This window comes from Lygodium microphyllum, chromosome 7, assembly GCF_053477565.2.
Source record: "Lygodium microphyllum isolate KBCC chromosome 7, Lygodium_microphyllum_v1.1.10, whole genome shotgun sequence".
Lineage (NCBI taxonomy): Eukaryota > Viridiplantae > Streptophyta > Polypodiopsida > Schizaeales > Lygodiaceae > Lygodium > Lygodium microphyllum.
In genome coordinates, this window is record NC_141141.1 from 164,316,074 (window position 1) to 164,460,252 (window position 144,179).

General features: G+C 42.7%; 1 protein-coding gene across 1 annotated transcript; it reads left to right on the forward strand.

Annotated features, from left to right (window-relative positions):
- Positions 1-35,740: 35,740 nt before the first annotated feature.
- On the forward strand, positions 35,741-90,219 carry LOC148034206 (uncharacterized). The gene is made up of 6 exons (XM_087682439.1): positions 35,741-35,905; positions 36,131-36,187; positions 69,526-69,710; positions 69,816-70,086; positions 70,227-70,302; positions 89,712-90,219. Exons 3-5 carry the CDS (start codon positions 69,526-69,528, stop codon positions 70,299-70,301), a joined length of 531 nt encoding a protein of 176 aa, XP_087538565.1. The 5' UTR covers positions 35,741-35,905; positions 36,131-36,187; the 3' UTR covers position 70,302; positions 89,712-90,219.
- The last annotated feature ends 53,960 nt before the right edge of the window (positions 90,220-144,179 follow it).

Consider the following 144,179-nt stretch of genomic DNA (forward strand, 5'->3'; position numbering starts at 1 on the left):
TGACCTATAGAACTTACATCATGAATAGTGTTTGAATCCTTAACATATGCCCTAGCCAAAGGAAGGAAGTGTTAAGATCATGTTGTCATGGTATTGCTCTTAGATCCCAAGGGGGAGAGCAAATATACGATGAAAATGTTATATCGTCTATTTTTGCATTGGTTGGAAAGAATGCAATTGGTTTTTTTATTGATCGAACAACATCCTAAATGCTTTTATATTCAACTAGTTGTTAGTTGTTGTTTGGATGATTATTCCAAGTGCTTGTGATTTATGGTAAATGCATGGCAAGGGTCTGTGATGACAAGTCGCCATGGGATTAAAGAAATGTTTTCTTGGAAACTGATATTAGGCTGAATGCCTTGTTTGTGCTTGATTCTTGAAGGATTTAATTAAGGAAGGATATATTGTACGGGTGGATCACCTCCATGGTCGCACCGCGTATTAACCCGAGAGGGCACTGCTCGATTCATGGGCCGAAGGTCAAGTGGTGAAAAGGCCAACCACGGGAATGATGTTTCACTCCTAGACAGCTTGCGGGTCAGTTGGAGCTTTGGACACCCCTTGCTAAGTCTAGAATGGAGTCGAAGACCTCCGTGGCCCCCAACATCTGGGCATGTTGGGAGATCCTATTCTAGATAAAGGATTGAGTTTGTGGTGCCATGTGAATTGGACCAGTTACTTTTGCAGGGCAGAAGGGATACTTCTGTTGGACAGAAGCGATACATAATTTCTCCTGTATGGGCGGGAGACAAAGATTAACTTGAAGATAAGTTAAGGAACTTGTTTGAACTTGTTTGTCAATAGACTGCTTTGCTATGTTTTCGTGTCTGTACTATAAGTTATGCGAACGAATCCTGTTCCCTAAAAAGCTTAATTAATGAAGCTGATTTTAAGTGTCACACATAAATGTGGTAGGACCTAATTAGAAAACTAAAGCTATTAAGGGAAGCGGGTGGACGAAACCCCCGACGGGTCCCCGTCCTATGGCAGGGTGGTCCCAAAGAACTCGGAGGCTTCTCATAAGTTTTTATCGTCACTCGACCTTTAGGTATTGTTAGGTTAGAACCCGATTCATGCCGTTTTAGGGGACTGGAATGGGACTATGCCCTATGGGCAGAGAGGTTAAGCAGCGCATCCCTCTCGTTTCGCATTCTGTTTGAACCAAGTGCGGCATGGATCTGCTTTGGATTGGGTATCTCTGCGTAAAGTAGGATGTCCAAAACCCGATGCTAGAATGCTAACAGGAGACCTTGACAACTAGGAACCCAAATTTCAGGTCGATCCTAGTGGGTTCGGTCATGAACGTTCTGTTGCGAGGTGGATTCGGGAAACCCTAGGCGACAAAACTCGGAACATTCCCTGAGAGTGCCGGGCAGCGATGCTTAGATTCCTTTCTCGATAGACCACTAAAAGAGTGCTTGGAAAGCCTATGGGTGGGCACCTCACATCCTTTAAGAGACATATTCCCCAAAACAAGCATGCCAAAGGGATACATGGGTAATAGAACCCACAAACAAAACATGATCCAATGTAGCTCTAGATACAAGTAAGGGATAGAGGCTGACTTGGCACCTCTTGTAAGCATAAGCCTGCCACGAGTAATCTTCCATGCAGAGTCTCCAAAAGACACAAAATACCCTGCATCATCAAGCTCTCCAGCTGACGTAAGGCTGTGAGTCAACACAGGACATGGCATACATCATGCAAAACAAAAGAACTGCCAAAAGAAAACTGCAGCCTAACATCTCCAATGCCCACAATGTCAAGAGACCTGTCATCACCAGGATGCATAGAACCAGAGATGGTACGATAGGTATGAAACCAATCTTTACAGGGTGTCACATGAAATGATGCACCCGAATCCAAAAGCCAGCACTGCGCATACATAGAATGTATCTCAAAAGCCTGTAAGGCATCGCATGAAGAAGCTGCAAGTATGTAATCCTCATCTGAATCAGTGGCCTGCATGAGATTAATCTCTTCTATCTTCACACTGGACTTTGCAGGTACAATATTGCGCTCAGAAGACTTTTCTTACACTTTCTCTTTTCCCTTTTCCTTGCACTTATCATCGCGCATCTTATGGCACTGTGGCCTAATATGTCCTACTTTCCCACAATAATGACAAGTAAGATCAAACTTCCATCCACGAGACTTACTGCGGCCACATGACTTTAACCTGGACATCTGAGAGTCCATGCCCTTATGATCATTAACATACCTGCCATGTCTGCACCTCTAACGGTCAATGCATGTGAAGAGCGGGAAGCATTATTATTTTTCCTGTTGATTTCCTCAGTCAATAAAGTACTCTCAACATCTTTGATTTTAAGCCCATCAAGTTTGTTCATGAATATGGCAGTACGGAAGACATCCCATGATTTAGGCAAGGTGTTAAGCAAAAACAACGGGTGCAAGTTTTCTTGTAACTCAATACCCTGTGACAACATATTCTTCATGATAGCATGAAACTCACTGAAATGAGATGATAGGGATGTCCCCTCCTTCATGCAATGGTCCATTAACTGCTTCAGTCAATACATCTGTGATACAGGACTCTGCTGCACATAAAGCTCCTGAATCTTCTCCCATAAGTTCCATGCACTCTGATTTCAACAACATTATGATGAACCTCTTCTGAGAGTGACAAGATAATGGTAGACTTGCATAGCTCATCAACTTCCATCCAAACATCATCATCCATATCCTTGGGTTTAACACCCTTGAAACACAAGGGTTTAATCTGCAACTTCTGCACCAAGACTTGCCATATCTGGGACTTCCAATACCCATAGTTGGTACCATCCAACTTGCTAATGTTAAAGAGAGCTATGTCTTTCAAATGACCAGCCATATTGTCCCAAATCAATGCAAAAAAGTAAAATTGTAGGTTGCTGTAATTAGCTGAAAATGCATTAAAACCACTACTAAAACTGGCTGAAAGAGTGGATTTCAGCAAGAGAAGCACCTGTCTACCAAATATGACCAAGATAACATCAAATAGTAAGCATTACCCTCATAGAAATGCTCAAAATCTGTAGATTTCAGCTTGTTGTAATAAATGACAGTAGTATGTAAAATTATCCCAAAATGAAGCAATCACTAATACATATGTCATTGCAACTGCCAGGTAGCAAGATACATCCAATAGTGAGTATCAAGGAGCAAGAAGGTACCAAGGACTGTCAAACCAATAACCTGTCAGCATAGGCAAGAGACATCTCATAGGTTTAGAAGTCATGCATGTAATGGGTCTCAGGGTAAGAGAAGAGACCAAGCACAAGCATGCAAGAAGCTCAATACATAACCATCCCAGATGCGTACAAGACTGACAAACTTGTGACAGAGATAGGTGCCAGACCCAATAGGCGTATCAAATTAGCCCACTACAGACTAATTGCAGACATAAAGCTCTCAAGAGAGTAAATGCATGTAACTGTCCCACAAGCTCAAGCTCAAGTGTAAATAAGACTCTGCGTACATCCGAATAGACCAAGAGGCTCCCAGTGGAAGTAAAGTCAAATGCAAAGAGAGCAAGTGACTCTCTAATACATCGAATACATAGCATTAGACATGCCAAATCCCAGTAGGGTACACCCGGAGCATAAATCCCAAGCTATCTTAGACCTGTAAAGCAAAAGCCTGAAAGCATTCAAAAAGCATGTAGCTGACCACCAAATGTAATTCCTAGTAGATTCAAAAGGCTCAAATACCTCTGAAGACGAAGCTCCAAGTAATTGTCAAGCATGGGCAAACCAAGTGGCATCCATATCTAACCAAAGCATAAATGCAAGAAGCCGAAATGTCAAGCAGTGATAACAGGCATAGATCGGTCCAAAGCATGCCACAATTGAAGCCAAATGCCAGTGAAGAACGACCAAGTCAGAGCCTAATCCAAGCTCAAAAGCATTCTGAAACCAAGAAGAAGCATTTGACAACCTCCAAATACATCGATATGATCATTCAAACCTCCAGTGAGCACCCCGTATCCATGAAGCAATGAATACACAAAGTAAATGAGCTTCAACCCACTGTATTACAGCAAGCAATTTACTGTTAAATGAAGCTCAGATGGTACTCAAATCTGCTCCAAATCAGTCCCAAAGCGTAGTCATAGCATCCCATAACATCCGGGCATCACCAGGCATCAATAGGCATCAAACGGGCAATGCCAAGAAGCATTAAACAGTAAATGTCAAGTGTTGCCCTATTTTCACAGGACTAGGACTATGTATACAGCAAGGGCTGAAGGGAAAGCACTCTAATCGATCACTGGAGCCAAGCGCTGATGCCGGGGAGTCCAACAATGATCGGGAAGGTTGCCAAGAGTGCCAGGAAGCCAAGGAAGAGCAGGGAAATGCCAGGAGCGCCTAGCCCCCTAAAAATGCACCGAAAATTACGCTGGCTATTCCTGGGGGCTAGGGGATCTTCAACAATCCTTGTGGGTACTTGGCAATGTCGAGGGGGCTCCAATGCACCCCGGGAAGAAGTCGATGAGGTCTGGAAGCTTGGGGAGGAGGTGGGAGATCAAAACATACCTGCAAATGAAGATGCCATGGCTGCCATTGAAGCTCGGGTTGAATCTCTTCAAATCCAGGCTGAAGAGAATGCCATGCAAGCTCCAATGCCTTTGCTATGATACCAATTGAAAGGGAAGTAGAACCCATGAGAAAGAAGCTTGGCGGTGAGAGCTATGGTGGATGGAGAGTAAGAGCAAGCGAGAGAGTGAAACTCAAAGTGGGAACTCCAACAACTAGAATGTGTGGCCGGGCCTTCCTTTATTCAAACTGTCACTAAAAGAATAAAGAATAAGTGACTATGATAGGTGCCTACCACCTGCAGGATGCAGTGGCAGGTACTGTCAGTATAGTAAAGTGTAGTAATACACGGGCAGCTAGGCAGAGGCGCCTTTACCCCCAACAGAACCTCCTATAGAGGGATAATAACCCAAGGTATCCTCTCAAGGAGGTTGCATTCGTAGGAGTAGGCCATTCTTTAACACATTTCACCTTATTGGGGTCTATTCTAATGCCATGCTCTCCCACAACATGACCTAAGTATTCAACTTCATCTTCCATAAAAGAACACTTTGTCATCTTGGCAAAGAGTGTGTGTCTTCGTAATGTGTCAAAGACATCTTGTATATGCTTCAAATGCTTATCCTTGGATTTGCTATAGATTAGGATATCATCAAAGAAAACAAGGACTATTTTGAACAAGAAGGGTTGTAATATTTTATTCATGAGGGCTTGAAAAATAGCGGGTGCATTGGAAAGTCCAAATGGCATAACCAAGAAGTGGTATAACCCACAACTCTTTGACTTGTTGCTCCACTTCTTCCCTTTCAAACTTGGACAAGCGATAGGGAGGTTTATTGATGGGCTTTGTGTTAGGCAACAAATCAATAGGATGGTCAACCTCCTGCTTTGGAGGTTGACCTCCTGTTTTGGAGGTAAAGATGATGGTGGCTAAAATAAATCCTTGTATTCCTTCAATAGCTCTTCTAATCTTGGATCCCTTTTCTTTGAAGAAGATGATGGCTGATTTGATGATTTTCCTTCATCTACTTTCGCAAGAAAAAGAGTGAAGATGCATGACTTGGCATTGATTTCTTTTTACAATTTCTTCATGGAGATGAGTTCTATTTGTTTGTGGTCTATGCCTTTCAATTCTATGTACTTTCCTTGCCAATTAAATCCCATTTGCATTTGCTCCAAGTCTAAAGTAAATTTTCCAAGTGTCTTCAACCAATTACATCCTATAACAATGTCAATAGCCCCAAATCCAAAATGATTAAGTCTACATGTACTGTGCAAGAGGGCGATAGCTCAATTGAAGTACATGGACACAACTTCTTTACTAGACTCATATGCACCATTGGCAACTTGTATCTACAAGGAAGAATCCATATCAATGGGTAGCAACTTCTGCCCGTTCAAAGATTTGGTGTTGACAAAGCTATGAGTGTTGTCTGTATCCACTAAAATATGTGCAACCTTGCCATTAATAAAACCTTTGAGTCTAAGTGTATTTTTCCCTTTGCTACTGGTCCATGCATCATGTGAGATGGTACACAAGGAAGCATGAGAATCATGAGTGCCACCTGGATCAAATGGAAATCTATCTGTGGAATCATAGAATCCTTCGTCGGTGGCATGCTCTTCTTCATGAATCTCTTCAATCATTGGGTATGCATCAACATGCAGTAAATTTTCCTCTTGATCTTCTTCTTCAACTTCCACATCTTGACTGATCACCATGTTGATTTTTGAGTTCTTAGCTTTACACTTCAGCTTATGATCTTGTGACTACTTCTCCCCACATTTGAAGTATAATCCTTTTGCATGCATTTCTTATGAGGAAGATAGTTGCTATTAGAACTATTTTGGGATAGTTTAGGAGCATTTTCAGCTCTTGAAAAAGTGCCTCTTGTCTCATCCATATTTCTCAAAGTTTGCCCCTATTTTTGTGCATAATTTTCACTCTATTTAGAGGCATAAATAGTGAGAAAAGTTGACACTTTTTTGTTCTAACTATTTTGAATGTTATACCCCCTATTTTCTTGCTTAAAAGAGTCTCTTGATTGGTTGAAAACTTGCCCATATTTTATAGGTTGATTGGAAATATTATTGCCCATACTCCTTTTCTAGAAATTTCTTACATCTCTCTTGTACTTCAAGGAGTATCTTTCAGCTAATTGTATGGCCTCATGTAATGTTTTTGGTTGTTGAGCTCCTACCTCCAATGATAGGGCAGGGTCAAGACCAAAAATATATTTATTCAGCTTAGCAAAATCTGAAATGCCTTCAACATACATGGAAAGATTCAAGTAGGTGTTGGAATAGTTTCTAACAGACATTCCTCTTTGAGGACATGCATACCATCTTCTTTGGAGCCTTTCTTTTTCCAAAGAAGAAACAAAGACATCAATCATTGCTTGCTTGAACTCCTCCCAAGTGTCAAAGTTTTGCTCGATCTTGTGCATGTAATGCCACCAAGTATGGGCGTAACCTTCAAGATGAAGAGCCATGAAATAAATCTTAGCTTCTTCACTTCTAAGATAAAGGGTGAAGTACAATTCCCTTTGAAATTAGTGATATTGATCTTTTCCTTAAATTCTTTTTCATTGTAAGATGACTGCCTATAAGAATGTTATCTTTATGAATCTTTGTTCCATGAGTTTTGCCTAAAAGTAGGTGGCCCAAAACCATGAGATGAAGGTTGACTATTTGAAACATGCTATTGGTTTGGGATGTCATGGACTAATCTTCGCTCATCATACCTTCCACCTTCATGAACTTGATTGTTGACTGTATTTCCTTTTTATACATTTGGGGGTTGATAATAAAAAGTCTTGTAGAAGGGGTCATACCATGATAATCCTTATCCCATTGAGTGTTATCTTGTTCCCCTTCATGTCTATGATTATCTTTTGGGATATGAATGCCATGGACTTGTGAAGGATGATGGTTGCCCCTCACTCTAGATGGTTCTCCCCTTTCAAAAGTATGCATGACTCATTGATGTTTGGATGGGAAGGATTACCAACAAAGGGAATTGCATGGGAGTCTTCAATAGTTTGAGGTTCCCTTTGTGGCTTGCTTCCAATTTCCTTTATGGCTGAGATAAGTTCTTGGAATAAAGATTTGTTGCTTTGCTACAAATCAAGGATTTCCTTGTTTACTTGCGCCATCCCTTGCAACAAACCTTGATTCATATGTGTTAAGCCTTCATTCAAAGTCTTCAAATCCTTAGAAACCTCATTGACATATCCCAATTCTTTTGACAGTAAAAGGTAATCATTCCCTTTGCATGCACTTCATGTATGTCATTATGTTCTTGATGTGTGCTATAAGCAATCCCAATGCTTAAATTTTCATCTATTTGTTCAACATTATGGGCTTCATTTGTGTGATTTTGATCCTCTTGAAAGTCCCAAACACCATCATTCAATGCTTCAATAATGGGATCTTTCTTCTTATTCCTGGCCATTAGGAGACCGTGATATAGTAGTGGACAGTTTCTTAATTAATCCCCTATTTATCTCACAATATAGCACCAATCCCAATGCTTAATAGCTCTATGGGAAGCTTATTATATGGGAATATAGCAGATTTCAAAAGATATGGACTTGGGTTGGAAACTTTGGGTGGTGGAACAATATCAAGCAGTGTGCCCCTGTATATTGTCTCAGTGTTGTCTCAATATACCTAGTGTCAAAAATTTAGCAATAACTTGAGCTCCCGATAAATGGAGCTATCAAGTTCTCAATTTGGATCACGATAGAATTTTTTGTAATTGAATCTTTAGGTCTCACAGGAATTTCGTGCACCCTATCCACTACCTGTAAGTACCCCATTTGACCCTGTAGGAATACCCTGAGTGGAAGAAACCTTTGTAAACCACTGTAGCAACTAGAAGAGAGTTATGGGGCACTTGTAGGGCTCAAGGATAACCTATAGATTGGTACGTACCTCCTGTATAACCTGTAAAAACTCTATCCAACACCTGTAGTAGGTATCCTAAAAATAGGAGATGTCATGTACCTCTTCCAATCTTGTTCCAATGGAACCTTCAACCACCTATGGTACCCTAAATAGAGCTGATCGCTACTGTACTTCTTCCAAACTCTAATAATGAGGAATATACCTGCATCTAAATTTGAAATTTGCATGGGCTCCGAGACAAGAGGGGTGTGCAAAGTTCCACTTCAAGCTAGGTTGTGCACCACCTCAGGGTCTTAATCGAAAAGAGAGGGTCACCTCTCTCTTGTCTTCCCGACTCACCTAGAATCCACTTTTTCCTCACAGGAACCAACATGGAAAGTACATTCTAATGGCTAATCAAACAAGGATGCTATGCATTGATTGAAAAAGCCTTTATATTCTTCAATGAAATGCAAGTGGGTATTGGGAAATGACTGAATTGAAAGGGCTATGGATAGGGGGCTTTAGCCATTTCACCTTTAAACATGCATTGAACCTGGATGAGGCCATCCTGGAGGTGTCAAGAATCGCGTGGTGGGGGGACTTGCTTGAGGTGCTGCGCCAAACACACACTGTATACACAAGAGAAAGCTCACTCAAGAACACAAGAAGAGAGATGGAGGCCAAAACGTTTTCTTGCTGATTTCTTCTTCTTCTTCCACTCACTATACAATGTACATAAAGTATAGATAAGATACAACATAAAGGAAAGTGGCCTACTAAGTCAAACAGTGCATAACCGACTACACTAATCGACTGGCGCTATGTCTTTGCCAGCTGTAGGTAGGTGTAACAAACTAAATGTAATAAGTGATAAGTCAGTGGCCATGTGAGTATCACAATGACCACCAACGTGCTAAGTGTAGACGTGTGGACCCATCTAGCCATGCGATCCATCATCAATGTCTGCACGTGTTGAGCTTATCGTCTCAACACTCCCCCTTAAGCTCAACTCTATCTCTGCGACTCCAAGTAAGCTTCGAGACTTTCGAAGCTTCTCTGCATCCAATGCCTTTTTGAAAATGTCAGCTATCTGATCCTGTGTGCTGACATATACCAAGTCAATCGCTCCTGCAAGTACCTTCTCTCTCACAAAGTGGTAGTGCACCTCAATGTGTTTTGTCCTAACATGGAACACTGGATTCCTAGCTAGCTGTATGCTACTCATGTTGTCACAATGAATAACAACTCGACTATCTCCTTGCACGTCCAAATCACCTAATAACTTTTGCAGCCATACCACCTCACATGCTACCATAGCAGCACCTCTATACTCAGCCTCTGTACTCGATAAAGCAATTGTAGGTTGTTTTTTGCTGCTCCATATAACTGCTACACTACCAAGGGAAAACATGAATCCACTTGTAGATCTTCTATCTGACATGCTACTAGCCCAATTTGCATTAATCCACTTGTAGATCTTCTGTCTGACATGCTACTAGTCCAATCTGCATCTGTGTATCCAAAGACATGTACATTCTTACCTGCCTCATAAAAAATTCCATAATGTAAAGTGGACTTCACATACCTCAATATACGTCTAACTGTATCCAAATGAGGCTTTCTAGGCATCTGCATAAACTGGCTGACAAGGCCAATAGCATAACTCAAGTCTAGCCTTGTGATAGTCATGTAAATCAAACTCCCTACTATCCTCCTGAACATAATGGGGTCTTCTATCTCATCTCCAACAAATTATACAAGCTGCATGTGAAGTTTCTGCATCCCTGATATGTCCCAGCATAGTATTATCAATGACTGCAGATAACCAGTACATCACCTTTTTGTCTTTCGCATTCCACTCTTTCCATGCTTTTAACTCATCTACAGTCGGGAGGGATACCCAGCTCTGGCTCCTTTTCTTCACTTGAAACAAATTCATAAAGTCCCTTTCCAATGAGGAAGTTCGTCACACGGAACTTCCATGAAGGATAGTTGTTCTTGTCGAGCTTCTCAATAATGGGATTTCCACTATTCTCTGCCATTATCACAAACAAGAATACAACACAGCAAGCTAATCTTCTGCAATCTTTCACAACACATGCACAGTACTACACCAAGCAACCTTTTTCACTGATTGCCCAATAGTACATGTAATCTGCAACCTGTTTACAGATAAACCTTATGTTTTCTTCCTACAAACACCTCAAAAATTACAGATTCAAAATTTGTAACCTGTGCACCCACTTTCAATCAAACAGCTGAAATCATAGTGTACCCTGAAACTGCTGTCACAACCTTGCGGCTCTAAAACGGGGCCTGAAACGGCTTCAGACGCCCAAAATAACTGTAGGCAAGTCCTATAGAGCTTATCTATAGAATATACAGTGATCTGCTCAAACACCAAATCTCACAGCAATCTGAGATTTTTGCTCAATCCTGCTTCCCGTGCCTCCACAGGCACTATCCAAGAGAGAGAGTGGAATAATGGGAGAGCTTCTTACCTGTTGCTTGCTTGCTCAAACCTTGCTTCTTCTCCTTCACTTCAACCTTCAAAATCAACCTCTCTCATTGGCGCGGCTCTGATACCATATCAAGAATCGCGTGGTGGGGGGCCTTGCTTGAGGTGCTGTGCCAAACACATACTATATACACAAGAGGAAGCTCACTCAAGAACACAAGAAGAGAGATGGAGGCAAAAACGTATTCTTGCTGGTTTCTTCTTCTTCTTCCAATCGCTATACAATGTACACAAAGTATAGATAAGATACAACATAAAGGAAAGTGGCCTATTAAGTCAAACAATGCATAACCGACTACACTAATTGACTGGCGCTATGTCTTTGCCAGATGTAAAGTAAATGTAATAAGTGATAAGTCAGTGGCCATGTGAGTATCATAATGACCACCAACGTGCTAAGTGTAGACGTGCAGACCCATCTAGCTAGGTGATCCATTATCAATGTCTGCACGTGTTGAGCTTGCCGTCTCAACAAGAGGAGCCGACTGTGAAGCAACTAGTGGAGATATGTGATCTCCAAAAGTATGTGGAGAAAGTGGGGCAAGTAGTAGACTACGGCATGTGCACAAAATTCCTGAGGAGCTTTGATGATGCAAGGAATTGCAGCACAATAACAGTCAAGGATAGGAGAAGAAGAACGTCAAGTGGAGGTACCCCTATGTGCTGCAATGGTGGAGAAGGCCCTAGGTTTGGCCCCTAAGAAAGAAAAATGCCATCGAAGAGATGTGTATGCAATGCTAGGTGTGAATAAGAATGATGTGCACATGGTGGATGGGATAAGTCTAGCAAGCATCCCAAATCCATAAGTAAGGATGCAAGCAAAGATGGCCCATGCTCTCTTCTAGGGACAAAGGTACATTGTGTTGATGAATAGGATTGGCGTGCCACTACTAGAGAGCATAGCCCTAGGGTCCCTTGAGGAAGTAGATGGGAATGGGTTTGTCTTGAAAACTATCAAGAACTCGGCTGCCATCCTAGCCACAAACACAGCACTAGTAGGAGGGGAGTCCCCAGCCTCAATGGCTAGGTTAGCATGCAAGAAGCCTACCTCCAAGGCCTCCACAATCCGATTTGGTGGGGTCTTGACAACAATCATTCAAGAAGCAGTGAGGGAGGTAGAAGGAGTTGAGGAAGAAGTGGGAGAGACACCCCATCAGTCACCTCGCCCTGATGTAGAGCAATCAAGTGAGCGAACCATTAGTGACCGAAGAGGACGACCCAGAAGAAGGCCATGACACAAGAGAAGAAGAAGGCCATGAAGCCCCATCAACAAAGGAGGGAGGAGATGAATCATAAAGGGCCGAGGAAGAGAGAAAAAGAAGAGCAGAAGAAGAGGCTGAGGACCTAAGAAGAAAGGAGGATGAAGACATGAACAAGGCCATGCATAGGTCTGTAGAGCAGACCCATGGTGCCGAAGAAATGGCCACCTTGAGCCCATGACAGGAAGGTGAGCCCAGCAGCAGCACAGAAGCGGCCCCTATTGTTGTAGGAAGAGGCAAGGCCCCATTACATCCACTCCCTTTTACTTTTGCACCTCAAACCACCACCACCATTGCCGCCATAACACAGGAGCCAGCACATGCCATGGACACCACTCCGCTTATGTCCATGATGCAGTTCCTGGTCACGAAAGTATAAGAGATAGTACCAGAAGTAGGAGCCAAAAGGCTGGCTGCAACAGATGTTGAGTCAAGGCAAGACCCAAAGTGGCAGAGGTTGGAAGCATCCACCACCATAGCACCACCTACAGTGCCCCCAGTTGCGGATTAGGACATATATGTAGCTGAACTTCTAGCCTAGCTAGAGAAGGCTAAGGAAGAGAAGAAGATAGCAACGGCAAAACTAGAGGCTGAAAGAGAAGTTTCTATGGCATTAAGGCTAGAGGTGACATGGCAAGCCGTAGAACAACAGAAAGAAATCCAAAACCTAAAGAAGCAATTTAGTTTCAAAGAAAAGGAGGCATAAGAGAATGAAGATCACCTAAGGCAGAGGTTGGAAGATGAGGCACAAGACCTGATGGTCGAGTAGCAAAGCCACAAGCTGCTCATCTTGGAATATGATGAGCTTCAGGCAAGGGTGCAAAAAGTGAAAGAGATGAATGCAGAATTCCGAGAAAACTAATGCAATAGAGACCAAGAATCCTAAGAAAAACACCAAGAGCAAGACGATGCCATGGAATTCAGGTTGATAATGGAGCTAGAGGAGCAGGTAAGGCTCGAGAGAGACACAAAAGCTGTGGTGTAAGAAAAGGAAGAGGCAATTGAGGAAGCTACTAGGAGCATATAAGACAACCTGGAAAACACCCACCAAGAAGTGGAGGCACTGATGGCCATGGCCATGACTGAAAGAAGGCTACACCGAGCAGAACTACAAAGCCAAGCGCGAGTCAACAAAGAACTGTCAGAAAGGCTCGTTGAAACCCACATGCAATTCACCATGGCCAATGAAGGAAGAAGAATAGACGAAGAGCAGTTGAACCGCCGAGATAAAGAGATGACCCAAATGCTAGAAGTGTGGAATGAGTAGTAGCAAGTGGTAATGATGCTGTCTTAGGAGATGGAAAAAGGCAAGAAATATCTAGAAGAGAAAGCACAGCAATGGGAAAGGTACAATTTTGAAAGAGTGCGAGGAATAGCACCTAGCAGTGGGCGGAGTGCAAGAGGGTGCTCACAGAATCTAGAGTAGAAGTTATAAAAGTGTGCTTAGACACTCAAAGGCAAGCTTTTCTGAGCACGGTGCTTCATGTCACCCAAGTTGAAGGCGAGGATTTGATGGAGAGAATGAAAAGGAAGCTAGAGTTGATGACCAGAGCCTTGAGGTATGCCCTGCAAGAGTGTGCACTCCCAACTGGCACAGGCATAACTAAGGAGCAGTAAAACAGCTACTACGACAAGCTGGCCTCTCCACTGATAAGCTCAAGGAACTTAGATTCGAAGAACAAGAGTGGCCCCATCCAACACCCCCAGTCCAACCCATGATGGAACAAGACACCAAGGAAGGGCCGAGACTTTGAGCAGGAATTCAAAGAAGAACCGGAAACCAGAGAGCCCAATCTGCCCTTGCCTGACCTACCCTCAGAAGAGCTAGAGGGTGTCCAAGTGCCCAAATGCATCATTGCTACCAAAAGAAGAGGACGAGAACTTGTGGAGCAATCCCAATAAAGAGCACAAGAACGACCACAAAAGCTTCTTGATGAGCCCATGCCACTACGTGAGGATCACCATCCCATCAACTAGCCACAAGAGCTAACCATCTGGCAACAGCAAGAAAGGATCATTCGCCTAGGCAACACCCTAGCGAACCGATGGGTCAAGGAGTGGAGCATTATAATCATGCAATGGAGGCAGGAGCCCGTGGATTACTAGCAGGACAAGGTCTATCATGTTCCCAAGAGCATTGGAGGCTACGAGGCACAGCCAAAGTGGCAGAGGAGGATTTGGGATACCAATTTTGATGCATGGATGGCCTTTTGCGACACGCTACCTAAGGAACAAAAGGATCCTATCTACATGCCCTACTCGCATAGATATGGAGTAGATTATGATAGGACTGTGCATGGAAGATACGACTTTCCAAAGATTTACAACGTCAATGCAAAGACTCCCTAGGGATGCATGACTTTCAAAGCAGGGGACTTGTGCCCATCCATCAACTGCTTTCTTGAGGATTTCTCTTCATGCCCAGATCCTACATTTATAACTACATGTAACTACCTTAGGACCATTAGATTTTTACTTAAGCAAAAGCCAGTAGTAGCTGAGGAAGCCCACCTTTCCCCACTCTTTTTTGACATTAACTTAGGAATAGATAGCTGTGCTATGGCTAGGCTCATGATGAGGGTGACCTTGCTTCCCTCTTTTTGTGTGAAGGTCCTTGAGGACATGAGTGGTCACTTTACGAGGTGCAATCATCCTTTCTTGTCAACCACACCTCTTAATGTAAAGGCTAATATCAAGGAATACCTGTAGAGCCATGCCTTTTTGACTTATTCCCTAAGACCGCCTCGCGAATTGTCTGAGGAAGATCAAGGCACAGCCTGAGCACACCCATGTGTTAGAATGCCAGTTGTAATCATCTAATCCAAAAAAAAAAGGAAGAAGGAAAATAAAAAAAAGAAAAGAAACAGAGAAAAAAAAAGGAAAAAGAAAGAAAGAAAGAAAGAAAAAGGTGGAAATACTGGACCCCCCCAAAAGCATTTTAGTGCCACAATCGCTGCACCTAGGGTTTCCATAACTAGCCCTGTCCTCCACTGCATATGCTTAGGGCACATCAAGGGCAGGACATTCTCCCAAACTTGTCTCTCTAAGCGATGCACCGCACATACAATGACGCATGAACTGGGTTCAAGTGTAGGACATCACCAAGGGCTTGCCCAAGGTTAGAGACCCATCTCCCAGTTCCACAAGCACATGCACCACATACCACACGGTAAGGCAAACACACCCCTTAGGAAGTGCACAACTTTGTCTTCTAGGTTAAGATCATGTCGCATCAAGGAGAGGGCATGATGAAGGAAACCTGTCCACCAACGGCATCCTCAACCTCGAGGACAGGTCTACCATCTTTGACTTCTCCAAGGAGGATCCACCCAACACCATTTTTAATCAAGGGTAGATCCACCCATGGCCAACACCCATGGCCAACCTTAAGAAGGGGGTTTGCCTTAATACCATTGTCAATTTCAAAGGAAAACCTCCACCACAGCCAGCTCTGCGGAGGAACTTACTCCAACACCATCTTTAATTCCAAGCATGAATCCCTTCAACACATCCTCAACCAAGGCTTGTATACAAACTCAAAAAGTCACTCGACTACCCCCATCACCACCATCCAACTCACCACCCAATAGTAACATGGGACTAGCACTTGGCTAGGAGGGGGGTAATGTTTACTACAGAGCAAAGAAAGCAGAAAAAGAGGCATCAAGAGGAAAAGCGCAAGGCAGAAAAAAGGAAAAGGCCCTTCACAAGGGAATGGACCCCAAAAAAATCCAAAAGCATAGGAACAACCAGCAAGAGTCCAAGGTGCAACCATGGAAGCTGTAAAAAAGCCAAAAGCAAGAAGGCGCACCTTTAAATATAAAGGCGCAGCCAAAATCTTTGTAAAAGAGCATCAGGCTCCCTCATGTGCAATTTGTAACCATGGACAGGCCGTAGGACTAAACTAGGAAGTTAGGGCAAAGGGGAAAAGGGTCTAGGCCATGAAAAGGGGATGATCGCCCAAGGGAAAGAGGGTATGTATATAAGCCAAAGAGTTAATGGAAACTCTCATTCTTGGTGTGTGGCAAAAAGCTTCTTCTTCTTCTTCTCTTCTTCTTGCCTTCTTGTGTGTGCTTGAGTGAGGGAGTGAGTGAGTGTGAGAGAGTGAGGGAGTGAGTGTGTGAGAGTGAGGGATTGAGGAGAAGAAGCTTCCCATCTCCTCTTTTCATCTTCTGCTCTTCTCTTCTCTTCTCTTGTCTCACGTGGCTATGGAGGATGGAGCTTGACGGAGAGGGATTGAGGTTTCTCGAGCTTGCATTGAGGATTGTGGAGCTACTGATATGCACGGGAGAGGAGGGTACTCGATCGGGCATCAAGGTAAGCTCACTATACCTCATAGGTAGGGAGAGCATGTCGGTTATGTGAGAGCTAGCTATGGCCACTCAGCTTGAAATGCTTGACCAATAAGTGGTTCATAGGTCTCGGGGGTTGAGCGAGAAAGCTCCCTTCAAAGGTTGTCGCTCCTAGAAGAAAAAGAGAAGATGCAAGTGGGTGTGTCCCTATTCCCTAGCCGATTGGAGAAGCCAGTGGATCCTATCAAAGAATATGACTTGGTCAAAGACTTGGACACTTTTAAACCAAACCTAACATTTCGACAGTTACTAATGTTGTCTCCTAGCTGTCGAAAGAAATTCAAAAGCATACTGACGAGAAGACGAGGCTTACAGATTGCTCCCTCAATAACAACCAAGTCCAACAAAGCCCCAGAGCCTGTGAAAGAAGTGGATGTAGCTAACACCTTCCTGGATACTGAACCCTAGAGATTGGTGTGTGGATTGAAGGATGCTTTACAGCAGATGCATTGATTGATGGAGACTCATCAGTAAACATAATGATGGATATGACAATGAAGGATCTAGACTTGTAAGGAATGCGGCCTATGCAGTGGCTTATCCGATTGGTAGACCAAAGTAGAATCAAGCCTTTGGGCATTCTCCCGTATGTAAAGATAACCTCATAGGAAGAGATTATTAGCAAACATATTTGGTGGTCAAACCAAATTCCTATGGGGCCTCATACCCTCTACTACTACTGGGAAGACCTTGGCTTTTCGAAGCAAGAGCAAGGATGGATTGGTTCAAAGGAACCCTAATCCTAGGCAGAGGATCCAACAAAGTGGTGTTCAAGTTCGTGAAAAGGCAATGGATCCACTTCCATCGAAGTCGTAACAGACTCTTCCAATGAAATAACAGATGGTATATCAGGAGATGAAGAGGCCGTCAAACAGATCTTTCCCAAGAAAACAAAGGCACATCCCCCCTTGACAGTGGGCACTATAAGCCAATAGTCAAAAGAAGAAAGTATTTGTCAATGGGTGAATACCTCCTGCCTGAACCCAAATTGACTTTTGAAGTCACCTCTAAAAGTGAGATAGAAGCATGGATGTACTATTCTCCCTGTTACATGGCCATAGCAGAGCTAGAGACAGATGCAAAAATAGAGACAGAGATAGAAGCAAAGATAGACGTAGAAGCAAAAGCAAAAGATATAACAGAGAGTCTGTTCTTCTCTTATAGAGTTCCCACATAGGCAAAAATAGAATCTAAAGAGGACGAAGATGATAATGTAAAAGAAGACTATGAAAGTAAGCTAGAAGATTCTATCCTACTCACAGAAGGCAAAGATGTGGAAGAAGTTCCAAAAGCGGTTCGAGAAATGGGGATTTGATTTCATGGACCCTATTGATTCGCCAACCAAAAGGAAATAGAATAGATACATCTTGGTCTCTATGAACTACGTGACAAAGTGGTGTGAAGCCAAAGCTTTGAAGCGGGAGGATGGCAATAATATGGTCTTGTTCCTGTACGAGAACATCATCACCCGTTTTGGCAGTCCCCTAGAGTTCATAAGTGATAGAGGTATGCATTTCCTTAATAAGATTATGGAAGAATTTACAGAGCTGTACAAGATCCACCATTTAAGTCCACACTCTATTACCCTAAAGCCAATGGCCAAGTCGAAGTCACCAATCCTATCCTCTATTCAATTCTGACAAGAATGATTGCCGCACATCGTCATGATTAAGATGATCAACTTACAGAGGTTCTCTAGGCATACAGAACCTCCCATAAGGCTACTACAGGACAAACCCCTTTCCAATTGGTATATGGGAGAGAAGCCGTCTTCCCTATTGAACTCGAGCTCCTCTCTTTGCGCATGGCTATCAAAGAACGCTTGGGAGATGATGAGTCACTACACTACCGTCTTTTGCATCTAGAATGTTTAGATGAGACTTGCAGGATGGCTCTATTGCATGTAAGCTACGCAAGCTCGCAGAAAGGCCTATCATGACAGCTTCATCAAGTAGAAGGAGTTCAAGGAATGTGACTTATTCCTAGCCTATGATTCGTGATTTGGAAAGTTTCCAAACAAGCTTCAACAATGGTGGATGGGGCCCCATAAGGTACTTGTCATCAACCCTAATGGCTCTATCCAAGTCTAGATACTTGATGCTTTGGATGATCCCTTCCTGATTAGTGGCTATCTCTGCCTCATACATGTCTACATCTTGTTGGAGTTTCCTAGCCTTTTGCTCGTGGTTATAGACAATTATGCTCTCTACCGCCTTTCTAATCGCGTTTCTTTCCTCTTCTAGGTTTGCTACCACTTCCTCTACTGGCCTGCCTTGAACTACTGTCCTAGTCAACAAATCATACTCATTGACTAACTCCTACACTAGGACTGGGAATTCTCCCAAGTCCAGTCGGTCCTCTCCTTGTCCGCCTCATGATCTTGACATTGCTCTCACTTCCATCTCCACAAGGTCGTCGATCAATTTGAGTAGCTTCGACAGCGTCCAATCCTCTATGTTGTCGCCTTCTGGACCTTCGTGTCCTCTTTAAGGTCCTGCTGATGGGGCTCTCACGCACCCAATTATGTTTTGGGATCTTCTCCTAATAGTGGGTTCCTTGATATTATTATATCTCTTGATGAGCTCCTTGTTATTGAAAGCAGTTGTCAATCTTATTCACAAATTGTGCTTCGTGCTTTCTAGTGCTCAGTGCGAAAACAGGCTTCTCCTTTTCTTGTAGTGCACCTTTGGTGATGAAATCAAAAAGTGAGGTGCGGATGTACGAAATGCTCAATGCAAACTCGACTCTTCCCCTCACGTTCATAGCCTGATGTGGCTCTAAGCATAGGTTCTGGCTGATCTAAGGTTTTACTGAAAGTCCCTGCTGCATTCTCTATTCTGCTTCAGGGTTGGTTGGTTGGTTGGTCGCCGAACGTCAAGTCAATTCCTAAATTTAGTCTGCTCAGTGTCTAGTTGTTCGGGGTGAATCCTCTGTTATCCTGTCTGGCCTCTGGCTTCTAAGGGCTAAACTGGGTTCCCTGGGGGATCAGAGATGTGACCAAGGTGGCCAGGACTGTGGGGCAGGTTTAAAAACCTTCTATTTAAAGTTCTAGTGAATTGGTCCGATTCTGGGAAACGGACAGGTTGGTCCGATTCTGGGAATCGGACTGGCTGGTTCGATCCTGAGAATCGAACGGGCTGGTCTGAGTTCACACTAGGAATAGTAGTCAAATTCTACTTTGGTCCAATTTCCCTAGTCGGACAGGGGAGGTTTGACTACCGCAATGGGTCGAGTGGTCCAAATCCGAGACTAGGACACGTGGTCCGATTTTGACATCGGATCCAATTATAACAGTCGGACAGAGTGGTTCGATTTTCAGGCTGGTCCGATTCTGGGACTCGGATCGAAAAAGTGGTCTAATTTTTGGAGTCGAACGTCTGACTCCAGAAATCGAGCGGTCCTATTGTGGGACTCGGACGGCCTGGTCCAACAGCGTAGACGATGGCCCACGGGTTGTGCGTGATGCCTCAAGGTCAACTCCTACTCCACGGAATCCTGTCGTGCCTTCCAAATAGGTGCAAAGCAATAGAAGGAACTGTCATGCATACCTTGAAGCAATGCGGCGCTTGAATCAATTGGCGCTTCAACGATCTCCCCACAGCTCTTTGCTTTCTCTTGCTCTCTCCCTTGCTCTCAAGCTTGCTCTCTTCTCAGAAGGCAGGATGTCAAATGTGGTCTTTCCTGGTTCTCCGGGCCTCTTATTGCCCCATCCCAGCCTGCTGTAACCTCAGAAATTAATTCTTCATACTCTTCCAGCCAGAAATCTTACTCTATGCTCCTATTTCCCTATTTCTAGCAGTAGCAGAACCCTTTTGTTTTCCTTCTTTTTCCTATCCTAATCTTAACCTAATGCAACCAAAATCAAAACCAGAGATGGAGATGGATGGTCCTACTCTAATATTCAACAATAAATCAAAATACTTACTTGCTCCAAGGATCAAAACCTCCTAAATCTCCTAACTATCTTGAGCACCGCTTCAGGCTGCAAACCCTACTTCTATGCTCGATCCGATGCGCGCAGCGCTCAAGGCTTGATTTGTCAGTCCCGGCAACAGAACCAACATGGAGGGGAGCTACGGAGCTCTACCCCGAGACCTACGGACCGCTTATTGATCAAGCGTTTCAAGCCGAGCGGCCATGGCTACCTCTCACATAGTCGACATGCAATGTCTACCTTACGATTGTAGTGAGCTTACCTCCATGCCGATTGAGTTGCCTCCTCTCCCGCGCACTCCGGTAGCTTCACGATCCAAGTGCAAGCTTCAAGCAAGCTCCATCCTCAAGCTCCACGCTCCAAGCTCCATAGCCGCGAGAAAGACAAGAGAAGAGAAGAGAAGAGAAGAAGAGAGGGGAAGATGGAGAGCTTCTCCTCCCCGGTCCCTCACCCTCACACACTCACTCCTTCACACTCTCACACTCCCTCTCTCAAGCACAAGCTCAAGCAAACAAGAAGAAGAAGAATGAGCTTCTCATTCACTTTTGAACTTTATATACATGCCCTACTTTTTGGGCGGTCATCCCCACTTTTTACATGGCCGACCATTAGCCTAGGCCCTCTTTTCCTATCTCCCACCATCTAACTTATCCCATTCCCAACTAATGCATACAATTTGCACAGGAGTGAGCCCGACACTCTTTTTACAAGGATTCGGGAGCGCCTTCACATTTAATGGCGCGCTTTTGCTCTTTTCTTTTCTCAAGGCAACACTGAAGCCTTCTGGAGAGGTCGTCATTCAAATTTTTAGGGTCTGACCTCCATCCGGGGCGCCTTTTCCTTCCTTTGTCCTGTGCCCTTTCGGTTATCTCCTTCTTCCATTTTTTTCGCACCTCTGCTCCATTTTCCGATCCTCTGTGCCGCGGTAAACAAGCGCCTCTTCATTCGCCATTGCCACACATTTGCTCTCAACACCCTCGCCGCCTAGGCCACTCCGCACCCATTGCCTGCTCCTCATATCCCTCGTCGCCTTCCCCTCCCACCGTCCCATCCTACCCCACCCCCCCCACCCCCCTCGTCCAATCAATCAACCCCTCGGCCGCCTACACACCCCCCTACCCAACGCAACCGTCCGTCCACCCCGCAAGTCCCCCCTACCCATCCGTGCCCCATCCTCTTAAGGTACACCTCCCCACACCCCTTAAAAAAACAAAAAACAAAAAAAACCCATTTAAAAAAAACCACATACTCAAAAATCAAAAGAGAAAAAAAACACAACAAATACCACACACCTTCCCTTTAAAAAAATAACAAAAATACAAATAACAAAAAAAACAACATAAACCTATCACACCACAAAAACCCGCAAACAACCCACACCCACCCCTATATATATATCCATATATCTCTATCTATAAATCTATTCTTTCAAGAAAAAAAAAAACACCAAGCCAACAACAACCACACTCCCATACACACAACACCCCGCACAACAACCCATCCCCAAAATACACACAACATCTCGCACAACAACCCATCCACAAAATACACACACACCCCCTTCACACCACATTTCCCCTATCCCCACCCCTCGTTTTTTTTGCCTCATGTGTGTGACCATCCTTTTCCCCGACTCGTGCATGTGTGTCCTCCTCCTTAGGTGTGGTTCACGTGCGGGGTTTTGGACCTCGCTATGCATGTTCGTAATTGTGGTTGTTCACGTGCGAGGACATGCGTACAAATTTTACAAATTTTTCTGACAAGTGATGCGCTAGCTGATGTTCACACACAATTGACATGCAACCCATTCGCAAGTAAATTTTTCTAAATTTTTAAATCTCTCAAAATTGAAAACCACTAAAAAACACATTAAACATTACCAAAACCCATAAAAAACCATAGAAATTCCAAATCAAGATGAAAAATTTGCCGATACAATTTGACACTTTCTAAAAATTTTCAAATTTTTTTTCTCAACTCAAAATGCCAACAAAAAATAGAAAATAATTAAAAATCTTAAATTTCATGAAAATTTACCCAAAAGTACTTGAAAATGATTTTTAAAAATTAAAAAATTCCAAAAATATTCCAAAAAATCATACTCACTTTCTTTATATTTTCAAATCATTCACATATGCTGAAATGATCAAAATTAATTGGAAACTAATTAATTGAGTAAGAAACCCTTGTTAAACGTGGAAATTCTTTGAAATTTTCTTTACTCACTCTAAAAATGGCTAGAAAATTTTTAGAAATTTTTTTAAAATTTATTGGACCTTTGTGCTTAACTTTCAACCCACATTGTTGAATTTTAAAAAAAGAGAAAATATTAATCCAACATTCATATCTAAATTCATTAAGAAAAAATTTCATAAAACAATCCTAAATTGACAAATAAACATAGTACAAACAGATTCAATGCATTTCATGGACATCATTGAATGAAAACCTGATAGAAAAGAACATATCACTGTTTATTGAAAATTATTCACCATGGTGTTGGTTTGTTTAGCTTATATTGGCAAACTTTTTCGACTCGTTGAATTTTCTTATTGGATTCCATTGTGGTTGCATCATCTCCGTTACTTATAGCGCATTCAGACTGTACTTGCATAAGCATCCCTCCTAGGTATTTCTTTTCCTTCTTTTTTTATTTTTGTGATTCCAAAATCCACAATTAATTATTAAAAGGAATCATGATAACTAAGTTTTTCACACACGTCCGTGCCACACACACACATTTTTTAATTAAAATCAATGCACCCTTCACTTATTAGCATGCACTTCGTGCGTTATAAACACATTTAATTTTAATAAAAAATGAACATGCCATCACCAAAAAGCACACACTGGCAAAAAAGAAAAAGCATCCAATACACAATTAATTTTCAATAAATGAATTTGCATTTAGAGACCCTTAGTCAAGGTCCGAAGTTCAAGTTACGTTAAAAGCACCATGTCAAACTTAATAGTTTTTAAATAAATGATAACAAGTAACTATTGTTTTCTTTTTAAGGTTTATTTTTAAATAAAATTTCACCCATTATTAATAATTTTATTAAAATGAATCCTTCATTACATTCCATTCTCAATGAACGTGCTTCATAGAGATGGGGACGATGGAGTCTTGTCTAGTCCCTCTTGTCAATGATGGTCAACAGTTCGAGTGTCATGTCAATATGATCAGTTCTTATGTGATTCTATATTTTTGTTTTGCTCATGTTGACAAGTCAGGGTACGGTATGTATTTTTCTTTTTCTTTTTTGTCTCATACGGGGATTCATGGTGTCTGTTTATTTGCATTGCATGAAGCTTTCGGTCCCACTTGTGTAGAGATCATGTCGGATTTTTCCTAGGATGTGGACTTCTTGGGGTGGTTAGTTAATTGATCACATCATGTGAATTTATTATGATTGATATCTTATCTATTCCTGTCCCATTGTTTTGCAGGCATTCATTGTGACTGTTTGTGTGTGTGGTGTGTGTGTAAACCATCTTAATGGCACCTCGAACCCCTCCCCCGATCTAGTATGTGCCTTTGGTATCACATGATTATTCCTTGTTGCTAGATTCAAACCTCGTTGGTTAAGCGGGATTATCCAAGTTTGTGGGCCTTTCCTTATTGCTAGTTTCAAATGATTCTAACATCTATGATCAATTTTTAACCTCTTACAAAAAGAGGTCTGGTCCTATTCGTGGTACAATTATTCTTATGACGCCTAAGAGTCTGGGGAAGGCCCCAGATGTTTTGGATCCAAAGAAGGTTATTACCACGTCAGGGGTCAATGTCTCTATGATTTCTAATTCCCTATGGAAGCAGTTGTGTCAATTTCTTCAGGACAAGTTTATGCCTACCAAAACCCCATCTCATTACCTCTCTAAGGAGTTGTTCATAGCTTCTCGTATGGTCCTAAAAGTGAAGGGGATGCAATGGCAATGGAGAAGGAGAAGAGAAAGATGCGGGAGAGAAGAGCACACACAATGTAGGTGCTGTCCAACTGAACTGACAGCCTTATTGCACTATCATATTATATATGAATAAAGAATGGGTGGTCACAGTATACATGGGTAGGCCCAGAGGCCTTTTACCCCCACTAAAAGGCCAATGTGGTTGGGGAGTGAAAACAAAGAAAAGAAAAGAAAAAAGACAAGGTGAGGAATCATAACATCTCACCCAATGCCCAATCCGAAAGAGAGTTGTGCAAGAAGTGTCGGGAACCTCTGCAGAAGAAGAGTCAAGAATCCCCGAGTCCATGACATCCAGGAGATAAGCGATCCCGCAGCTCCATACAACGGAGCAATCCAAGAATGCTTCTCAATGAAACAACCACAACTCATCAGTGCAGCACGACTGTAAAGCATCAGAGTTGCGCATAGCATCAACGTGGCGCATATAAGACAGCGGAGAGTAGTCAAACTCTCCAGAGTCAATCACTGAAAGAGGGCCAACATCCTGGACACTCGCCCAACGGGGTCTCAAGACTACATGTGGCCTCAACGAAGTGGAAGACTGACATATGGCTGGCTGTCTAGCTGGCAAAACTACAAGAAAATGGCTCTTATGAGCCTACAAGCGGTCTAGCAATTGACCACCAACATCCTAACCCTGACTGCTATGCATAGCTACGTCATCTGGGCCAATAAGTACCTCATTTTCAGCATAAATATCTTGTTGTAATGGCACTGTAGCTGTTGTAAAATCAGCCATAAAGCGTACTGAACGCTCATCAAGAGGGCTAAGAGGTGATTGTGTCTCACAAAAGACAGCATGACGGCTGCCTATGACATGTTGGGCATCCAAATCCCATATCTGTAGGCCTTAAAGTCACCATTTCTATAACCAAGGATGATACATCTACGTGACATAGGCTCATGTGGCATACGTACGTATGCTTGGCAACCAAACATCCTCAAGTAATCATAGGAGAGTTGCATGCCACTCCATGCCTCATGGGGTGTAATACCATCCAAGGTCAAGCATGGCGTCCTGTTAACCAAATAGATTGTTGTCATAAGGGCCTCAGCCCAAAAGCCATAAGACAACCCAGCTATGGTAAGCATAAGACTGCTGTCATAAGGGCCTCAACCCAAAATCCATAAGACAACCTAGCTATGGTAAGCATAGAAGCAACCTTTTCTTGTAAGGTCAGACACATGCCATGAGCAATCCCATAATACCGTGCACATAAGAAATCAATGCCATACTACTGACAAGAGGTCTGAAAGCTGGGAGAGAGAGCATGACTCTCATAATCCATCTACAAGCACCTAGGCTTGCTACCAGCAAAATCCATAAACCTGTTAGGCGTAACTGCAGCACCCTCAATCTACACCAAGGAAAAAGCCCAAACACGATGGGTAGCATGATCAACAAAGGTCACAAAGTACGACGCTCCACCAAGTGACTAGGAAGGCATAGGTCCATATACTGCACAATCGACAAGATCTAGAGGGGCATACCTCATACGATCGCCATAAGCCAAGGGGGCTCTGCAAGGACCAAGAGTACAATCAAGGCAAGCATCAAGAACTGTAAGTGACATAAGAGGTAGCAATGAGTCTGAACGAGACAATATCTCCATCTCTTTGTGGTGCATATGGCCTAGGCGATAATGCCATAACAATGCATGTGGTATTTGGATAACTGCAACCATAGAATCTCCCACATGAGAGACATGCATTGGGTAATGAGAACCAACTCGAGAACCTCTAGCCAAAACCAAGCAACCATGACAAATCTTCCATGACCTATCCTGAAGAGAAGCAGAGTAACCTGCATCATGCAACTGACTGACAGAAATCAGGCTCTTACTGAGCATGGGAACATGTAGAACATCCCTGAGCATAAGAGAAGTCCCATTAGGCAAAGCTAGGTGTATGTTCCCTGTACCAACAATAGCATAAGTCTGCTCAAGGGCCAGATCAATCCATCCATCAACCTCCTTGTAAGAAGAGAACCATGCTCTATGAGGGGTAACATGAGAAGATGCCATAGAGTCAAAAAGCCAATCAAAGGCATGGGCCTGATCATTGAGCAAGTAAGTTGTAGGGAAACTAGATGACAGGAGGACATGCTCAACTGCATCATCATGGGTAACTGCATGTACCTCACCACTAGAAAGAGTGGTAATACGTGCTGCATTGCTGACTCTCTGCTCATGTCGAGTCTGTCTCTATCTCTACTGCTCTCTAATCCGTCTTAAGCATTTTCTTTGAACATGCCGAAGCTTCCCACAATGGAAGCATACATATGTAGAAGAAGAAGATGATGAAGCAACTGAAGCCTCATCAATAGGACTATCCGAAGCATCTGAAGAGCTCAAGGAGTGTAGGGCTGCCCCAACAAAGGGAACCTGCTCATCAAGACAACCGTCTGCAAGTGCATCAGTGGTAGAAGCATGCTGCTGCAAGGACTCATCCATCCATAACGGAAAAAGGAACATAGAGACATCAAGCAAAGATGCAGAAGCTCCCACATGAACAAGCCTCGTAGGTAACTGCATGACATAGCCAACCACAACAATGTAAAAGCCAAGACATCTGTCATAAGAGCATATTGATTTCAGCCAGGAAATCAGCCCATAACCATATGTGTAAGCGTGACTCTGTAGTAGATCAAACCACATAGTAGTATCCAAGTCAATGCAAGACCGATAAGTGGCATAAGATCCTGCAATGGTCAATCTCCAAGAGAAGCCCAAGTACCTGTACAACAACATCCATATAAGCGGCTCTGTAAGGTATATGACAGTAGACCATGTGCATAGACGGGCAAGCATACATAGCATCTACTCCCTGATCTGCATGGGCAAAAGCAACCTAACTAGCATAGAGGCTAGGCAACAGAGAAGCATAAAAGCCATAATGACTGCGAAGCCCAAGCACTGTCAATAAGTCCACTAGTCAACCAAAGAACCCGCAAAAAATCCAAACAGCAAGGAGCAATCAAAGCTCAAGTATCCAACTGTGAAAGAGTAGAGCAATCACTACTCATACATAAGTCTGCATCACCCAAACATCAGGATCCATACATCGAAGCACCAAGGCCGGATAGCATCAAAACTGCATATGGAATAAGCCAACCAAATGTCAAACTGGTCAATGGAATACTCGATGAAAGTCAAGATGAAGTCGGAACATCTACCATCTTGCAACCAAACCCAAAAGCATCCACTATAGACATCATTCCCTAACGGGTCGTACAAGCATCACTCAAGTGACACGTACTAGTGAACATTCTCAAGTGACTACCATCTGCAAATAAAAAATGGCATTGAAACCATAAATCGAGCTCTAAATCTCAACTCAAAGTGATTTCGGAGCATAAAACATCAATGTGGCATCATCCAAATACATGAATACATCATCCCAAGTAGCCAGGAGTACCCATAGCCCAATAGGCATAGCTGAGTATAGCATTAAATAGCTTTATCCCTGCTCATAACATCAGCAAAATGATGCTAAATAGAGGTAATCTAGGGCCAAACTCAACACCAAAACCAAGTCATAACATGGGCACAACATTCCCAAGCATGGGGGGTACCAGCCGGGCATACATAGGCATCCAATGATTACCGACCATAAGCAGCTGTGCTTCAGCCTTGTTCATAAAAACAGCATATAACCTGTGAAAACTGAGCAAAACAATGCTTAATCGAAGCTCAAACCCAAGTCAAACCATAGGCACATCATCTCCAAGTATCCGGGCACCAAACGGGACCATTCAGGCATCAAATGCCAATGCCACTAAGCCCAAGCAACAAATGCCAATGTTACACTGCTGTGTAATGTCTGTGAGCTACTGTAAACAGTCTTGGGACTGTGCAAATCAAACCCAAAACATCACCCAAGTCAAATGCAAGTGTCAATGCTCAATGCCAAGTGCTCGAGGGCTCCAAATGAGCCAAAATCAAGTGCCAAAGGAGGAGAAGAGTTGTTGTTGTGACTGTCAATGCTGAAGACACATATGGGAGGGCTATGTGATTGCGCCAACTGTAAGTGCTAGTCCTGGGGCTGTAAAAAATGATGGCCAAGCTTCGGAGGGGTCCGGTTAAAGCCAAGGAAGGCCTCAAACAAGCCAAAGGTAGGGGGGGGAGCAGCCAAGCTTCAAGGTGAAGCTCCAATGGTGGCCACACTTCAAGAAACCTTGCTGTACCTATGAATGTTTGAGAATACATGTGAAGGAAGATCTCAAAGCTCGTGTGCACATTCCAGAAGCGCTCCAGAGATCCCGCTCTAATACCAGTTGAAGGGGATGCAATGGCAGTGGAGAAGGAGAAGAGGAAGATGCAGGAGAGAAGAACACAAACAATGTAGGTGCTGTCCAACTGAACTGACAGCCTTATTGTACTATCATATTATATATGAATAAAGAATGGGTGGTCACAGTATACACGGGTAGGCCCAGAGGCCTTTCACCCCAACAGAAAGGTATTACCATTGATTGGAGTACCTATCTCTTAGCAAAGATGGATCAGCATTTTATTAGAGCTACTAGAGAAAATGTGACTAATGTCACATTTGGTTCTTACCTTTATGTATTCCTGATGCATGCTGCGCATGCAAAGGAAGTCCCTTTACCTCTAGTTGATCCTCTAGAGGTTCCTCCTCCTCCTAATGAAGAAGATGATGTGATCATTGAGGATGATGATTCTCACCAACCTCTAGTCATTCAGAGAAAGCACCTAAAATGAGCTACTGAATCAGTACCAATTTCTACTCCTCTAGTTCTAGTGAAAATTCTTGCTCAATCTTGCAGCACACTGCTTGCCTGCCTTTCTTCAAATGCCAAACCTTTTCAAGGTCCATATGGATGGTATGCTGGACATTTCTATTCCTTTTGTGCAAGGCCTGGTAACAGGGGATGCCATTCCTTTTTTTTGCAAGGATATCCAGAGTTCAATTAAACTTTCCGTTACTGCCTATATCCAGTAGTTTTCTTATTTTTTTAATGAAGAAGTTTAGCAGTATAAGGAGGAGCTAAATAAAGCAAATGATGAGTTAGCTTTTTCTCAAGAGAAATTTTCTGACCTCTGTATACAAATGGAGCAGCAAACTAAGGTCATGGATACACAGAAAGATGAATTCTCTACTTTGACATCTTAGTAGGCAGAAAATCAATCCCAAGTTGTTATTGTAACAGAGGAGAGGGATAGGTTACAGAAGGAGGTTCAAGAAATGAAGGCTGTGATAACTGCCCAAACAGAGAAGCTTAAATCAACTATAGCTATCCTAGACCAGAGCAATGCTCAGATTCAGCAACTCAAGGATTAATTGGCTCAGTCTTGCTCTTCTTCACAGAGTCCTGTGCAGCCAGTTCCTTCTTTGTCCCGTGCAGACTTAGCAGTTCTTCAAAGACAAGCCACATTATGCCCTTTGTTCCAGGCTAAGGTGGAAAGACTTCAATCTCGAATGGATTTATTTTGGTCTTCATTTGAGCAGTTCTAGGAATATGTTCCTCCATATCACTCCCTTTTTGTCCATTATCAACTATAGAAGTTGGTCTTTTACATTAAGCTTTCCACGATTGATTTAGCTCTCCGAGAGGATGGTTGGAGTGGGGCCTGGTCTTCACTACAAGCTGCTTTGTATGTCAAACATTTGGGGTTGCGGATAGATGAGATATTTCAGTGTTATTCCTCCAAAGTTGTTGATTGTCCTGAGATTTCGAGGCATACCATGATTGACTCTGTCATTTTGAATAATCGCCAAATCAAAGCTTCCACTCATGCATAAAACATTAACCAACTGAGGGTGGATCTTTTAGCCCATCTTTCCAAGCAATCCCCATTTGATTCCTCCTTCTTTGAAGCTTATCATCATAGATCCGTCAGTACCTTTTGTCTATCTCATTTTCAACAGATGGCCCATAGGTATGACACTTATCTTTCCCTTTATCAATCTAACCCCCAGATCATTTTACCCCTTCTCTTTCAACCCCAAGTTGCTCCTCAAATTGCTATCTCTACTCATTGTTCTTTTATTGATGATCGTGTCTTTTCCCCTTCTCCTTCTTGTCCTTCCCCATCTATAGTGTTTCTCTCCACTTTTCCTACCTATCTATTAACACCTTTTTTTAACATATTCTCCTAAATTTTTAGCTAATCCCTCTTTAGCTCATTCTTCATTTGATGATTTTGCCTACCCATCTCTTCATCCTCTTTTACTAGTTTCTCTTCCATCTCCTACCACTTCTATTCCTTATCCCCCTCAATTGGTTAGTGGACATGCTGATTTTGATTAGAAGATTCCTAGAAGACGGGTGTGGAGTTCAAGCGATTCTCTCACTAGACCTCAGATTAATTGGCCATTGATTCTAGGGGAGTGGACGACTGCTAGTCAAGCATATCAAAATTATCTACATTTTGGTCAATAACATTCTCAGTCTACAAATCCTTCCGTGAGATTGACTGCTCACTTTGCTTGGTACGTGGCGTATATGCACATGCATTCACATAATGATCCAAAGTCTAATTCAAAGTTGTGCATGAATGTGAATGTGAACATTGATTCCCAACAACTAGTGTATTGTACTTTCATGCCCTTTGTTTGCCTAGCAGATATCTTGTCTTACTAGAGAGGATGTGTTGCCTTCAGTTTTTCCTAAATCCTCCAAAGACTTTTGTGGATGAATCCTTATCCATGGACCGTTTTTGCAATCACCAAGCTTTTAAGAGGGATCATCTTCATTGATACCTCTAGATGTATCTTTCATGATTCATAATGACATATCTCTCTTTTGGAGGTGCCATTCAGATAGTTGTTATGTGTTTAGTATTTGTGTTGTGTGTGTTAATTTATATGTGATGGGTTCATGATGGTTGAATATTCAATTTGTTCGAGAGCTATAGTTTTGGAGATTTGCAGTGATGGTGATGGTGGATGGATAGCTGAAGATGCAAAGATACAAAACCACTTATATCCTTTTCAAGTTTGTCATGATTTTCTGTAAGATATGTTAATGGATAAAGGATTTTCCTTTCGTTGTATTCTTTACTAGATACAGGTTATAAGTTGGGGTCTTGATTGGATGGTATTTCCTAAAGATTATTGTTGAAGATCAAGTTGAGCTATTTGATGAACATGTATTCTCTTTTTCCTAGGTCGCGAGGACGCTTCCTTATTAAGTGCGGGGATATGTTGAGTGATGAAACGACCTCTTTTTTTGGTTGATTTTTGTTGTTTTTGTGGGTTGAATGGTTGATTTTACATGATGATTGATTGGTTTGGAAGTGGTTTGAGAGTGTTTTGGATAGGGTGGAATGGTTTTGATAAGCTCATGATGTTTTTCAATAGAGATAGAAGGTTCTGTGATGTTTTGTTATGTTTTGTTGATAGTGTATGATTGGTTCTGATAGCTTTTGTTTTGCTTCTGTTTTGTTTTGTTTTTCTTCTGTATAGAAGGATGAAGTAATGATTGATGAAGTTTGAGGTTGTTTGAAAGATCATTGAATGGTTTTTGATTGGTTTTAGTTGAGCTAGATGCTTTTTGTTGACCTTCTGTAACCCTTTGTTGAGCTTCTGTAAATCCTCTGTATGCCTCTGTTTGTGTTCTGTTGGACGAGGGTGTAGTATGGGAAAGTTTTCTAGCCTTGGAAAGAGATGAATGTAAGTTCAAAAGAGCTCAAAGAAGTGGAAGTAGCTATTGAAGACTCAAGTGAAGACTAGAGTGAAGTGATAGTGATGAGCTATGAAGAGTCACTGTAGTGGCTCTGGTGACCTTTCATATAACACAACTCTTGGGAGGGGTATTTACGACCAAAGAAGGGTCATTGTGAGTAATTATTGAGTATTGTAGCGAGGATATGATGTACTATTGTGAGAGAGTGAGTGAGAGATAGCCAATTCTATGCAAGACAATGTATCTACTTATGAGAGATTGTGAGAGAAAGCTATGGAAACTTTGAAGAAGAATACTATGTGATATCTTTCCATTCAAAGTGGTGTATTATCTTGTTTTTTTGTGGTCTATCAAAGAAATCTATGAAGAATATGAAGAGCATGATGAATTTTGTTCAAGTTAAAGTCGTGGGAGAATTGTTTCTATGATGTTGTGTGAAGATTTCTTGTTCGCAGTGTTCTTTTCTTTGTTGAGATCATATCAAATATGAAAAAGATAGTTGTTGATAGTACAAGATAGATTTTCTTGGAGTAGAAACCCCGTTTTCTTGTTGTTCCTCTTGGGGCTCCATTATGTTAGAGCTAAAACATTAACTTCAAGTCATTTAAGTAATGCCTAGCATGCATAAAGCACATCTAAGGTTTGATCTCTCTGATAGGTGTGGCCTCCCCCCATCGAGTGTCTTGATACCGAACAACCCCAATGGGACCGATGGCTCATTTGCCGAACTAGAGGATGGCTTCTGTTTAGGGCAATCAACAAAGAGATGTGTGATTCCACACTCGATGCATCTTAAGTCAATCTTGTCTCTATGTGCTTGCTCCCTCTTGGGGTAGCGAGAATACATGTGTCCTGGGTGACCGCAAGTCCATGATTGCCTCTTGGGTTTGCCTGGTTCCATGTAATAAAGTGAGTGAGCCCATTCATCTGAACTCTATGATATTTTTATTCCAAATAGGTGCATATCCTGTAATTCTCCTCTCTCTTGCTTATATTGCTCTTAATCTAAATAAGCATAACGAACTGAACCATAATACTGATTATATGGCATGTTCATACTCATTGGGCGACCCTTGTCAAGACTAGCACCCACATACTCTTTGTCATGCTTTCGATAAGCATTGCAAGCATACTCATGCCAAGTATCATAGGCATGATACTATCTACCTCTCTTTGATGTAGCATGCATGCTATCCATGGGGAGTCTCTTACTTTTGAGGTGAGTGGTAAGCATCATAAGCATAATTCTCAACCTCTTACAACAGAACGAGGAATACAATAGCATTATGATTGTGAGTATCATGATGAAACCCATCTTTTTCCTAGAGAAGCATACATGTAATCCAAGGCATATTCATGACATCTTAGACCAACATAGTTATTGTATTGGCCTATACATGTACCTCATTATGTCATAATGTTTATGCATTGGTTGTGTTGCAAATATGTTGTCCCTATATTCATGTGTGTGCAAATGATCATGCCTATCCCTTGAGAACATAGAGATGCTATCTCTTTGCTATCTACTACAATTACTATCTTGAATTTATGCATAGCAACTCATATGCAATGGCATCTATGCAACCAATGAACTCCTTATGTATATGAGCAAATTGAAGCTTGAATCCTTGGGAAACTTGATGCTTCTTCCTTCTACTAAACATTCATAATATACATAATTTGAAAATTCCTAGACTTAGTCCAACATTGTTATGAAGCACATAAAAGCCTTGAGACACACCATTTCTACAACTTGCAAACTAGGAGTGTGCATTCAAAAGGGAAGCAACCTAGGATTGCCTACAATTCATTTTTAGCCTATATAAGGGACTGCAAGATCTACAAATTCTCTAGTTCTTGATTATGTAAAGCTAATTGCTTATGTTGAAAGTAAGACAATGATGGTTGAGGAGTATATTGCTCCAACAATGCACGTTTGACTTTCCATGCAGCACCCCTTTCTTCTCACCCCCATATAAGGCCCAAGTTACAAGAGCTATGCCAACTTTAGCAACAAAAATGTTGTCAAAAGATTGTCCTGCAAAGAAAACTTTCTTAAACAACAATGCATTTGCCACCAACACAATTGGTGAGATGGTGTCTCTATGAGGTGTGCCTACTTTGAAGGGTTTGACAAGTGCTAGCTCAAAGAATACTACTACAATATAGTAGCCCATTCCATTGAGCCTTTTGGAAAGTTTCTAGCATCTCTATCATCACATGTGCCTCTCACTGAGGTCCTCTATAAGGGTGATCATTTCTTTGCTTGTCCAAAGTACCACAACACACCATAAGACAACCTACTAAAATTCTTACTAAATAATTCTCAAATTTTAGTTTAGCTAAATTACCTTAGTCCTTCAAATTTCAATCTCAAAACAATGTCATAAGCCAATGCAAAAGAATGTCATGAGTCAATGAATCATCTTGTCGCTCCAATCTTTTACAATGGAGCTATACATGATAATTGTTGATATTGACATCCAAATTTTCATCATCCATGATCTCAATGTCTTGTTCTTGTCCTCTTCTTATAGTGTGACTACAAGAATCAACCAAATCGTTTTTTATATATTGACATTGCCTCCTCTTCATCATTAGAGCGGGCATACATATAATTTCTACTCAAATTCCAATTTAGCTCATATTATTTGATTGAATACTTTTAGTTTGAGTAGATACTGTATTTGTTGAAAGGCATGTTCCTAGCCAACCCTTCACATTTCATTGTAAGGCATACTCCTTGTTTGGCGTTGCCAATCATTTGGTATTCCATTTTGATGAATCTAGTATTGAAGCTCTTTGATTTGTAGAGACTCTAGTGGTCGTTGCTCAAAATTATGTGAGCATCTTTGTAGCTCCTAAATGACCGGGATGTAATAAACACAAATGATAGATGAAACATGGAGCCTTATCCCATTGCTTGTATGCATTTCTCACGATGCACATTCAAGGGTGCTTATGTGGACTACTAACTTTGGGGTATGCTATTGAATGTGGTGTCGTCACCAACTCGAATGTGCTTGGCATGTATGTTTCTATTAATTAGGCAATCCTCTCTCTTTATGCTAGTAGAAGAATGACTAGTATTGTGCTTGACTCTAGTGATTTATGCCAACTGTAGAGTTGCGGTCTTGTTCCTATTGACAAGGACATGGATGCCTACTAAAGCCACCCTCCTCAATTCAAGTCGTGGCTTTGGATCTCTTCCCAATGATTTGAAGTCAGAGAGTTCTCTAAGAAGTGATTCCAATGTCGAGGGTGGACACTCAGGCGAGGTGATCTCTAAGCTTTCACCCTCTAAAGAGAAATCTGTGGGTGATAGGTTTGCCCAATCACACAAATTGTGCCCAATCACAAGGGAGCTATTCTTGTGAGGGATTTTCTTAGAAACCATTTCAAGTGGGTTTCACTGAAAATCGAGAACATTTCCAAGTGATATGGATTGCTTTTTGATTTTTCATGAAAACAACGTGCCCTTTTGAGAACAGACGCATACAACTTTTGTGTAAAAGACAACTTACTACATCTTATTTTAGGAAAACTCTCAAAAAAATAAGACCTTAGACTGGCGTTATAGTTTGCCTTGCTTTATTTTAGGAAACGTCTCAAAATAAGACCCTAGTCTGGACTCTTGTGCCTTATTACGGGCCAAGGTGGCAGTGTGCATTCGACGTCAGGTGGTGATCGGAAGGAGGCGCAGCCCGTCTTAGCTCTATTTCACGACTTTCGCCCCGCTTACTAGCTTAGCCCTATTTCACGGCTGCACGATAGCAGGCAAGAGGCTCAGGTGTGCGTCTCTCTCTCTCTCTCTCTCTCTCCACCCCACCCCACCCCACCCCACCCCCAACACACCGCACTGCTCTGGTGAAATTCTTCTTTTCATGTGAAATTCTGTTGATTCTGCGATCTGTTTCGTGCAGACCCCACCCCCAACACACCGCACTGCTCTGGTGAAATTCTTCTTTTCATGTGAAATTCTGTTGATTCTGCGATCTGTTTCGTGTGTCTGCAGAGGGGTGCTTTAGGCAAGGAGTGCAGTAGGCGGTCAATCACTCTTCCTCTGTCCCAGGTGTGTGTGTCTCTCTCTCAACATCGTCTGCATGCCTCCATGTGATTGTTAGTGGTAGAGGGTTGAGGCTGAAAGTATGACGGAGTGAATGAACTGCATAACGATGTCTTTTAGTGGTAGCATTTACCGACACATTCCTTTCTGAGCATCTTTCATGTCCTCCAACCTGATTTAGATTACCGGCTTGTGCTTGCTCTTCGAGACAACCATAAGCTCAACTCCTTGAGAAAGATGGTGAATCGTGATGTCTTGGGAATGCGACCATGAAACCGGCCTTCCGATGTTCAAAGGGAAGCAAAACACAATTATGCAAAACACTTATTCTAGAAAACTAGGCAATTTAGCAAGTTAAATCCATACACATTTGGAGCTAGAGTGTTCTTGCACCACGAGTAACACATGTTGGCCCCAAAGCTTTGCGGCCCTTTTGGTACTTCTTTAGATTACCGAAGAGTGCTTTGAAGTAGATAAAGTAGGCTGGATTACCAGCAATTTTTGGTGTCATGATTGCTCCCCAGACGCTCAACGACTTTGTCATCTTCATTGTTGGACTTTAACCAACATCTACTTGAAGATTTCAGCATGCTAAACCTAGAAATGATAGCTAGCAATTAAGCTCAAATTGATGGAGCGTTCATTGTGGACCCCAAATATGCATAGGATCTAGCATACTCAACCGTATGCCCTCCAAGAGTAAACAGATGCCTTGCTCAAGCCACCCAAGCATGTGTGGTATTGAACGCCATCATCTTGGTCATCCTAGGAAATCCCCTAGACCTGTGGACAGGCAAGCACAAACCTAGGCAGCGTTACATTAGGCAACGGGAATACCATCGTTTTGCAGGGTAGGTCATGGATGTAAACTATTATCTTAGGTCCACTGTGGTCAGGGGCCACGATATTGCAAACCTTGCAGGTCACATCTTTGTAGAGAGCGACAGCGACTTAGTTGTACAAGTAGGGGTAGACCTCGGTTGATGGCAACAACTCAAGGTCAAAGCTACAACGTGCTCAGCCTTGTGGATGAAGTAAGGTGCAGCTAAGGCTAGACTCTGGCTGATCCCAACATGTCGTTTATTGACCAAGTGGTGGAAGCTATGGCTCTACATTCTGAGGAAGAAGAAGAAATGGTGCCATGTGCAGACCTATAGCCAATGGTTAAGTGCAATAAACATGCTGTGGATGGCCATATGGATTGCCTTCTCAATCACCTCCAGTGTGTTAACATGATCAAGCTACTAGCCAAGTAGAGGGCTCTCAAGAGTTGGATTGGGAGCATTTATTGGACTTTGCTAATGCTCTTTTGGGAGAATCTGTGAAGCACAATCATAATAATTTACGAGCTCTTAATGAAGGGGATGTTTTGGATATGCATGTGGACACTAAGAAAGTGTTGCACTGTCTGTCTTCCTCTCACAAGTGTAGTGTTATTTTGTTCTTCACTACCAGAATGCCCATGCTCTCATCGATTTGTTAGTGGATTCAAATTGTTTTGCTAGAATATTGTGTGGAAGAAATCTTGTGGGCCCTCGAGACTTTTATGAAGTTACGTTGAAGTCTGCTCATAATCGTGAGTTTCTCTTGGGTAAATTGCTTATGTTTTTTGATCAACAAAACTGGGTCATGTGGTTCCCTGGCAGCGTATGGCAAATTTTTAGTGTTTGCTCAAGGAGGAATGTATCTGAGTGCAGTGGTGCGGAAGCATATGACCAAGACTGAGAGAGAGAGTGAAGATGGGGAGAGAGAGAGAGAGAGAGAGAGAGAGAGAGATCTGCAATATGAATAATGCTGAATAAGGAATACAGATATGTACATGGGTGCACTTCGTATGCCTGCCTATCTCCACCTCAATGATGTCACCCTGCTGTACTGTACACCTCGAAATCTGTAGCAATTAGCATTATCTTTGCCTCAAACTGAGCCTGGAATCTGCGACGATCAGAATGTATCAAAGTGTGCTGGAAATCTGCTATATATAGCAGAAAATTGTGACCAGCAAAAATAGCAGTCGGCCTGCTAAATCTGGCTGACTGCACCAGATCTGGCCAACTGTAGGACAAAACTGTCCCGACTGTTGACATGTGGCACCTGTGGTGGCCGACTGTCGACATGGCGATCTGCTGATGCGGTGATGACTGTGCAGGGTGATAAATTGCTGTTTGTCCAGAGGATGACCAAATGACCATATCTCTAACACCCCCTCTCAAATCTTGGACACGGCATAAGGTCGAGGGATTTGGAATGTTGACAAAGTAAAGATTGCGGAAGTGCCTTCGTAAACAAATCTGCTAGATTGTCCTCTGTTTTGCAGTGAACCACATCGATAGACTCATCAAGAAGCTTTTTCCGAATGAAATGGTACTGTAGCTCAATGTGCTTCGTCCTAGCATGAAACACAGGGTTCTGGCCCAAGGCAATGCAACTTTCATTGTCTCAATGAAGTTTAGTAGGACCTGTGGGCTGGCAGCTAAGCCCCTCCAATAACCTTCGAAGCCACACTGTCTTGCAGGTGGTAGAAGACGCCGCTCAATACTCCACCTCAGTTGAAGATAAGGCAACTGTGGTTTGCCTCTTACTGCTCCATGAAACAGCACCTGCACCCAAAATCTCATGCATACATCATTTCGTTGATGAAACATGATAGGTGGTACCACCAGAGACAAGTCACATGAATCACAAATCAGGGACCCAATAAGCTGCCCGTAATGGGTAGCATTTACCAAAGGTGAATCAACATGCTATGGCCTTCCAATTCAGATCCATAGGAGTCAATGGGGACTTGCATCCGTCCATCTCAAACGTAGTCAAGAGCTCTTGCACATACCGTTGTTGGGAGATGATGATCCCCAGTTGAGTCTGATAGATCTCATGCCCTAAGAAGAAATGGAAAAGTCCCATGTTCGTCATCTCGAACTTCTCAGTGAAGTGTTGCCTTGGTTGCCTTGACCATTTGTACATGATCACTTGTCAAAATCAAATCATCCACATAGAGCACAAACAAAGCACCCTTTGAAATGTGGACATAAAGCTGTGGATCAGTCGTGGAGCGTTGATACCCCAATCTCTGTTGGGGGAATGAGTCTATCTTCTCGTTCCAAACACATGGAGCCTGTTTGAGGCCATAGAGGGCTTTCTTCAACCTGTATACCCGTCCATCTGATGAGGAAAAGCTAGGAGGCTACTCAACTTAGATTTCCTCCTTCAAATCACCATTGAGGAAGGCTGACTTCACATCTAGCTGATGAACTAGCCATCGCCTATGGCTCGCTAAGGCAAGAACGGCTCTATTGGTAGCCATCTGAGTTGTAGGTGCAAAGGTGTCATGGAAATCCACCTTTGATCACTGGCCGAAACCCTTTGCTACGAGCTGTGCCTTGTGCTTATCTAGAGTACCATCATTGTGATATTTGATCTTGAAGGCCCATTTGATACCAATCACCTTCCTATGAGCGGATCAAGGCACAAGGTCCAAAGTGCCATTCTGCTTAATAGTATCCAACCCCAACTCCATAGCCTTCTTCCAATGCGGTGATTGAAAAGCCTTCTTCATGGAGGTGGGCTCCCTATCTTGCACAAGATGAGTCATCAGACAATAGTTAGAATAAACAAGCTCCGTGGAACATGCTTGGTTCCTTTGACAACGATGCGGGCCATCATGTGGTTGCCACTCCTTAGGGACCCCCTCAATCCTTGCCTCACAGAGTGTATCACATGTCCAACGAGGAGGTGGGATTACTCCTCATCTCTCTCCATTTGTTGAAGTCTTTGGAACATCCATTGGTAGTGACTCATGTGGTTTGGACGTTGGTGAAAAAGAATCCTTATCTGAAGAAGAAGCATTCCCAAGAGGCACTGGCTCCAAAGAAACAGTCTCTGGTGTCCAACTATCTCTGGGATCTGCAACTACAAGGCTCTCCTTACCCCCCTTTGAAGCTGGAAACTCGTTACTCCACAAATTGTACATCATGACTGGTGCAGACATCGGGCTTAATGAGATCAAACAAGTGGTAGCCCTGGGATTGTGAGCTATAGCCCATGAACACCTGTTTCTTTGAAGCCACTTCAAACTTGTCCCTCTGTGTCTTCGGGATACGAACAGAAGCATCACATCCAAAGATCCTGAAATAAAAAACATCTAGCTTGGCTTCAAAATAAGCCGCATAAGGGGTCATACCAACCATGGCCGAAGTAGGTGACCGATTGAGGGTGTGAACAATAGCCACAACCTCGGCCCATAGACATTGGGGTGTCTGACGATGCTCCATCATGGTGCAAGCCATCTTGATCACACTTCTGTTCTTCCGCTCCAATATGCCGTTCTCTTGAAGTGTATTTGTGTTGGCAAACTCTTGGTGAATACCACGATCTGCACAAAATCTAGCAAGCTTGATAGAGAGGAACTCTCCTCCCTTGTTTGATTGCAAGGTTTTCAGCTTCCAGCTTGATCGGTTCTCCTCGACAAGCAACCAATCCTTGAAGTTGGAGAAGGCCTGTGACTTCAGCGTCAAGAAGGTACGCCCATGTCATCTTGCTAAAATCATCAACAATAGCATGAAATACAAACTCCCCTTAAGGGACTTCGTCCGCATAGGTCCACAAAGATTTGTAGAAATAAGCTCCAAGGGTGCTGAAGACCCCCTTGAAGCCTTGCTAGGAATGGCATGATGATGCTGTTTTCCACGAATGCATGATACACAAGGTTGTTGGCTCACCACTATGTCGGGCAAACCAAAGTTGTCCCCTAGAAGCCTTTTGAAGGTAGTCATAATTCAAATGGCCAAATTGAGTATGCCAAAGCTCAGACAGTGTCTGTGAAGTAAGAAGAAGAGAAGTCAAGGTAGAAGGAGACCTCAACTTGTAGACTCCATTCTCCTCATAGCCTATAGAAAGCACCTTTCTCGAGCCACGCTCACGAATCCTGAAAGAATCTGTATCAAACTCAACCAACAAGCCAAGAGCACAAACCTTGTGCACGGAAAGCAAATGGTAACCCAAACCTAGCACATAAAGCACCTCGAAAGTATGAGTACCACCTCGTCCATTTGGAATCAACTGCATATCACCCCTACCCTATATGGAAACAGAAGAGCTATCTTCTATGAGAATCTGCCCATACAAAGGCCACAAATGGGCAACACCTCTGCAGAAGAAGGGGTCCTGTGCCGAGAGGCACCATTGTCAACAGCCATTCACGGGTATGTGGGGCCGTCAACACAATATCAGAAGCCTTTGGGGTCAATGCTTAAACCACCTCCAAATGGAGGAAAGCAGCTGATGAGGGAGCAACCACCACTTCGGAATCCTTTGAAACCTTCTCCTTCTTATCCTTGTTGGGCCAATCCTTCTCTAGTGACGTGTCTTGCTACAAATGTGACAAGTAGAGTCTTTCTCTTTGTCCTTCTTAGGTTTGTTGTCGTCCTTTTTCTTGTTGTCCTTTTCCTTCTTTCGAGAGGACTGATCTATCAATGCCTCCGACTTGGAAGCATTTTTCCCTCTAAATTGTTCCTCTTGGTCCAAGACCATTGAAACCAACTCCTCCCACCAAAGAGTCAACTCCCGCCTTGAAGCAATCAAGGCAGAGTAAAAAGCACCAAACTTAGGCAATACTTATGACAGTAGAGTTATCGCCATGTCTTCAGATGTGATCACCTTTCCTGCATTCTAAACTTGTATTTGAAGTTGTTGTAGCTTGTTCACATGCTCCCACATAGAAGATGACTTGTTAGGATTCAACGTTTGCAATTGCACCTCCAAAGACACCCGTTTTATAACGGTCATTCGGTTGTACATGTGGTCGAGCTCTAGCCATATGTCCCTAGCCACTGTCAAGTGTTCAATATGGACAATCACGGTTGGAGTACATGAAAGGAAGAGGAAAGAGCAGATGCGGGTATTCAGTTCGTCCCAATGTGCTTAAACCTTTGCCAACTCTGCATGATTACTTGCAAAAAGTTTGGACTCATCTCCGATGTAGGATGGTCAATGGCCTCCATAACAAGCTCCACCAATCATAGGACTCCAAGATGGCAAGCATCATAACATGCCAGATGCAGTAGTTTTCACCATCAAGCTTTTGGTTTGATGGAAGAGCTGGTAGGAGAGATCCAGAATTGCTTGAAACTCCATATTGGCCTCAGAAGACATCTTCACCTGAAATGCCTGCATAAACACAAAAGCAGCCCCCTTTGACTATGAAAACGCAGCCTGCTAGGGCTCGTCTCACTCCTTCACTCATCAGAGGCGATGAAAAGGTAAAATCTGCAATTGAAGGCTCAAAACACAGCCTTCCTCTCCTTCCTGTACAGCAAAAACCCACAGCAAAATTAGTAACTTTGCTCCTTTTTTGCATGCCCATGCTCATCCCAGCCTTGTTTCGATGCGCGGCCCTCCTACTCACCCTTGAATGCTGAAAACACAGCCTTGTGTTGCACTGAAAACTCCTTTGTAGGTCTACCCACAATCAATTAGTCTTTGCTGCTTTGATACCATGTCAGAGTGCAGTGGTGCAAAAGCATATGGCGGAGACTGAGAGAGAGAGTGAACACAGAGAGGATAGAGAGAGAGAGAGACAGAAGAATGCAAATCTGCAATATGAAGAATGCTGAATAAGGAATATAGATATGTACACGGGCGTAGTTCGTATGTTTGCGTATCTCCACCTTGATGATGTCACCTTGCTGTACACCTCGAAGTCTGCAATAGTTAGCATGATCTTTGCTCTAAATTGAGCTTGGAATTTGTGATCAGAATGTGTCAAACTGTGTTGGAAATCTGCTATATATAGCGAAAAAAAGTGACCAACAAAAATAGCAGTCGGCTTACTAAATGTGGCCGACTGCACCAGATTTGGCCTATTGCAGGACAAAACTGTCCAATTGCTGACACGTGGCACTTGTGGTTGACTGCTGACGTGGCGACGACTGTGCAGGGTGATCGAATTGCTGCCTGTCCAAGGGATGACCAGATGACCATATCTCTTAACAGAATGTCCTTTTTGGGTAGAGGTAAGAGGGCTCCCTAGTAGCATGGCTGACATAGACAAGGTTCTGGTACTACTGAGTCATTGAATAGCCAACTGAAACTGCCTATGTATGCTTTGGGGCACAACCCGAAAGAGACCTAACTGGTTGCATATTAATTCTATTGGTATGCATCTTTTGAGATTTTGTTTGAAGTGGGGAACTTCTGCAAGATCATTGCATTTCTTGTGCGCAATTAGGTCACTTTATGGCTGAATGCCTCAATAAAATGAGACATAGGCATGGTTCATGATGGGTGTGGCATGGATGCTCACCCTATTGAGTGAGATTTTGATAAAGGCAAGCTACAACTGTTGCCGTTGCCTGATGATATGCTTGGTTGGCAGATATGCACAACAAAAAAGGGGAAAAGCAGGATGCTATGCAACAGGTTGGCACTTTAGTAGGTCCTTAGGATCCCTTTCGCACATATGTACATTGAAAGGACAAGCCAACCCTTGAACAAATCGATAAACCATCCACCTCAGAGTTGGAATCTCATGGGCAAAAATGCTTTTTCTGTCCTTGCTGGTTTTTTGGATGAGGGAGTGCTTGAGACCTTGGCATCTAAGGTCAAGATGAAGTAGGATAAGCCTTAAAACTTAGCTTTCCATGCCAGTCTCTGCAAGGTAGTAATCTTGTGTGTTAATGATTGTTCATGAGAAGTTTCAGCTTGTAATTGTAAAAAATGATGTATTTGGCAGAATTCTGGTGGTGGAAATTACGTATGAGGGTGAGATCCTAAGGCTGGTTGCAGTTTATGCACCCAATGATGCGTCACATTGGCGTGATTTGTGGAGACAATTGCAATTACGCCTCTCTCTTGGTAGACCAGGTTTATTAATGGGGAATTTCAACATGTGTGTGGACCCCTCATATTCTACCTCTAGACATTGTGTAATGGATGCTCTAGAAGGTTATGAGATGTGTTTGCATTAGTGGCTTTGAAGCAAGATCTTTGGCCTTGGTTGTAATCATTTGCTCATGGTTATACCTTCCATTCTAGGCAACATCTAGCAACTTGGAGTTGGTTGGATCATATGTGTGTAATGCATGATGATGGGTTCTTGCCAAAGATCTTGGAAATGAAGGTTTTGTAGGAGTATACCCTTTCTTATCATTTTTCTTTGGAGTTTGCGATGCTCAGACATACGACTCATATTTTGCAAACTTAGAAAGAAAGGTCAAAGGTAAAGTATCTAGGAGATACTCAGTGAAATTTCAGAATTATTCACCAATGGATGCCAAATGGATAGAAGAGGATGACTTGATAGACCATCCTCAGTTGTTGCAACTTTATCTAGATGCCTTTCAGTTAGAGCGATGGGCTCCGTTAGGTTCAGTAGAGCAAGGGTCCGAAGTATTGCTTGATGCTCAAGGGGGAGGTAGCACTTCCTCTCCTCCAGTTATGCACAACTCTTGCATGTAGTGGATCTGGGATGTATTCATCATGCATCCAAGGTATTGTGCTGACAATATGTTTGCCATGAGGTCACTACTTAGTATACTAGTCATTGTGAGATGTATGTAGATAAGTATGAGTTTCACCCGGGCCTTGGAACTATACTTTTGCATCAGCTAATGATCAATTTGACATGAATTTTGCCTCAATTTTGAGACAAAATTCTGATGAGTTTCAGTTCAGCTTTTGATTAGCTTGAGAACTGTTTATGGTCACTTTTGGGATCAGTTTTGCATTAGTTTTTGCATTGATTGCTGGTGAGTTTTTGCAATGAGTTCGTGATAAGTTTGGGGTCACATTTGTAGCAGTTTGTTTTTCAGCTCTCAGATTAGTAAGTGATCAGTTTATGATCAGATTATCCTCAGTTTTCAATGGTTTACATCTGGTTTCATGGACAATAGCATATGTTATGATGCCATTGATGTTTTAGCCATGGTTTAGGCTTTTGTGCTATGCTATGATTTGGTTTTGCTAGATGAGTTGAGCTCATGATAAATAGACATGTCATGATAATTTGGCAATGTTTTTGAGATTCTTTGTGAATCTTATGTTGTGTTATATTGGCTGGTGATTTTCAGCATGTGTTGGGCAATGAAGGGCGTGGAGATGTTGTAGACCTTTCTGGGATTTAAGTACCAAAATAATATTGCTAGCATAAAGCATCATAACGGAGGCAAGTATACTTGCTATCTTCACCCCATCGTTGTTGACTCTTGTGATGTGATCTTTTATCTCGTCGATGTAGAGACCAAAGAGTGGCAGGGAGAGAGAACACCCTTCCTTCACTTCAATGGTACTGGAGACTAGGTTTGAAAGTCCTCCTGGGCATCTCACTTGGTCTACCACTGTCATGAGGACATGTCTTTTTGAAACCTCACTTAACATGTGGATTAATTTTTAATCACATGGTTAAGTAAATGTTGCACATGTGAGGTGCAAGCAGGTTTAGAGTAAATTTATGATCCCAGGACTCGAGGAAATCACAGTATGTCAAAGGCAAAAAGTGCTATAAGTTATGCGGCATAGGTACTTGGTGGTATCTGGTGCCTGTTGTTGGCCTAGGTCATTCATTTGGCCATAAGTGTCAGTTGGTGATAGTAGAGAAGTGGCGTTTAATGGTACATAACACCAATTTGATGATGAAAGATGGTGCAGAGACACTCGGGAATGGAAGTTGCATAGCCAATTTAATTATTGGCCAGTTATATTATTTTTTAGGACATCAAATTACTTATTAGATTAAGTTTTGGTATTTAAAGATTGAAAATTAATATTTAATTATGGATAATGTTGAAAAACCATTTGGGAAGGTTGCAACTTGTCAAAAATGCCTATGTAAGACTGAAAAACGTCTTTAGAGGTTGGAGAGAGGCATTTTAGCGCATTCAACCTGCAAGTGAGAGAGAGAAGATGCTACTGGTTTAAATTGCAGTCATTGGAGGACCTTTTGAGCATCTATAGGCTGTTGAGACAGGGCAGTAACAATAAATGACTGATTTTATTCAGTTCTTTGCATCTATAAGTTGTTGAGACAGGCCAACAGAAGTAAATGACTGATTTTCTTTAGTTCTTCGCGAAGAAAATCTGAATTTTCTCTCTCCTTAGTATTCTTTCTCATCTCCCAGCCTTTCTATAGCCTTGTTCCAAAGATTACAGCATTGATTGGAAGCTCCAAGACTTAGATTCAATAGGGTTGAAGCTGTTTTCGGTCAAATTCAAGTGGAGGGTCCAACAAATCAATGAATTTGGGGCATTTTCCATCTCCATCAAAGCAGTGAAGGCCAATTGACTGCCCGAATCAAGGGAAAAATTAGATTGAAGACTTGTTGGTCATTTTGGACAGCAACAGGGGAGTTGGAATACCGAAAGGGATTGGGAGAATCCCTTTTATATCAACTTCTTCAATTAAGTTAAAGAAATATCGAAAGGCGGGCTAGTTTTGGGGCCAATAGGGTGTCCATTGTCCAAGATTGTAAGTTAATTTGCATTTCTCAATTTTGTAATAAATATTACTGCTGTAACTAAGTTGTAATCAGGGAATTACCACCCATCCACGGAAGGAAGGCTGGTTTCAACCACCCTCTCATATAGTGCATAGATGCCCCAAATCATGTCTAATAGGATCCCCAGTGTTTGCAACCTCTGTAATAGTCTTTCTCGTAGAATTGTATCAAAGGCTTTTCGAAAATCGAAAAGTAACAATAGAGCCTCTTTTTTCTCATTTTTGCCTGCTCGATCATGCTCCTCAAGGTAAAGATGTGGTTGAGTGTAGCGCCACTTTGCCTAGTCCCAGTCCATGCATTAAAATCCCCTACCAAAAGTACGTCTTTTAAACTAGCATATCTCATGATATCCTTGCATCATGTGTCAAAAGGTGACCCATCTTGTGAAGCGTAGCCTGAGTTTGCAGGAGGAAAGTAGCATATAGCGATAAATGTTTTCAAACTTCAGCATAAGGATACACCCTCTCTTGTCCATTGGATCTCCCACTCTCCATGTATCTAGAATGGATATCTCTTTTGCCCCCACTTTCTCACTCAGGGTTGTCACATCTTCTTGTGGGGTGCCCTTTTCAGCCCATCCTACTACACGAATTTAAAGTGCTCGGATTTTTCGTCTTGCTTCTTCCTCTATTGTAGCATTCATCACTTCCACTTTGTTTGCATACCCTCCTTTGTTTTTCTTTGCAATTTCAATCCATTGAGCATTTTCTTTAGTGGCATGTTCCTTTGTTTCTATCTTCTTTCTTGCCCCTTCAACTGCGTGTGCCCATGTATGCATGTCCTTCTTGTTGAGAAATCAAATGATATATGCCCATAGAGGCTGGATGTGTGCCCAAAAGAGGTTTGCCTATAAGTGGCTTTGTATGAGAGATAGATAATGATGTATGCTCTAGGAAGAAATATTTTAAATCCCATAAGCACAGTGAGGAAGAGTGGAACCATCCAAAAGCTATATAAGCATGTGCTTGGCTCTATTTTCAATGAAAGGTACCATCATTTTGTGACATGCAAGATTGTGTTTATGAGTCCAAGTTAATCTATCTTGGAACCTAATTTACTTGAGTTACAATCCTTTATCTCATTCATGTTTTATGTGTATAACCTCCGTCCGCCATAGCTAGCATAGCTCTAGATCCGTGTTTCTCAACATGGTATCAAAGCCATGGTGAGCTATGTCTAGCTACACCCATTCTCTCCTCTACTTCTACTGTCTCGTTTTTTGGTCCTTACAGTAATGATAGTGGTTTAGCTTAGAAGGAGTAGAATTAGCTTGGTACTGTAGGAGAGGGAGAAAGAGGCTAAAGCTTAGTTGCTAGGGTTTTTGCAGCTTGCTGTTCTTAAGAAGAGGTAAGAGGAAGAAGAGTATTAGCCATGAAGAACCCTGTCAAGCCCATTGCCTCCATCAATGGCATCAAGACCACCAAGCCCCTTGTCTTAGACGCTGCAGCTGAGGAACTGAGGCAACGAGAGAGCCGATTTGGGATACCTTCGAGTGAGACGACAAAGAATTCTTGTAGCAAAGCAACGGTGGGCCTCACTTCCAACCACATTGCAATTGTTCTGGGCAACAACATGGTTGAGCAGAATGCTTTGAGGGAGAAGCTGCCTGCCACTCAGGCGAGGGTGAACATGAGCACCGACTATTGGTACGGGCATGATTGTCCCAAGTATCTTGGCCCATTCTCCTCCCAGACACCATCCTACTTGAAGGGAGAATTCCCAAGAGCTTATGGCTGGGACACTACTGGTCTCTCGACAGACTTGGAAGCCTTCGTGAAGAACCGTGCATTGGAGGTGATTCACAACCGATGGGACATGCTGGACGCACTGGGCTGCATATTCCTGGAGGTGATGGAGAAGTACACGAGGGTGGATATGAAGGAGCATATGTGGTTCAAGGCCGAGGCCCAAATCTTCTCGGAAGGAAGTTTGGACTACCTGGGGGCGCCTGCGGACATTCCTACTGCGTTGCTGCATACTAGCGGCAAGAAGGATATGCTCCGCCAATTCTTTGGGGACCTTGAAACTCAGAAGGAGGCCATTAATCTCTGCACAAAGGGATGGAGAAAGCTGGACGAGCACTTGTGCAAAATTGAAGCAGCGTTAGAGAGTAGGTACCAAGAGATTGTCGAACAAGAGAAAGTGTTAGATGCCAGAATGTTTCAAACTCAAGTATCCTTGGACAAGAGAGAAAGCTCGATTGCTAGTTGAGAGCAAGCCTTGCTTGCGTGCGTGCAAGAGCAAAAATAAGCCACCATTGCAGCCATTCGAGAGTAGAAGCGGATCTGTCATTAAAAATATTAAAAAAAAAACCCCCTTAGGTTTACAACATTTAAAAGTTTTTTTAAAACCCCATTTGCACTCATATTCTTAGATATATCCAATCCCTATTCACACTATCTTCTACTTCAAACTCATTTATGCACTCATTTTAAAAGACGCTTCCTATTTGAAACTTAAGTACTTCTCAAATTTTCTTTGTGAAAGGTTATTATATGCGGGTTTTCTTGATATCCATCATTTTTTTTGGTAAAATCGAGCTCTCATAATCAAAATCCTTTTTTTAATCCCACAAATTATTCTGTAAGGAGTTAGACACTGCCGAGAAATAAAAATTCGGTAAGACCTCTCCATATCTTGGACATATAAAAGCTGTAATGGATCCCCTTTAAAAAAAAAAAAGTCCAGAAAAACCATGTGCTAAATCACACCAAAAGTCACAAAGTCCAACTAAAGCCTCAAACTCTATGTATCCCAAGATTTATGAAATAGTTTTCAACAAGTCATGTATGTCTAAAAGAATCTACCATGTCAAAACAATGTTAGATTATATCTATCACATGAAGCAAAACATCAAGAAGACTGAAGCAAAAGAGAAATACTGCACACCAACAAAAGGGATAAGAAGCACAAAGAAGTTGAAGAAGATCCTTTCTGCTACTGACAACAAAGAATTTCCCTTAGTGAATCTTGTTTCCCATAGTGGATGTAAAAACCCTACCAAGATGTAAAAACCCTACCAACAAGACTAGATGTAATTCAGCGATTTCTGTGTCTTTGACGGTGATGCATATATCAGTGTGCTTTCTCAACATTTCCATTTCATTTTTCGAAGCTATATCCAATTGCACCACATTATTTGCCATTTCAGCCTATAATTCTGCCTTTATGTCATTATATTTCCCATTTTCCCACTCACTTATGCTTGCTTTCATATGTGCATTCATATCCTGCAATGTATTGTTTTGTATTGGTGCATACATCTCTTTTATCTTGGCTCTTATGAGAGACCTTATGTCATCCAAATCCCCCCTGCATGTTGTCTTTAGTATTTTTGCAACCTTAGAGCATCTTTTGATGCTTGTAGGTGTGTGCATCGCGTCGTGTCTTCGATAGAGCTTTGGTGGAGTTTGGAAGGATTGTTCATCCACTGGGATGTCACCTTGTTTTGTTGGTGATACCGGTTCACCCATATTTTCAAATGTGTGGAAGTATTGGGCACAATATTGCTATGTGCAATGCTTACTACTTACTGCTGTGTTATCGCAATCCAATTGTTTGTGTTTACTGATGTGATGCAATATGTGCCTGCTGTGCTACAGCAATCTAACTGTATGTGCACCACTACATTCACTGCATCACTGTTCACTGATGACTGTTCATGGTTCAGACATACATTTCCATTCAGCATATAGGTTCCATGCACACAAGAGAGAGATGTCTAAAAGGAATTTGCACATGAATCTTCACCAACATCCCCAGGATGCTGTCAAGAGTTTCAGGCATCCAAGTCCTGTCCCTAGGGTGCTGTCATGAATCCTCATGTGAAATATGCTGCACAGGCTCCCTTCTGCCCTTGTGAACAGCAGCCATGGGCTTGATGCACTGAAGCATCCTGTCAATCACTTCCAGTGGCACTCTTGTACCATGTCAGTCACTGTCACGACTGCTGCAGGTCAGTCACTCCAATGCCACATCAGTCACTGTTGCCTCGCAACCACACTGTTGTATCATGACCCTGGTTGCATTACCACTGTTGGATTAGACCTGCTGTGTCACGACTGCTGAATTGTCCACGACTGCTGCATCACAACTGCATCACGCTTCACGACAGACAGAGGTTGCATCATGACTGCTCACAACAGACTGCATCGCAACTGCTTATGTGTGAGAGAGAGAGAGATTGATTGAAGAAGAAGAGAGTCGTGGCCCAAGTTTCAGCATCAAGCCACTTCACCTTGTTTTCCTCCTTGCAGATTACCTTGTCACTCTCCTCACTCCATCTGCCTACTCCAAAAGTGACCCCATGAAAGATGGCTTCGGGAAAGACAGAGAAAAACGATAAAAACCCTGAGCACGAGTGATTCTTCTCCTCCCAACCACGCCTAGATAAGTGCTGGCACCTCTCTGCCCGTTTCCTCTTCCAGCCGTCCACTTTAGGTGAGTCCTACTATTCTTGGACTCTCTTACTCTCTAGGCTCCCCTTAACCCCGTTCGGGCGCCCAAGAGCCCAGACGGTCATTCTCGTGCATGTTCCCCTAGATTTACCTTAATGTCACATTAAATGTCACTTTAATGTCACATTCTATATTTATGACCTTAACGTGACCTTAAATGTCACTTTTAATATCACAATAATGTCACATTTCCTTTCCCTTAAAAATCGGTTTCGTCCTCGAAAACGATACTTGGAAGGTCTAACTGTAAATCGGGAAACCTTTTCTTTAAAGTACTTACTCGCTCCCATGTTGAGCTTTCTTCTGAACAATCTTTCCACTTAACCAAACATTCCTGATAAATAGTATTCCTTGTTCGTCTATTACGAACATTTAATATTTTTTCTGGTTCATGTGGATTAGATTGGTCATTGAATAGCTCCTCAATATCATAATTTAAGATTAGATTATCCAAATCACCCAACTTCTTCCTTAATTTACTTACATGAAAAACTGGATGTATTTTACTACCAGCAGGTAGTTGGAGCTTGTAAGCCAATTCTCCCACATTTTTAAGTATTATGAAAGGACCACAATACCTTGGTGAAAGCTTTGGACATTGTCCCTTTTTCATAGTTTTAGTTTGTTCAGGCACCTTAAGATAGACCAATTCTCCTTCTTCAAAGGAGATGTCTCTTCGGTGAGGATCTGCATATGCTCTAGCGCGATTTTGAGCTTTTTTAATATTTTCTTGAGCAAATTTTAACATACTATTCATATCCTCCAAAAAATCTTTAGCTGCCTGAACCTTTTCCTTATGCAGTCCTACTGCAAAAGGAGCTCTGGGCTGAAACCCATACATTAACATAAATGGACTATATCCAGTGGAAGAGTGTTTGGCACTGTTATATGCAAACTCGGCTATCGGTAAATACTCTTCCCAATTAGTTTGCCTTTTACTTACATATGCCCTAAGCATATCTTCAAGAATTTGGTTAACCCTTTCAGTTTGCCCATCTGTTTGTGGATGATCCGCCGTACTCATGCTAAGTTTAGTATCCAATTTCCTAAATACCGCACGCCAAAAATGGCTATCAAATTTTCTATCCCGATCAGAAACTATATTTGCCGGAAGGCCATACAATCGGTATGTGTTCTCTACGAACAATCTAGCCAATTCTGGTGTTTTAACATTAGTTGAAGTTGGAATAACCTAGCCATTTTGGTTAACCTATCTACAATTACCCACACAGAGTCGTGCCCCCTCTGTGTTCTAGGTAAAGCAACAATAAAATCCATGGAGATACTCTCCCATTTTCCCAAAGGAATCTCTAGTGGATGGAGAAGTCCTCCCATTTTTAATCTTTCAGCTTTATTAACCTGGCATTTATTACATTTGACCACATAGTCAAGGACGTCCTTATTCATTCCAGGCCAATAGAACTGCCTTTTTAATAAGACTATAAGTCGTATTAACTCCTGGATGTCCCGCACTAGGGGTATTATGACACTCAAAGAGTATCTGGCGCCTTATTTCTGTATCTTTCGGGACACATACCCTACCCTTGTAGAGTAAATAACCATTATCAATGGTAAAATTCTTCCACTTGAATCCAGTTTGAGCAACCTCTGATGCTCCATTTCCTTGTTGAACATCCTCAGATATTCCTTCCTCAGTAGAAGCACTTTCATTTGGATCCCCATTTTTTATTGCTTCCCATATGTTGGAATATGCCGGATCAACCTGGCATTTCCCTTTTAAGGATTCAAGCAAATTGGAAGTGAACTGAGTAAAACTCAATTCATTAATGATGGGCATTCTGCTGAGTGCATCAGCTACTATATTATATTTTCCTTTTCTATATCTTATCTCATAGTCGAACTCTTGGAGGAGTTCGGCCCATCTGGCTTTACGCCCATGTAAATCCGGTTGATCATTAAGCCACTTAATGCTTTCATGATCCGATAAAATCAAAAGTTTGGCACCATACAAATAGTGCCTCCATTTCTTCATTGCATGTACTATTGCATACAGCTCCCTCTCATAAACAGAATAATTCTGTTTTGCACGATCTAATTTCTTGCTTTCAAAAGCAACTGGTCGACCTTCTTGTAATAAGACCGCGCCTATCGCCTTATCACTGGCATCAGCTTCAACCACAAATGGTTTATTGGGATCCACTATTAATAATACTGGAGCTGTAGCAATAGCTATCTTAAGTTTTTGAAAACTTTCATTTTGGTCTGTTCCCCAATTAAAACTTTTTCCTTTTCCTTTAAGTTGGTCTGTCATTGGAACAGCTATTTTGGCGTAATCTCGAATAAATCTTCGATAAAATCCAGATAAACCTAGGAAGATCTGCAGCTCTTCCAGGTTCCTTGGAGGTGGCCATTCAATAATTGCCCTTACTTTTTCTGGATCCATGTTGATTCTCTCTTTCGAGATAATATGCCCCAAATATTTGACCTCTTGTGCAAAGAATTCACATTTAGTTTTCTTCGCATAAAGGGAATGTGTTCTTAACAGTTGGAATACTAATTGTAAGTGTTCCAAATGTTCTTCTCTTGATTTACTAAAGATCAAGATATCATCCAAGAAGACTACTACAAAATGTCCTAGATAGGGCCGTAAAACACTATTCATCAGCTTCATAAAGATAGCTGGCGCATTAGTGAGGCCAAAAGGCATCACCAAAAAATCATAATGCCCGTATCTAGTACGAAATGCTGTCTTGGAAACATCTTGTGCCTTAATTCTTACTTGGTGATAACCTGATCTTAAATCTATCTTTGTGAAGAATTTTTCCCCTTGTAATTGATCAAAAAGATCTTCCATTCTGGGCATAGGAAATTTATTCTTCACCGTTATTTTATTAAGTGCTCTATAGTCAACACAAAGTCGCATAGAACCGTCTTTTTTCTTTACCAATAAAATTGGTGAAGCCCAAGGTGAATTACTGGGTTGAATAAAGCCTTTATCCAGGTAATCCTTAATTTGTCTTTCAACTTCTTGATGCTGTGTTTCACTTAACCTATACGGTGGTTTTGAAATAGGGTGTGTATCCTTATTTATATCAATTGGGTGATTTATATCACCCCTATCTGGTGGAAGGCCACTTGGTAAATCAGAAGGAAACACATCTTTAAAATCATCTAACAAACTACTTAATTCATTATTAACATTCAACTCACAAACATAAGAAAATTGTTGCTTTATGTTACAAAAAGTAAAAGTGTTCTGTACAGGAAGAGACCATAACATATATACCTCACGAACTTCCTTCTTTATCAGCTTCTGAACTTCAGTAGAATACAGCAAAGGATTATCAGATACTTCATGTTCACCTTGAATGACAAAAATCTTACCATCCCTTTCAAATTCCAGTGTATTATGGTGATAACTACGTTTTAAGGATGGTTCCAATCCCCATAGCCACTCCCTCCCTAGAGCAATATCAGCTCTTTCCATTTTCATTATTTGGAAATCAAGTTTATCTTTATATCCTTGAATCTCAATTTCCAAATTGGATACCATTGTATCCCATATTTTATTATCTTGGCCTTGCATCATGCGAACAACATATTGATGCCCACTCTTTTGTTGGGGAAGTTTCAATTTTTTGACAAGTGCATAATTTATAAAATTATGTGTGGCAGAGTCATCAATCATGACTCTAACCCTTTTTCCAGCTATCAATCCATGTACTCTAAGTAAATCATGTGGCCCAAAAGTAGGCTGCCACATAGAAGTTGACATACAACACTTATGTTGTACATCCATGTGCAAGACCTCTAAAGATTTGTACTTTTCATGGCCCTTTAATTCTAAGGTCTGCACTACATGGATTTGTTTTTCTTTTCCCTTGCCTTTGTCCTTATCCTTTCCTTTGTCTTCCCCCTTTTTCTTTTGAGGGCAATTCCAAGCAGCATGGTTAGGGGATAGGCAATTGAAACACAACTTTTCTTTTTTGGCCTTATCAAAGTCATCAGGACTTAACTTTGGACTCATATATGGTTTCTTTTCAAAAGGTTGTTTTTTACCCTTAAAGAATGGCATTTTCCTTTTAAATTTGCCCACAAATTTTGAGGTTTCCAATTCCTTAGACTTGGGCTCCGTATCAGTGAGACTAGTGAGTGTACCTGGACGCATACTATCTTCATGAATTAATGCAAATTTAATTGCCTCTTTCAGCGTCTTAGGTAAACTCCGTTTTACTTCTTTTTTACAGGTTTTATCTAGTCCCCTAATGAATCCTCTTGTTTTTTGGAATTCATCTATTCCTTCCAGTTTGAGGATTATCTCACGATATTCCTCCAGATATGTCAGCATGGGTCTTCCCTTTTGTCTGACATAATCCCAATCTTCCCAATTTCTTTCCATTTCATTTTCAGGAAGAAATTCTTTCAAAAAGACGGCGGATTCAAATTGAGCCCAAGTTTCAGGTATTTTATTTGCCTCCTTTAAAGTTCGCCACCACTTATATACTTTGGGCCCCAAAGTTAAACTAGCCTCCAGTGCTTGGAGATGTGGTGGGGTATTTTTTAATTTATGTAAATCTTCCCATTTTTGGAGGAAATTAAAGATTGTGTCTTTATTCCTATCTTTTTCCTCCCCATAAAATTGAGGTGGTTTCATATCCTTTAGAACTGGATTATCCCTCAATTTATGGTAAGGTTGGGGTTCCTTAGGATCTCGCATAGTCACATCTAAATCTTTCGATGAAGATGGGACATCCGAGGTTTCTATTTTATTTTTATCTCTTTCCAACAATAAAGTTAATTGAGATTTTATTTCAGTGAGTGTTTGAGTTAAAAATTCCATTTGAACCCCCTGAGCTTGCACACGAGCAGTAAGATCATCAAATTGCTCTCGTGTAGCAAAAAATTCTTCCCATTGTTCTTCTTGCATTTCTGGTTTCTGGGGATCTACCATAGGATGGTCCCCAGAACTAGAACTTTCCATTACTTTCTCTTTCCCTCTTTCTGCCATTAATACACTGGAATTGGAAAGCAAAGATAAGAAATTTGCATACAAAGTAAAGTACTTCCCTGATTTTAATGGCAGGTAGTGGTTGCTGGTTTGGAAAGAAACCCGAAGAGTAAGGAACAGATTTTATCTTCCCGGATTAGAGCAGTGAAGCAATCATGCTGGAAATTCAATTTCCTGACTTCAGTCGTGTATGACATTTTTCCGTCCGTTTCATGACGTTTTTCTGTCCGTCTCACAGTAGTCGCCTCACGCACAGCAATCGTGACAACAGTCGTGTCACGTTTCACGTTTTGCCTCCGTTGATCACGATCGGATCACGTTTTGCCTCACGGCTGATGCAGCTGACGCCTCACCTTTCGTTGACCAGAAACGGAGTCTTTTTTGTCTCACGTTGGTTCGTTCTGCAGGCGTTGACCAGAGACGAATCCCCTTTTCGCCTTATGCCAGTCGTTTCACAAAAATGTCACTTACGTGACGTGGCGTACCACATATAACTTCTTCAAAATGTTTTTCGTCGATTAATGGTTTTGAACCTCACGCGACTGGTAAGCTGGCGGGCAACCCGTCGACTGATGGCGGGCAACTCGTCGACTGAAATGCTGGCGGGCGAGCCTCAGCTTGATTAGTGAATGGCGGGCGGGCAACTTGTCGACTGAAACGAACCACGAGACCATCGATGAAGAAATCCACAAATCCACACGACACTACATGTCGGCTCTGATACCAATGAAAGATGGCTTCGGGAAAGATAGAGAAAAACGATGAAAACCCTGAGCACGAGTGATTCTTCTCCTCTCAACCACGCCTAGATAAGTGCTGGCACCTCTCTGCCCGTTTCCTCTGCCAGCCGTCCACTTTAGGTGAGTCCTACTATTCTTGGACTCTCTTACTCTCTAGGCTCCCCTTAACCCCGTTCGGGCGCCCAAGAGCCCGGACGGTCATTCTCGTGCATGTTCCCCTAGATTTACCTTAATGTCACATTAAATGTCACTTTAATGTCACATTCCATATTTATGACCTTAACGTGACCTTAAATGTCACTTTTAATGTCACAATAATGTCACACCCCAACTTCCTATACCAACCATTCTCCATCCCCTATCATCATTACCTTTGCCCTTGTTATATTTGTTATTCTCTATCCGAACTTCAGCCAAAAAACTACATCAAAACCCTCCAAAAATCTGTCATATTTCCTCTTATCTTGCCACCAAAGCTTATCTTCATAAGCGAAAACTTCTTCTTACTCAACCAGGCCCTTGGAACTCACGTTTCTACCTTGAAAAGCCTTGACCCAAGGAAGTGCAAGCTCGACAAAGACCAAAGGAGAAGAAAGGCGAGGAACATGTTATCAAGGATAGCCTCAATGCGAAGGAATGTTGGAGCTGGAAGAGAGGTAGTGCATATGAGCGATGTTCCCCTTTAATTTTGGAAAGTATTTCGGCACAATAGAAATCTTAGATGAATAATGATAGTAATATAGATCAAAACTACTTGAGACCCAAGATCCTTGTGGATATCTAAGAGTCAATTAAATGGATAAGAAATATAAGTACTTAGGAGGACCTTGTAATAGGAATACCCCTCTCATAATAGTATCTAGTCCACACTTGAAACTTCTTAATTGATTGGATGCTTTATATTATGATGGTGAAATAATTGATTTACAAAGTTCATCATAATCAAAGTTAACTTTCACAAATGAAAGGAAACCTTTACATGAGAAATAATCTAAAAAAAGTTGAGATAATGAGGAAACATTAGTTAGGTGCTATCCTAATTATCTTGGAAAACCAATTGGTAGGAAGATATTAGCCTCTCAAACTAGCAAGGATTATAAGAACATCAACCCTTTCACTAGAGAATTGTCTAGCAAGGTATCTCAATATAATTGAAGCAAAAAGATAATTTGGTTATATTTAGACCTTTGACCCTTCTAAAAAGGAAGTCCTCAATGTTGGAAATAGAAGCATTGTCTTGTTATCTAGATTAGGAATGAGATAGCCCAATGAAAAGCGTCTCACCAGTAAAACCCAAGAACCAAGAATAAGAACCACGACTCAAATCAAGCAAAACCTATGCTTGTAAGATTAGGGCATAGACGAGCACTTATGAACAAGTATATTTTTTCATACTGCTTGTCACATTGAAAGAAATATTTACACTATTTTTTCATATTGCTTGTCACATTGAAAGAAATGTTTACACTATTTGTGGATTCTAAGAAATAATTTACCCAACACATGCTAATCCTCGGATGCACACACTAGACCTCCCCTAAGATTAGTTGCGTTAGCTCTTCACCAAGCGAGCTGCATTTACCACTCCGAATGCTAGGATCAGCATCCGACGCGAGAGGTCTCTCCGTAGGACTTGTCGTTTAGCTAGGAGGTGCCAAGGAGCCAGGGGGCTCTAGCCGTAATTTCTTGGGTGTTCTAACACCAACTTACCCCGTACGAGCCTGGGTGGATCTCCTAGAAGGCCTCAATACTAGCTGAGGGCAAACTTGGTGGATTTATTTTTGGCCTTTGAATAGAGTCTCGATATGGACCAGAACAATTATTGAAATAAGAATAAATAAATATTTTGTTTTCCAAAAGGATGGTTTTCCCTTATATTCGTATCCGTGCTTAACTTATGGGAAGGAACACAATTTAATGGGTTAATTAACAAAGCTAATTTTATATGTCGAACTAAATTGTGTTAAGATAATTAGAAAACTAAAAATACTCCTAAAGGGAAATAGGCATGCAAGAGGTGTGGAAGGGAAAATTTATTATTTTCTGCCTTGTGGCTTGATTCTCAAGGAAGTTTGCTCAGCCACTATGGGTGATGCTCCCAACTCAGCTCTGATAATCTCATGTGGGGTCGAGCTCTTCGCTCGTATCATACGTAAGATCATCATGACCAGTGGTCTTTCCATATGCTCCCACCCGTCATAGTATTCCTTCTCTGGTCCATCCTGGTCTCCCAAAGGCTGTCTCCTCGTGTGAAAGAGACTCGGACCCCAAATAGCTGCCCCATATAGGAGTGTGGGTGTAACCAGGGTGTCAAAAAGCCACAATTTGGTGCGTGGCTCATGAAATTGTACGTGAGCACATTGCCTCTCCAATGCACCTAAGGCTGCATATGCTTTTGCCAAACGAGCCTCTGATGTCTCTCTCCAAGAGAACTGTGGTCCCTTCAATGTGACCCTCAAATAGACATATTGCCTAACCATCTCCATTGGCTCTCCATCAAAGTAAACTGGTGCTCAGCTCTTGTCACCCAAGCAGCTGAAGTGTTAAATACCATAACTTTAGTTTTCCCAAGGTTCACCTTAAGATCTCTATCTCTGCAAAAAGCTGATAATGCATCCAAGTGTCTATTTAGTCCCTCAAGTGAGCCAGATACAAGTACAATATCATCGGCATAAAGCAGTAATGGTATCAGCACTCTAGCTAGGCTGGCTCCGGCGCCACGAGTCCTGTCCACATATTCTGAAATTCCATCTATATACAGCCCAAATAGTGTCGGTGAAAGTGGACAGCCTTGTTTCACCCCAATGGTGCTATTGACTGTATCTGAGATGCCCTCAGGTGTTCGTACTCTACCCATCACTGTCTCATACAAGGCATAGATACTCCATTGTATCTCTACAGGCACATCAATGTTTTGCATTCTTCTCATGAGTCTAGCATGTGGCACTCTGTCAAAGGCCTTGCAAAAGTCCACAAAATAGCAGTAGATCTTTTTCTTGCCTTCTTCGATGATTGCCCTCACTGTAAAGATATGGTCTAGAGTTGTATATCCCCTCCTGAAGCCAACCTGGCCTTTTGATCTCAGGCCATGCATCTCAGCCCATTCACTCAATGCTTGTTCCACGATAGAGCCATATATCTTGGCCAGCATGTGTCCAATCATGATAGTTCGGTAGTTACTAGGTAGCGCGGGGTCTCCACTCTTAAAGAGCGGCACAATAATATGGTCTGACCAACAGGTTGGAAATCCCTCACAAACTGCCCTATTAAAGATGTGAGCCAGCGCATCCAATCATATAACCAGCCAAGCAGAATGGTTTGGAGAGATGCAGGATTTGCAAAATACAGGTTATGTGCAGACGGGTGATGATTCATGCCACCTAATTTCACACATTGGAAAAGTTCCCTTGTCCTTGCATGATGGTAATATAAAAAGTCTTTCAGATGTATCACATGTGCCATCTATTACAAAGAACTTGGTGTTAGTCAGTCAGACAGTAGAGCAAGGGCTGCAAGTCAGATTTAATGCAAAGGGCTGCTTTGTAGAAGACTTCAATGACAAGTGCAGGTTAGTTGCAAAGGGAAGTAGAGTTGGACGTATGTTTACTCTGGATGCTGGAATTCCTACTATGAATGCTGCTATGTATGCTAAAGGAAAATGTGTTGTAGATATTGAAATTTGGCATAAATGCATTGGACATGCAAATGTATAAAGGCTGAAATTAATGCAGTCCAAAGGGTTGGTTACAGGTTTGCCTACATTTAGAGTTGCAGAATTTCATAAGGTATGCGAAGCATGTTAGTTTGGTAAGCAGACAAGATAACCCTTTTCACATGACAGAGATGTAAGCAGAAATATCCTTGATGTTGTGCATACAGATATTTGGGAGCCTACACAAAATGTATCTCTTGGAGGCAGTTCATACTTGGTCACATTCATTGATGATTGTTCTAGAAAGCTGTGGGTATATTTTATGAAGGAAAAGAGTGAAGCGTTTGAGCACTTTAGAACTTTCAAGGCTGCAGTTGAAAGAGAAACATGCTTGAGGTCAGATTGAGGGGGAGAGTACCTCTCGAATGAGTTGAGTGATTTTCTGAGGTCTCATGGGATAAAGAGACAGTTCACATGTAGGTATATCCCACAGCAAAATGGTGTTGCAGAAAGGAAAAACAAGCATATTGTAGAAGTTGCACGTGCCTTGATAGCTGAAAAGAATATGGCTAAGCATTTTTGGTCTGAGGCTGTTCATACTGCTGTTTATATTACGAACAGAACTTCCACAGCTGCAGTTCATGGGATGACTCCTGAAGAATGCTTTACTGGCAAGAAGCCTGATGTATCACACTTGAAGGTATTTGGCTGTGTTGCATACCTTTATGTGCCAGATGAGCTACGAAAGAAGGTTGATCCAAAGGCAGAAAAATGTGTCTTTATTGGATACTCTTTAGAGCAGAAAGGGTATCGCTGTTATAACCTTGTCACATGTAAGTTCAGAGTGAGCAGGGATGTCATCTTTAATGAAATGAGCAGTTGGTATGCATCTAGTGGTGATGCATTGGATGATGATGATGATCATGACACTCATGTGCAAGCTGAAAAGCAAGAATCACGGACTCTTAGTGGACCAGAGATATCATCTAGTAGTCCTTGGTCTGGGAGACTAAGGAGTAGCTCTACATCTTCAGGTGCATCTAGTAGCACTGCAGGTAAAGACAAAGGAAAGAATAAAGTGTCAGATGGCATTGATGCAGTTCTTGATGGAGACTCCAGTGGCTCAGAGAGCTTAGATGATGAGCTTGGTATTCCTTTTGTCAGGACACCAAGTGTACAGAGAGCTCATAATAATGTAAAGGTTCCATTGAGCGATCCGGTGGTACGCAAATCTAGCAGGGTCAGATACCCTGTTAAAAGATTTGGTTTTGAAGGTTATGCAGCTCACCATTATGCTTATATGGTGAAACTAGTTGAGGATGTTGAGCCCACTTGTTTTGAGGATGCTGTTGGTCATGCTCATTGGGATGCAGCAATGGATGAGGAGATGGTTGCATTAGAGGCCAATAAGACTTGGGATCTAGTATCATTGCCGAAGGGCAAGAAAGCTATTGGATGTAAGTGGGTTTATAAGATTAAGCACAATGCAGATGGTTCTATTAGTAGGTACAAAGCTATGTTGGTTGCAAAAGGCTATGCCCAGACATATGGCATAGATTATGATGAAACCTTTAGTCTAGTTGCTAGGATGGCAACTGTCAGATATGTGATTGCTTTGGCAGCAACCAAAGGTTGGAGGTTGCAGCAAATGGATGTGAAGAATGCCTTCTTGCATGGTGATTTGCAAGAAGAAGTGTATATGGATCAGCCAGCAGGTTATGAAGATTTAGAGCATCCCACGTATGTGTGCAGGTTGAAGAAGGCGCTCTATGGGCTCAAGCAAGCACCTAGAGGATGGTCTGACAAGATCAGAGAGTATCTTGTCAATATTGGCTTTTATGTTTCTGATGCTGATCACTCACTTTATGTGAGAAAGGGAGATGCAGGTTTGGTCATCATAGTCATCTATGTGGATGACTTGATTATTACAGGTGATAGTGATAGTGGGATTGCTGAAGTCAAGGACTTTTTGAAGAAGAAGTTTGAGATGAAGGATTTAGGTGAGCTAAGGTACTTCCTTGGCATTGAGGTGATCAGATGTGATGATGGTATATGGCTGTCCCAAAGACAGTATGGCTTGGATATGTTGTCCAAGTATGGTATGACAGCATGCAAACCACTTTCAGTTCCATTGGAGTAGAATGTAAAGTTGAGTGCTGATGTTGGGGATGAGATAGAAGACTCTACTATGTTCAGGAGGATAGTGGGGAGTTTGATCTACATGACCATTACAAGGCCAGACTTGAGCTATGCTGTTAGTCTTGTGAGTCAGTTTATGTAAGTACCTAGAAAGCCACATTTGGATGCAGTCAGACGCATATTGAGATATGTGAAGTCCATATTACATTATGGACTTTTCTATGAGGTAGGTACAGATGTACAGGTGTTTGGATACACAGATGCAAATTGGGCTGGTAGTATGTCTGATAGAAGATCTACCAACGGATACATGTTCTCTCTTGGTAGTGCAGCAGTTACTTGGAGCAGCAAAAATCAATCTACAGTTGCTTTGTCAAGTACAGAGGCTGAGTATAGAGGTGCTACTGTTGCAGCATGTGAGGTAGTATGGTTGCAAAAGTTATTGGCTGATTTAGATGTACAGGTGGAAGGTTCAGTTGTCATTTATTGTGACAATATGAGCAGTATACAATTGGCTAGGAACCCTGTGTTCCATGCCAGGACAAAACATATTGAGGTACACTACCACTTTGTGAGAGAGAAGGTACTAGCAGGTGAGATTGACTTGGTGTATGTCAGCACACAGGATCAGATAGTTGACATATTCACGAAGGCATTGGGTACAGAGAAGCTTCAAAAGTTTCGAAGCTTACTTGGAGTTGCAGAGATGCAGTTGAGCTTGAGGGGGAGTGTTGAGATGACAAGCTCAACACATGCGGACATTAATGATGGACCGCTTGGTTAGATGGGTCCACACGTCTACACTTAGCACGTCGATGGTCATTATGACTCTCACATGGCCACTGACTCATTACTTATTATATTCAGGTTGTTACACCTAATTACAGCTGGCATAGTTATAGCGCCAGTCGACTAGTGTAGTCAGTTATGCATTGTTTGACTTAGTAGGCCACTTTCCTTTATGTTGTATCTTATCTATACTTTGTGTACATTGTAATGTGTGTGGAAGAAGAAGAAGAAACCAGCAAGAAAACGTTTTGGCCTCCATCTCTCTTCTTGTCTCTTGAGTGAGCTTCTCCTTGTGCATTCTGTGTGTTCGGCGCAGCATCTTGAGCAAGTCCCCCCACCATGCGATTCTTGATACCCGCTCTTGTATATCCTTTTCCATTTCCTTCCTCATGGCACACATTTCAGCACGGAGTATGGTCAATATCTCCTCATATAGTGTTTCATTAATTTTGTGGGATGTCTTTCCATATCCACTCGACCCTGGAGAGACATTCCAATCTTGGTTTTTACGCCCATAGGTTTTGTATCTCGTGTTCTTTGGCGGTGTATGAAACATTGTCTCCATGGTTGGTTTTGTGATTCCTTCATTGTCAGCTTCTTCCATCATGATTATAGTATGTGCTATAGCATAAAACTGTTTACAGTCTGACTAGAGTAGTAAACCAGTAACATAAACTATCACTATAGCATGAACTGTTAGTATATCATAAACTGTCAATGTGACTGCATCATAAGATATGACTGTAGCATGAACTGTCAAATGTAGCATAGAACTGTCAATATCACATAAACTGTCACTATAGCATGAAATGTTAATGTGCGTCAGTTTGAAATCACGTAGGTCTCTAGTCTACACAGCAGGCAAGGTTCACATCAGTCTGAGTATATCTACAATCTCGGTACATTCACACAGGTCTGCATTCACGTCAGTTTGAGAGAGTCTACAGATTTCTTATACAGTCACAATCACGACCCAAAACTGTCCCATCAGTCATTGCGCATCTTTGCAGATGCTGTTCACAAGGCCCACCACTGTTTACTGCAGGTACATCTCATCACTGTTCACTTAGTACTCATTCGTCACTGTTGCCATAGTACATTCGTCAGTGCTGCCACAGTACTCATTCGTCACTGCTGCCACAGTACATTAGTCACAGTACATTCGTAAAAGTACATTGCTCTGCCAGACACGTATGTTAGTGTCACGTTTGTCTCGTCCGCATCCGGCTCGTCACACCTACCGCATTAGCATCCGTCCGTCGTGCTCGTCACACTAGCGTCACGCCCGTCACGATCCCGTTACGCCCGTCTCGTCAGCGTCACGCCCGTCACGCCCGCCAGTGTCACGCCCGTCACGCCAGCATCAGTATCCGTTTGCCAGAGAGAGCGTCACGCCCGTCACGCCAACATCAGCTTCCCGTCACGCTGATGCTTGAGAGAGAGAGAGAGAGAGAGAGAGAGAGAGAGAGAGAGAGAAGGCTGCCATTGTTGCAACAATTGATAAGCTATTTTCAAATAGGAGTGGTGATATAAGGAACTACACATTAATTATTTAATTAGTCCCATTTAATGGCTAATAAATGCTCCAAAAATAATTGGATGATAAATTGGCCCAACTAATTTAATTGTTGGTTGGTATAGTGAATTTTTTAAGCAAGAATTAATAATTAAATTAATCTTCAGACCTAATATTCTAAAGATTAATTTAATTAGATTGAAAATGGTTGAAAAACGCAATTAGAAGGCAGCCACTTGGCAAAACTTACCCATGCAAGTGAGAGAAAGGCTATTGGATATTAACCTGATCAATAAATAATTATAGCAAGTGACTAAATCACATAAATTGAAAATGCAAATGTTACCTCTTAATCTTGGACAATGCATAACTTGTTGGTCCCAAAATTAACACCCCTTGTGTATTTCTTTATCTTGAATTGCAAGCTGGATGGAATATAATGAGATTCCTTGGATTTCCTTCACTTCCAATTACCTCTTGCTGTGATCAATGGCCAATGCAAATGTTACCACTTAATCTTGGACAATGCATAGCTTGTTGGTCCCAAAACTAACACCCCTTGTGTATTTCTTTATCTTGAATTGCAAGCTGGATGGAATATAATGAGATTCCTTGGATTTCCTTCACTTCCAATTATCTGTTGCTATGATCAATGGCCAATAAGCCTTTAAACCAAATTGCTGCTTGGTTTGCTCGGGGATTGGCCTTCAATTGTGCTCCTTGGGTGACAAATTCAGCCCTAAATGTTTGCTGGCTGAATGGCCACTTGAATCTCCTAAAATTGCCCCAATTTCAATGACTGAAATTTAATTCTCTAGGCCTTGAAAATTTGAGCACACTTCCTGAAGTGGCTTTCAATGCCTAATTTTTATTGTAAATTATTGGTTATAGTAGAGATTAGTCAAAATCTCCATCTTCAATGGCTAATTTTGTTGGAAATTACTAAGGAAGGATGAGAATAGGCTAGAGGATGAGAGAGAGCTGCTATTGTAATTTTCTAGCCATTGGAGACTATCAAAGAGCTGCCCCTAGCTAGTCAAGAGGCCATTGGAGGCAGGTGACAGTCCTTGTACGCTGTTTACAGATAGGTGACAGCAAGTTTGGGGCCCACAAGGGCAAATGACTACCTGTGGGGCACCCATTGATGATGGGCTGCAATAGATTAATTATTCACAACAAGGCAGCATCAGATTTCAACCAATTTTGGCAATGAAACTTTGGAAATTGTCTCTCTCTAGTTTCCTCTCCATCCTCTCAGCCAACCCATTGCTTCCCTCAAGAAATCTCTGCCAAATTCAGTCCCAAGAGGGTGCAATTGAAAAATTTCTACTACTAAACCCCAATTTACAGACAACAGAAATTAGGGTTTACTAGACTCCCAAGGAAGAGTACTTAGAATTTAGGGCCTAGTACTTGAAATTCAACAACTGAAATATGGGAATTTTGGAGGATTTCAAGAGGCCAGCCAGCCAACATTAAGTTTGGGGCAGAATTTGTCATTGAAGGAGCAAATTGAAGGCCGGTCCCCAAGCAAACCAAGAGGCAAATCAGTTTAAAGGCTTGTTGGTTGCTGTGGACAGCAAGATATATTGAAGATTGAAGGAGATCATGTTGGATCTTAGTGCACTTCAACCTCTAGCAATACAAGTTAAATAAATACAACAAGGGGTGCCAGTTTTGGGGCCAACCGGGTATGCATTGTCCAAGATTAAGCTGTAACATTTGCATTTTCAGATCATGTGAATTTGATGCTTGTTGTAAGTAGTGCTTAATCAGATTCCACCTTATCTGAGAAGGAAGGATGGTTTCAACCATTCTCCTCATGTCCTAGGTGAAGCATATGTCCAGCCTTTCCATCAAGAATTTGAAAGGAATCCTTGTGAAACTCAGTGATGAGGCCAAGTCCACAAATCTTACTCACACGAAAGGAGATGATAACCCAAGCCTAGAACATAAGGAGCCCCTGAAGTGTGGGCATTGCCATGCCCATCTAGAATAAGTTGCATATCGCCTTTGCTCTATATTGGAACGGAAGAACTATCACAAATAAGAATGTGCCCATACATTAGATACATATGGGCAATGCAATCTGGAAAAGGGGCCATATGTAGGAAGCACCACTGTCCATAATCCAGCTATGAGATTCTGAAACAATCCCTCTAGATTAAAAAGGCCGTTGATGAAGGAGTTGCTGCCACTCTCGAGTCCTTTGTGGTCTCCTCCTCCTTGGTGTCCTTATCCTTATCAGGACAATGCTTCTTCCAATAACCTATCTTACCACAGATGTGGCAAATGGACTTGCCCTTCTTGTTCTTATCTTCCTTCTTCTATTTTAGCTTCCCCTTCTTTTGGGAAGCCTGATCCATAATAGCCTCAAATTTCTAAGAATTTTTATCCGTCAATTGCTCCTTTTGGTCCAAGACCATAGGAACCAACATCTCCTACTAAAAGGTTTCCATCCACCATGCAATCAAGGCAGAATAGAATGCATTGAATCTTGGGGGCAATTGCGACAACAAAGTAATCATCATGTCCTCGGAGGTAATTACTTTGCTTGCATTTTGAACATACATTTGTAACTAGTGAAGCTTATTCACATGTTCACACATGGAAGCAATCTTATTTGTGTTTGAAGTCCACATTTGCACTTCCAAAGATACCCTCTTTGTAACAATCGTGCTATAGAGTTGATCTAATTCCAGCCATATCTTGCGAGCATTGGTTAGATGCTTGATGTGGGCAATTACGTCTGGTGTGCAAGAGAGAGATAAGAATGAGCGAATGCGCCACGGCATTCAGCTTGTTCCATTGGGCTTGTACCTTCACCAACTCTACTTTCTCCGGCCGCAAAGAAAGTTTGGAAGGATCATTGGCCGTTGGATGGTCAATGGCCTTGGTCACAAGCTTCACCAAATCATAAAACTCTAAGATGGCAAGCATCATCACCTGTTGAATGTGACAATTCTCTCCATTTAGCTTTTCATCCTGTGGAAGAGCTGGTAGCACTGGGACCTTTCGGTCCATAATAGCCTGAAACTCCATGTCAATGTCTAAAGACATGGTTGCGTTAATAACATGCACAAAATAATGGGTAGCTTGCTAGGGCTTCCTCCACTCATCCCAAACCTTCTTTACCTACCGTAGGCGACCAAAATCTGAAATCTTTTGCGAAAGGCTGAAAATGCAGCCTTTCCTCCTTCCTAAACAGCAAATCCTGCACAAAAGCAGCAAGTAACCCTTCTCCTACATGCATCTCCACTCGCTTCAGCCTTGTGATGATGCACAACCTTCTTGCTCACCCTCGAATGTTGAAAACGTAGCCTTGATGTCGTGTTGAAACCTGCTCTTTAGACCTATCCACAATTGATCAGCCCTTCAATGTTGCTCTGATACCATGTCAAAATGTAGCGAATACGGTGTGTGTTTAATCAGACTGAAAGAAAGAAGTGAACTCAGGGAGAAGATAGAAAGAGATAGTAGAATGTTAAAGAATGCAGAGAATGAATGTTGAATACTAAAGGCAGAGATGTACACAAGCAATGCATGTATAACCAGCCAGAGATCTCTCTTGATGTGACTGTTACTAGAGGGCAGGCCTGCCTAAATAGGCAGGAAATTATAGAATAATGTGATCAGGTCAGCTGATTACTGCAAAAGACAGGCGACTAAATAAAAACAATAAAGTAACAAAAATTACTCTGAAAAATGTAGCTGCCACGTGGCAAATCCCTGTCTAGCTTGCTTAACCTGCCCGGAATTGTGCCCAAACTGCTAGTGACTACAAAACTACTACCTGACCCGATTTTGAACATGCTACCACTGCATAAACTGTACTAATCTACCTTGTACATGCATATCCTTAGGGGTAGTGCCACCACTGTGCATATCCTTTGGCAAATCTCTATAAAGGGAAATTATAACAAGTGGGCAAAGCTGCATTGACCATGGACAAGCAAGCTATGGTGTGGGCGTGATAATGCATTCTTCTTGGTGAGACCATATTGACCATGCATACATAAGTTGTACGTATTGGATACACATGTGAGTTGTATATTAACCTCTCATACATTACACTCCGTGCATAATGTATTGCTCTGAAATGCATACCATATTTGACCTCTTGTGAATGATACTTCATATAAAATATGTTAAGTTCTAGGTTCAAATATACCACATTAAGTCCTAAGCACAAAATCCAAATTATTCAACTATATTACTTTTAGACACCTAAAAGGATTATTGCTTTAAATAGTACTATTGTTATATTTTAAAAAAAAATCATTACTTTGGTAAGAGAATATGACAATCAAAAGCATAAACGTTTTATTTCTTTAATCTATGTTAAAAGGACAAATTGTCTTACTAATAAAAGGAGATGCCATCCTACAACTTTGAAATTTTATCAAATATTTATGTGTACTTTATAAATTTATAATACTCTTGTTTGTGGCTTTTTGGAAGTGTTGTATATGTGTGTGTACAATGGTTGTGTGTCGCTTTTTAGAAGTGTAGTATGCGTATGCATGACACTTGTGTATCATTGTGAATTGATTAATATTTACTTTGAACATAACTTTGTTTTATTTCTTCAGATGACAATACTTAGATCGGGGAAGCACATTCTAGGAAGAAATGATTTTCTTCCTAGATTCATAAAAGATAAGCAAGAGCCTGAAGAAGGGACTGATATATATGTATATCCCATGAGGATTAGACCATATACAGCGGTTTCATTATCTCCAGATGGAGCAAACCGCCGTACTTTAATGAAAGCAAGGTATTGGTTTAAAAACAAAGACAAATCCTAAATAATAAATATATCTTTATTTGCTCGAAGATATTTAAAGTTATTCTAAAATATATTTTTATGAATGATGTCTAGATATGTAGCAATTGTAGGGTCCATTGCGGGATTTATAGGAGAAGGAGCTTCTCCAACTAAAGCTGCAAATCAAGCATGTTTAAAACTCAAGGACTATATGGAATATGAAATCGAGTGTGGAAGACAACCTATGAGCTCAATGACACAAAGATTAGACACATGCTGCAATAATGGAGATGGAATGCTCTTTGTGGAGAAAGTATCTGACAGCAGTGGTTCGTGGTCAGGCCCGGCCATCGGCACATATAAAATTGAAACCCATTTAATAAATGTAAGCTTAGTCTTTGTTTTCTTTGCATATCAAATTATTTTTATTTTATCAAAAGCAAGTGTTAGTATTAAATTTGTTCATTTTTTGGATGAAGCTTTTATGGAAAACAGAGAACTAACAACATAGTAATTGCTTACTAGGGAAAAGTATCTACAATAATCTGGTTTGAGGACGGCTCTGAAACCTGTTTCCAGTGGAAGGAAGCCACTGTTTGAGGTACTTCTATATCTTTACTTTGTAATTCATTTTAGTCTTCCACTTTGTAGTTAGACCCATAGTTTTTCCACACATGAATCAAACATCAAATGCAAACACGTATGAAAGTATGATTCAAGTAGGATTTGAATCCTACATGTTTTAATAAATTATGAGAATAAAAAGATAAATGAATGAGAGAGAGAGAGAGAGAGAGAGAGAGAGAGAGAGAGAGAGAGAGAGAGAGAGAGAGAATGCTGACCTGATGGTCTGATGTAAATATTTACTACTTAATTCAATTATCTTCACGAGAGAGAGAGAGAGAGAGAGAGAGAGAGAGAGAGAGAATGCTGACCTGATGGTCTGATGTAAATATTTACTACTTAATTCAATTATCTTCACGAAAAAGAGAGAGAGAGAGAGAGAGAGAGAGAGAGAGAGAGAGAGATAAGATAAGATCTATTACGGACCTAAATGCTGTAACCATATGACCTGCTATAGATGCAAAAGCAAATGAGGTCAATGCTAAAAAGTTTAGTAAAACTCAAAAATGGCATGCCGTAGATACAAACGCAGATCAAGCTGATGCTGGAAAACCCAAAATGCAGCCTGTATGACTGATGGTGACAAGCAACAGTTAAGGACAGCAAGCTGGTCACAGCTGTGTAGAAGACCTCCATGTGATGAACGATAGCAGTTTGGCCTGTTCTGATGTAGACATCACAGTCCATCAAGCCTTGATGAGCACAGTGGCAGCTAGAAACTCTCTGACACATGTTGGAGTGATGGCGATAGCAGCCAGAACCAAATGCAACTGTGGGCCCTTCGCATGGTCATGACTCATGCCAACAGCTAGTAATGATGGGCAAACTAGAGAGACTGGGGATGCAAAATGATGCAAGTGACTGAGCAAACAATGTAAAAGATGGAATCAACCAAAGTTTGTGGTTTTGCTTAAGGGACTCTCAAGCACACTAAGTGCACTTGAGTTTTGGGGTTGCATAATGAGCTAAACAAGGTTTGATGTGTAATATGCCTTTTTTAGCTTAACACCCTCTCTTAGGCCCAAAAGGGGAACCAAGTAGACTACCAAGCCAAGCCCACCCTCATTTACCCTAAGAGGTCCCAACCCAAAGCAACAAGAGCATTAGTCAATGGATGCACATTTGCTGCACAAGAACCTAGCAAGAATACAAAGGCGACGGTTATCTTTCCTCAAGAGTCCAAAGGGCCACCCTACAAAGGTCAAGGCATGGGAAAAAGGGTGCATGCCGACTTCCCAATGGCCTACCTAACTCTACAAAGGCAATGTAGAAAACCACTTTGAACTTTTTTTTTGGCCTCTTGGGGGAAAGGGATGGTTGGCTAACAAATCATACAATAGAGAGTACGTAGATAGCCACCCATAACGATGTCAATGATGAAGTAATGGTGACGAGGTTTATAGATGACTGAACCGTAGGTGGAGGTTGCTCAAGATTGAGAGTGAGTAGAGTACTCTACACAATGGGATGCATAGGTGAATGCTACACAATGCAAATGAGAATGGTCATGCAACAAGCCACTTGAATAGTGTCCCTTGTGGGAAAATTATTCACTTGTCCAAGAGCCTTTTTACATAGATGATGTGAAGATTCGGTAATGCCAAGGGGAAGATACACAAGGAAGAGATGTTGATGTTGAGATCAAGGAGAAAATGTTGAAACCCGTAGGCAAATGAAGGGCAGAAACCCTTCTCAATTGTGGATGTCAATGCCGAACCAGGAGGAGCCTGACATCGGTCTTTGTGTGGTAGTGAGAACCATGTGAAGAAGGATGAAGAAGCACCTCAGCTACTAGAAGAGCTATGGAGAAGGAGTTGCCATGGTGGTAACAAGTGATGCTTGAAGATCCACCTCGGGATATGAAGCCTCCATGCCGATAAAAGAATAAGGCTCAAAGAAAGATGAAACCACAAAGGAATGACTAATAATCCATATCTTCAACCTAATTAAAACCGATGCAAACCTACCATGTTCATGCTTAATGAAATACAAACCCAACGTGTAAGATGTTGTGGGGACTTGTATTTTTAATGCTTTGCTTAGCGTTTGGCTTAAGCATTAATCCAATGTGCAAATGTGAGGCACACATGTGATATGCAAGTCAACTAAGTCAAGATGACAAGCCAAGGACCCTAAGTTTACATTGGATGTCAAAAGGAAAAGTTATAACAAGCTATATTGGTCACATACTAATGGGTGCCCGGTGACAGTTTTAACTTAGACCTTTCTAGTAGGGACCATAGTAGTTCAATTCCCATTGCAAAGTTGCACATGCATCTATCAAGATGAGAGAGAAAGAACATGAGAAAGAAATCTCTAATGATATCTGAAACAATTGACTGCCCATAGCAATCAGTAACCCTAATCTTCGATTTGCCCCTTGATTATAGCTGCCTGGGGATTTGTTGAGAGAAGAGATGAGCATCAGATTAGAAAAAATTATCCAACTTTTCTGTGAGAGAAAAGCTTGTACAGCAGTTGCTCTCAGCCCCAAAAAGTGTTGCGGATCTGATCTCTTTGCTGTAATTAGGGTTTTCTCCTTGTCTCTGCTCCAGACATAGCCCTAGTCTTGGTCACCCTGCTTCCATAGACCGTCAGTTGTCTTCTTGTCACTATCTCTGCTCTCCACACTCAGATTTGCCCCTGCAGCCTTACACAGACTTGCATAGCTTTTTACAAACTTAGTCAATTGCGAAGTATCAACTCTGCCCATGTATTCTTAGCCTTCAAAAATGTTTTGAAATAAATATTGATTAATTAAATTAGAAAGTACATGGCCCAACCTAGACTTTGGCCAAGCCCAGTCCCAATTTGAAATTCATAATCTCTTTGAAGCTAAAAGTGTTGTAACTTTTCACAAACATTAGTCTAGGGCATTAAATCATTTTAATCCCTAACTCCCGTGACACTTAAAGCCATTTCCAAGTTGCATTCAATGTCCTTGATCAAGATCTAATCTAGGTACTCCTTTGGCACTTGCTTACCACAACCCAAGTTAGGATTATCTATCACCGTGACACACATTCAACTTAATCTCAAATATGTACACAACTTAAGTGTCTCAACTTTAAGTGTTTCAAGAGCATTAATTTCAAAATTCAGGACCCTATGATAGCACCTAAGAGAAGAAGAGTTATGGAGGAGGCACCCATGTGTGACACAGGTAACATTGATGCTAATAAAGCTGCATCTCCACTTTGGAAATGGATAACCAGGGAGTAATCGACCTTTCATTCTCAAGCTGCCAAGTCTAGGTTTTTGGTACCATTGTTATCTTATGCTTATTAGGATTATTGGGGAAGGACTATATGTAGTGCTTTGGTATTCTTGCTTATTATTTTACTTGTAAATTGATAAGAAGAGTTAAGATGATATGTAAGTATTGGATCCACAAGATCAATAGAAGCATTGGCAATTGAACTCGATCCAAGATCCAATGGAAATGTTGAAGTGATTGAGCTAAACCTTGAAGGACACTACTTGCTATCCAAGGCCAAAAGCTAAGTGGTAAATAAGGCCAAGCACTATTGCTTTATCACTTTAGAGGGGCTTTGAGCTAGTAAATCCCTTGATGGATGTGATAGAGATGTAGAATTTTTTGTGATCTCCATTTTTCAGATAAGGCTGGATTATCTTAAATTCTAGACAAAAGGTAAAAAAACCTTGAAGAATCGGGAGTCCTTGCGTGAATTGTAATGGCTTCATAGAGATCATAATAAGGGAATCAAACCTTAAAGATAACTATTTTATTAATATTTGTTTGTTGATGTATCATGCTTAAGGAATATGCAAGCAATTTTGTGTAATGGGATATTAAAATTAAAGGAAACTACTTTTATATTTCTAACAATGTGGTAGCATAAGTTGCTTAGGTGTGTGGTGTGAAAAGCAGGTAGACAGAAGTCCCAACAACCTTATCCTATGGATGGGTGGACCCGATGAGTGAGGTGGCTTTCTATGTGATTATCTAGGACTAGAGTTTAGTGATTGTGGCTGTCTAAGAAATAGGTTAGAACCCAGGTAACACTGCTCTAGAGGAATGGTGAGTACTAGTCCTAATGGCCATGGAAGTTTAAAAGATAGCTCCACTTAGCATGAACCAAGTGCAATATTAGCCGCTCTCATCTTTTATTGGTTGTGAATTGACTGTTCTATGCCATTCAAGAGGCCTTAGGACCCTCAAGTTGATCCTTTGGATTGAGGACTTGAGGTTTTACTATCAGGTAGACTCGAAGACTATGTGATTAGCCAAGTCTGAGCATCTTGTGAGGTTTAGATGGTGTTGCACAAGTTGCGCCTTGGGAGCAAAGTCCATAGAAGGTTCAATTGACCAATTGGACATGCCCTCTCGAGTATGGAAGAGTATTGGTTGAGAGAACTGATCAAAGGTTGTATACCCAATGAGTGTACATTACTAACTGGTTTGAGATGTGGTTTGGTGCTCTCTTTGTCCGTTGATAGAGTCAGGAGTCTAGCTAAGAGGATTATGTTTGGCCTTGCAACAATGTTCCTTGTATATATGACCAGGTTTTTGACAATGGGTACAATACCTATTCTTTTTACGAATGGTTTTTCAATTTGTTTCTTAGTGCTATCTTGAGAGGGATTTTTAGGATTGATTATTATCCAAATGGATTAAGAGGTCTATTTAGTTGAGAATTATAGATTCCTCTAACCAATTCAAGGTATCACTAATCCTCAATGCAGGAAATTGATTCTTGATGGTATTTCGTTCAATGTGGAGTAGTCTATACACATTTGCCATGAATCACCCTTTTCCTTAACCAATAGCACATGTGAATAAATAGATCAACTAGCCTACATTAGTCCCTTTTCTAGCACATCACAGTCACACTAACTCTTTATGGTGCTCTATTCGATGGAGTATTGTGTGACACCAGGTTATTGGTATGATCCTTAAGTTGTGGAGAAGGCACCCATGCATGACGTGGTGCTAAATGAGGTCCCAATCATCTCCACCTCAAAAATTGACAACAAGAGAGTAACCGACCTTTCATCCTCAAGAAAATGTTGGGATCGACTCACGCCTACACTCACAGAGGAGTGACGGTGATCTTCAGTAGGACACTAGGGCACTTTTTACTCTCCGTACAAGAGGTTTTTTCCCCCCAGATTTATTTCTTTTATTTTATGTGCCTATGTTACACAGTTTTAGGCACTTATTGTGTTTCACACTCTTCGGGTGTGAACACCCTCTTACAACCCTAAGGTTTAATGGTTGTACTTTGTACTTGCATAACACACTTCAGATTATTGCATTGGGTGTCGTGCTCTCACACTCCACACTGTCTACTGTACTCTCAGCTGAGCTTTGATCTCTTCTTCCTCTTTCATTTGGTATCAGAGCTGAGCCTCAGCTCAGTTGACCTTAGAGCCATCGTCTCCAGCTCCTCTGCCATTGTCAGCAGCTCCAGCATCACTAATAGAGCCACTAGCAGGTGGAGCTGCAGTGCCTCGTCCGCCCTGTCACGACACGCCAGCCTGCCCCGCCAGGTAGAGTTGTCACCTGGCCTGCAGCACGACACCTGTCCCCTGTTCGTTTCCAGCAGGTGGCGCCAGTCAGCCTATGCCGCCCTCTGTCCGTGCACCATGTACAATGCTTTGTTCTGACACTCCAGCCCAGCCTGCCAAGTAGAGTTGCCGCTTGGCCTGGCCTAGCTCACCCGTCAGCTGCTCCAAATCCTGCGCAGTCTGTCCATCCCCTGTGCGCAGCTTGCCTGCCTCCAGCTCGACCTTGAGCTGTGCCCGCTGCCCAGCTTGACCTCCAGCTGCTACCTGCACCACCAGGTCCACCACCACAGCTCAGAATCGGAGGGACTTGTTGCCCGGGCAGGCATTCTCAGTTCCAGTACATGTCTGGGACACAATTACAGCAGAGATTTTGTGCATTTTGGGCCAGACATTTGGGGCTTTTGCAGTCAGCTCAATGATTGACATATGTACATCTGTGACAATCTAAAATAGATCGATTTCGCGCATTTTGGGAAAAGAAATTTTGGGGCTTTTGCATTTTTAGTGCTGCTCAGCATTTATTGCACCTTGGATAGTGTGCATTTCAGACAATTTTGATAGTGTGCGCTTAAATTTGCTAATTACAGAAAAATACTTGTGATTTCTGGAAATTCTGAGATTTCCAGGTTTGTCTAGCTTGAGACATTGCTCTTTTACTCTCTGATCAGCATAATTTATCATGGCAAATCAGGGAAGTGATGCATTTATTTATGTATCCAAGGAGGATAGGTTGGATGGTAACAACTATTCCCTCTGGTCCTTCACAATGAAGAATGTGTTGACTGCAAAGAATCTTTGGGATTATGTCATTGGTGAAGAAGTTAGGCTTGGAGTTGTGGCTTCTGCTACTCCTCTAGGAGGACGTGGACAATGGGCAACTTAGTTTGTTCAGCTCACTCCAGCTCAGCCACTTCCCCAAAGATTAGTAGCACAAAAGGCATAGGATACATGGGATGCATAGGCTTTGTTGCTAATTGCATTGGCAGTTCAGCGGTCTATCATCCCTCACATTTGGTCTGCATCTTCTTCACGAGTAGCATGGTTGACCTTAGAGCAGATGCTTGCTAGAAAGAATGAGACACACATCTCTTTCTTGAAAAAAGAGCTTTAGATAGTGAAGATGAATGAGGGTGATTCTATGCAAGATAATCTAAATAAATTCAGGACTTGTGTGACGAGCTTATGAATGTAGATGAGTATTACTTAGATGCGTAGTTGATATCTACTATCTTGAATTCATTGCCGCCCTCGTACTTGGCCTTTCATACGGCTTTGAACCTCACCATGAGGATTTCCCCTCAGCCACTCACTTTCCTTCAATTGGTTAGTTCGCTCTTAGAGGAAGAGTAGACATGAAAGAACAGTGGTGTGGATGTTATAACCTTTGAGCAAGCTTTTATGGCAATGCAAAAGGGCAAGGGCAGCCAAGCAAAGAATGCTCCGCAGAGCTCTGGGACTTCAGGCACTTCATAGGACAATAAGAAATAGGGGGCCACGCAAGCCAAGAAGGGGAAGTGCCACTATTGCAAGAAGCCAGGACACTACATCACTGAATGTAGAAAGTGCATAGCTAAGGAGAATGAGGAGTCAGGGATGTTTGTTTTTGATGCACCTTCTACTGCTATTGAGTCTGTGTCCTTTGTTGCAGATAGGGACTATTGTTTTTACACATGCAGTTATGACTCTTCTTGGGTTGATAGAGCATTTAGCTCTACTGAGAATGTGGACACATGGTTTTTTGATAGTGGTGCTTCCAAGCACATCATATCTTGCAGAAATTTGTTTGCTTCTTGTTGGTTTTCACTCACTCCTATACTCACAGAGGAGTATCGATGATCTCAGTAGGACATTGGGGCACTTTTTACTCTCCGTACGAGAGATTTTTTTTCCCAGATTTATTCTCTTTATTTTATGTGCCTATGTTACATATTTTCAGGCACTTATTGTGTTGCACACACTTCGGGTGTGAACACCCTCTTACAACCCTAAGCTTTAAGGGTTGTACCTTGTACTTTCATCTTATACTTTTAGTCAATTGCATTGGGTGTGGTGCTTCCACTCTACACACTGTCTACTCCACTGTCACTTGAGCTTCGATCCTCTCCACCTTCTCACATTTGGTATCAGAGCAACCATCTGCTTAGCCCAACTCATGGCCACCGCCAGCTGAGCCGCCATGCTCCAGCTTCTCAGCACTCAGTCCAATAGTCAGCTCCATCTCCAGGCATGCAGCGCTACCAAACAGGTGCCCAGACTGCTCCATTCCACCCCCTGCGCTAGACGTTTGCCAGCTCTCTGCATGGTGGCAGCAGCGCCCTCTGCAGCGCTCGCCAACTACCTGCGACACCCCTGTCTCCTACGTCGCCCCTGTCTCTTGTGCCGCCCTTGCCCTCGTTAGCTACCTGTGACGCCCCTTTTTCCTGCGCCGCCCCTGCCTTGTCTCATGCGCCACCCTTGGCATGTCTACACTGCCTTAGCAATGCCTGTCTCGCCACGTCTTGTGCTGCATACGACTGCAGCTCTGCCTGCACCGCCTGTGGTGAGCCACCTGAACTGCGCCGCCCATCCGCCAGTCTGGTCTAGTGCACCTGCAGCTCGAGCTTCATCAGCACCCGCCAAGTCTGTTTGTACTGCCCGACAGTCTAGATCAGGGTAAAATACATTTTTTTATCAATTTTTATTTCAAATCTCATTCACTGGAAGGGGCTTGTGCTTGGGCTGCTTCTCTATGCTTTTGCAAGTGTCTAGGACACATTTCATGCAGAGATTTTGTGAAAATTTGGATCAAAATTTTGGGGATTTTGTTGTTAGCTCAGAGATTGGCAAATGTACAACAGTTTCAGTCTGAGATAGACTGTTTTTGAGCATTTTTGGGACAAGAAATTTTGGGGCTTTTGTTTCTACAATATTGCTGAGCATTGAATGCACCTTAGACTGGGTGCATTACAGACAGTTTTGACAGAGTGTACTTCAGTTTGTTAATTGTAGCAAGCTATTTATTGTAATTTCTAAAAATTTTGAGATTTCTAGGTTGGTCCAGCTAGGACATTGCTCTTTTGCTCTTTTTTTTGGCATTGATTATCATGGCAAATCTGGGAGGTAATGTATTTACCTATGTATCCAAGGAGGACAAGTTGGATGGTAACAACTATTCACTCTGGTCCTTCATGATGAAAAATGTGCTGATTGTGAAGAATCTTTGGGACTACATAAGTGGAGAAGAAGTTAGGCCTAGAGTTGTGGCTCCTGCTACTCCTTCTCCAAGAGGACGTGGACAATGGGTAACTCAGCCTGCTCCACTTCAGTCACTTTCCCAAAGATCAGTAGCTCAAAAGGCATGGGATACATGAGATGCATAGGCTTTGTCACGGATTGCATTGGTAGTTCAGCGGTCTATTATTCTTCACATTCGGTTTGCATCTTTTTCATGAGAAGCTTGGCTGACCTTGGAGCAGCCGTTTATCACAGTCAAGATACATTGGTAAACTCCTTGAGAGGTTTGGCTACAGGATTGCAAGCCAATCTGTACAGCAATGGAACCTGGACTGAAGCTATCATTGCATGATGAGAGTGACTTGTTTGATATACACATATATGCTCCAACAGTAGTTGGATGTCTTATCTACCTATGCAATACTAGGCTGGACATATAGTTTGCAGTTTCAGCCCTAAGCAGATATATGCATTAGCTACACATGTCACATTGGCAAGTTGTCAAGCGTGTTTTCCGTTACTTGTAGGGTACTAGATCTCTTGGATTACTTTACGCCAAGGGGGGACCATTGCACTTTTTTTTGCAAATTAAGTGTGGCTAATTATATTACTTCAGAAAAAACCTGAATACAAAGAAGTGCTCATGCTCAACAGACCAAGTTGGAGCTGATGAGAGTCACAGATACATCATATATACAAGCCTCTCAAGGCGGTCTGGGGGGGATAGGGGCAAGAAGCCATGGATAGGGGGTGTATCGCCATCTGGGACTGCCTGCTTGCATCACGAAGAACAGGTCCTAGCCGCCCGAAGTGCGCATGAAATGACCTCGGAGCTCCTGATGAGCCCTGGACTCGCCCTGCACCTGATCCCATTGGCCTCGAAGGGAGTGGATGATGGAGGTCCAGAGGTTTGCTAAGGTCGCCTGTACAGAAAGTCTCTCTCCGTCGAAAGCCACCTGACACTACGCCTTCCAGATATGCCAACCAGTAAGACTCCCTATGATTTCCCATACCTCAGAGCGGTATGCTGTGGGCTTGAGTACCTGGCAGATGGGTAGAACCTCTAAACCCACCACTGCGTACGACCCTGCCTCGATAATGAATATTGTATCCTGCATCCCAGCCTCATACAGAAGGTGACGGCCCTGGCTGACCGCCTGCCAGCAGAAAGCACCCCAAGAGATACATCCAAGGCTAGGTGCTATGCGGTGCAGGATGCGGCATACTCTTTTCCACATGAGCTGTGCCGCCTTACACGACCAAAGGTAGTGCTTTGGGGTTTCCATAGACTGCTGTGTGCAGCACTTACAAACTCCCTCCTTCTGTATCTGGGTAAGCCAGCTTCCCACCGCCAAGCCTCCATGTGCCACTAGCCATAAAAAATACGATATCCTCCTTGGCCTCCAGCTGTCCCATAGGCGGCGCTAGAAGGTCCGTCGGAACGGCTCCGTGATGCTGTGCTCAGCCCAGTGTCTGCTATGTGATGGTGCCCAATCCATGTCCTCCTGCATCAGTACGTGTCTGTCAATCCTGGCGGTGTACTCCAGGAACCTCGGTGGCTTCTTGGCGACCGTTGTGGCCGGCCAAAGCCACTCTCCCGGATCCCACTCCAACTCATCAAGTGGCCTTCCTTCCCAGATCCAGAGGCGCCACTCCCTAAGCTCTTGCCAAAAGACCAAAGGGTCTAGCGGCCATGTCTTCCCTTGAAGGCCAACCACCCGGATCCTCTTCCATGAAAGGACAGATATCCCCTCATCCTGCTGCCCTTTGTCAAGAGCCAGACGCCCCCCCTCCTGCACTGTGAAAAAGGTCCCAGGTGGAGCACCACCCACTCTTCTTGCCACCTGTAGAGGGATGCCTGCTGGTGAGAACCTAGTGGCCCATACCTCCCCGGGCTCTATCGGTTCTCGGAACGGGGGAGCAAGCCACTCCCGAGGTATCGCTGCGTCTATCTCCCTTCTCCTCAGCTCCACTCCTCGCTGGCAGCTTGATACTTGCTTCGGTACCTCCTCGTCCGCCATCGTGTACACCTCTTGCCATGTCGTGATGGTACGAGCCGGGCCAGCCTCCCAACCAGCCCACTGGATGTGGGGGCGCTCGCCAATCTGTGCCCCTTCCCGGTCCCTGACCTGGGGGTTCCAAATCACCGGTTCACAGTCTATCTCCTCCTGGCAGCCTGGGGGGCTCTGGATTAGGGCCTTACGGAGGCCCTGCCACACGTGGAGAAAGCTGCAAAGGAAGGGTGATCTGGGGGGGGTGATCTGGGCTGACGTGAAGATCCATCTCAAGGACGGCCTCCACTCACCGCCAAGCCTCGGTCTACAGTCCTGAAGACCCTCCTGCAATAGGACCTTCCAGGTGTGCCCTCCCGGTGTGAGGCCGCGGACAACTAGCTTGCCCAGGAGGGCCATACTCTGATACTCTGGGTCGATGATCCCAAGCCGTCCCTCTAACCGATGTCGTATAATGGTTGCCCACGTCACCTTGGCCCTGGAATCCTTGGAGCCGTCTGACCCGGACCAAAGGAAATTCCGTACTAGGCGGCGAAGCTGCATTACGTAGGAGGAGGAGAAGCACCAACACGAGGCGATGTACGAGGCCGTCGCTAGGAGAACTTGGTTAACTACCAATGCTCGACCGGCTAGTGAGAGGCGAGCGGTGCTCCAGTAGGTCAACTTCCTCCGAATAGAATTGAGGACTGGAAGAAATTGCTGCCCTTTATCTTTTTCAGCCATGCCTTTTCAAATTGCAGCAATACATAATCGCCCTCTACAAAGTGCAAAGCACGCCTATGATGATTAGCTACTCTCTTTTGCTTATCATGTGATCTTTGAAGTGCATACTTAACCTTCTGTTAAGCTGCATCCATGCTTTCCACATAGCGATTAAACTCAAAGATCTTTTCTTTTGTGTGCAAAATAGGGGGTACTTTCTTACCACCCTCTACCATCTCAAATGGAGCTTTGCCCGTAGAACTATATAGTGTGTTGTTGTAAGCAAACTCAACCAAGGGCAAATACCACTCTCACTGCGTCTTGTGGTCTGAAACATAGCACCTCAAAAGATCTAACACTGTGGAATTTGCTTCCTCACACTAACCATCTGTATGCGGATGGAAGGATGATGAGAATTTTAGCGTGGTACCCATATTCTCAAACAAGCCCTTCCAAAATAAACTGGTCATCCGGGAGTCTCAATCACTAATGACTGACTCTGGCATACCATGATACTTAAAGATATGCTGCAAAAACAATCGTGCCATATGATCAACGTTTATTTTCTTCCTCACCGAAATGAAATGGGCTTGTTTGCTAAACCTGTAAATGATAGTCCATATCCCATCATTCCCTGTAGGTGTCTTAGGAAGCTAAAAAATAAAGTCCATTGCAATGCTCTGCCAAGGCCTATCTGGAATAGGCAAGGGCTGCAACAAACCTGACATCTTTTGCCTATCATGCTTTATCTTCTGGCATACGATGCATGTCTTAACAAACTGTTCTACATCATACCTCAAAGTTGGCCAATAAAAGAAATGCTCCACTGCCTTGACTGTGGCATTTATATCTTGCATACGGAGGAGCATGAATTTCAGTGATAACTCTAGGCCTTAACGGCTTTGTGACACATAGTTGTCCATGTATCATCAGAAATCCATCTCTTACACAAAGTGTCCATGCCTTTGGGCATTGCAAAGCTGATCATAAACATTAGCAAAGTTCGAATCAGCAACATATTGCTCTTTCATGGCATCCAACTCAGTGTGATAAACCATGTTGACAGCCGACAATTGAGGTTTACGTGACAGTGCATCACTTTTCCCACTCTTTCTCTGCGATGTGTTTCTCTTTCCAGCCCTATTTTTCAGATCTGCCTTGATTTTCAGCTTTATTTTCAGATTTACTCTTTTTCTTAGCCTTTGCCTCTTTGACATGTGACTTGGCATCATCATCGTGGACCTTCACGCTTTTGCCACCTTCATCATAGTCCTTCGGTGAACCTATGGGAGTCAAGTTATCATAAATGGGCTGCTGCAAAAAGGGTGAATTGGCTGTATTTGCATAAAAACCAGCAATCAATGCAAAAACTGATGCAAAACTGATTGAAAAAGTGACCATAAACGGTTCTCAAGCTGATAAAAAATTGAGCTGAATACCACTGAATATTAATGATCATACGCTGAAAACGAACATTCGATAATCAGCCCCTGATGATCATTAACTGATGCTACACCAAGCATAACCAATGCCATACCAAGCATAACTGATTACATATGAGCATAACGGATGCAAATGTACAGTTTCAGAGCTGCAGTGAAAACCATACCGATCTGCATACCAAACATAGTGACTAGTACACTGAATAGTGATCCCCTGGCAAACATACTATTCAGCTACAGTACCCCGAATGTATGTTGTCTGTTATAAGATTCGAGATACACGCTCAACCTTCTTATATACTCAAAAGATATATGGTGAATATTATGCTGACACAGAGAGAGAAATAATGAGAGAAAAGAAAGATGTAGAGAGAAAGAGAGAGAGAGAGAGAGAGAGAGAGAGAGAGAGAGAGAGAGAGAGAGATTGACAACACACTAGGGACTGGAAGATGAGCTAGTTCCCCCCCCCTTGTGGAGTTATATTATTGACAAGGAGCAAGCTCCTCCGTTACACATAAACCAGTTCTTAACTTGTAGATCTTGGGAACAAGATCACGGTTCCTTGTACGGTATATAACCGGCTAACACTTGCACGACTTGGAAGTTGGTGCCTTTTGATCCTTCTTGAGTCTCTCCTTTTCTCCTACACAATATGTATAGGGCTCTCCTCTTGGAGCTTGATTTCAGCAGATGCTGTTACTGCTGTTGATTGGTCTTCTCCAGCCCCTAGTTGCCTTAGAAGGTCCTCGAATGGCTGCAAATCAGACCAACAACATCTCCTCCCCTCTCTCTTGCAGGCTGAATTTATAAATATGCTTCTCTCCAGCCTCTAAAGAAGTTTTTCAGTCTTGCATGGGCATTTTTGATAAGTGACAGCCTTCCCAAATGGATTTTTCAGTATTTTTCATAATTAAATATTAATTGACGGCCTTTAAATACTGAAAATTAATCTAATAATTATTTTGGTGCCGTGAAAAATAATCTGATTGGCCAATAATTAAATTGGCTAGGAAACTTCCATTCTTGAGTGTCTCTGCGCCATCCTTGACCATCAGATTGGCGTTAGGTACCATTAAACGCCACTTCTCTAATGTCACCAACTGACACTTATGGCCAAATGAATGACCTAGGCCAACGGGCACTAGATACTACCAAGTACATATGCGGCATAACTTATAGCAACCTTTTTCTTTGACATCCCGTGATTTCTTCGAGTCCCGAGCTCGTAAATTTACTCTAACCCTAGTTGCACCTCACATGTGCAATATTTACTTAATCATGTGATTAAAAGTTAATCCGCATATTCACCAACTTGCGTATTAAATGCACCTGATTAACAGGTGTGGTGATCTCATAAGTAGTTTTCAGCTTCTCCCATATTGTATAACCTGTATCTAAACCCTTACTATCTGTCAGAATGTCATCAGTGACACCCATCTTTATGTAAGCCACAACCTTTTTATTCACTCTAGCCCAATTTGCATCAGACATTAGTGCGGGTTTATCTTCCTGCAAAGCATTCTCACAATCCTTTAGGAACATAATGCCTTGCATACGGTCTTTCCAAAGGTCAAATCCATGACCATCAAACCGTTTAATCTCCATCAAACTCTTATTGTCTGAACTGGAAGAAGTTGCAGTCATTTTATCACGGACACAGGAGTAAATGCAGTAATCTGCAGAAGTACAAGCTGAACCAGCAAAATGCACTGCTGTTCTTTCTCGACCAGAAATAAATCTCTGCTGTTTGTACATGAACCAGCCACCAAACGGGCAAAAATGCAGAAATTTACCAAATTTTGTGCAGATCCCCAAAATTTCAAGTTCAAAATTGCATAAATGTCAGCCAATCTGACCCAACTGAGCAAAACTTTGCCAATACAGGAAAAGCCCCAAATTTCTGGGATCCAATGTTAGGAAATTTTGCTCAAAAGAGCAAAAATCCGACAAATTTGGCAAAATCCCTAAATTAATTGAGGTCACCGCTCGCAATGTCAGCAATTTCTGACACGAATGTCACTGTCAGGCCTAGATGAGGTCAAATTTGGGAAAAGCCCCAAATTTTCTGGCTAGATTGCACAAACTTGGAAAACTATGCTTCCACGCGTGAACTCCGTCAGAGAAGGATAAAAGGGATTTAAAAAAAATGAATTTCTGATTTAAAAAAAACGGCAGAAGGGGGTCCGTTGATCATTAGGCGGGTCGCGTGATGCCTCCTACCTGTTGCGTGGCATCCGGCTGCGGGCGCGATGACCTGTCGTGTGGCGCCCCGACTCGAGCGCGTTGACCTATCGTGTGGCGCCCGTCGCCCAGTCTTTCACCTGCCACCCAGTTGTCCGCTAGTCGCCCGCCGGTTGCCCAGTTGTCCGCCTGGTCATGCCGGTCACTAGTTGCAGCAAGTCGACGCACGTTTGTCGCCGGTCTGCAGTGTGGTCACGCCACACGTTTGCTTGGTCACCTCAAGCAGTATTGTGCTCATCTTCTGCTCGGCTGCTGGTCTTCTTCACAGGAAGCGTGTACAAAAGTCAGCTCTGATACCAGTTGTTGGAGGAAGAGGAGCACAGCTGAGAGAGATGGAGATCGAGCAGTAGTGAGTGTGAGAGTGTGACAGCTAGAGAGAGTGTAAGCAGAGTGAAAGGTATGAGTCGGTTAGAGTGTACCAACAATGTATTGGTACACAAAGAATAAAATGTATTTATACTTAGGGCACGTAAAGGGTGCGTTCACATGTACAATGTGCGTGTACTATACATGAAAGTTATCGGGCCTTTATCCCAACAAATGCAAGCTGAGTTTGATTCCATCATAAAGAATCAAACATGGGATTTAGTGTCTTTTCCTGTTGGGAAGAAAGCCATTGGTACAAAGTGGGTCTTTAAGTTGAAAAGGAATGCAGATGGATCCATTGACAAATATAAGGCCAGGCTTGTGGCCAAGGGCTACGCACAGAAGAAAGGCATTGTCTATGAGGAGACATTTGCTTCTACCTCCCACATGACTTCCATTAGGTCTATGGTTGCTTTGTTTGCCCATTATGGATGGATTGTGCATCAGCTTGATATAAGGGCTGTATTTTTACATGGGGAACTTCAAGAAGAAGTGTATGTACATCAGCCCATTGGTTTTGTAGTTGAGGGATCCGAACACGTGTAAGCTGAAAAAGGCTTTATATGGTTTGAAACAAGCTCCTTGAGCTTGGTACGCAAAGATTGATGCTTTTTTACTCTGCCATGGGTTCATAAACAGCTCATCAAAGTCTATCCTTTATGTAAGTAAAGAGAGGGGATCCTTGTTGGTCATTTGTCTATATGTTGATGATCTTTTGCTTACAGGGACACATGTTGATCAAATTTCAACATTTAAACAAAATTTGCAGCAAACTTTTGAGATGTCAGATTTGGGCCCAGCCTTTGCACTATTACTTGGGCATTCAGTTCATTCATGATGCTAGAGGCATTGGATTATCATAGTCGAGATATGTTGGTAAACTTCTTGAGAGGCTTGGCTTACAGGATTGCGAGTTAGTTTGTACACCAATGGAACCTAGATTGAAGTTGCCATTGCATGATAATAGTGACTTGTTTGATATCCATACATATGCTCCAACAGTTGGATGTCTTATCCACCTATGCAACACAAGGCCAGACATAGTTTGCCGTTTTAGCCTTGAGTAGATATATGCATCAGCCACGCATGTCACATTGGCAAGTTGTCAAGCATGTTTTCCGTTTACTTGCAGGGTACTAGGACTCTTGGATTGCTTTATGCCAAGGGGGGACCACTGCACTTACATGCTTATAATGATTCTGATTGGGCTGGTGATTATGATTCTCGTCACTCCACTAGTGGCAATTGTTTCTTTCTTGGTTCATCTTGCATCTCTTGGCTTAACAAGAAACAATCCATTGTTGCCACATCGTCATGTAAAGCTGAATACAAGGCAGCTTTCACTACCACAGTTGAATGCGTATGGCTTAGACACTTGTTAGTTGATTTGGATATATTTGTCACGTAGCCTACTCCTTTGTTCACTGACAGTCAAAGTGCCATTGCAGTGGTACGGAACCTAGTGTTATCACTTTGTTAGAGAGAGGCTACATGCAAGTGATATCTAGCTTGTCTATTATCCTACCACCAGTAATGTGGCAGACATCTTCACCAAAGCTCTTCCTCCTGACAAATTTGAAGCATTCCACAATGCTTTAAATTTGATTTCCTTTGGTGGAGGACCCTTGTATCTTGATCACTCTTCACTCCAGGGGGATTTGTTGGGATCGACTCATGCCTACGCTCATAGAGGAGTGATAGTGATCTTTAGTAGGACAGTGGGACACCTTTTACTCTCTATACGGGAGGTTTTTTCCCCCAGATTTATTTCTTTTATTCTATGTGCCTATGTTTCACAGTTTTAGGCACTTATCGTGTTTCACACTCTTCCGGTGTGAACACCCTCTTACAACCCTAAGGTTTAAGGGTTGTACTTTGTACTTGCATAACATACTTTAGATTATTGCATTGGGTGTCATGCCCTCACACTCCACACTGTCTACTATACTCTCAGCTGAGCTTTGATCTCTTTTTCCTCTTTCAACCAAAAGTGTAGGATTTTTGTACTACTATGTTATGCTTATCATTAAGGTAGGATTGTTGGGAAAGGACTATTTACAGTGCTTTGGTATGCCTGCTTTATTATTTTGATTGTGAATTGATAAGAAGAATTAAGAAGATATGTGACTATTGGAGCCATGAGACCATGGAAGCCATCGATAGTTGGACTGGCTCCAAGGCTCAATGGAAATGTTAAAATGATTGACCCGAAAGGGCACTATTTGGTATTCAAGGCCAAAAGCTTAGTAGTGAATAAGGCCAAGCATGTTGTTAGTTCATCGCCTTAGGCAGAGGTGCTTAGAAGTGCCTTGAGCTAGTAAATTCCTCAATGGTTGTGATAAGAATGTAGAACTTCGTGATCCCTATTTTTCAGATATGGATGAATGACCTCGAATGCTAGACAAGAGATGAAATGACCTTGAGGGGTTGGGAGTCCTTGCAGAGATTGTAGTGGTTTCACACACACACACACACACACACACACACACACACACACACGCATGCATGGGCTAACAATGCATGTCACTTAGTTGTTTGTATCTGGAATGTACTAGTTAATGCATGGGCTAACAATGCACGTCACCTAATTGTTTGTATCCACCAAACAATGAAATTGGCTGTGATTTCTTGTTTTTTAAGTGGCTAAAATAGAGGGGTACTAAAAGCAACCTACCAAGGATGCATTGCTTTCTTCTTTTTACTCTAATTTTTCTCAAGAACATAATGTCAAGAAAAAATATGATTCCAAAAGAATAAATATGGTTCCTTTTTTCAGGGTAGTTGAGATTTTGCAATTTTCAAGTAGAATGTACAACCCTTAGTCATGAACTACTATTTGAAGACAGTATTAGAATGCATGTCAAATTTGACTTCTAAATCTTGCCAAGGTTGGATTATAAATGTCCCACAGTCAGTGTCTGAAGAACAGCTCAAGCCTAGCTAGGCACCCAAATCATGGTGTTCATTGATGGGTGGTACACACTTGCAATTTGCTGCTGAATATGGGATCTTCGTATCCCAGTTCAAGATAATAGCTAAATTGACCTCCTTAGCCAAATGTGAATTCCAAGGTGATACAACCGTCTGCCCTACATTGAATAGGTGCTAGAAGAAGTTTGGTCATTTAACATTTCAAAGCCTTTCAGAGTTGCACACAGTTTCAACATCTGCAGAGAGTTCAATATGGCTGTACAAACATTTCCTGATCTTGCCAATGTAGGCACATTTGGCTCGGAGAGATCTCCTTGTGCATCACAAGAGAAGAGACCCTCTGTCTTACAGCAATCGTGTTGAGCTCCTATGCTGCCTAGCATCTCAAAGAGCATTTGAAGCATGGAATATGAGACCTATGAAAGCCAATTACAGAGGCCAACATATTCACAGTGTTTTGGTGAGCATTCCAGAATCCATGGGCTCTAATTTGAAAAATTTCTCTAACACATTGTCTTTGGAGAGATGGCTACAATTGTTCCTTGGAACAAACCTCTTTAGAGTCCCCAGTATGTAAGCCATATTTGAAATGTACAGCAAAGGCATATATGCTAATGGAATAGCATGACAGATATGCAGTAGAAAATGTGTGCATTTTGCACTCGCATGATTGGTGAAAGGAATACAACTTCACCTTGTATGCCCAATTAAGAAAACCAACAACTAAGGGCTGTTGTATCTTATGAGGAGCCACATCCAAAATAGATCAGTTTGAAAGCTCAGGTTCTCCTACTGATATGCCTTCCAAATCGTGTCTGTGGTCAGTATACATTTGTCTTGTGTTCTTCGCAAAGGGGTGGGGTAAAGAAAGGAAAAAAAGGGCTGTGTTTCCTTGTTTTTTAATTCATTGTAATTTTACTCACAAACCAATTTTGCTGATGTGGCAGAGTGTATGCTCTTCAAGTTGGAAGACCCAAGCCTCGGGTGGGGTTTTGTCATTCTAGAGCTATCTCAAGTTTTGGAAAAGCCTTCTCAAAATGGTGTGGAATCAAAAAAAAATTTGTTTACTAGAACATCCAAGTTCATGTGAAGCCAGCATATGAGAGAGAGAGAGAGAGAGAGAGAGAGAGAGAGAGAGAGAGAGAGAGAGCTGGCTTCATTACAGTTGTTTCCATCCTGTTTGGGATACATTAATATACTCTCATTCACGCAAAAAAAAGAGAGAGAGCTAGCTACACCTCATCCTTGGATTGGTAAAACTGTTTTGACAAAAGCTAGTGAACTAATGACAAAACAAATAGAATACAGCAGAGGTTATTGAACCTCAAATGCACGATTGCTCAATGCATTATTTGAGACATCCACCATCTTATTTTGGATGTTACATGTTTGAACCGTGTTATAAAGAGTCATCTTATGCTGCTTTTGTAGTGAGTGGATCTTGATTGCTTCATAATTTCAACTTGCAAGCTTGTTTATTTATGTCATTGTGATGTTACCATGTATGTCTTTTCTCCAATATGTACACTTTCCTTTTCCTTCATTGAACTGAGGGACCTCCTGATGTTCAACCTTTTTAAGATCCACAAGTATCCAAACTATCCATGAGCAAATCACAATGACACTTGAAGCTACTATTTTTCACATGTTGATGGTCATTAACTATGATAAAGCCACATGAAAAGGCCCCAATGTGGACCTCATACACTAACCATTTTTCACTCTTTTCTTTTGTAGACATGCTCAACGTTGGCAGTTTTCATTTGTAGCACTACCATTCACCACAAGATTGAGCATACATTGGTGAATGTCAAGTATCATAAATATGACTATAAAATTGATAAATTGCATTTTAAAATTTACATTGCATTAGACTTATTTTCCTATTTGAAAATGTGACACACAAATCATTCAATGCCCTTGCAAAGTTAAGTTGGCTCTTCTCCAATCATTCATACTTTCTTTTTTTGGGGGAAAAATGTATGCATTAATGAATAACGCAATCAGGATGAATGATAACACTTTTATGATTGCTGGTTAATTAGTGAAAGCAAAATATTTACATGCCTTTAAAAAATTATTTCTAGCATAGCAGTATTGAGCTTGGATGTTTTTAAAACTACCACAACATAGATGATACTCTTGGCCTCTTATTTTAGTAGATCTTGGACCTTAAGGATTTATAAAATATCACCTACATGTGCATTGTAGTGGTACTTAGAGCCAAGTCTCATACACGTACAAAAGGTACATTTAAGGCGGTAGCAAGACAATGCAAAGATGAGGAAGAGGTCTCTCTTCTTTCACCTTTCCTAGATGATGACGGATCGAGTATTTTGTGAATTTTGGTAGGATTGTTAATTATGATGACACCTATCTAAGAGCTAGATAATTGGTGCTTCATATGTTCTTTGGGTTGAAATTGAAGGAATTGTATAACATAAGGCCATAGAAATGTCAATCAAATTTTTTTATCATCTTTCTTGACCTTTGAGTTGGAGAAATGGTACTTAACAATGTTGAGTACAAGATTCAATGCAAACATAACTTTGAATGGAATAGAAGTGCATGAAGTGTTGTACAATAAGTATTAGGTAGGCTTGTTGATGCATGCATGTTTACCATAAAGCAATTATTGAATGAAAATGAAAATTTTATGTTGTAGAGTCCAAATTTGAAGTTGACAATTATTTTATTACTTTTTATACATTAGAGCATGATGTTTCAATTTATATCATGACAAAAAGTTAAAATTTCAATAGGCACTTACATAACACTTAAATATGATTGCATTCAACAACGTGATGAACTTATTTTGTTAATCTCAAATTGATCACCAAAATTCCACAATATACTTTCTTAGAAAGTGCGATCGCCAAAAATAGATATATTATTAAAGGAGAGGGTCTTGAAACAAAAAACATTTGTGGTCTCGATGATCCTATCCTATGGACGATTGAACTCGATGAGTTGAGTGGCTTTCTACGCGATTATTTAAGACTAGAGCTAAGTGATCTTGATAGTCTAAAACTGAGGTTGAAACCCATGCAAACGCTAGTTTAGGGGAATGTATGGTTGATTATTGGTCTTGATGTCCTTAGAAGCCTAAAAGATAGACCCACTCATCATGAATTAAGTGCAATATTAGCTACTCTCATCTTTGATTAGTTGTGAATTGACCTTTCTTAGATGGGATTTAGACTATCATTTAAGAGACTTTAAAGACTAAAAGGTATCAAGGCTAACTCATGATGTAGCCCAGAAGATATTTATGAGTGGGACAAAGGCCAAATGATTCTTAAGTAACATAACAAAGTCATCAAAGCTAAAGTGGGAGCTTTGGATAGATCTTTGCAAATGCAATATTGACTTGGAAAAAAATCCCAACATTAAGAATGCTTGTGCCGAAGTTTGACATTTCTTTGATAAGCTTGTGTCCATAATGTTGAAACCCTCAACAAATCCTTCAACTTGATCTGAGCCCAATGCTGAGTCTTTGAAGATGAACTTGAAGCATATCCTTTGAGAGTGCTTTGGTGAAGATATCTACTCCATTGTCCTCTGTTGGATAGTAGACCAGCTCCACTATCCCATCCTCGATCAAATCATGCACATAGTGATACTAGATATCTATATGTTTTGTGTGTGCATGAAACACTAGATTCTTGGCAATGGTGATGCAACTTTGATTGTCACACCTTAGCATAGTAGAGTCTTCATCCTATACTCCCATCGTAAGGTGCCACCAATGATCCATGGTGCTCAAAATTGTGAGGCCCCCATTGTGAGGAGAAGCCATGTGTATGCCTGGACATTGGTGGGTGTCTTGACTTGTATGTTAGATGAGGTCTATGTGACCGAATAGCCAAAAGGTAACCGTTGCAAGTCTAGCCTTTGAGTTAGACAAAGTAGTTAAAGCTGGTAGCAACTTGAGCCACATCGCATCGAGTTGCAGGGTAAGAAAGTTATCAAAGACCCCTATTTTGGGTTCAAGAGGAATAGGAAATATTCCTTGGCCAACTAGTGGAGATGCACATGAAAAGTCAATAGACACATGTGCATATGAAAGTCAACAAACACATGTATACATGGAAGGTCAATTGACACGTGCACATGGAAGGTCAATAGATACGTGCATATGGAAGGTCATCCATCATGATCCCCTTCATAGTCTATAAAAGGTAGACCCTTTCATAGCTTTCATGATCCATACTTTCACCCAATCAGAGTTATTCTAGCTAGCCTTAAGCTCTTCACTTATCTTCTGTCTAGATCGCCATTTAAGCTTCTCATTGGAAGCGCATGGGTGGACAAAGTCATATTTGTATCAGCTTGTTTGGAGTTAAAGGATTTTTTTAAAATCCTCTTGTGATCAATTCTGTACTCTCTTTCTCTATCTCTTGCTCACATTCTATTCACTGCACCATGTAATTTTTACAAGCATTACATTCAAAGATAAACTAAAAATGTTGAAGCTAGTCTTGTAAAGGTGGGATGAATGCACTGGACCTAAGGTGGGGTATGAATATGGCAAGAAAAGAAGTTTCTTGTAAAGGTGGGATGAATGCATTGGACCTAAGGTGGGGTATGAATATGGCAAGAAAAGAAGTTGTAAAACATTTGAAAGCAAAGCTAAGATGATTACCTTATTAAGAGATTGCTCAAGTGGCTATGATTTTAGCAAATCGTGATATAGAAATTGATGATTTTTTGCTAGAGCCATGAAAAAAGTGGGCAAGGATGATGTGATCATTGTTGCAGATGGTAAAACTTTGGAAAATGAATTGGAGCTTGACAAAGGTTTGAAGGCTTGTGCCATCAAAGTTCCAGGTCTTGGGGAGAACAAAAAATTTTATCTACAAGATTTTTCCATCTTCTATGGGTGGCAACTATCAAATTATGAAAGAAATCGTACAAGTCTAGGTACACTCCAATTTTGAAGCATGTTGATATTTGTCAGGGGGATGAATGCCATAAAAGTTCTAGAGGCTACTCAACAAGCTTGAGGGTGATCTTGTAAGCTAGTGTAATTGTATGTTTTAGCTGTCTTTGATATTTTAGTTTAGGTATAAGTCCATATGCAGTCGCCATTCACAGTGAATGGTTGGATTAGCATAACAATGGCCAATTGGGAGTATAAAAAAAGGTATATATTACGAATTGGGAGCCTGGGTGTATGCCAGCATGAAGTTATAAAGAAGAGACTATAGGAAGTTGAAGAAATTAGGGTGACAAGAAGCAGACATTCTTCATACGAAAATGATGATCATCAAGGCATCCAAACTAGTAAAAGCGGAGAAATCTATTGTTTAGCGGAATTTATGAGCTGTATACATGTCTTGCACTACGGGTAAAGCTGTTTTGGTAGGCCATCACCAAGCAAGATAGCAGCCCTCAAATTTGAAGGTTGCAACATCCTTCAAAGGGTCTTGGCCCTTCCCTAGAAGACTAATTCTTTGTGACATTCAAAAGAAATGCTTTTCATACATATGGCCTTCCATATTGGAAGTGTCAAATTCTAGTATCCTCTGTCAAAAGAAAAGAAAAGAAAAAACTCAACCTTCTAAGTAGAAATGTTAACTCAAATTAAAACTTTCAAAGGAAGGGCGCATTGAAATAAAACCCTTCAAATATGTTTTAGTTTAAAAATTGAATATTTTAATTAAATATAAAAATACAGTAACTATTAAATATTCAACCACCTAGCAATGGTCTTGACTCTTGAGTCTGTGCCACCTTGGATTCTAAATTTGAGTGTTGTGTGTGATCATTCAACATTGGTTCATTCGTGACACGTGAAGTTAATGGACTTACCTATAGGTAGGCTACTAAATTTTAAATTTCTAATAATTAGAAATTAGAATTTAGCTCTTCTTTTCTCATTGAACATTCATTACTTTTTGTACCTTTAGGCTCCAGGCTCCGGAGTCCCTCTCTCTCTCTCTCCCTCAATATTTTTTGCTAAATTATGCAACGTCAGGACTCACTGCTCATATCTCTCTCTAGTCTCTCTCTCTCTCTCTCTCAATATAGCTATTAGCAGATTTCAAAAGCTTGATGTAGCCTACTTTAGAGTCTAGAGTCCAAGACCTCTCTCTCTCTCTCAATGTTCAAACTTCAACATCTACACTGTGCAGACTACGGAGTCCTGCTGGAGCTGCAGACTCCTCCTGCGAGCACTCTAGTCTCTGTTCTACTTCTCCTCCTGCGAGCTGCAGACTACGAAGGCTGAAGTGACACGTTTCCTCCTGTGGGCATGCACAGTGCGTGCAGCGTGAGGAGTTACGACCATCAACTGGAGTCTGGGACTCTCGTCTGAGGTCTCCTCCTGCGGCACTGGGCATTGGGTAGTCTCCTGCGGGCGTGCATATTGCGTGCAACGTGGCCGACTGGTCCTTGGAGCCTGGACTCTGGTCACTACTGATATTTATCTTCAGCCAGGTCTCCTACGGACGTGCGCACTGTAGCCGTTAGCATGACGACTGGAGTTTGGTATCCTCCTGCGGGCAGCCTTTTCATGACTAGAGTTTGGTGATAGGTGTCCTCCTGCATGGCATCGTGGAGCACTCTCTTCTCCAGGTCTCCTCTTGCGGGCAGTCTAGCAACCTCTACGTGACTGGAGTCTGGAGCGCTCTCTCTTCTCCATATGTAGCGTAGTGAGCGCTTTCTTCTCCTCCTACCAGGTAGCCTCTGCGTGACTACAAGTGCTTCTCTCGTAGCAGTGCAGTCAATGCTCTCTTCTCCTCCTATGGGCAGCCTCTGCTTGAGTGTGTTGAGCAGTGAGCACTCTCTCCTCCTCTTGCGGTCCTAGAGAGGTTACGTGACTACGAGTGTGCTAGGGTGGAGCTTGGGGGGACCGGGGGCCGCCGCGGGTGTCTCCAAGTTCCATCTTTCCTCCTTTGTGGGCCTACAAGCTGTGTGACTTCACTCAACACGTGGCATGCTCTAGCTTTGAAGCTCATCACTTGTGGCTTCACTGAACAAGCTTGCTGCCTCCAGACGACGTCAGTCGTGGCAACAAAATCGAAGGTATGTCTCTGTTTACTTGTTTACAACATAAAAAATATTATTTGAGTATTGATTATTTGATGCTATTATGCTTGTTTAGTGTTAAGTGTTTGAGTTTTATATGTAGGTGCTATGAATAAATTTAATTGTGCTAAGACTTCTTAAGTCATTATGAATCATGATAGTGTATTTGAAGTCTTAGCAAGTCTAGGTTAGTTTCCTACTTCTTTAGTGGTTCATCTATATTTTTTCTTATATGCATATCCCTAAGGCGAAGACTAATTCAACTTAAAAATTATGTTTTTTCTACTTTTAGATCATTATCGGGACCTAAAATGAGCCCGACACTGGCTCTAAGCACTAGCCAGGCCTCTCTATACTCAAAGAACACAACCCCTCAGCCGCCTCACAGCCAGGAGCGTCTAAGAGACACATTGCCCTAACTTCTATCGTGAATTTTGCGTTTGTTTTGGATTGTAATCCAAGGGTTAAGCCTTCCCCACACTCCTCAGAGGGAGTCCCTACACATATATCGGTGTAAAAACACCTCGTAAGCACAAACAGAAGGAGGCACCCCTTGGTTGAATGCCATGGCCCCACTGCAGCTCTCTTATACCTCGGGGATTGACCCCTCGATGCGCCACTAACATAAATAGCACGTACGTCACAAACTCCACTCTTGTTTTCAAACGTTCTAGGAGATAAGATATTTTCTCACTTAACAATTTCCCAAGGAACCCGATCGTCTAAACCTACAGCTTAAGGTACCCTGCACACTCCATGTAGATTATACGTATAAGAAAACAATTGCAATGTATCCAGGGATGACACCATGTGATATGCACAATACAACTGTGAATGATCATAGTGCTCAAACATTTTATGATTTAGCAATCAGCCTTGGGAAGTGCGAATACATTTCTTTCAATGATTTCAACGTATATGTAATGTTGCGTTGCTAAGGGTCAGGAAGTATTGAGCCTTCTTGTGTTGCTCGACCTTCTTAAACTTAAACTATGAATGTTTTATATGGTATGCATAAGCAAATAGATCAAAATTTCAAATGTTATCAGCAACTAAGCAACATCAATACACCTCTTCCCCTCTACGGTATAGGTTGTGCATCGTTGATAGGTGTAGAAAGTGGTTTTTTCATGTGTTTTGCTTGTAACATTGGTAAAAACTATACTTTAACACAAAGACAAGGCTGAGGCTTATCTCTCATACTTTAGCCATACCATACATCCACGAACATTAAGTATATTTTTTCTTAAATTTCTAACGCAAAAACCTAAATTGTTTATTTTTTCACTATTTTCTTCATTTATTTAGATAAAAATTTTGATATTTTTGATTTATGGATTGGGACTGATCACAATCAATGAGAATTGATTTTATATTTATTTCTACTCCATATGAATTCTAAAATTACAACAAAACCCCAAAAGTGTATCATTTTCGTAAAAATCGCATAATTATGGATTTTTATATAAATTATTAAATGATTAATTTTTTTGATTTTCTTCAATATTTTTGATAAATTTCCAGCATTATCAATCAAAGGCAATCATTTACAAACAATTTCATTAAACATCTCTCGTAAAACAAATGAAGCTACCACTTACGCATAGAAACTTGGTTTTGGAGACGCGTGTTTCGTGGTTGGGAGGCCGCTGATGCTCTCTTATAGCCCGATCTACGATCTCATTTTATTCGGTTCCATCATTCTATTCATATCTTGCATTAAACTCCACTCCCTTCTCCCATAGAATCACGTGTCTGAACATGCAGTAACAAGAGGAGAGGAGAGAGAAAGAATGATTTTGTATCTTCTCCATCAGGCAGCCATTTTACGTACGGGAGGCGGTGAAGTAGAGTAAAAAAAATTAGAGAATCGCTAGGATTGATCAGTTGGGTCATTGCTCATAGGCCCCCAACTCCTCCTTAATGCAAATCGACGCCATTCCAAATCCAGCATGTCTGGCTTGACATCCCAAAAAGTCAAGAAGCTATTTTTCTTCAATCCAATTGTCAAAAAAATTACTAAAAATCCGCAACCACCGTAACTTCTAAATTGTCATTTCTATCTTCCTCGATCTCTTAAAATTGTCGAATCCTCATGTTTATCTTCCATTGGCTTTGAATTTCCACATAAAATTTGCAATTCGTCCCCTCTTTTTTGGCACTTTACGGGTCTTTAAATGTTGCTATCTTTGGTGACCATGGGATAGGGCGACTTAGCTCGTCTTCGAATCTCAGAAACTGATCTGCACAAACAGCAAAACCAGAGAAAGTATCAAGCTGCCATAAAAAATATACTCAACAAACACAGGAACAGCTCTCACCCTATTCCCTTACAAAATCAAGGCATGAGAATCCACAAGGGATACGCCGACCATAATTTGACAGAAATCCAGAGCAAGTCGCTAACCAATTGCTTTAACATAAGCTGGCAAAAAACCCTATCAAAGAGGTCATTCTAGTGGTGGTCTGAACTACCTATCTAACTTTGGACAAACTTAAGACAACTGGACTAGAACCTCCTACTAGGCAAGGAATCCTATAGTATGGTCATCATATTTTTATTTTTCTCCCAAGGTTTCCATACTCAGGTGTGTAAAAAGAAGGAAGCTGAGCGTAGAGTGACCCAAGGAGAACATGGCATCGGCCTTAGGTTCTGATTCGATACCCAAGAACCTACCAAGCTCTCACGAGGCGACACTTAATCATTTTCTTTCACTCACTTTTTCGCTCCGCTTTTTTATTGCTTTTCTTTTTCGGCTAGCTGCTACCCCTAGGAAGACAAGGCATGGCCTTGGGTCCGACTCATCCCGAGGAACCTATCAGGCTTCCACAAGGCGATAATCAACTGCTTGTATTAATTTTCTTCCGTTTTCTTTTCCTTTTTTTTCTAATTGAGGGGTTAGAACCTCTTTTTACACACCTCTGTAATTGTTTATGTTTAGATATATTCAAAACTTGCTCTTCTTTACTATTTTGACAGGCTTCTTTAATTGCCTCACACTACTAGCAAGGACTCCTAGGACAGCTGCCTAGCAAGCAAGAAGGACAGGGTCACCAACACTACCCTCTATCACAAGTCTTTAGTGCCTGACAATGTCCTAATAGGAGGTAGGCGACTATTCAAATCTCCCCCAGATATATACCTAACCAATCCCTAGTGCTTCATGAAAAGAAAATAACCCCCACATACGCATATAACACTATCAGCTTAAGGGAAAAACTCGAAAAGGCAACGACACAACCTGGAATGGCCGCAAGAAGCTCCCGTGCAACAAAGGCTCTCTCCAGGCACTTCGTCCAACTTGTGTGATGCAATCACTAAAACAACAAATCATTAAACATACGTGCATCAAACAGCTGTATGGCCCTCTTGGACTAAAGAGATATAACAGTTCACAAAAGAAACGACCCTCTTGGCCTAACATAAATCATTTTGTTCTAACCAAATATGGTCTACTTGGCATGTAAATTGTATTTTGTCAAACTAACTAAGCTAAACCAAAGTCACAAGTCCAAGGCTTCCTATTGATATAACCTCAGTATGGGCTATTTCTCTTTGTGTACTATTAGCTGGATGAATGATCTCCTTAGGCTCGAGTGTCTTATAATCCAAATAGATTGGTTGTTTCAGCTTTCCAAAGGCCTCTCCTATAGAGAGATCCGTGAATTTTAACTCATTTAACCCTTTCCTATTTGGATTTTTTGAATGTGTTATTGTTACAACCCAAACTAGGTAGGGATTCAATCCTAGGCCCATCACAACGATGCATCCCAAAGGTGCACATTGCGAGAAAAAGAAGAGCTATTGGTCCTGTGTGCTTATTGAAGGAGAAATTGGATGTGTTTGCATGGTCGTACAAAGATCTGAAGGGGATTGATCCCACGGTATGGCAACACCACATCGACCTAGAGCCCGATGCCAAGCCTGTGAGGCAAAGATAGAGGCGTATGAATCCAAATTACTCCGCGCTAGTGAAGGCCGAATTGTTGAAGCTCCTTGAAGCTCAGTTTATCTATTCAATGGCCAATAGTGAATGGGCTTCACGCATTGTGGTAGTATCCAAGAAGAATGGAAAGCTACGAGATCATAGCAGAAAGAAAAATCTGATAGCAAGGGATGCATTTAATCACGTAATAAGGATGTTGAATGCCATCACTATGACAAGAAGGGTCACTTCAAATGTGATTGCTATAAATGAAAGAAGGAGAAAGGAAAGGGCAAGAAGATAGATGATAGCAAGGAAGAGAAGAAAGACAGTCAACCTGCTAAGAAAAGCAGTGTAAAGATCGAAGAGGTGAATGTAGTTAGCCATGAGAGTGATAGTGGGAATGATATACTCTTTGTCTCTTCATGTTTCAGTACACATGCTTTGATAGCTGATACGGATGATGACATGCACACTTGGATTTTGGATTCAATTGTCTCTTTTCATGTCACCCCTCACCGTGAGTGGTTTACTATACAGGAGATTGACATGGTGTTGTTCATCTTGGGGACAATCATGCACGTGACATTGCAGGCATTGGTAGTGTGCAAATGCAGTTTCAGCGTGGATCTGTCTTTACCCTTCAGAATGTAAGGCATGTACCGCAACTCAAGAAGAGCTTGATTAGTACTAGTCAGCTAGATGATAATGGTTTTCATATCACCTTTGGTGATGGGAAACAAAAGATGTGTAAAGGATTTAGGGTTATTGCTAGAGGCTCAATGAGTGATACTTTGTATCCACTTCATGTATCTAGTGTGTGTGACCATGTTGTTGCCGTGATTGAGCAGCCAAGTGTTTTCTTGTGGCATGGCCGATTGAGACACATGAATCAAACATGAATGAAAGTACTTTCTCGTTTGGGTTACTTGCCTTGTCTTCATTATGTTGATTTTGAGCACTATGATCATTCTGTTTATGGTAAGCATGCACAAACATCTCATAAAAAGTCTCTTTCATTGAAATTTTTGCCTCTAGAGTTAGTACATTCTGATGTATGTTAGATGCCAAGGTTATCTCTAAGATGAAAGAAATACTTTGTCACATTTGTCGATGATGCTACTCGGAAGGTATGGATTTACCCTATTCGTAGCAAGGACAAAGTGCTTGATAAAAAATTCTTAGCATTGGTTGAGAACCAGACTGATAAGACACTTAAGTATCTTTGCTCTGACAATGGTAGGGAGTATGTTTCCAAAGCCTTTCAGACATTTTGTGACAGCAAGGGGATAAAGAGGGAGCTCACTGCCCCTCATAATCCACCCCAAAATGGAGTTGTAGAGCGCATGAATTGGACCATATAGGATAAGGTCCGTATGATGTTGTCTCATGCTACATTACCCCATGGCTTTTGGGGCAAAGGCTATTATGACAGCCGTTCATCTAATTAATAGGTCATCGAACATGTATTTGGAGGGGAGAGTCCCTTAAGAAGAGTGGTCATGGGCAAGCCACCTTCTTGTGCTCATTTGCGACTGTTGGCTGCGAGGCTTTTGTGCACATATAAAAAGAAGAACGGAGCAAACTGGAACCAAAGTCGTGTAAATATATATTTCTAGGATATGGTGACGAGGGTGAGATTGGCTAAAGACTTTGGAATCTTGAGAAAAGAAAGATAGTACACAGCAATGACATCATCTTTTGTGAATATCACATGCATAAGTAGCCCATAAAGACTAAGGAGGTCAGAAGGGGTGTTTTTAGGGAGGATGTACCTTTTAGACAACCATTTATGCCCAGTGGTTAGCAATGTATACCTGTTGTAAATACTCTTAAAAATGCAGGAAATGGTGCTAGAAATGACCAACAAGGTATTGCCCATAATACACCACAGTTTCAGCCTAAAAACATGCAGTTAGGATAGCATGAACTGTTAGGACAACACATTGGAATTTTAGGATAGTAACCTATACATGCAGAATTGGAGGCTCGTATTTTAGGATAGCAACCTGTACATGCAAAATTACAGGTTGTATTATAGGACAATAACCTGTAAATGCATATTTGTAGGCCTAACAACTAGAAAATGCAAAACCTTCATTGCATAGATCAACCCGACCTGCATGGTAGCCAAATAGGTTTATTCTTGGTGCATAGTATGCTGCAGATTATGTCATGTTGACGGATTATGGTGAATCGTCATGCTTCAAGGAAGCAATGACTAGATCGGATAGCAAGAAGTGGTTCAAGACCATGCTGTTGGAAATGGAATCACTTGATAAGAATGGTACTCGGGACTTGGTGCAGCTGCCTAAAAGGAAAAAAACTCTTCCATGCAAGTGGGTTTACATGATGAAGGTCACTTTTGGTTCTTCACCAAAGTAAAAAGCACGGTTGGTTGCAAAGGGGTACAAGTAGAAACATGGAATTAACTTTGATGAGATCTTCTCTCTTGTATTCAAGATGACTACTCTAAGAACCATTTTGGACTTGGTGTAGCTGAAGATATGGAGCTTATACAGATGGATGTAAGACTGCATTCTTACATGGTAATCTGCATGAGGACATATATATGCAGCAGCTTGAGGGTTTTATTGCTAAAGTCAAAGAGATGATGGCTTGTAAATGGGCTGAAATAGGCACCGTGAGAATGGTATCATAGTTTGATACTTTCATGCAGTCTCGAGGCTTTTAGAGAAGTCAAGTTGATCACTGCTTGTATATCAAGAAGGCAACAGATGGCAGCTTGATTATCTTGGTTATATATATTGATGACATGCTAATTGTCGGTAGGGATACTCATGCCTTGGATTCATGCAAAGTCTTCATGGCAACTTTGACATGAAGGATCTTGGTGATGCCAATCACATTCTTGGGATGTGGGTACTTAGAGATAGATCGAAGGGGTTACTCTATCTATCTCAGCAAGAGTATGTATCCAAGATTTTGCAGCATTTCAATATGCAGGGGGGAAAGCAATCGGAGTTTCATTGCCTCCATAAGTGAAACGTAGTGCAGAGGATAGCACTACATCTGATGATGAAAATGTTGAAATGGCCACGATTCCGTATGCTTTAGCCGTTGGCAGTTTGATGTATGCTATGGTTGCTACATATCTTGACATTGCCTTTTGCAGTGGGAGTGGTTAGCAGGTACATGGAAAACCCTAGCAAGAAGCATTGAGAAGTAGTGAAAGGTATTATGAGATACCTCTAGGGCACAAAGGATTTATGCATCTACTTTGGTTAGTAGAAGACATTTGGCGTTGGCTTTACAAATGCAGACTAAGCTAGACATGCAGACTACAGGAAGTCCACTACAGGGTATGTGTTTAACTTCACAAGGGGATTTGTCTCTTGGATATCCAGGCTACAGAAGTGTGTTGCACTATCTACTATGGAGGTAGAGTATGTGGCTGCCACTGAGGCATGCAAACAGGCCTTATGGTTGTCACGTTTGGTTGTTGAGCTTGGGATTATTGAGGTTTCTGTTCTCCACTGTGATAGTTAGAGTACTATCATGTTAGCATGGAACCTTGTCTTTCATGCAAAGACAAAAAACATACAGGTGAAGTATTATTTCATCAGAGAGGTACTTGACAGCAAGAGCATTGAGCTGGTTAAGGTGCACACTGATGATATTCCTACAGACCTTCTCACGAAAGGTCTTCTAGCAAAGAGCGGCAAATGATGGATATTGGATAGGTATAGTCTCTTCACCTTTGTACATACTTAGACTTAGCTGATGATTCTTTGGGCACATTGCCTTTAGAGGGGAGGTTGTTGGGATAAAGGATAGTACCTGTGTCTGCCCCTAAGGGCGAGGTTGTACATAGTACATATACCTATCTAAAATCATTATTGAGGTACACTCTTCAGTACCACAAATCGTGTGTCTCTATCTCTTCTCTCTCTTAACCTGCATCTCTACATAGAAGCTCCATTGTAACTAACTCAACATCACCTTCCTTGAATTCTTTGTGCTTGATGAAGTTGTCATGATTGTGAAAGCTATTTTAGATTACTCTTCTTCTGCTATCTAGACTTGATTATATCCACTGAATCCATCCTGTAAGAAATATAGCTCATGTCCCACCACTATGTCTAATAGTTGGTCTATGAAAGGGATAGAAAAATGATCCTTCTTTGTCTTGGAGTTCAGCTTGCAAAAGTTCATACATATTTACAACTTTCCATTCTTCTTGGATACCACCACGATGGGAAAAATCCATTCACCATTGGCCACTAGATAGATAAAGTCAGCTTTAAGGAGCTTCAACAACTATTCTTTCATTAGGACTGAGTAATTTGGATAGATAAACTCAGCTTCAAGGAGATTTAACAACTTTGCTTTTACTATAGGGTTGAGTAATTTGGATTCGTGCACCTTTGTCTTTGCCTCACAGGTTTGGCATCAAGATCTAGGTTGATGTGATGCTGACACACCATAGGAATAATTCCCTTTAGATCTTTATACAACCATGCAAAGACATTCAATTTCTCCTTCAATGGGTCACTCAAGACCGACAACTCCTCTTCTCGAAGACTAGTACCCATCTTCAAGTGATGTTCAGTGCCATCTCTATCCACAAAAGTTAATTGATTTTCACCTTCCACTTCATGGATGAAGATTCCACAGATTGCTTCTAGGTATAAATCTGGACTCCTTCAAGGGAGTGGCCTCCTCGTCTAATGCTCTGTTGGAAATGACTTCTTCTTTCCATGGGGACTTGGTTGGCTTCTTGTGATGCTGAAATGGTATCATGACTATTTCAAATTTTGTTTGAGTGTTAATCACTTCCTGATTTGAGGACTCATCTTTTGAAGACTCCTCTAGGAATGTCACATAACAGGAACTATCTGAGTTTTGCTTGGGCTGCAGGACTAGTGTTTATTAGCAAGGCACATCATCACTGTCCTTTCTTGAGAAGGTAAATTAGGTTGACAAGAGCCACTGCGAAGGCTTATTCTCCTTAATTCATTTCTTATAGAGATTTTGCATAGGCTATGATTCATTTACTAGTCCAAAGGGTACCAAAGTCATTTGGTCCAATAATATGGGATCTTCAACTTCTGTAGCCTCTGCGACTTCCTCCTCATTCTTATCCTCTTTTGATTGGATAGATTCCTCCACCTCACTACTGTAATTTGTATCTTAACTTTTATTATCATCCTCTTTAGAATCTAGCTCTGCCTCTATAGGAGCTCTGTCAGCAGACTCTTTATTATATTTTCTGCTTCTGCTTTTGCCTCTAGCTTTGTTGTAGCCATATAACAAGGAGAATAGTACAACCATGCCTCTATCTCATTGTTAGAGGTAATTTTAGAATTCTTCTCTAGTTGAGGCAATAAGCATTCACCCATCGACAAGGGATTTGCTTCTTTTGGGAGTTGGCCTACAGTGCCTAATATTAGGGATTGTGCTCTACTTTCTTGGGAAGGATCTATTTGACAGCTTCTTCATTTGCTAATGTACCATCTGTAACTTTGTTGGAGGAGTTTGTTAAGACTTCGATGGAGGTGGATCCATTACCCTTTTGCAAGCCATACAACTTTACTATTACCTTATTGGATCCTCTACCTCGGGTCAAGGTATCCTTAAACCAATCTATTTGTGCTCTTGCTTCAAAAAGCCATGGTCTTTTTAGTAGTAGAGAATATTAGGTCATGTAAGAATTTAGTTACCACCAGATAGATCAACCAATAGTCTCTTCCTGTCAGGGTTGTCTTTATATATGGGAAAATTCCCAAAGGCTTAATTTTGCTTTGGTCTACTAGTCTAATAAGCAAGTGTGTAGGTTGCATGCCTTGCAGGCCTAGATCCTTCATTGTCATATCCATCATTATATTCACTAATGAGCCTCTATTGATCAATGCATTTGCAATAAAATATCCTTCAATCCAAATGCCAATCTTTGGGTTACCACGATCCAAAAAGGCATTAGCCACATCCACTTCTTTCGTAGGCTTTGGGGCTTTATTGGAGTTAGTGGTAGCTGTAGAATAATCCTTAGGCCATGCCTTTTTGTCAGTATGCTTTTAAATTTCTTTCGGTAGCTGGGGGATAGCATTAGCAACTTTTGGAATGTTAGGTTTGGTTTGAAGTGTCTAGGTCTTTGACCAAGTCATACTCTTTAATAGAATCCACAGGCTTCTCTAGTTGGCTAGGAAATGAGACAACACACAATTTTATATTTTCTCTTTCTTCTAGTAGTGACAACATTTATGCTTCTTTAATCACTAGGGATACTTCTGCATCCTCCATCTCTTGGACATCTAGTCCTGTCTCTATATAATTGTGTCTCTGTATCCTTTTGTGGCACTGGGCTGCATTGTTCAATTCTATTCTATTTTGTTTATCTTTTGAAATATTGAACTTCACAGTTTTGGCACAGGGAACATTGTCTTTTGGAACTGTGGATTCTCTTTTTTTGGCATGCATTATTGTAGTAACTTTCAATTTCACCAAGTTAGTGGCAGATTCTTAGGTCTTCTATTGATTATCAGTGGTGTTGGCTTTCACAGGAGCTAGGATTGGGATAATCTTTTGTAGTGTGTCCTTCTCCCTTGCATTGAGTGCAAAAGGGGTTGTAATCCATGTACCTTCTAGGATTTGGACAATTTTGTGAGATATGTCCTTTTTCTCTGCATCTATAACGCTCCACTTTTAATATCTGGCCATCATCCTTTGTAAATTTGAGAGGGAAACTTCCTTGGGACAAATTATGATCAAACTCTCTAGGCTTTGGTTCGATAACTTGGGTTGTCATCTTGGATTCTAACAAGTTGAATTAGCTCCAAGGATAGTTGGTTTTTGGGTACATTGAGTGGGTAAATGTCCTATCTAATGGCACTTTTCACACCATGTATTAGATCGCATCACATCTCTTCCATCTCTTATAGTACTCATCGATATGTTGGCAGTATTCACCTTTAGTGTCTACAATTGTTCTATAATCACATCCATCAATTCTTCCTTTGATGCTTATAATTGAATTAGATATATAGTCCTTCAAATTTTCTCCTCCTAGAGTACTCACAGTAGGGTTTTGGAAAGTCTTTGTAATCATTGCATAGACTAGTTGGGTTACTCTAGAGAGTTCTTTGTTTTGATTCTGATTCAGAGATCTTGTTGAGATTGGTGGTTGTTGGTTCTAGTTGGTAGGGTTTGATTGTTGTTGTTGAGTTGCCATTGAGGGAACAGTTGCCATTGTTGTTGAGTTGCCATTGGGGGAATAGTTGCCATTGGGGGAACTATTAGAGGCCGTTGTTGTTGTGGTTGAACAATCATTTGAGGTATTGTTGTTTGTGGCTAGTGTAGATTAGGTGCACTATACTGCGGCACTGTTTGTATCTGAGGGTAGGGATAGAGAGTAGTCCTTGGAACCACATTTGGTGGATATACCATTTCTGGCATGGAAGGAGATAAGACTCCTCTTCTTGAGGTCATCGACAACCATGAAGAAGTCAAATTCTAAAAGAAAAAATAGCCATTAAGTGATGCGTCATGTAGCACAAGGTTTATTAATAAGATATAACAAGGCTTGATGGGGTCAATAAAGAAGGTAAAAGGCATAGACAAAAGATAATGTCGAAATTTCTTTACAGCAAATACCATGGCCAACAAACCCTCTCTCTCCATTGTTGAGTAATTTATTTCGGTCTCAGTGAGTTGTCTACTAGCAAAGCTCACTAGATAATCTAGGTTGTGTTCACCAGGCTGGCACAACACAGCTCCTACGGTGAATTTTGAAGCATCAATGTGCACATAGAATGCGATTTTCCAATTTGGGGCTCGTAGAATTGGTGCCGTGGTTAGATCCTTTTTCAGTTTCTCATATGTGTGTTGGCATTCCTCGGTCCATTCAAATATGATCAACAGCTTGTATAGAGATCTAACAATCAATGCATGGTTCAACACAAACTGTTGGTAATAACCTGTATGGCCTAAGAAGCACTGAATGCCCTTGTAATTAGTTGGGGATGGTTGATAGATAATGACCCTGACCTTTGAGAATTCTGTGGCAATGCCGTTCTTTGACACTATGTGCCCTAAGATGCATCCGTGCTTTATCAAAAATTGGCACTTCAAGGGGTTCAATGAGAGGGGATATAATCAACACTGTTCAAAGATTGCTTGGAGTTTGTCCAAGTGTTCCCTCCAAGTAGAGTGAACACACAAGTCATCCACAAAGATCTCTAACTCCTTTCTAAGAATATCTTTGAATACAGTGTACATAAGTCATTGAAAGGTAGTTGGTGCGTTAATCAACCCGAAAGGCATGACTATGTAGGCAAAGACGCCCCACTCATGCGATCTTATGCCTATCCTTAGGATGCATTTGCACCTGACTGTATCCAAAGAAGCCATCCAAAAAACTATAGGCCTCTTTGCCAGCCTCTATCTCAAGCATGTGCTTGGTGTATGGCAATGGATAGTTATCTCTCCTCATAGCAGCATTTACCTTCTTGTAATTGACGCACACTCTAATCTTTCCATTCTTCTTCAATATGATGACTATGGGTGAAACCCAGTCCATGTGATCAATTTCATAGACAAATCCTGCTCTCATTAGCTTCTCAATTTTCTCCTTGATGGCGTGGGTATGCTTTGGATTCATAGAATATGGTCGCTGCTTGACCGGCACTACATCAGGTGTCATGGGTATGTTGTGAGTCACTACACTTAGGTCTACCCCCTTGAGCTCTTCTAGGAATCAAGCAAAGATGTCTATATACTCTTGTAAGAGAGCAATGAGACTTGCTTCCTCTTCCTTAGTCAAGTCATTGGCTATAAAGATAGGTTGGGGTGTCTCACTTTCCCTAGCTAAATTGGCCTCCTTGACCTCGGCGAGTCCTTCCAATGGTTCACTTGCTTGCCCCTCTCGTTTGGCTCCCAGCAAGATAACTACTCTACTTCTTTTTTTAAATTTTTGAATCACTTTGGTAGGTCTTGCAGTTTTCGCTCTCTTCTGCCTGCGTATCCTTAGGCATCTTCTGTCATTCCTACCTTAAACATTAGCGCCTTAGGTCGAGGAGTAGGTCCCCCTTGGTGCATCTAGTCCTGGAAGGTCGAGGTATCTCAGGATCACTTTCTGAGCTGACTTCTAACCCAGAATCGAACTCTCCATCTTTGCTAGAAGAGGGAGTCTCTTGGTGGTTGCAGCTCGGAAGGTGAGTCCATTCTCAGCAGTGGTGTGTCACTTGGTTGGGCTAGGCCTGCCCGCTTGTAGTCAAGTGCACCTATGTGCTCCAACTAGGTTGGATTGCAATCCATGCGCCTGACTTCTCTTTCTATCCTAAAGGCGTTTTGCTTGCACGGTCTGGAGTCAACTCATATTTGTTCGATTACACGTCCCTCAATGTCGTAATCTTATAGTGTCTATTTCCCTTTCCCTCTCATCACTGAAGGAACATCACTCTTCATATTCATCATCAAAGCTATCTTTATCCGATTGCTCATCATCTCCTAAGTCCCGATATGTCTCTTCTTGTTGGTCGAGGACTAAGGCCCAATTGTACATCAAGTTTAAATCATGCACCTTGGACCATCACCACTTAGGCTCATCCAAGAGATCTTAGAGTGGCTTGAGATTTGTTTCTGGATTGCCAGTTAACTTGTCAATCAGATATCCTAGGATCTCAAGGAGCTCTCATATATTGCTCATCAGAACTCCAGGGTTGAGTCTTCCATGTAGGCTTCTAGCCATCATACAGACTGGTACTAAGCGTGTGTCTTTGGGCTTGCCAATTATCTTGATGGCTTTTTTTTACTCCTCATTGTCCGAGAATGACATGTTGGTGGTAGCAAGAACATGCATCCAATCTCACTCATCCTCAAGACACAGGATAGACTTGGTTAAGGGCCCGTAGGATTTCCTAATCTAGCTGTCACCCTTCAACATGGTGGAGATGACGTCTAGATCAACCGGCGTAGTCTTCTATGTGTGTGTCTCACTCTTACATCCTCCATTCAATTGCCTAGAAAGATGAGACCGTTGCCCTAGTCTTCTTTGACTCTCGTGTTGCGCATCCAGTGTCGGCCTAGCAGGATGTCGTAGTCCACTCCCTTCATGACTATAAAGTCAACAAAGAATTGGACTCTTGTGATCTTCACTGGTCAATTCTTTAACATGTCGAATGGTTTCACCTTCATTCTGTTAGCTAGTGTGATATTGAACCTAGCAGTCTCGACCGGTGGGTTACCCCAGGTTTGGAATACTGCATGGCTTAGCACACTAACTCCCGCTCTCATGTCTACGATTCCCTTCCTTATGGCATCTCCAAGAGCTAAGACCAGTAGGACTACATGCATCTCTGTGCCTTCTTAAAAAGCATTGATGTGCAAGGACTTAGGCATAGAGTGCACCGTCAAGCTTAGTATTTGTGTTTCTGTGTCGTGGTCATGCAAGTCTGTGGCAGCTTGCTCATTTGATTCTTTAACCCACTGTTTCATCTCTTGCCATAGCATTGGATGCTGCCTAAGTAGGTTTTCTAAGCTTAGAGTCACAAGGGTGGTCATGAATGTATTAAGGAGGTTGCTAGCTACTTGCCTCTCTTCTAACTCTGCAGTTCTTGGCCAATGGCCTTGACTAATTTGCTAGCCCGTAGTATTTAGACCTTGTCTAAGTGGCACTACTTGTGGTACAATCGCATCCCTTGATTTTGGTCCTGGGGGTGAGATTGGCATGCTTATGCTTGAGAGATCATCGATCTTGTCTTCTAGTATGGGCTCAATGTCTTTTAGGTGCTCTTGGACTTCTTTCACCCACTCCTTCACTTTCTCAATTTCTTTGAGTTGGTGCTTTGGGTTGGGGTAATCCCCAACCTTAGCACTTCCCTTCTCAAATGTCTTTGGAGCTGACGTTTCTGTCCTTGCGTTAGTGACTTTCTTCCCAACAGATAGTGTCATGGCACTTTCGGTTTTGAGTGTGACCTTAGTATCTGGTCTCTTCTTCCTCCATCTCTGATTCCTCTTTCCAATTGAGGTTGCATCAAGATTTCTAGGCCCTGGAAATGATATGCAAGCTTGCTTTGTTTACGCACAAGTCATGACATGCAATGGGATAGGTCTGGCCTCCCCATCGAATGTCTCGATACCAAACAACCCCAATGGGACTGATGGCTCATTTTCTGAACTAGAGGATGGCTTCCGTCTAGGGCAATCGACAAAGAGAGATGTGATTCCACACTTAGCACATCTTAGGTTAGCCTTGTTGGCTCCTCCACATAGTGGACTGGAGTGTCACTCGGTGGATGGGTTATGTAGGGTCTAGGTGGTCTAGGGATGCCCATAGGATTTATCTCCATCCTAGGGATGGAGATAAATGGTTAGATTAGTGTCATTAGGTGCTGGAAGGGCCAATTGGGCTCCCCTTCCAAAGAATTTCAATGGCCTATTCGCAAGGTAGGGTGGACTATAAGGCTGCGAGTATGGGAGTCTATGAGGTGATGGAAAATGCATGGCATCATGGCCAAACCTACGGCAATTAGTACAAGATCGTAACCTAGGGTCCTGACACTCGGCTAGCAAGTGGTTTCTGCCACAATACATGCATTGGATGTGTTGGCATGTTGGTCATCTCATCATCTCTTGCAATTTGGTTATTTCCATCTTCATCTCTACTAGTTGTTATTCTGAGTCAGTGCCCTTCCCTTTATCCTGAGCACTTGGGCTCGATTTCTTGCTTGGCGTTGAAGCTCTCTCAAAATTCCTAGTGCTGGACTCTTCTTGATTTGAGCTCCTAGAGCTTCTCTCCTTGAGCTGGTCATCCACTCTAATAGCCTCTTCAAAGACCCTTATCAATGTGTCTTGTTGTTGCTGGCTCAAGTTGCCTGCCAAGGATTTGTAGAGCTCTTCACTTTGTATTCTGTTAATGAATACCATGGACATTGCTCTTTTGGTTGGTCTCTTGCCCATAGGGATTCTCTTAAAGAGGCTCCTCACCCAATCTCGGATTTCCTCTTTCCCTCTTTGCTTGGCATTCATGAGTCACACTAGCAGGTTGTTGAAGTATCCAGGTTCTGAGAATCTCTTAATGAAGAAAATTTTTAGGCGATTGAAATTGGCTCGCTTAGCAGCATCTAGCACCATTGGGCTTCTCATTCTTGGTGATCCGGCTAGGGGGATCTGCTCAAAGTAGTTCTAAAGATTTTACATGAAGTGCTCTAATTAAGTTTTGCAAGTTTGGGCTATGCTTCATGTATCTGTGAAAGGTTTAATGGTAAGAAAGGTTGTAAATTCTTCTTATTTGTGACCATTGTAATGGTAAAAAGAAAAAGAAGAAGGAGAAGGCATATGCAAATGTTGATCTATGGCCAGTAGATAGAATTTCTAACTATGAGAGTGAAGCTGCAACTAAACACCAGTAATTCTCAAAGGAAGAAGAAGAAGAAGAAGAAGAAGAAGAAGAAGAAGAATATTGCACTTCCACTATTGTCCACCAGACAATCCACACACATCAATGCCCTCCTTAGGATCTACAGACACACGATGATCCACACATCGACCTTCATCCTCCTCTTCACACGTCAAACAGTGACATGTCCAAGAGTACACAGATGATAATGGATGCTTCTTTTAAAAAAAAATTAAAGCCTAAAATTTCATTTCTAATGTGAAGCACCCTTTCTTTCACACTCCTATCACCTCACACTTACATTAGGTAGGTTTAACTACCAATAGTAAAACCCTCACATTCATACCTTTTTGGAAGCCAAGTGGGAGGAGCACTTCATTCTCAAATCCAATGTGATTGTATTCTACATGCTTTATCTTGTGACATGGATTCAATCCATGGATCATGTACTTCAATGATGGGTGTTTTCATGGCTCTTCGTTGAAGATTGTAAACTTTCTTGTGTCCATGGGGAAGGCTTGGCTTGTGATTTCGAAGTCTAAAGGAAAAGGAAAGTAAAGAGGAAGATTTTTGCAAAATGAATTTGGGACAGGTATTGATTGAGGTGGTCCCAAGGCAAAGTGCAATGTTGTGTTCATGGTCTGGATTCTTCAACAACATGTCCGTGATGTACATTCCCAGGCAAAGCTTTCTTTTAAATAATCACATGTTAGAAGAATGAGAGAGAGATAGGGGCAATAGAGAGTAGTTGGCTCTTAGTGTTCATCTTCATTATTCATCACACTCAAAGTACAAAGTACATCTAACTTAGGTCTTGTAACTAACCAGGGACTAACTCTAACTCTAGTTAAGTCAGCTATCAACTTATTCAAGACACATACATGATTGATAGCTACACACACCCAGCTGTCATGTTGGTAGGTAATAGGTAGACTGAGCTTGACTATCTCAACACTCCCCCTCAAGCTCAAGTCACTTCATGTATCCCAAGTTGTGATCTAAAATAAGTGAACTTCTCTTTACCAAGTGATTTGGTAAATATGTCAGCCACTTGGTCTTCAATCTTCACATGTATGAGGTCTATCTTGCCTCCAAGTACCATTTCCTTGATGAACCGGTAATGTACCTCTATATGCTTTGACCTAGCATGATGAACTAGATTGCTTGCTAGAAGCGCATTGCTCATGTTATCACCAAGTCATCCATCAACTTAACTAGCTAAGCAACCTCACATGCAACCAATGTTGCACCCTTGTATTCTACTTTTGTACTTGAGAGATCCATAGTAGGCTGTTTTTTACTACTACAACTGACCATGCTACTTCTAAGACCAAATGCATATCCTTTGGTCGATCTCTTGTCATACATACATCCAGCCCAATCCACATCACTATAATCTATTAGCTCAATAGGCTTACCATGCTCATAGAATAGCCCATAAGACAATATACCCTTCACATATCTCAAAATCCATCTCACATCATCTAGATGACGTTTCCTTAGCTGCTGCATAAACTGGCTGATCAAACCAACTGCATAACTCAAGTCTAGTCTAGTGATGGTGAGATAGATCAAACTCCCAACCATCTCTATACATAGTCACATTCTCTATCACATTCATTGTATCAATAGCTAGCTTTACATTTTTCTCCAATGGTGTGTCCATGGGTTTGTAGTCCAACATGCCATGCTTCAGCATATTTTGGGTATATTGTTTTTGTATCATCCATATCCCATGAGGTGTATGCATAACTTCAGTCCCTAAGAGAAATTTCATCTCTCCTAAGTCTGCAATCTGAATTCTTTTTGCAACATGGCTTTTATATCATCAATGCCCTGTATGTCATCACTTGTGATCATCAAATCATCTACATAGAGCACCAAAATCACATATCTTGTCTCTATTTTCTTGCTAAATAGGCTGTGATTAGCTTTATCTAGCTAAAATCCAAGTGATTGCAAATAGAAAGTAATCCTAGCATTCCATGCTCATGGGGCTTGCTTTAAGCCATACAATGCTTTCTTCAATATGCATACATACGAAAGATAGTTAGGATGCACATAGCCCTCCGATTGATCCATATAAACCTCTTCTATGCTTCTTCTAGCACTCTTTTGCAATGTGGCCATGCTTGCCACAATAATGGCAATCTTTATCCTTGTTAGCATTTTCATGAGTAGATTGAGTGTGCCAAGATCCTTTACCCCTAGACTTAGGTCTTTCCCTCACATTGGAGTATCTGCCACCTCTACTAGCAAATCCATGCTGACTCTACCCATGCTGAGATGAATCTTGATGGGTTCCCCTACTACCAATGCAGTACCCTTTGAGCTCTCTCAATCCATGCTCAATGTGCCCTAAGCTGATCAAGATTTGGATTCCTATCAGGGAGCTTGGGCTCAGTCTCCACACCTGCAACCAAGTCCTAGTTACCCTTGCCGATGAGAAAGTTCTCCATCCCAAACTTCCAGATAACATAGTTGTTGTTATCGAGTTTCTCACCCACTATTTATGTTATCAGTCCTGTTAGCATTTGCTATCTCTACAACTCTATGTATTCAATGCAATCTGAAATAGATAGTGCTTAACTCCCTGTAGACCAAGTACTCTTTGCACATGACAGCTTTAGTCCTCAGATTTATGACAATAAGTTGACAATAAAAATCAATGATTTTGTAGCTCAAAAACATGGAAAACATCTCCAGACATATGTCGACCTTGTTCACTACATTGCTAAGTAGGTTTCATTCACTACATGTAGGAGATATATGTACATATCACAATCTACAATTTCTAGCAACAATTCTCTATGCAAAACTAAAGTAATTTCAGGCCATCAACATCCTCAAATCACATTAGACATGTGTCATGACTCATAGGGAACAAGTTCATGATCACATAGGCATAAATGCTTGCTCAATTTTTCATAATTGTAATAGATAGTTTTTAGCTAGTTCAATGCTGTAACCAACAGTGTATTGTCTATGCAAACTGAAGTATTGTCAGCTCAAATCAACATCAAAACATATTTGACATGTACCATAGCCTCCAAGGTTCAATGTGGGGACATAGCTTGAATGGTGAAGAACAAGCAAGGCTTTTTAAAGTATTCCTTGAAGTTAAGCAATATCAAACCATTTTCCATAATTCAAATGGTGGTAGAATCTTGAGATTTCTACAAAATCTAAAAGGTAAGGTAGTGATTGCTCTTAAAAAGCATAAGGATTTTACCTTGTTAAATAGCCTTTGGACTACAATAGAAGGTTGAAGCTAAGAGGCTTTGGCCAAAAATTGGAAAAGGTGTTTCAAAAAGGCTTGACCAAAAGTTGGAGCTCAGAAGCTTGACCGAAAATTGGGGAAGTTGTTTCAAAAAAGGCTTGACACAAAGTTGGAGCTGAGAGGCTTGCCCAAAAATTGGGGAAGGTGTTTCAGAAAAGGCTTGACCAAAAATTGGGAAAGGTGTTTTAAAAATTTTCGGTCCGCTTCCTCATCACCAAAGTTGCATCTTATACTTTTGAGAGTATTAGCAAAGAAGCTCCACACTAAGAAACTAGTTGTGCCCTTGTGTTTGTTTTGCAAACGAGAGGAAGAATAAATTAAGCATCTATTATGGGATTGTAGGAAAATAAGAAAATCTTGAAAGTTTATTATAAGTCTTATGGATAATGCAATCCTTCGTAGTGTGATCAACTAGAAACAAGCATTATTTGGTGATAAAGGAAGCTTGAATGACATAATTTATTAAGTGTGGCCAATTATCAAAGTAATTGTTATCAAATCTATTTAGATTTACAAAAATGTGGCTCTTTTTGGTAGAACCAAAGACAATGTTGGTATATTGGATTTTGTAACAAAAAAGCTCTTCTTTGAGAAGCTATTGTTTTGAACTACGAGGGAAGAAAATGGACACTTTTTAATGTGGCTAGTAAATTGTCAAAATTTTTTATGCCATCTTTATGGACATGAGATACATTTTTCATATTATATAAATCTACTTTCTCATCAACGAACAAAAAAACTGCTTCAATTAGACTCTCAAACAATGGTTTTTGTATACTACAATAGTTTTTATACCATTATTCAACATGCTCTATATAAATAGAGATATGTATTAACATGCCTTTTTCAATGTCATAGAAAAGTCTTAATACTAGAAAGGAAATGAAATTCTTCCTCCCAACTACTTTAAAGTTCATTGACCACAAAGGTCACATAAGCTAGATATATTGGTAGTTCACTCTCGGAAAATTGTTGCTAAGAGTCCCTAAGCATGATACTATGTAGCATTAATATAAGTTACCATCTTATTATATGCCTTTTGTACTACTTTTAGTTCAAGTTTACTATTAGCACTAATAGACTATCAATATGTTATTCACTACCAACATTGGATGTATTTAATACCATCTTAGTAAAGATGGTGCCAATTTAGTAGTATTGTGTTAGTGTTGTGTCTATGTCATTGCTTAATTAGTATTGTGGTGGTGTTGTATCTATATCAATAGAAATACTACACATAGTACTACTTTTATAGTAATACTAGCACAAAACTAACACTACAAATGATTTAGTCCCCCTCAAGTAGCCTGATTGACATATTTTGTGAACTATTAAATTTTTTACGGGTGACTCTACATTCTAGTTAACCATTGTGTCAAAAGACTGGTGTATAATTGCATGTGTATTTTACAAAATACAAAATATAAACTTTTATGTATATTTAAATTCAATCCATCTACAATTTTCACGGTAGTTTGGATGTCATTATACACATGCTCCATTTACAATTTTCATGTGCTTTTTTATGAGACTATAAATGTGCCTATAGGAGGGGGGAAAAAACTAGGGAGGTATTGATTTGCAGAACAATTCTGCAACAACCAATAACTTCTTAGTTCCTTTTCTTCTACCTCCCTCCCTCCCCCCCCCCCCCCCCCCCCCCCCCCCAATTATGTGATTATTGGGCATTACTCTTACAAATCAAATCCACATATTATGAAAGATGACTGCATACAGTAACATAGTTTGAGTCAACAAGATGTTGAACATACAAAAATAATTATAAAATATCCAAATTGAGCCAAATGTTTAAAAGAGTAAGTTCTAGAATTGTTTACTTCAGCTATTGAAAAGTTACCACAAAGCATATGGAAATAGCATTACAAAATGCATGGTGAGTTGCCATATTGAGCCTTCCTTACAAAATGCATGGCAAGTTGCCATACATATTTGACTCTCGTATGTAATTGAAAAATCACATATATGTAATGGCTTGGGGTAATTCTATCTCCAATAGATCTCGACCAACCATGTACACATCTATGGAATCTTGTAACACTCATGCCAACACTATTGCTTGTAACTCCTTAGGTTGAACTCATAGCATCTTCACATGTCCCCCTAGTCTCTCCACTTGCTCCTCTTGCTTTCTTTTGGAAATGTAAGCTTTCATCTCATATTGTGCCCATCTAATATTCTAAATGTATTACAGGCACACCCATGCATGATGAAGAATGAAGCCTAACGTTAATAAGCCTTCGATTCTTTGTTGCATCGATATATATGGATTAATATCACAATATTATTTGCATATAACCAACAAATTTATAGACTATAAGCAATGATGCAAAACCAACCAAATATATGTCAAGACAAAACCAACAAGATATCTATACACTCCAAGAGCTCACAACTGGTGTAATTAAAAAAAATATTTAATTAAGTTTGAATTACTATTTACATAAATCTCTAAAGAAAAAAGCTAAATAATAATACACATTAAGTTTAAGAATTACATGTAGGTTTTGGCACATCTTGAAAAAGGATTTTAGTGTCCATATTTTTTCAAATCTTAGTAAGCCTTCAACAGGGGAGAAGACTTCTAGTTACATTTCATGGAGAAAGGAATCGGGATGCTAAAAGAGCCTTTAGTTGGTTTTTCTTAGAGGTTCTTTTTAAAAAGCTTTAAAAAAAGGCCCTTTTAGAATCCTCATGTGTTTATTCAGGCATGAAGTCTTCTCCCCACTTCCTTTATTGTTTCCAATTAATTCTCCTCTTCTATCTTATCATTTTCATGTCTCTATCTCAAAATAACACATATAACATTCTCTAACATGAATCATTTTTATATTGATAAGATAAGTACAAAGACAGTTAAGTACACATGACTTATGCTACAAGACAACATCATACATACTCAGCATACAACAATCCTAACATGTTCGGCATATAATAATCCTAAACAACACGATCACACCCATAGCATCTTCTAAAAATTCACACATCATATACATACTCTTGACTCTTTGTATACTATAGATGTTTGATTGGTTACATTGTCTAAATTTCAACATGCTCTCTTTGTTTTGTGGTATAGTACATGCTTATGATATAATAGCCCTAAACATGCTCAACATTGGTAGTAGTACATGCTCAACATACAACAACCCTAAATAGCACAAAGGAATTAGATCTTCCTATTATCCCATTTATAAATGCATGAAAATGCTCATTAACCATATAATTAAGAAATCAATTTATAGTGCCATTCAATAACATGTTCCACTAAGTGTTTACTATGATTAACACAAAAAAAAAAAAATCTAAATAGCAAAGAGCACTTAGTGCATTAGTAGGCGTGTGAAAACTTTTGTTAACTTAGTTGTTAAATAGAATGTTAAAAACCATGTTAAAAAACATGTTTAATAGAGTATTTGCAATAATTAACACAAGAATAAAAATTAAAAACCCTCAATAATAAAGAGCTATCAAAATAAACATATGCAAACCATAAATTCTATAGACATCGAAATCAAATCCAACCTTGGATGTTTTAAGAAGAGGGTTTATAAGAGCTTCAACACCTCATATACTCTGTGTGTGTGTGTGTGTGTGCGCGCGCGCGCGCATGCCTCCCTCTCCCTCTGCTTGCTTACTTTTTGTTTGCCTCCCTCTCCCTCTGCTTACTTTTTGTTTGCTCAACTTCTCTGCCATAAGGCATAGTCCCATTCCGTTCCCCTAAAATAGCGTAAATCGGGATCACTTATAGCTCTAGATTAACGCTCTTGTTGTTCGTGTTCTTTGAACGATCTTTCTGCTGTCCATCTTGATTGAGAAAAGTTCCCGGCCAAACGGGACCACCCATCCATAAGACGGAACTATGGCCACATCCACTCCACTTTCCTCATGTTGTTTTAGTTATTTAATTACCTAACACATTTGGTTGGACATGTATCAATTAGCTTCCTTAATTAACCTGTTAGGCACTTGGTTCCTTCACGTATTCATAGCACTTGACATAGAAAAGCAATGTCAAACAAGTTCCTTTTTAACATGTTATCATATTTATCTTTGAAATACATAAAGTTCAGCCCGTAGGCTTATCCACAATCCGCCCGAAGGCTATCTAGCAATCCACAAGGATTACTAATCCAAGCTTTCACCTGTAGACTAGTATGCGGGCCTCGAGATCCAATCCCGAGTCATGTTAGCCTCTTGTGCCGGGCCCAGAAGGCGAGGGATTTATGGCCAGAGCCCCCCCTGGCACCCAAGCGTCCTCCTGCTCCAAGTAGCGCTTAACGGAGAGACCTCTCGCGGCGGGTTCGGTCCATTTTGCTGGCGCGGTTATCAACCCCCTTGGTTAGGGTCACCCAGGGAGTCGGGGGTAACTAAAACTGCCTCTCCCTTCAAGCCTTCAACTTGAAGCATTAGATATCCATTTATCCTTTAATTCTTTGATCGAACAAAGCAAAACAGTGCTCTTAAATCTCTAACAAGCACAAACAATTGCATTGGTCGTTATTTTTGGCCAACTGCTAAGGAGCGAATCCTTCCTTTTGAATGCATCCATCACTCGAACAGGGATCAATTGCGGTTTGGCAAGATCCCCTATATCCTGGGTTAGGGCATACCCTATTAACCCGACTTGGTCAATACCTTAAGTTTATATGTTATTCCAATTTATGGATTGGTCTTTTGCTTCCAAGCAAATATCCAATCCCTGTATCTTGGTCACTTTACCCAAGAAAGGTACTCTATGAGGATGATTATTCATCCTCATGCAAGATAACTTGCATAAGAATCTGCCAATCTAATTCCGAGGAATTGGCCATTCCCTTGTGATCAAATCACAAGATCATGCGACTCTACCACTTGTTGCACATGTGTTGCATCAACTATGGGACTATTTACCCATTGAACGAAGTCACAAAATAATCTGTTCCTGATGGCATTAGGCCGACTTGTCAGTCCTAGGGTTTGGAGTTTCATCTTGTTAGCGAGAGATTCTTAGGAAAACCCTAGATCCTTCTCACAAGTAGGTCCTACTGTCCCTACATTTCGTGAATGTGGGCAAGTATTTAGGGAATAGGAGTTTCAGTTTTTGGCAATGCATACAACTAGGTAAATGTCTTCACCGGGATAACCCTAGACAGTTCCTTGGGATACGTTGCATTGAATTAACCCTTTTCTAAAGGAGTACTCCACGGTTTTAGGTGTTTGGGTTTATGCCAATTTAACCTATCTATTCTTGAAGATAATTATGCTATCATTTCCATAACCACATGACTTATTGTCTACGTGTAAGTTGATTTTCAAATCCTAACTTTTCGGTTTAAGATCAAGCATAGGTTAGGTTATAGCGTGATTCCAATTAATCATTCTATAACATGCGAACAAGATTCATGCTAAAACATGCAGCCTTTTACTACTTTCATTTCTGAATGAATTTGTCGTATCTAGACTTACACACTCTTTTGTTGATTTAAGTTTTTAGGCCACTTGCCTGGAGTAAAATCTTTTTCATGCAACCCTAGCAGTTTCCTACGGTTTCTAGCAACTTTCTTTAGGAATTATTTCGAAAAAAATGTTCAATAACGCAATATGCGGTTTATTTCTTCGACGTGTACTATCATAATTCTGGTTTGTAAAAATGGACATTAATCAAATTTCAATTTATTGCAATGCATAAAACTGCTTGCTAGAAATGCATATCAATTTTCTGCTCACTTTATTTTGTTAGTTTTATTGAAAATACTAATGGCCGAACTCTTCCGTCGTGAGCTAATTCTTTTAAAATTAACCAAAGTATTTAAGACGAAAAATGCATCCTATCTCCAAAAATCATCCACGTACGATTGAATTATAACAACGTAAAATAAAAATTAGGAAGAAAAACCTGGACTTGTGGTGAGATATCCACGTGGATGCTAGGAGACGATCCTCCCGCGGTTGTCCCTTGTGCTTTCGTAGGAGCCATTGCGAATGCGGCCTTTTTGTCTTGGATGCGGCTTTGCAAAACTCCCTTTGTAATTCCACCCTCCTTTATGAATGTTTATTCCTTCCTTCCGTAGAAGCTCCAGTACAAATTGAATACAAAGAAAGGGGTTTAGCACTTGGGCTAAATGGGAGATTGAAGGAAATCCAAGGGGATAAGCTTAATGAGCCTTTTTAAAGGCCTCGTATGGGACCCACGAAAAAGGGGTACTAACTGGATTTTTAACGGATTAGAAAAAGGGCCATAGGGTATAAAAGTCCTTAAAAAGGATCTCTCCGTGGAGGGGCAAAGAAACCCACGAGAAAAGGTTTAAATCATAGGAAGGGGGGAATAGAAAAACCTTTTTAGAGCAAGGCTTATCAAGCCACGGGCAAGGGCTTCATGGCCTTTCTCAAGGTCTGTCGACACCCCACGGGAAAAAGGAAGCAAGGGGTGTATAAGCCCTTTTAAAAAGGGAATGTTATGTGGGGGGGGGGGTGTGCCGTGTCATGGGGGGGTGAGGTGAGGTGGGGTGGGGTGGGTTGAGTGGGGTTTTTTGAGGCGTGGTGGGGTGGTGTGGATGGAGCGGGGTTTTTCGAGGTGGGGTGCGAGGCGGATGCACCGTGTCATGGGGGGGTGAGGTGAGGTGGGGTGGGTTGAGCGGGGTTTTTCGAGGCATGGTGGGGTGGTGTGGATGGAGCGGGGTTTTTCGAGGTGGGATGCGGGGGGGATGCGCCATGTCGTGTGGGGGAGGTGGGGTGCGGGGGTGAGGTGAGGTGGGGTTGGTTGAGCGGGGTTTTTCGAGGCGTGGTGGGGTGGTCTAGATGGAGCGGGGTTTTTTGAGGTGGGGTGCGAGGGGGATGCAAAGTGTCGTGGGGGGGTGAGGTGGGGTGGGGGGGGTGTGCCGTGTTGTGGGGGGGTGAGGTGAGGTGGGGGGCGGGGGGTGTGTTGAGCAGAGTTTTTCGAGGCGTGGTGGGGTGGTTTGGATAGAGCGGGGTTTTTTGAGGTGAGGTGCGGGGGGGATGCGCCGTGTCGTGGGGGGTGAGGTGAGGTGGGGAGCCGTGTAGTGGGGGGGTGAGATGAGGTGGGGTGGAGTGGATTGAGAGGTGTTTTTCGAAGCGTGGTGGGGTGGTGTGGATGGAGCGGGGTTTTTTGAGGTGGGGTGCAGGGGGGATGCGCCGTGTCATGGGGGGGTGAGGTGGGGTGGGGGGTGAGGTGGGGTAGGGTGGGTTGAGTGGGGTTATTCGAGGCGTGGTGGGTGGTCTGGATGGAGTGGGGTTTTTCGAGGTGGGATGTGGGGGGATGCGCCGTATCATGGGGGGTGAGGTGGGGTGGGGGGGTGTGCCGTGTCGTGGGGGGGTGAGGTGAGGTGGGGTGGGGTGGTGTGGATGGAGCGGGGCTTTTCGAGGTGGGGTGCGGGGGGGATGCGCCGTGTCCTGGGAGGGGTGTGCCGTGTCGTGGGGGGATGAGGTGAGGTGGGGTGGGTTGAGCAGTGTTTTTCGAGGCGTGGTGGGGTGGTGTGGATGGAGCGGGGTTTTTCGAGGTGGGGTGCAGGGGGGATGTGCCGTGTCGTAGGGGGTGAGGTGAGGTGGGGGGGGTGTGTCGTGTCGTGGGGGGGAGGGGGGGTGGGGTGGGTTGAGCAAGGTTTTTTGAGGCGTGGTGGGGTGGTGTGGATGGAGCACGATTTTTCGAGGTGGGGTGCGGGGGGGGATGCGACGTGTTGTGGGGAGGTGAGGTGAGGTGGGGTGGTTTGAGAGGGGTTTTTCAAGGCCTGGTTAGGTGGTGTGGATGGAGCGGGGTTTTTCAAGGTGGGGTGCAGGGGGGATGCGTCGTGTCGTGGGGGGGTGAGGTGGGGTGGTGGGGTGAGGTGACGTAGGGTGGGTTGAGCAAGGTTTTTCAAGGTGGGGTGCAGAAGGGATGCGTCATGTCGTGGGGGGGTGAGGTGGGGTGGTGGTGTGAGGTGACGTGGGGTGGGTTGAGCAAGGTTTTTCGAGGTGTGGTGGGGTGGTCTGGATGGAGCGGGGTTTTTCGAGGTGGGGTGCGGGGGGGATGCGCCGTGTCGTGGGGGGTGAGGTGGGGTGGGGGGATGTGCCGTGTCGTGGGGGGTGGGGTGAGGTGGGGTGGGGTGGGGTATGTTGAGCGGGGTTTCGAGGCGTGGTGGGGTGATGTGGATGGAGCAGGGTTTTTCGAGGTGGGATGCGGGGGGGATGCACCGTGTCATGGGGGGGTGAGGTGAGGTGGGGTGCCGTGACGTGGTGAGGTGAGGTGGGGTGGGGTGGGTTGAGCGGGGTTTTTCGAGGCGTGGTGGGTGGTCTGGATGGAGCGGGGTTTTTTGAGGTGGGGTGCAGGGGGGATATGCCGTATCGTGGGGGGGTGAGGTGGGGTGGGGGGGTGTGCCATGTCATGGGGGGGTGAGGTGAGGTGGGGTGGGGTGTGTTGAGCAGGGTTTTTTGAGGCATGGTGGGGTCGTGTGGATGGAGCGGGGTTTTTCGAGGTGGCGTGCGGGGGGATGCGCCGTGTCCTGGAAGGGGTGTGCCGTGTCGTGGGGGGGTTAGGTGAGGTGGGGTGGGTTGAGCGGGATTTTTCGAGGCATGGTGGGGTGGTGTGGATGGAGCGGGGTTTTTCGAGGTGGGGTGCGGGGGGGATGCGCCGTGTCGTGGGGGGGTGAGGTGAGGTGGGGTGGGGGGGTGTGCCGTGTTGTGGGGGGTGAGGTGAGGTGGGGTGAGGTGGGTTGAGCGGGGTTCTTTGAGGGGTGGTGGGGTGGTGTGGATGGAGCAGGGTTTTTCAAGGTGGGGTGCGGGGGGGTTGCGCCGTGTCGTGGGGGGTGAGGTGAGGTGGGGTGGGTTGAGAGGGGTTTTTCAAGGCCTGGTCGGGTGGTGTGGATGGAGGGGGTTTTTCAAGGTGGGGTGCAGGGGGGATGCGCCATGTCGTGGGGGGGTGAGGTGTGGTGGTAGGGTGAGGTGAGGTGGGGTGGCTTGAGCGGGGTTTTTTGAGGTGTGGTGGGGTGGTCTGGATGGAGCGGGGTTTTTCGAGGTGGGGTGCGGGGAGGATGCGCCATGTCATAGGGGGGTGAGGTGGGGTGGGGGGGGTGTGCCGTGTCATGAGGGTGGGGTGAGATGGGGTGGGGTGTGTTGAGCGGGGTTTTTCAAGGCAGGTGGGGTGGTGTGGATGGAGCGGAGTTTTTCGAGGTGGGGTGCGGGGGGGATGCGCCGTGTCATGGGGAGGTGAGGTGAGGTGGGGTGCCGTGACATGGGGAGGGTGAGGTGAGGTGGGGTGGGGTGGGTTGAGTGGGGTTTTTCGAGGCGTGGTGGGGTGGTGGGGATGGAGCGGGGTTTTTCGAGGTGGGGTGCGGGGGGGATGCGCCATGTCATCGGGGAGTGAGGTGGGCTAGGGGGGTGAGGTGAGGTGGGGTGGGTTGAGCGGGGTTTTTCGAGGCATGGTGGGGTGGTGTGGATGGAGCGGGGTTTCTCGAGGTGGGGTGCGGGGGGGATGTGCCGTGTCATGGGGGGTGAGGTGGGGTGGGGGAGGTGTGCTGTGTCGTGGGGGGGGGAGGTGAGGTGGGGTGGGGTCTATTGAGCAGGGTTTTTCGAGGTGGGGTGGGGGGGAGATGCACCGTGTCGTGGGGGGGTGAGGTGAGGTGGGGTGCAGTGTCATGGGGGGGATGAGGTGAGGTGGGGTGGGGTGGGTTGAGCAGGGTTTTTCGAGGCGTGGTGGGGTGGTGTGGATGGAGCGGGGTTTTTTGAGGTGGGGTGCGGGGGGGATGCGTCGTGTCGTGGGGGGCTGAGGTGGACTGGGGGGTGAGGTGAGGTGGGGTGGGTTGAGCGGGGGATTTCGAGGCGTGGTGGGGTGGTCTGGATGGAGCGGGGTTTTTCGAGGTGGGGTGTGGGGGGGATGCGCCGTGTCATGGGGGGGTGAGGTGGGGTGGGAGGGGGGTGTGCCGTGTCGTGGGGGGGTGAGGTGAGGTGGGGTGGAGTGTGTTGAGCGGGGTTTTTCGAGGCGTGGTGGGGTGATGTGGATGGAGCGGGGTTTTTCGAGGTGGGGTGTGGGGGGGATGCGCCGTGTCGTGGGGGTTGAGGTGAGGTGGGGTGGGTTGAGCGGGGTTTTTCGAGGCGTGGTGGGGTGGTCTAGATGGAGCGGGGTTTTTCAAGGTGGGGTGGGGGGGGATGCGCCGTGTTGTGGGGGGGTTGAGGTGAGGTGGGGTGGAGTGGGTTGAGCGAGGTTTTTCAAGGCGTGGTGGGGGGATGCGCCGTGTCGTGGGGGGGTGAGGTGGGGTGGGGGGTGTGCTGTGTCGTGGGGGGGTGAGGTGAGATGGGGTGGGTTGAGCAGGGTTTTTCGAGGCGTGGTGGGGTGGTGTGGATGGAGCGGGGTTTTTCGAGGTGGGGTGGGGGGGATGCACAGTGTCATGGGGGGGTGAGGTGAGGTGGGGTGGGGTGGGTTGAGCGGGATTTTTTGAGGCGTGGGGGGGGGTGTGGATGGAGCGGGGTTTTTTGAGGTGGGGTGCGGGGGGGATGCGCCTTGTCGTGGGGGGGTGAGGTGAGGTGGGGTGGGTTGAGTGGTGTTTTTCGAGGCGTGGTGTGGTGGTGTGGATGGAGCGGGGTTTTTCAAGGTGGGGTGGGGTGGATGCGCCATGTCGTGGGGGGGTGAGGTGAGGTGGGGTGGAGTGGGTTGAGCGGGGTTTTTTGAGGCATGGTGGGGTTGTGTGGATGAAGCGGGGTTTTTCAAGGTGGGGTGGGGGAGGGATGCGCGGTGTCATGGGGGGTGAGGTGGGGTGGGGGGAGGGGGTGTGACGTGTCATGGGGAGGGGGTGAGATGAGGTGGGGTGGGGTGAGTGGGGTTTTTTTAGGCGTGGTGGGGTGATGCGGATGGAGCAGGGTTTTTCGAGGCGGGATGCGATGGGAAATGCCCCGCATCGTGGGGGGGTGAGGTGACGTGTGGTGGGTTGAGCGGGGTTTTTTGAGGTGTGGTGGGGTGGTCTGGATGGAGCGGGGTTTTTCGAGGTGGGGTACGGGGAGGATGCGCCATGTCATAGGGGGGTGAGGTGGGGTGGGGGGGGTGTGCCGTGTCATGAGGGTGGGGTGAGATGGGGTGGGGTGTGTTGAGCGGGGTTTTTCAAGGCAGGTGGGGTGGTGTGGATGGAGCGGAGTTTTTCGAGGTGGGGTGCGGGGGGGATGCGCCGTGTCATGGGGAGGTGAGGTGAGGTGGGGTGCCGTGACATGGGGAGGGTGAGGTGAGGTGGGGTGGGGTGGGTTGAGTGGGGTTTTTCGAGGCGTGGTGGGGTGGTGGGGATGGAGCGGGGTTTTTCGAGGTGGGGTGCGGGGGGGATGCGCCATGTCATCGGGGAGTGAGGTGGGCTAGGGGGGTGAGGTGAGGTGGGGTGGGTTGAGCGGGGTTTTTCGAGGCATGGTGGGGTGGTGTGGATGGAGCGGGGTTTCTCGAGGTGGGGTGCGGGGGGGATGTGCCGTGTCATGGGGGGTGAGGTGGGGTGGGGGAGGTGTGCTGTGTCGTGGGGGGGGGAGGTGAGGTGGGGTGGGGTCTATTGAGCAGGGTTTTTCGAGGTGGGGTGGGGGGGAGATGCACCGTGTCGTGGGGGGGTGAGGTGAGGTGGGGTGCAGTGTCATGGGGGGGATGAGGTGAGGTGGGGTGGGGTGGGTTGAGCAGGGTTTTTCGAGGCGTGGTGGGGTGGTGTGGATGGAGCGGGGTTTTTTGAGGTGGGGTGCGGGGGGGATGCGTCGTGTCGTGGGGGGCTGAGGTGGACTGGGGGGTGAGGTGAGGTGGGGTGGGTTGAGCGGGGGATTTCGAGGCGTGGTGGGGTGGTCTGGATGGAGCGGGGTTTTTCGAGGTGGGGTGTGGGGGGGATGTGCCGTGTCATGGGGGGGTGAGGTGGGGTGGGAGGGGGGTGTGCCGTGTCGTGGGGGGGTGAGGTGAGGTGGGGTGGAGTGTGTTGAGCGGGGTTTTTCGAGGCGTGGTGGGGTGATGTGGATGGAGCGGGGTTTTTCGAGGTGGGGTGTGGGGGGGATGCGCCGTGTCGTGGGGGTTGAGGTGAGGTGGGGTGGGTTGAGCGGGGTTTTTCGAGGCGTGGTGGGGTGGTCTAGATGGAGCGGGGTTTTTCAAGGTGGGGTGGGGGGGGATGCGCCGTGTTGTGGGGGGGTTGAGGTGAGGTGGGGTGGAGTGGGTTGAGCGAGGTTTTTCAAGGCGTGGTGGGGGGATGCGCCGTGTCGTGGGGGGGTGAGGTGGGGTGGGGGGTGTGCTGTGTCGTGGGGGGGTGAGGTGAGATGGGGTGGGTTGAGCAGGGTTTTTCGAGGCGTGGTGGGGTGGTGTGGATGGAGCGGGGTTTTTCGAGGTGGGGTGGGGGGGATGCACAGTGTCATGGGGGGGTGAGGTGAGGTGGGGTGGGGTGGGTTGAGCGGGATTTTTTGAGGCGTGGGGGGGGTGTGGATGGAGCGGGGTTTTTTGAGGTGGGGTGCGGGGGGGATGCGCCTTGTCGTGGGGGGGTGAGGTGAGGTGGGGTGGGTTGAGTGGGGTTTTTCGAGGCGTGGTGTGGTGGTGTGGATGGAGCGGGGTTTTTCAAGGTGGGGTGGGGTGGATGCGCCATGTCGTGGGGGGGTGAGGTGAGGTGGGGTGGAGTGGGTTGAGCGGGGTTTTTTGAGGCATGGTGGGATTGTGTGGATGAAGCGGGGTTTTTCAAGGTGGGGTGGGGGAGGGATGCGCGGTGTCATGGGGGGTGAGGTGGGGTGGGGGGAGGGGGTGTGACGTGTCATGGGGAGGGGGTGAGATGAGGTGGGGTGGGGTGAGTGGGGTTTTTTTAGGCGTGGTGGGGTGATGCGGATGGAGCAGGGTTTTTCGAGGCGGGATGCGATGGGAAATGCCCCGCATCGTGGGGGGGTGAGGTGACGTGTGGTGGGTTGAGCGGGGTTTTTTGAGGTGTGGTGGGGTGGTGTGGATGGAGCGCGATTTTTCAAGGTGGGGTGCGGGGGGGATGCGCCGTGTCGGAGGGAGGGGGGTGAGGTGAGGTGGGGGAGGGGTGTGCCGTGTCGTCGGGGGGGTTTGGTGAGGTGGGGTTGGTTGAGCCGGGTTTTTGAGGTGTGGTGGGGTGGTTTGGATGGAGCGGGGTTTTTCAAGGTGGGGTGGGGGGCTGTGCCGTGTCTTGGGGCGGGGGGTGTGCCGTGTTGTGGGGGGTGAGGTTGGGTGGAGCAGGGTTTTCTTAGGAGATTGAAGGTGCGTGATGTCGTGTAGGGGGGGTGAGGTTAGGTGAGGTGGGGTGGGGTGGGGTGGGGGGGGCGGGCGGGTGGGGTTTTCTTAGGGAGGGAAGGTGCGCCATGTCGTGGGGGGTGAGGTGAGGTGCGGTGGGGTGGGGTGGGGTGGGGTGGGGTTTTTTGAGGTGAGGTGAGGTGGGGTGGGGTGGGGGGGTTTTTGAGAGGCGGGGGGGTGCGGGGGGTTGGGTGGGAGTGGGGTTTTCTTAGGGAGGGAAGGTGCGCCGTGTTGTGGGGGGGTGAGGTGAGGTGAGGTGGGGTGGGGTGGGGTGGGGCGGGGTGAGGTGAGGTGAGGTGGGGAGGGGGGTGGGTGGAGTGGAGTGGGGTTTTTTCGAGGGGGTGAGGTGGAGTGGGTTGAGCGAGGTTTTTTGAGGTGAGGTGAGGTTGGTTTGAGTAGGGGGTTTTTTGAGAGGCGAGGGGGGGGATGAGGGCGTGCCGTGTCATGGGGGGGGTGGGATGGGGGGGTGTGCCGTGTCATGGGGGGGTGAGGTGGGGTGGGGGAGTGTGCCGTGTCATGGGGGGGTGAGGTGAGGTGGGGTGGATTGAGCGGGGTTTTCTGAGGTGAGGTGGGGTGGTTTGGATGGAGCAAGATTTTTTGAGGTGGGATGCGGGGGATGCGTCGTGTCATGGGGAGGTGAGGTGGGGTGGGGGGGATGTGCCGTGTCTTGGGCCAGGGGGTGTGCCGTATCGTGGGGGGGTGAGGTTGGCCGGAACGGGGTTTTCTTAGGAGGGGGAAGGTGCGCCATGTCATGGGGGGGTGAGGTGAGGTGAGGTGGGGTGGGGTGGGGTGGGGTGGGGTGGGGGGAGGGGACGGGGGTTTTCTTAGGGGGGGAAGGTGCGCCATGTCGTGCGGGGGTGAGGTGAAGTGAGGTGGGGTGGGGTTGTCAAGATTGTGGGAGAGAAGGAAGGAGTCTCACTTGTAGCTTTCTTGCTTGCACAATGGGGGAATACACACACAGGTGGAGGCTCAAAATAGTTTTTCTCTTCTTAGTTGTGTAAGCCAAAAGAACTCTAGTACAAGGAAATAGAAGAACCCTATATATGGGTCTCAAACCAAACTCAACTAACTAAGTACTAAGTGAGCCATGAACTAGAGTAGATAAGGATAGCTATCATGTAGCTATTATTCATGGGCGGTGTACCAACCGCATCTGCAACTGACAAGTCGGTGACATAAATGCACAACGGTCACCCTAGCATATCACGAGTGGAGCTCAATATCTCAACACTCCCCCTCGAGCTCAATCCCAATTCCTGCACACCAAGCAGGTCTCTGAACTTGCGCAGCTTCTCTGCGCCCAATGCCTTGGTAAATATGTCAGCTACCTGATCCTCTGTGTTGACATAAACTAGATCAATAAGACCTAGTAAAACGCTCTCCTGCACATAGTGATAATGCACCTCAATGTGCTTTGTTCTAGCATGATAGACTGGGTTATTTGCCAAGTGTATACTTTGTCACAATAAATGACAACTGGCCCATCTGTAGGCTGATGCATATCATAAAGTAGCTTATGCAACCAAGCTACCTAACATGCAGCCATTGCTGCACCCCTGTACTTAGTCTCTGTGCTGGACAAGGCAATTGTAGGCTGTTTCTTGCTGCTCCAAGTGACTGCATCACTCCCAAAAGAGAACACATATCCACTGGTAGATCGTCTATCAGAAATGCTACCAGCCCAATCAGCATCAGTGTATCCATGCAACTGTATCTGAACCCCAATCTCATAAAATAGTCCATACTGCAATGTGGACTTCACATACCTGAGTATGCGTCTAGCCGTATCCAAATGCGGTTTCCTTGGAGCCTGCATAAACTGACTTACCAATCCAACAGCATAGCTCAAATCTGGCCTGGTAATAGTCATATAAATCAAGCTTCCTACTATGCATCTGTACATAGTAGGGTCTTCCAGAAGCTCACCTGCATCTGCGCTCAGCTTCACATTCTGCTCCAAAGGAACTGAAATAGGCTTATAGCCTGTCATCCCATATTTGGACAGCATGTCCAATCCATACTGCCTCTGCAAGAGCTGTATCCTACTTGGTGATCTAATCACCTCAATGCCCAAGAAATAACGCAGCTCTCCCAAATCCTTCATCTCAAACTTCTGCTTCAATAGCATTTTCACATGAAGGATATCTTCATCACTGTCACCTGTCATAATCAAATCATCAATATAAATGACAGGTAGCATAATACCTTTCTCTGTTTTTCTCACATAAAGTGAGAAATCTGCCTTGGAAATCTGAAAGCCAATAGTGACAAGATACTGTCCTATCTTGTCAGACCATGCTCGAGGTGCTTGCTTCAAGCCATACAAGGCTTTCTTCAACCTGCAAATAAACTTAAGATGAACAGCATGCATATAACCTGGTGGCTGCTCCATATAGACCTCTTCTTGCAAATCACCATGCAAGAAGGCATTCTTTACATCCATCTGATGTAAAGACCATCCCTTTGATGCAGCCATAGCAATGACTGCTCTTACAGTTGCCATCCTTGCAACCGGACTGAATGTTTCTTCATAGTCAATGCCATATGTTTGTGCATACCCCTTGACTACTAATCTTGCCTTGTATCTGTTCACAGAACCATCTGCATTGTGCTTCACCTTATAAACCCACTTACAGCCAATTGCATTCTTACCTTTAGGCAAAGGTACCAATTTCCATGTAGTATTTGCTTCCAAGGCATTCATTTCTTCATCCATGGCTTTCTCCCATTTTTCTTTTCCCATGGCTTGCTCAAAAGAAGTGGGTTCTGGTTCCTGTATCACTTTGACCATATATGCATAGTGAATGGCTGTAAATCCATCATATTTCAGCCTATCCACAGGATACCTAGCTCTGGTAGACCTGCGCAAAGTAGGTTCACTCCCAGGTGCTCTCAAAATATCCCTGGTCTTCCTTACTCCAGGTGTAACAATAGAGGGAATACCCAACTCATCATCAATGCTCTGTTCTGAGCCACTGGATTCACCATCCACATAAGAGTGTCCTGCATTCACATCAAACATGGGCTGATCAACCTTCTCTTTTCCTTTTCGTGATACCTGCATACCACTATCTGCATTGCTTTGAGAAGATTCTCCTGATCTCAATCTGTCTATCCATGGCAAAGAATATGAACCACTACTAGAGGACGCTCTAGGTCCACTAATATCTTGTGACTGCTACTGAGAATTATGTGCAACATTACCATTTTGTGCATCTACATTATCAATCACATTTACTGGTTTATACCAGCTACTCATCTCATCAAAAACATCTTTGCTCACTGTAAACTTACGAGTAGAAGGGTTATAGCATCTATACCCTTTTTGCCTTCAGAGAATAACCAATAAAGATGCACTTCTCAGCTTTTGGATCCAACTTGGATCTCAACTCATCTCGCGTATGAACATAGGCAATGCAGCCAAAAATTTTCAAATGAGAAATATCTGGTTTCCTACCAGTATACCTCTCCTCTGGAGTCATGCCATGCATTGCTGCAGTGGGAGTCCTATTCATTATGTAGACTGCTGTAGCAACTGCCTCAGCCCAATAAAAATCTAGCAAGTCTTTTTCGTTGAGCATGGCACGAGATACCTCTCCAATATGCCTATTTTTTCTTTCTGCAATTCCATTTTGTTGTGGGGTATGACTGCATGAATATTATTGCTTTATGCCATGCTCCTGCAGGAACCTTGCAAACTCATTTGAGAGGTACTCTCCCCCTCCATCTGACCTTAGGCATTTTATCTGCAGGCCTGTTTCTTTTTCAACCATAGCTTTAAGAGTTTTGAAATGCCCAAAAACTTCACTTTTCTTTTTCATAAAATACACCCAAACTTTTCTGCTATAGTCATCAATAAAAGTGACAAAATAATGACAGCCTCCAAGAGATGCAGCTTTAGTAGTCCACACATCAGAGTGCATTAATTCCAATGGCTTCTTACTCTCTTGAACATGTCTAGGAAATGGTTTCCTTGCCTGCTTTCCAAACTGACAGGCTTCACATACCTTATGCATTTCTGCAACCTTGAATTTAGGCAATCCTGCAACAATATTTTGGGCTTGCATTGATTTAAGTCGTTGTACATTAACATGACCAATGCGTTTATGCCAGATATCAATATCTGCAACTACACCAGTCCCATGTGCAAACATTGCTGTACTCAATTCAGGCATGTCTGCATCCAACGTAAACATTCTGCCCTTCTTTTTTCCTTTTGCTATCAAGCAACCTTTATTTTTCGTATCCTCAACAAAGCATCCATGAGGATTAAATCTGACCTGCAAGCCCTGCTCAACCATTTGGCCAACAGAAATCAGATTCTTGGTGATATTCGGGACATGAAATACATCGGACAGGTATTTCTTTTTCCCATCTTGCATAGACAAAGGAATTTTTCCAATCTGCATAATAGGATGTGCAGTACCATCACCAGTCTCCACAAATCCTGGTTTTTCCATTTTCCTTGCATCCTCCATCCATTCTGCATGACCTGTCATGTGGTTTGATGCACCTGAGTCAACATACCATATATCGTTGCTTTCTTCTGCACTTGTCACAGAATTATTCATGTGCTGCACCATAAACAAATGCTCATTTCTGTCATCACCCTGTCTACTAGAAGATGCATAATTCCCTTGTTGCAGTTTTCCATTCATGATGTCATTCTACTTTTTATAGCAGTCTTTAGCCATATGACCCATGTTACCACAGTAGTAGCATTCAACATTACTGTTTGCATTTTGGCCTCTTTGCCATCCACCACGACCTCTTTGGCTCCCCCTGCCTCTAGAGTTACCACGTCCTCCTCCATAGGACTGGTTTTCTTGAGTTTGCTACATATTCTGATTTCTACAACGGTCTTCAAATCGGCCTCCTCTACCTCTGCCTCTACCTCTTCTAGCATTTGAGTAGAAGACAGATTCTTTTGAAGTTCCTCTTGAAGAAGATGCACCACCATTTCTCTGCTCCTTAGAAATTAGAAGAGCAATCAACTCCTCAAAATCAGGAAATCTTTCACGAAGGGAAATGGATGTTTGGAACTGTGCATAATCCTTTCCTAGACCATTCAAGGTCACAGAAACTAAATCATCATCTTCCACTGGCAACCCAATGGAAGCAAGTGCATCTGCAATCTTCTTCACCTTCATGTGGTAGTCATTGATGCTCATACTTTCTCTTTGCACATTATGTAACTCTTACTTGAGCTGCATTTTCCTGGCTTGCGTATTTGTGCTATACATTTTTAACAAGGTATTATCCCATGCCTCCTTTGGCGTACTTGCATCCTGAATATGCACAATCATAGAGTCTAAAATACTGATAGACAGCCAGTACATAACTTTCCTGGCTCTCTCATGCCATGCTTTGAATGCTTGCATTTGCTGTTGATTGGAAACATCAGGAAGAACTGGTTCTTCTTCATTTCCTGCAACAAATTCCCAATATCCTTTTCCCATAAGGAAATTCGTCATTCTAAATTTCCATGCTTTGAAGTTGTTCTTGTCAAGCTTTTCAGTTACAATCTGTGAAAGAGAATCAGACGCCATTACAGAATACTACAAAAAAATTCTGTCACTGCAGAGAACACAGCTTCAGCCTCACAAGAGCAAATCTGCAAAACTGACGAAAGTGGTATTTAACCACACAGTCACTTCCTAGTGACGATTTTGCATCAACAGGCAACAAGGATGATTCTGTAACTCCCAATGTCTCTGCGCACAGGCATACGATGTAATTTCTACAGTAACTTTTCATCGACCTGTAGAACAGTGGCTGCACAGCATAAAACTGGGCCTTTTCTTGAGTGCGTGCAGAAAACTTCCACCTCCAAAACATGCCCCAAAATGGCCTCAAATCAAAAAAACAGGGTCGCCAAGGGCTAAAGCCCAATCCCGCAGCATATACTGCCCTCTTGCTTCACCGCGAAGGGCGTCTCAACCTGAAACAATGCACTCTTGCAATTTCCGGCTGTGCTACCTGCAGAGATCTGCTCCCAAAACAGAAAATGAAAGCAACACTGCTGCTCTTACCAGAACACCGCGAGCTTGGCTTGCTTTCTTGAGCTCCTTACCACGAACAAGGCTCTGATACCATGTCAAGATTGTGGGAGAGAAGGAAGGAGTCTCACTTATAGCTTTCTTGCTTGCACAATGGGAGAATACACACAGAGGTGGAGGCTAAAAACAGTTTTCCTCTTCTTAGTTGTGTAAGTCAAAAGAACTCTAGTACAAGGAAATAGAAGAACCCTATATATGGGTCTCAAACCAAACTCAACTAACTAAGGTGGCATACTAACTGAGCCACGAACTAGAGTAGATAAGGATAGCTATCATGTAGCTATTATTCATGGGCGGTGTACCAACTGCATCTGCAAACTGACAAGTCGGTGACATAAATGCACAACGGTCACCCTGGCATATTAGAGCTCGATATCTCAACAGGGGTGGGGTGTGGTGGGGTGAGGTGAGGTGGGGAGAGGGGGGATTTAGGGTGGAGTGGGGTTTTTTTTTTGCGGGGTGAGGTGGGGTGGGTTGAGCGGGGTTTTTAAGGTGAGGTGAGGTGAGGTGGTGTGGGGTTTTTTTAGCGAACTACTTTACGCAAAAATGCCAGGTCAGAAGCAGATTCACGCTGCACCTGGTTCAAGGAGAATGGGAAACGAGATGGATGCGAAGCTCAACCTCTCTGCCATAAGGCATAGTCCCATTCCGTTCCCCTAAAACAGCGTAAATTGAGATCAGTTATAGCTATAGGTCAACGCTCTTGTTGTTCGTGTTCTTTGAACGATCTTTCTGCTGTCCATCTTGATTGAGAAAAGTTCCCGGCTAGTCGGGACCACCCATCCGTAGGACGGACCTATGGCCACATCCACCGCACTTTCCTCAGGTTATTTTAGTTATTTAATTACCTAACACATTTGGTTGGACATGTATCAATCAACTTCCTTAATTAACCCGTTAGGCACTTGGTTCCTTCACGTATTCATAGCACTTGACATAGAAAAATAATGTCAAACAAGTTCCTTTTTAACAAGTTATCATATTTATCTTTGAAATACATAAAGTCCAGCCCGTAGGCTTATCCACAATCCGCCCGAAGGCTATCTAGCAATCCACAAGGATTACTAATCCAAGCTTCCACCTGTAGACTAGTATGCGGGCCTCGAGATCCAATCCCGAGTCACGTTAGCCTCTTGTGCCGGGCCCAGAAGGCGAGGGATTTATGGCCAGAGCCCCCTCTGGCACCCAAGCATCCTCTTGCTCCAAGTAGCGCTTAACGGAGAGACCCCTCGCGGTGGGTTTGGTCCATTTTCCCGGCGCAGTTATCAATCCCCTTGGTTAGGGTCACGCAAGCCGTCGGGGGTAATTGAAGCTGCCTCTCCCTTCAGGCCTTCAACTTGAAGCATTAGATATCCATTTATCATTTAACTCTTTGATCAAACAAAGCAAAACAATGCTCTTAAATCTCTAACAAGCACAAACAATTCCATTGGTCGTTATTTTTGGCCAACTGCTAAGTAGCGAATCCTTCTTTTCGAATGCATTCGAGGATCAATTGCGGTTTGGCAAGATCCCCTATATCCTGGGTTAGGGCATACCCTATTAACTCGACTTGGTCAATACCTTAAGTTCATATGTTATTTCAATTTATTGATTGGTCTTTTGCTTCCAAGTAAATATCCAATCCCGGTATCTTGGTCACTTTACCCAAGAAAGGTACTATATCAGGATGATTATTCATCCTCATGCAAGATAACTTGCGTAAGAATCTGCCAATCTAATTCCGAGGAATTGGCCATTCCCTTGTGATCAAATCACAAGATCATGTGACTCTACCACTTGTTGCACATGTGTCGCATCAACTATGGGACTATTTACCCATCGAACGGAGTCATGAAATAATCTGTTCCTGATGGCATTAGACCGACTTGTCAGTCCTAGGGTTTCGAGTTTCATCTTGTTAGCGAGAGATTCTTAGGAAAACCCTAGATCCTTCTTGCAAGTAGGTCCTATTGTCCCTACATTTCATGAATGTGGGCAATTATTTACGGAATAGGAGTTTCAGTTTTTGGCAATGCGGTGACTAGGTAAATGTCTTCACCGGGCTAACCCTAGACAGTTCCTTGGGATACGTTGCATTGAATTAACCCTTTTCTAAACGAGTACTCCGCAGTTTAGGTGTTTGGGTTTATGCCAATTTAACCTATCTATTCTTGAAGATAATTACGCTATCATTTCCATAACCATATGACTTATTGCTACGTGTAAGTTGATTTTCAAATCCTAACTTTTTTGTTTAAGATCAAGCATAGATTAGGTTATAGCCTAATTCCAATTAATCATTCTATAACATGAGAACAAGATTCATGCTAAAACATGCAGCCTTTTACTACTTTCATTTCTGAATGAATTTGTCGTATCTAGACTTACACACTCTTTTGTTGATTTAAGTTTTTAGGCCACTTGCCTGGAGTAAAATCTTCTTCATGCAACCCTAGCACTTTCCTACGGGGTTAGCAACTTTCTTTAGGAATTATTTCAAAAAAAATGTTCAATAATGCAATATGCAGTTATTTCTTCGACATGTACTATCATAATTCTGGTTTGTAAAAATGGACATTAATCAGATTTCAATTTATTGCAATGCATAAAACTACTTGCTAGAAATGCATATCAATTTTTTGCTCACTTTATTTTGTTCGTTTTATTGTAAATACTAATGGCCGAACTCTTTCGTCGTGAGCTAATTCTTTCAAAATTAACCAAAGTATTTAAGACAAAAAATGTATCCTATCTCCAAAAATCATCCACTAATGAAATTGAATTATAACAATGTAAAATAAAAATTAGGAAGAAAAACCTGGACTTGTGGTGAGATGTCCACGTGGATGCTAGGAGACAATTCTCCTGCGGCCGCTGTCCCTTGTGCTTTCTTAGGAGCCATTGGGAATGCCGCCTTTCCGTCTTGGATGCGGCTTTGCAAAACTCCCTTTGTAATTCCACCGTCCTTTATGAATGTTTATTCCTTCCTTCCGTAGAAGCTCCGGTGCAATCCTTTTATACCAATGTCAGTGTGACATGGTATAATATCAATATTATTTACACTAATTCCTTATTCTCAGCTTCTTACAATCCATCCCCACTCAAAATGAAGTTTTTGTCCTCAAAAACAAAGATCGGACTTATTGGTATAGCCAAGTAGTGGATTGCAGAGTACTACTCTGTACAGCATTACAAGTGGTAAAAGGAAAGATTACCCAATATTCAATACTAGTACTAGTCTATGCAAAGGGTCAAAACCAGCCTATAACCACCCGAATCAAAAGGGAAAGTGGTATCACTGCCATGCATTGGATCAACTTTCATAAGGTCAAAGTCAAGTACAACTGAAAGCATGATCATCATGATGGTATTCACTAACTCTTCCATAAGCCTCTCAGGCATCACCATGCTCTGTATGACTGAAGCATATGAGGCTGAAGTCACCATTGCATGGACTGCATCAACCCCTAAGTGTTGCATATTCATGGTCCTTGCATTCTTAGTGATGTCCAAGCATTTAAACTGCAGGTCTGTGGACTGATGGGGCTCCCGCATGGGGTCATGATCATCCAAATCCACATGCTGCCCATGATCTGCTTTCTTGAACTGAGGTTCTTGTTGTGGACCCATACCAAAATGGTCTTTAACAAGATCTTCTCCATCCTTTGCATCATAATATTCAAATACCAAGAATATTTTGGCAGTCTTTGCCCTGCATGTGGCTTGATGATTATAAGATATTGGCTTAGCACATCGATAGCATAAGCCCGCAGCATGCAATTCCCGTATTGTATCACTAGTAAGGTGTCTAACACGTTTAGACTTAGATAGCAACTTACACACCTGCTCATCACCATTGGTCAATAGTTCTGACATGCTGCTCATAGTCATCTTGCTGCTCATGTATAACAGATGGCTGTCCATGCTCATGACCATAATGCTCATGCTGTCCATACTGCATATGATGATAATAGTCCTGCTGCGCATCAGAGGGATAGTTTGGTTGAGCATATGCACTTGCTTTCACTGATGTTTGCTCCTCACGTACATAAGCATGCTGCCTTTGATCATTGATCCCACAACATTGGTCATGCTGTCCATAATCTCTATGAGAATGCATGTCACAAAAATTCTCATGCTACTGTCCAAATACATCTATTTGTTGTTGCCTACTACCAAAACTTTGGTCATATTGATGCCCATAAACATGCTGCCCAAGATTGCATGATGACTGTCCAACATGATTACAATGATGTCTTTGCATCCTAGGCTGTCCATAAATATGATGATTGGCAAGTCCATGAGCATAGGTATTGGCATGATGTCGGTCATAATCACTTGCTTGTTGCTGATCAAAGCTAGAAGGGTACTGATAAGCATAACCATTTCTGTCACATCCATAAGAACTGGGCTGCTCAACTAAGAGAGCTTCACAAGTATAATCATAACTATGTTGTTGAAGAGGTGGATGCTCATAAGCATAAGCATGTTGAACATAATAGCCATTCTACTGCCAAGGCTCAATGGAATGATACTCATCAACATATACATGTTGGCCATAAGCATAAGCATTTGATTCAAGTGTACCATCAGCATATACATGTTGGCCATAAGCATAAGCATTTGATTTAGGTCTTGTTGTTTTTTCCATAACCGCCTTCATAAGAGCAATACATTGATCAGTTAAAACTCCAAGTTTGTCAATTTTAGCTTGTGTTTGAAGCCAACCTTGTTCACTAGAGCTGGAGCTATTGATCTCAGCTGCCATTGCAGTTAAGTTGAAGAGATATGTTGTTCCTGTCCTTGCCTTAAAATTCTAGTTTCACTCATCTGACATGCATACTCCCAAAATACACAGTCCTCAAATCAGGACCGGTAGATATATTCAATTGTACCCTGCCCTGAGATTCAACACATGCAGACCAAAAGAAAAATCTCTGACTGCCCTGCTCCTAATCGCTGGTCTTTGAAACAAAAAGCCTTGTCTCCCACCATATAGTCACCAAGTCCATACAATCCTTGCAATCCTGTTGGCTTGAAGGACATAGTGCAATGGTTGTTCATGAAGCAAGTGGGAACTCTTGAATTGCAGGAAACTCAACTGGATGGAATTCAATTAGTAGTGTTGATGTGGGCACAGAGAGAAGCACTGAAGTCCAGAAAGCTCAAGGAAGTATCCCCCAGATCAGCAAAACGAAGAACAGCTCCAACCAGAGAAGCCACGGTTGTAGAAAGACTGGCATCACATTTGCATAATTCATATTCAGGTCTTCAACAGTCTCATCTACCAACATTGGAAGAGTATGCCAATGGAGCAAACAGGTCAAATTTTTCAGAAATTGGAGCGTTGTGGAATGGCACACAATTGCAAAGCTGTAAAAGAGGTATTCCAGGGAAAGATAAGATGCCTTCTTGTTCATGGAAGGAGTTTTATTTTCTTGATGCAAAATTGCAAAGGACTGAGATCCCTGCTGCTACCCTAGATTTTCCCTTTTCATATCTCAAGTCTGCAGTTCCTACTGTTGCATTTCAGGTGGTGAGGATTAGCTTGGGAAATTTTCTGTTCTTCTTGCTTTTAGCGGTGATTAAGATTGGGGTGAAGAAGCAAAACGATCCTCGTGATGGATTGCACCATGGAGGTTGGATGGCCAAGTTTATTGCATGGTCCACACTTATTGTTTTGATGTTTTTTGTTCGCAATCGAGTAGTCTATGCATATGAGACATTGTCCAAATTTGGTTCTAGTGCATTCTTCTTGTGCAATTCATCCTTCTGATAGATTTTACTCATAGTTGGAATGCAGCATGGGTATGCTGTAACTGAAGTCAAGAGTAGTGAAGGTGAAATTTCTCTGACATCTGTTTCAGCCTCCACTACTGCAGCTGATGTTAGCACTTCCTCAGAGGGAGTAGTTATGTCAGTGTCCTCAGGATTGAAGGCTCTACTTTACCACACATCTCTCGCTCAATTGGATCATATGACGTTGATCTGTGGTTTCACGTCCAGAGGTGCTAAAGTATGATTCTATTGTCTAGTCAAATACACAGGATCCGTAGATTCAATCAAGCCATTGAGCTCTTTGCTGAAATTCTTGCCAATCTAAAGTTTATTCAAGAGAAACGGCTTATTGGCAAGTAATATTCCTGGAGCTTCTCAGCTCATCACAATCCGATGGGGCCCAGGCACTTACGCCTTCTCAACAACATTCAGGACCAGGATTCCTCCCCTCATTTTCTTGACTTGTACAAAAGCTCTCAATCCGAATGGAATCGTGAGCTTTCCCTCTCTGATGATGTGTGGTTCAATAGCATGAATGATGTCTGGTGAATTCTTGTTTCACTACTCTTGCCCTGTTTTGGACCCAGCACATATTTTTTCCTGTTTCAGATACACCCTGCCTGGCTTGTTGGCAGAGAGAGAGAGAGAGACTCTATAACTCGATAAGTGTAAGAAAGCAATCAACCATGGAATGAAATCTAACTGAAATTGAAAATTAACTAAGCTACAACAAAGAATTAACAAATCTATTGCACCAAGACATCCTCATCATGTATTAATGGTTGGGAATTCAAGAATACATGACGGCCATGGTTGAGTGCTTCAAAGGCTAAGAAGAAGCTAACTCCAAGAAAATGGTAAAGCCAAGATTATTGAATGATCAAAAGATGTCTTGCCTTTGGCCTTTAGTCCCTTTTTATTCTAACCCGCTTCCAAACTTAAGGGCTATTCACACATGTACACATAGGCTAGGGCTAAATTTACAAAGGCTGGAATTAATCCAAGGTGCAAATATTAATGTTGTATTTTCCTTCATGACAAACCATCCCGTCCTGAAGATGGTTTTGTCCTCAAAACCAAGAAGTAATGGACTAAATCCAAGTCAAGGATGATAGTAATCATGCCCATTCATCTTCCAAATGATAAGAAAGCACTGTCCATGAAAAGAAGACCTTTTTGCATGCCAAACTGTGAGAAAACTGGCTGCTGTCCAAACAGGGCTGATTCACTAAAACTGCCATAACTTTTGATATATTGGTCCAAATGAGGCGTATGAGGTGTAGAAACGAAGTATACACTCCCAAGCATCACCCCATAACATCAGAATCAAATTTTGATGAAGTAAGGACAGTTTTATTGTCTACAGAAATTTCATACAGCAAGCTGTCTCTGCACAATCACTGCATACTGCATCATATATCATCCTGTAATAACCAAGGAAAGTTACTGACATAAGTGGATGGTTGCCAAGAAGACTCTTCAATGGGCAAATTCTTCCACTTAATGAGATACTCAATGAGAGTACGATTTCTGAGAACTTTCTCTCTCTTTCCAATAATGCTTTCAGGTTCATATATGATCAGTCCTGCCTCATCCAATGGTGGTAACTCTTCCAATACTTGTACATCGGGCCCAACATACTTCTTCAGCTGTGAAATATGGAATACATCATGTATTCTAGTGGAAGATGGTAGTTGAAGTTTATAAGCAAGCTCTCCAATTTTGTCCAAAATCAAGTATGGCCCATAAAACCTATGAGCAAGCTTGTTGTTCCCACCCTTTAATGAAGCATAATGCGTCTTGGGCACTTTGAGAAATACCCAATCTCCAACCTTGAAGTCTAAATGTCTTCTTTTCTCATCAGCATAGACCTTCATTACGTCTTGTGCTTTCCTTATGCTGTCCTTGCATTGCCTCATGAGCAACTCCATTCTGTCCAACTCTTCCTTTGCTTGTGGGTTGATGTCTTCATGGAATAAAACTGATGGAAGTTGGACTTTATACCCATAAAGAGCTTCAAACGGAGACATCCCAATGCTCATGTGATGCGTGTTATTATAGCAAAATTCAGCAAGGTGGATCCAACGATCCCATGAAGCTTGTGTGTCATGACAATAATGCCTAAGGTACACTTCCACCCAATGATTGACTCTCTCTGTTTGCCCATCAGTCTGAGGGTGATAGGCCGTGCTAGGAGTGAGGAAAGTACCCATAGAGGAGAATAGACTTTTCCAGAAGTTGCCCATAAACTTTGAATCACGGTCTGATACTATTCTCATAGGCATACCATGTAGTTTGAACACACCTTCCATAAATTGCTCGGCGACTTGCCTTGCTGAATATTGGACTTTAGTTGGGATAAAGTGGGCTGATTTGGTCAATCTATCAACTACCACATAGATACTGTTCCATCCATGACTGGTAGTAGGCAATCCCGTTATGAAATCCATGGAAATATCTGTCCATTTGCTCGTAGGTATGGGTAAAGGCTGAAGTAAGCCGGCTGGTAATAGAGTGGAATCCTTATTTTGCTGACACTCCAAGCACTGAGATACATGCTCTTTAACATCTTTCCATAGACCTTTCCAATAGAAGCTTTGATGAACTCTATCAAACGTCTTGAAAAGGCCCAAGTGACCAGCCATTGGCGATGAATGCATCTCTTGAAGCACCTTCAGCTTGAATTTACTGCTGGGAATCAAGTACACTTTACCCTTAAGCCATAAGAGGCCATTATGCACTTTAAAATTAGGAAATTCAGCATCACACCCTTGCTGTAATTTCTGTAAAATATGGGCAGCATGCTCATCAAGCACATATTCCTCTTGAATGTCTTCAATCCAATCCTTATAGATGGTAGACACAGTAGATAGACTACATGCCCACATTCTTGATAACGCATCAGCCACCACATTATCCTTGCTAGCCATGTATGATATTTCAAAATCATATGATTGCAAAGTGGCCAACCATCTCTTTTGCTTGGGAGAAAGATTGGGCTGCGAGAGAAAATATCTCAAGACCCTATGATCGCTTTTGACTTTGAAGTGTGTCCCATAGAGGTAGTGATGCCAATTCTTGATTGCATGTAAAATAGCAAGCATCTCCTGCTCATAAACATGCATCTCTCTCTCTTTGTCATCAAATTTTCTGCTCTCAAATGCAATGACACCATGCTCCTGTACCAAAACTGCCCCCAAACCTCTACCACTGGCATCTGCATAAATGTAAAAGTCTTGGAGAAGTCAGAGCAAACTAGTATGGGTGCTGAAACAAGCAATTGCTTCATCTCATTAAAGCTCTTGTCAGCGATCTCATCCCAGAAGAAGGCCTCCTTTTTCAGCCGATCGGTAAGAGGAGCTACAACATGAGCATAGTTCTTCATAAACCGTCGGTAAAAGGATGACAAACCAAGGAAACCTCTTAATGAAGTGGCATTGGTTGGCGTAGGCCATTCTTTGACGCATTGAACCTTCTTAGGATCCACTTTGATTCCATCTTCTCCCACTATATGACCCAAGTACTCAACTTCCTTTGTCATAAAAGAGCATTTAGTGGCCTTGGCAAACAGTTTGTGTATCCTCAATATGTCAAAGACCTCTTTTACATGCTGCAAATGGTCTTCTTTATTATTGCTATAGATCAAAATGTCATATAGAATACCAAAACTGTTTTAAAGAGCAATGGCTGAAGTATCTTATTCATGAGAGACTGGAATGTGGCTGGAGCATTTGATAACCCAAAAGGCATAACCATAAACTGATAAAGACCCCTCTCT

Bases quoted from the DNA above. Each gene is read 5' to 3' on its own strand.
- LOC148034206 (XM_087682439.1), top strand. From the start codon at position 69,526: ATGACAATACTTAGATCGGGGAAGCACATTCTAGGAAGAAATGATTTT. The intron at 69,711-69,815 runs GTATTGGTTTAA...AATGATGTCTAG, and splicing joins CGTACTTTAATGAAAGCAAG to ATATGTAGCAATTGTAGGGT. The intron at 70,087-70,226 runs GTAAGCTTAGTC...ATTGCTTACTAG, and splicing joins TTGAAACCCATTTAATAAAT to GGAAAAGTATCTACAATAAT.